This window comes from Oryza brachyantha, chromosome 6 (genome assembly GCF_000231095.2).
Source record: "Oryza brachyantha chromosome 6, ObraRS2, whole genome shotgun sequence".
In the NCBI taxonomy this organism is placed as follows: domain Eukaryota; kingdom Viridiplantae; phylum Streptophyta; class Magnoliopsida; order Poales; family Poaceae; genus Oryza; species Oryza brachyantha.
In genome coordinates this window covers 1,732,431-1,855,136 of record NC_023168.2, presented here as the reverse complement: position 1 = coordinate 1,855,136, position 122,706 = coordinate 1,732,431, and the positions used below count along the sequence as shown (strand labels likewise).

The following is a 122,706-nucleotide window of genomic DNA, read 5'->3' as shown; positions in this document are numbered from 1 at the left end:
TATAGACGGAATACGGGTATTGGACGGATGAGGTACCGTCAAACGATTAGTCAGAATACGGAAACGGAATTATACGTTATATATTTTTTATATTAATGGTGGTAGTTGATGGAGATTATACAATTTTCACCAGCTATATTTGTACTTTTCTATAAGTATAACATGAAAACATCATTATTTGCTTAAAGAATATAAATAACGACAGATTAATACAACTAGACTGTCTATGGAAGCGAGTGCTGCAAGCCTACAATAGTTTAATAAACACACTTTAAGGTTGATTAGATCGATTATACTAAATATGACTAATTAATCATATCATTTAGTTGCATAGTTGTACTAAAATTTATTGCTACTCCGACTCAGGGATACGGTACGGATCAGTCATTGTTTCCACATATACGGCCGATTAAACGATTGGGATAGCCGACTTTCACAGCACTGCTAAGTAGTAAAGATTATTTCTATTGTTATCGAGTGTGACGATGTGATTTTGTGTAAGTCAAAGGCCATGGTTTCAAATAACATGACTTATCGTGCAGTAAAAGCAACCATACCATAGATCGATTGTTTGAGTTTTTCGTGAAAAAAAAGCCAAATAGTATATTTACAAATAAAAAATAATTTATGAAAAAAATTATATATATATATATATTTAACGATCTAAAAGCGTTCTAAAAGCTAATGCTAGAAAATAAATTTGATAAAAAACTCAAATCAACTCTAAATTTAAGTTCAAAATTTTAAATTTTGGCATATAAGCAAAAACAGACGTAAAAAGATGTGGGCGCATGAAATTTAAGAATTTTGAAGTCTTTAACTTTTAGACATGAAATTCACGCAATTTTTGGCAATTAGCATGGTAATTGTCCTAAATGGTAAGGGGAACATGCCTCACACTATGAATGACATAAGGGAAAAGAAAGAAAACTCAATTTAATCATCATATAAGGGAATGGAGTTCCTTGATCTTTGGTTAGATCCACACTGGATTCACGCTTATATTAAATGCTTGCATCCACTAATCCATCAAATCGACTTCATGTGATTAGTAAATTCTTTTTTTACTTGTATGCATGCATATCCGTTTTTGTGATGTTCTAGGTCTTTTAAGTACGGATTAAATAAACTATCCATTTTAGTGACCTTGAGGGCATTTATAATGCAATGCCTATGATGATGTCCACGTTAATTAAATGCAATAACACGTATGGTAGAAGATGGCGTGACAAGTAAGTAAATGAAGAAAGAGAAAGAAACCAATTTATAAAACAAAGGATTCACAAACCACATGAGTTGTGTTCTAATTTAGCTTTTAGACGAAAGATAAAAGATTATCTGAATTTTGTGATAGATATTTAATAGATAAACGACAAAATTAGTTATACAAACTTAAAAATATAAGATGATGTTCTTTTATATAACTTTTTTTTTTAAAACATGCACCGATTAGTAGCTCAGAAAATATGTGGTAAAAGTCAGAAAAAATATAAGAAAAATCCAGAATAGAGAACTCTCCAGAATATAAAACACAACCATGATGATAGAAGATGATCACTCCCAATACTGATTATATTGTGGGCCTTTAACACTGTAAGAGCAAGGTCAGCAGAGAAGCTCAACTAACTCTAAAATCTTTTCATGGTATTAAAAGCTAACATAAAGTCAACTTATACAATAGTTACGCACAAACATATATATTATCAATATATGATTATCTCTCATACATACTCAGTATCTTAAAACTTTATCTTATACCGTAATTAGACTATAAATTTATAACATATTTTTTCTCCACTCTTTTTTTCTCTTTCTACTCCACATAAGCATAAATATAATGTGACCATTTTTTTATCTCTTTACGTCACTCTACTCGCTCCAAAGACACATGATCTGGTCAATCCGGATCCGCTCTCCTGGGCCAAATTTCTTGCCAACATTCACACGCGCAGTTGGACGCTGGCGACGTGGGCCTATGCCAAATTAGGCCCATTCCTCCGACAGATGAGTTACGGCCCATGGGCCCAAAAGCGGATTCAGCCAGGAAAACGAAACGCGAGCCCAAGACGCACCCATTCTCTCCGCTGCATAAAAGCCTCGGCCAACCAAGCTCCGGTCTCCCTCCGGCTTCTTCTTACATCGCAAGAAAGGAAAAGGAAAAAAAAAAAAAAACCCACTCCATCGCCTCCGCACACGGCGACGATGAAGCTGGACGTCTCCGCCATGGAGAACAACTTCGCCGTCCGCTGCGGCGGCGAGGACGACGACGGCGGCATCTTCGGCGCCGGTGCCGACCTGCCCGCCATGGAGCTCCCCACCTGCGCCGACGTGAGTGCCCCTTGTTGTCCCTCCCTCCCTCCCTCCCTCCCTCCCTCCACCCGCTCGATTCGGATCCCCTTTTGCCGCGATCTGACTCCGCCGGATGCGGTTCGGTTCTAACCCTCGATTGATCTGTGTCGTGGGGCGCGGCGCGGCGCGGCGCGGTGCAGTTCGATGGGTTCCAGAAGGAGGCCAAGGAGCTGATGAAGAACAAGAAGGGGACGACCACGCTCGCGTTCATCTTCGACAAGGGCGTCATCGTCGCCGCCGACTCCCGCGCCAGCATGGGCGGGTACATATGTGAGCGCTCGGCCCTCTTCTCGCGCTTAGGGCATCTTAGGGTTTGGCAGCGGTGTTATTTTTGTGGCGTGGTTGCGTGATTTGGGCTGGAGGGTATAGATCTTAATGCGGAACTTGATGCATTGGTCTGTCAATTAGGTATGGGTGGGACTCAGATGTTAGTACTAAGCGTTCACTCTGTAGCTTTTAGTTTGTGGGATTGGGAAAGCTAAGGTTTCCCTACAAGATTTGTGGTATCCAGTGATTTTTGGGTCTGGACTCTGGAGGTCTTCATACATCTAATTTGGTGTGTAGATTATTAATTTCATAGAATTAGAGTATGTAAATCTGCATGAGGGCCTGTTTACTATGTCAGAACAAAATAAACTTAGTTTTTCCCCCTTCTGATATGATGCATTGAGAAGCATAGCACCATGGCATATGGCGTGGCTTTGTTTTGTCTATGATTGGTGTAAGTAATGAAGTGAAGACACTAATTACTGTTAAGATGACTTGGTTTAGGAAAATATAGTACTTTTAATTAGTATTGATGGATCATGTAGAGCTATCTATCGATAGAGTGGATAAATTGACTATTGTAGATAAGCTAGGATTCGGGCGGGGAAAAGGTTAGCTTTGAAAAGATTTACTGCTGGATTCAAGTTTGCCTGGCTGGCACCCTTGGCGTACAATGGCACATGAATGTTTTATGGAGGTCAGGTTTTTATGCTTACTTATTTATACCCTTTTGTGTCTTGGAGACAAATTAAAAGTTGGAACTTGTACTTTAGAAAACTACACTGTTTGCTTGGACATCACTCGTCTGAACTGATGGTATAATATATGATCTGTAGCATAGTCTTCTTTTTATGCAAGCTCTAATCCTTTTGTAAGCTTGGTCATGAATACATTGTTAAAGTGCTTGTTGTATAAGGCGTTGGTGCGATGCAAGGATTGTCACAACTGGCCTATTATATCTTGTATCACAATTCTTCTTATCTGCAGCTTCGCAAACTGTGAGGAAAATTATTGAAATAAATCCGTACATGCTTGGAACAATGGCAGGAGGTGCTGCTGACTGCCAATTTTGGCACAGGAACTTGGGCATCAAGGTTGGAAACTTGCTTGTACTTATTACTTGCATTTCATCAGTGTGGAGGCCTAATAATAGGTTATCCTTTTCAGTGCCGGCTCCATGAGCTTGCGAACAAGCGGAGGATTTCTGTTGCTGGTGCTTCAAAGCTTTTGGCCAACATCCTTTACTCCTACCGTGGGATGGGACTGTCAATTGGTACAATGATTGCTGGATGGGATGAGAAGGTGAATGATTGCCTACATGCCTTATATCTGTCTTCAGTTTATTTAAGCTGCATGCTACTCTATGCCTAATGTTTCCTATCTTGATCTAGGGTCCTGGCTTGTACTATGTTGATAGTGAGGGTGCAAGGCTTGTGGGAACCCGATTCTCTGTTGGGTCAGGTTCTCTATATGCCTATGGCATATTGGACGAGGGGTATCTTTTATTTATTTGTTTACCTCTTTTTATGTTGCTGTTCTGCCTGCTCGTTGGAGTTACCTTACGTTTGAACTTCCACCTTTTAGTTACCGTTATGTGATGTCAGTTGAGGAAGCTGGTGAGCTAGCACGGCGGGCTATTTACCACGCTACATTCCGTGATGGGGCAAGTGGTGGTTGTGTTAGTGGTATGCTTTCTGTTTACTGTCTATCTGCTTCATGGTATCTCTTATAATTTTTTGTTATATATACCTGACATGCTTTCGCACAACCATCCATTTAATTATAGCTAGGTTTAGTATTTGATCAATCCATCTTATTGCATTTGAAAATAACATCAAACAACATTTACAGTATGATACTATATATTGTTTATCATATTAAGTTTATATTAGAATGCCACAGTAATTCAGCACTTTGGTTATCGCATTAATGATCCAACAACAAATAATGCTGAAGCTCACTTCACCCTATTTTACCAAAGCGGAACTTATGTGTGCTTCGTACAACTTTCGAGAGCACAGTAACAAAATGAAAATCCTCTAAATCATCCGCACCCCAGTCTTATCAGTTCAAACATAAATCGTGCCTAGCCTGATGTTATCCTTTTGTTGGACTTGCAGTTTATCACGTTGGCGCGGACGGCTGGAAGAAGCTTTCTGGAGATGATGTTGGGGAGCTTCACTACAAGTACTACCCAGTTCAGGCCACCCCTGTCGAGCAGGAGATGGCCGACGCCCCTGCTGCTTAAAACCATGTGCTTTGAACAACAGAAGCGCCTTGTCTATGAACTTGGACATGTTTGTCTCGTCGGTGTGAGAGATCTTCTTTGAGATCTGCTGATGTTTTCTCAGTAACTTTTACACTACTGTTACCGCAATGTGATTGTAGACTGGTATTATAGATAATTTTCATCCATGTTCGGTTTACATTGGTGTCTCCCTATCATGGAGAAACTCGTATCCATTAGAGGGTTCGCAGAGCTGACGAAAGGTGGTCGATTTTCACATTTCGACGTGGCTCAAAATCAATTGTTCGGTTAGAATGTTGAATATTTTTTTACAAATTTAAGGGTACTTTGATCAAAATTTAATTGAAATTTCTCTAATGACGTGATATAGAAAGGGCTCGAAATCAGGTGGCTAATTGGCAAGAGTCGGGCTGAGTTTTTTTTTGGGTGAAGATTGATATTAAGATTTTCTTATAGCTATTTACTGGTATATCAAGGACAGAAGTTGAAATATACTTTAAAAAGTTAAGATAATGAATTTATGTGGAGAAACGTTTACACAGAGACAGAGTGACCATGTTTTGGCTTTTTAATGAAAAAGTGAAACAACATATTTATTATAAGAAAACCCTAATTATAAATATTTATGAAACAAATAAAAATAAATTATAAATAATTTTTTTATATATATGTTCTTGACTATCTAACATCAGAAATTGAGAAATAAATTATGATAAGAAAACCCTATAGTTAATTTTAAATTTAAGATTAAAAATATAAATTAGGATGAAAAAATTTATAATCAAGGTTGAAAACTTAAATTTGCAGAAATAAAACAATTGACTAAATGAGGGTGATTAATGATACGATATATGCGTTTGCCCTCTGGAGCTTGTAGCTTTTGAGTCAACTCCGTTATGCTTCTCGAAATTGTGCTGCCGCATGGGTTTACTTTGCTACGGATTTACCGTGCGTGTCAGGGTCTAATTCCTTGCAGCGGCACGTGCCACTCCACCGGCGTACGCGACGCATCGGCTCCGCGCCGTCGGGCTTCTCGCGACCAAAAACATCACGAGGCGCGCATTCACCGCCACCACAGCCCCTTCGTCGGTTCATCTCTGAACCTCCCGGGCTCGGCCGCCGCGACTCCTCGAAGGCCGGAAACCGAGCAGCGCGCAATGCGGCGCCGCCGCGTTCAGCGGGCGCTGCTGCCTGCCCACGCCGACCGCGATCGCCTCCTCGCCGAGGAGGTCCTCTACCTCCACTCCCTCTGGCGCCGCGGCCCGGAGGTGTCGGCTCCCGCTCCCGCCCCCGCTCCCATCCCGCCGCCTGGCTCCGGTTCGGCCGCTACCCGCCGTGTCGCTGCTCGGCGGAGGCGGCGGAGGCTGGAGCGCCGCGTCCAGGAGGGGAAGGGGCAGAAGGAGGAGGGGCAGGAGTCCGGCCCGGAGTGGCCCCTCGCGCCGTCTCCGCCCACGTCCCCAACTGCCTGGCACGGTGAGGTTTACTCTTCCCTCGAGCAGCGCCCGCCGCCGCAGCAGCGGCAGCATTCGCCTAGGTCGCTCTCGCAGCAAGCTGCGCTCCGCGCTGCGGAGGCGTTCTTCTCCAATCGCGGCGGGTCCGATGGCGACGACGAGGAGGGATCTGAACCGGAGGGCGAAGAGGAGGAGGAGGAGGAAACGGCGGCGGGGTTCTTCATGGGACTGTTCGAGCGGGACGCGGCGCTGCGGGGGTTCTACGAGCGGAGCTGGGAGGGAGGGGAGTTCAGGTGCATGGCGTGCGTGGGGAGGAAGGGGAAGGCCAGGAGGTTCACCGGATGCGTCGGCCTCGTCCAGCACGCCCGCGCCGCCACCCGCTGCGGCCGGCCGCGGGCGCAACGCGCCCTCGCCGCCACCATCTGCCGCGTGCTCGGCTGGGACATCGAGAGGCTGCCCAGCGTCGTCATCGACCCCCGCGGCACGCTCGGGCAGGCACTCGCCAGCCGCGCCGCCGCCGCCGCCATACAGGTAGAGCTTCGCTGCATGCTCATTGCGGGTCACTCCATGTCCATGGCGAAGTTGCTAGCTAATCACTCAATCTAATTCAGTTGTTGATTTCAGGAGAATACTGATGCTGGGGAGAGGGGGATCTCTTCTGAAGGTGACGAAGCAGAAAAGGTATGCAAATTTCACACTGATGTGGAGTTCTAGATGTCACGTTGCTGCGCAAACTTGTTCAATGTGTTAGTGATCATTGATCATATTATCAGTTTACCTGTTAGCCAACCTGACTTTGGTACTTCGGTTTCAGGTTCAGGAAGACGATGGAACTGGAAAATGTGATGTCTCTCTGAATAATGTGGACGCGATTAATGTGCGTAGCTTGTTAAGTACTTACTGATTTCTGTTGAGACTGTCGATTACTATAAATCTCACTCAATTTTACTTAAGGAGAATGCCAATGTGAGGAAGGGCAGCTCTTCGATTAATGACGACAATGGAGAGGTAAATTGACACTGTTGAGGAATACACACATTACACTGTTGATTTCAGTTCTTCACATGTATTGAGCCCAGAATCAATACAGATGAATTACCTCCTCTAAATGGAATTTATTGGACTGCAACATTACTGCTGTGAAGGCTTGCTCATGTGGATCTTGATAGTATAATACTGTAGCTAGTATGATGCGTTCCTTGTGAAATGCAGAGTTGAAAGGACTGAATCTGCCGTATGCTCGTGAGCTGAAGGAAAGGTTTACGGTGCTAGGCATGCTCATCAGAGCCTGGTATGTAGCATAGCTTCAGCCTTTTAGGATAGTTCAAACAATAAATCCAGTTGGGCAAAAGTTGAAGTAGAATGAAACATTCTTGTTTTTCTTGTCTGTTTTTAAAGGAATTCTGGGTTTAATGTAAGAACTATCCGGTTTACATTAATGTGGTTGATATAAACTGCTATAGTGCTGTTTGATGATGATCTGATTGAGCATAGCTCATTCTCCCACCTGAGCACTGTCCCGTAGTAGAGAGAACTCTATACCTGTGTGGCCTGTTAATACATTTGTAAAATGTAATTCCTTGATATGAAGGTGTTGGGTCCTGTACTAATGCACACCAGTGCAAATATCTCCTCTTTCACAGGGGCAAATGAATGATAAAATGGTACACAGAAATTTAAAACTCGTGATTCCAAGTAAACTGGAAGTGTTACAGTACAAGTTACAATATTACAAGCTACAATTGTACAAATACAAGCAAAGGCTGCTCCCTAACTTTCAAGGGAACAACAAATATGGGGGTATGTGTGGTAACTCCTACAAGTTGATCTATGGAGAATGAATATTCCTAGGCACCAAAAAATGTGGAGTTTTAAGAATGGATATGTGCATGTTCAAGCTCGCACAAAGAGAAGAAAGAAAAATGCAAATGTCGCCCATTCTCAGTCGATACCAATATAAACAGTCACAATAATTTCAACGGACTGCCAATCTTCTCAAAAATGGGAATTTCGATGAAGTCGGCTCTTAGTCGACCCGACTATTAAATGAAGGATGAGAAGTGAGAAACCATTTCCTTCTTTTGTGATAGACAAGCTCAGGCAGATCACTTTTAAGTTCAGTTCGCAGAACATCAGCAAGCCTAGCAGTAACCTTGTCCCCTTTTAAATGGAAACATCCACAAGTACTTATTATTTCAATCAACAGGCAGACATGAATGGTTTCAGGGTATAACGATCCTGCCAAAATTGGATTAGTCAAATCATAACTGCACTGATTTTGGGAAAACAATGATGAGCAAAATGATAGTATATCAACAGATCAATCTGAACAAACATTGCTTGCATATGTCATAAATTATATTGACATCTAGTTGCAGCATTATTTGGCATGTATAATATGTTGGGTTCCACTAAAGGTTAACCATTACTGGTAAATATGAAATTGAATAATGAAACACACGCATCTAGAGCTGTCTCAGTCACGAAAGGGCGCCCATATTTGACAAGACAGGCAAAAGGGTTCTTACCAAGTGACAGTTAAAATGTTGCCACGTTGCAAAATTATGTATCCTCATCCTGAAACTCATCCTGATCTTCCAAGTCATCTAGAATAATGTATTTGGCATCTCCATCGAATGAAGATGAATTAACTTCATCCTCATTTATGTGTCCCTTTTTGAACTTCTCATACCTATGATTAGCAATAAATTAGATATCGTCATACCATGAAAAGCTAAAAGGGTAGCATGCCTTGACATAACTCCGTGGTATGTGGTAGTAAGTGCTTCGCTTATGTTAGCAAGTTCGCAGTGCATGCAAAACTCTATAAAATGGCCTACAGTCTGTTCACAGCAATGCCTTAACCTCACATGGCACTGGGCTATCAGTGGATCTTTTTTTTGGCAAATGCCTATATCCACACAAAAGAACTAAACATCCAGTAAGTAATCTTAATGTGTAGTGCAAATATTATAATGTGGTAACACTTAAGATCTAAAGATTAGTGCACCATGGCAATCTTGATTTGGTGAAAAGAATAAACTATTTGGTAAAAAAATACGAGTAACAAATAATTTATCAACATAGAATGAGTTACTAGTAGCATTTTGAACTAGCTCAATATTCATTATCTTATGCTGACCTATTTTGAATGCTATTGGTCCATTAGTTCATAAGCCTTTTTCTAAACGAGTTAAGGACTATGAAATCACATTTGTGTTGCCCATGAATTTTAAGTTGTAAATACTCCACAAAAGAGTCACTTACTTGTACCAATTGAATAAGCTAACTCCAACCATAATAGTGGCGAGACCAGCCCCTTTCAACCAAGTGAACTCATCATGGAAGTAAAATACAGCAACCTGAAAGGACAAGGTGGCAAATTTCTTTGATCACAGCAGCAGATGACTATAAATAGAAGCATGCTAATTCTGAATTCTGGAGTCTCAGATTCTATTAATACATCTTTGCGGATATGTTACCAATTATGGTACAATATTCGTGGTAAGACTACCAATAGAAAATGTGGATTGCCCTGTAACTCCACAGATATCTTCTTTTGTTACACGAGCTATCTTTCAAGTTAGTTGGATGTAACTCTACTGATAGAATGTGCCAGAAATCGAAGAACTTCCTGGTCAGAATTTAAAATTGAAGATGCTACTGGTTGTATTTTTTTTCCCTTGGGTACATAAAAGGTTTGATTAAGAAAAAGGAACACTAAAAACATTTAGTTCAAAGACTATTAGGCATCCTTTGTCATGAGCTATCAATGGTTGACCATGTTTCTTATCCTGGTTTTAGTGCAAATGAAACAGTATTCACTTAAACATTAGGTGCACTGAAGATACTACCTTGCAAGCGGTGTATAAAATTCAGATTTTGCTATAGATAATGAAAGTAGAATGAAATTCACGAATTTTAAGTATTACCAAGATGGTTACAGCTTCTTTTACTACCCCAGCTATCGTTACAGTTATAGCACTGGTAGCTGAAACAAGTACATACTCCGTTAACACCTGCATTTAAAATAATACATCATGACAACATATATGATACTAAAGTTTATCTGTGATAAAATAATGCTCATTACCATGAAAAAAGCCAAGCTTCCTCCAATAAGCATAAGTAAACAACTGCGCATGACATGCCATGGGCTATCAAAATATGCATTCTTCTGAAAATCACTCCAAGGATCCATTAAGAGAGAGAGTATCATGGTAGCTATAGCCATCACTGGGGTTACATGACTCATCAGGGTGATTGGATTTTTCAGGCCTGCCAAAGATAGATTATTGTCACTCAGATCCTTGCGACACTAGGTCAAATGGAATCAGGATCCAGCATAAACAGCTAATCTGTATAATGTTGGAACATTGTGATCCAGCATAAACAGCTAATCTGTATAATGTTGGAACATTGTTACTGATATTTTCAAGCTAAAGATCAATAGTTAGAGTCTCAGCAGATAGTACGCAACACTTTTGTTTGAATTTCATTAACTGCTCAAGCAAATGATGACTCTTTACATAAATGAGGTCATATGACTTTGTGGAACAGAATTTCTAATTAAACGATTCCAAGGCTACATCTTTTTCAACATAACTTACTTATCGAACAAACAGGAGTTAAATATTCAAGAACGCCTTAATTTGACTGAATAAACAGTTTGATCATTATGCACAGAGAAAATCTATAAAATAATTGATATTAGAAGCATTAAGTTGCCCTTGTGAACTTATACTCCTCGGTGACTGTTACTATTCAAAGAAATCAATAAGCAAAGCTAAATAGGTAACATACCATAGGAATCTTTCTTGAAATATCAAGATCCACATGCACAAAAACAAATAAAGCTAAACATTAGCACGGGGAGCATTAAGGAACAAGAGAAACATGTGATTCAAAATATTTGGATGGCATTAGTTAGAACACTTACTTGCAACAGTATCTGAGTCATGGACCAACGAAATCCTGACATAACAGCAGCAAGCGTCACGAAAATGAAGCCCCAGAAGTCAAAGTCAGTCTCCTTTGCAACTGATGAAAAAAAATACATCATTATATCACAAAAGATAAATCCAAAAGGTACACTATGTTGTTTCACTACAAATGGATTGCACACCAGAAGGGTGTAATCGATATAGTGCCTTTTATAATAGAAACACTAGTGAAGTATAAGTTACAGTGTGTTGCACACCCATCTAGTCAACCTGTATGTGAAGCAGAAAATATTTAACAACACATCATCTCGCTAACCTTTTCAGCTCAGTAGTAACCTAAACATGTATAGAGAATATGCTTGCCAAATACTATAGAAGAATTCGATGTCCAAATTATGATGATTGCCAAAATAATCAACTGATATGTTTTACCTTACCAGGTATAGCGTCAACACTATTTTTTATTAAATTCAGTATACTAGTCATTATCTAAAAAAAATCTATCTTAATATTCAGCTAACAACTGCCAGCACACCTAGCAGCAACATAAAATCCATTGCTCAACAATAGTTTCTCTGCATGCATTATAAGCCCTCTGAAACATACATACCTGTCAATAGAACCCCAGTAGAGATTACTACAATTATTCCTAGAAGCTTGATGCTGGGACTCTCCAACCTTGTAAAATGGGAGGAACTTTTAGGAGAATATACTATCAAAAACAAAGGACTTTAAAGACTTGATATGTAAATGTTATCAACTTGATTAAAAAATAATCAAGGTAGCCAGCATAAGTATCACCAGATAAAATCAACTTATAGTAACAGATTCCATTGCAGACCAGACCAGCACTCACCTAAACGCGAAAGCGAACATCAAAAGAAAGATTGGGGAGGCTGATTTACACTGCAAAGCATCAAAATTTGAAAAATCTAGTTAAACTATACAGCCAGTGAACTAACAAGAGCCAGATTAGCAGCAAGAATGAATGAAGCCATCCTGTGGATAAGTAGATACCATGGTAGCAAATGTCACCGAGATGAACACTAGAGACGCGTTGCTCAGGTTTATGTCCAATGCCGTCCCCAAAGCAGTTGGCACGACTGCAACACACGGCTAGCTGGTCAGAATTATGGCCGGCAAATTCTTGCCCCAAATTCAATCGAGCCGAGGAAGAACACACACACACACACACACAGACACACCTCTCATGAAGTAATCCTTCCATCCCATCTCCACTGCATTGTCCATCCCCTTGGACTGGAAGTGCATAATGATCTTGGAGAGCCCCGCCTGCAGCGCGAAGTGCACGGTGTTCATCAGCAGCGGCGCCGGGAACTTGCCCAGCTTGTCCCCGAGCAGCGTCTTGTTGTATCTACGGAACCCAGCAAGCAAGCAAACCAAAATCAAACCTGACCGCCATTGTTGCTAGCTCACATCTGAGAGGAAGAAGAAGAGGTGCGGAGGCGCGAGAGAGGGAGGAGAAGCACTCACAGCGTGAGGCAGGTGCTGAAGGCGTACCAGACGAGGATGTAGAACCCCGTCTTGAGCACGACGGCCGGCGCCAGCGCGGCGCGCTCCGCCCGCTCCAGCGACTCCAGCTTGGTGACGGACTCGCTCGGGCGGAGGCCCCCCGGCGGGTTCTCCACGTCGAACGCCTTCCGCGGCGTGGCGCCCACCCCGTCCGGATCCGCCGCGTACATGCTCCGCTGCCGGAAGTAGCCGCCGGATCGCGGGGACCCGACCTCCGCCGCCGTGCCCCCGCCCACGTCCGCCGCCGCGTCCCCCTCCGGCTTCGGATGCATCCCCCCGGCCCCCTCCACCTCGCCTCGCCGCCGCGCGCCAATCGATCTCCGCCGCCCGCACGCCCACCTACAACAGCAAGGACGCCGCGGGCATTGCTCGCGGCTCGCTCGGGCGCGGGCGCGCGGCGCTCGACGGAATGCCGACGCCAACGCCGGGGCCAAATGCTGTTGCCGCGGCGGCGCGGGGATCTGGGAATGGCGCCGAGACGCGCGCGCGCAGGGGGGCAGGGTGGGTGGTGGCCGGTGCGTGCCGACCTGCCGTGCCGCGGGGACGAGGCGAGGAGGGAGACGGTGGTGGATTTGGCGGGTGCGCCACGCGGGCGGGTCGGGTTGGTGGTGGCCGCCGGACACCCGGTTCGGTGCCGTTTAGGTGAGGCGCCGACGTGCCCTGCGCCCCTGCCGACCGCGTGCCAACCAGGCCATCTTTTGAGTTTTTAAAAGAAAAAAATAAATAAAATTTTTATGCACGTGCTTCTAGTCATAGCTTTCTGGAAGCCAATACTAAAATGTAACTACAATAAAAAATCTCAAAATTAACAAATTTAAGGTTAAAATTTAAATTTAGCTTATAAATATAAGAATAAGCAAAAGCCAAAAGAAGGGGTGCATCACCCCCATCTAGTTATTATTTTTAAAGAAATATTAATAAGATGGACTGATATATGAAACATTCTCCATAAACATGTAAACATGTAGTTTAAATTCGACCAAATTCGACCTCTATAGATTGTAACAAAAAGAACAAACTAGGTTATATTTATTAACATCAATATAAATTTAGAAAAAAAATAAAATCTTACATGGTAAAATAGATGAGGTAAAATCAAAATTTAACCTTTACAAGTTATAAAAATAAATATGGCTATATATATATATATTGATTAGAGTTTTATTTGTTCTTTTTAAATAGAGGTCAACTTTAAACAAATATTTATGGAGTGACATATCATGTATTGCATATTAATCTATCTTCTCAATACTATATATATGCACACATATCAATGGATAAATCTAAGCCATGCTAAAATATATTATAATATGAAAGGAATGGAGTACATGGTTGTACAATGATATATCACGTATTAATCAATCTCCTTAATTTTTTTTCATTTTTATAATTATTTAGGTTATATGAAAAAAAACAAAGGGCAATCCACTCTATGGTTTGAAAAAGAGTTTTTCCCAACCGAGACGTGAAATGGAAGAGTTTTTTCTCGGATGGTAGTGGGAATGATAATTGTATGCTTGTGCCGCCCCCAGGATGAATCGGACACAGTGGGGGCAGCGTGGTTAATGGCCGTAGTGGTGCAGGTTTTTGTCGTGCCGTTTATTCGTTCTGTCCTCCGTGTGGTTGGATATTTTGATTTGAGAAATAGAATAGAGAGTGCATTTTTGGATTAGGACCAGCATTTTCAACTTATTAGGCTGGACCATCATAGATATATGGAGAATACTGTCTATTGAGGTGATCGATTGAGCTTTGAGCCGGAGAAATGGCTTCCTGGTTCTGGCTCGGAGCAGGGGTGGATCCAGGAAAAAATTCGTAGGGGCTGAACAAACCGGCTGGCCTATGCGGGTGCGTCCCTGTCGTCCTCCGCCATGCCACGTGTGTCGGGCTCCCTGCTATGCCACGCGCCGCTGCCGACCCCTACTGCGTGCGTAGGCCACTCGCCGCTCGGCCCGCTTCTGCACGCTCGCTGTCAGCTGCCAGCTGACGACCGCCTCCACCGTTCCGTGCATCCATCGTACACCACCAGCCGCCTGAGATTGGGTGGATGTGAGTGAGGATTAGGGTATTATGGTAGGGAGGGGGTGTGGATTGGGATGAGAATGGACGGTTTGGATGGAAACAGACGAAATGGATGGCTGAATGTTGATGGTTGTGTTCTAAGTGGGCTAGCCCAAGAAAACAAATTTGCTAGACTTCTTTTCACAACGATCCAACTAACTTCATCTTCTACCTCCAACCACAAACTAAATAACTCCATCCACTGTCCCATGAAACTATTTAGAAAATTTGTACAGGGTCTTAAGAGGAGGCTTAGGAGGGTCTCCATGGGATCGACGCCAGTAGTGGGGGGCTGAAGACCCCCCAGCCCCCATGCCACCTCCGCCGCTGGCTCGGAGGTATGGATCGTACATGACACTATCTCCGTACCCAAAAAAAAAGATTGTATTTATAGCTTCTACTTGTTTATCCCACAAAAACTTCATTTTGAATGATTATTGCATTGTTCTTTGATAAAGTAAGAGACAAATAAGTTAAGATTTAGAAATGTAGAAGATAAATGTATTGGGGTTTAAAAAATAAAAGACATTATATTGTTGGTAGATTTGTATAGGTATATCAGTATATGTGAGCTAGGTTAAAGATAAGTTAGCTTAGATCGGAGAAAGTATTAAGAAAGCACGTATACATGGTTAATTTTAGCTTACAACCACGTGGATTTGCTTGTTTTCCACGTGCTTATGGCCTAAATGCGTCGTCGTTATCGATAAGATTTTAAACCGGAGAAATGGCAAATATGATAATATGATTCAATGATCGTATGAACCGTTCATCACTTTTCAAAGAGCCACAATGGCCTCGTGAACTAGTATGGTTCATGAACTACTCACGTTGGTTCATTCTGGCCTCTACTTTATCCATCATATAATATAAGAGATTTTGTGCTTTGTTTTAGAAACAAATTTTGTTGCTTCGTTAAAGAAAGGTTGCTTCGTTTATATTTTTTACGGCTCTGTACTTAAATTTTATATTGGCCGCACAGCATCATTTACGCAACATATCGTTAACTTCAAAGAGGGTCAATTAGGCATCACCCCAAAATATACTGAGCAAATAAACGACATGTGTGCTCCAAAGCAAATCAAAGCAACCCACGAAGAGACAAAAGGCTTTGGTTGCGTAGACTCAGTAACGCATGGTTCCAAATTTGCCGGTGCAGGCCTGAGCCGAAGAGAAACAACAGGCATGTTTGAGGGAGCCTCTGATAGCCGGAGCTTCTCATATAATTTTTAAAAGTCAGAAACTCTCTCAAACAACACTCAATTTCTAAAATTTTGGAGTTACAAAATTAAAAAAATAAATTAGAAACCAGAAGTTAAGTTTCATAGTTTTTTCAAATTTTAAAGAGCTAACTTCTCATCAGCTGTTTCTCAAAATCTTTAAGCTTTCCTGACAGACCAAAGACAGATGACACAAAACCAAGGGGGAGAGTGAGATCCACGTGAAGAAAAGCAGATCTGATTCCAAAAGGGAGAAACCCACTGAGCTCCAAATCCGGGTATGGATCTGCATCATTTGCCGGTCACCGATCCGACCCATGACCGGTTTGATTAATTAATTAATTAATCTAACCAAACATCCTACTAATTGTGTACTAATCGCGTCTAAAATAGTTTAATCAGGTGGTCATGTACGACCGATTGATGAAGACACCAGCATTTGTTGGACCTAACGGACATAAAAATTGGTTGCAATGATGTTGCAAGCTCTGCTAATTGGCGCACGAACTTGACGGTGAGATGCAGTAGGTCTTTCTGGTGAAAAGGCTAAGGGCTCTTTTGTAACGTTGGATTCTCAAAACACAATAACAGAAAAAAAAATGCAGAATAAGAATGCTCTGTCAAGCAAAATTCTATGAATTAGAGGAACCAAAACAACTGCTGCAATAACAGTATAAATGAAGCACATGAAAACACATGAATATGAATTAGAAGATGAAGATAAACGCAAAAGTAGTTTTTCTAAGAGGTTGGACCTTAGGTCGAAAATCCTTCAAAATTCATATGTTTTAGAAATTTCAAAGAAATTTGGAAGAAACATTACTTTGTTCCAAATGATACATGAATCTAATCCTTCAAAATTAATTTGTTTCAAAGGAGCACTAATTAATGGCACCTGAAAGAAATTAGTACTAGGACGTAGTTAGGCAGTGTATCATGTCTACTGTGCTGTCATAGTATGATGTAATTCTGTTTGTTTTCTGAAATTTGTGTGTGCGCGCCGTGCAAGCCTATCAGAATTTGGTACGGATGTGGATGGATGAACATCTCTGAGACAGTTCTGAACGAGAACAAGGTAGGGTGGGTAGGTGGAGTCCAGTTGGATCCACTGTCGCATTCATCTGCCCCATGAATCATGGCACTTGAGGTGTTGCCCAAGCAGCATCGGTCCAAACTGGGCAGTGGAGTAGTGAACACTACGCGTCTCTTCCAATTTGGTTCACGAAATATATGTCCATCTATATCTTACTTTGTTGTATCGTTTCACACCTATTTAAAAGTCAAAATTTAATTTTTAGAACTTAATTTTAGACTTGAGTTTGTGGTTTTCGTTTAAAAATGTGTTTTTACCTTTTTCTTGTAAAAAGCGAAACGATGATAGCCCTTAAACATTGAAAAAAAAAGCCTCAATGTCTCGTGTTCTTATGGATGGGGTGATTCAAGTTAAAGACGTTTGGTTTTTATGGATATGATGAGCCATTCTTTTGGTGGAATAGATGGGAGTCAATAGAATGAGTATAGATAACTACTCTCAATGTTCCAAAATAATTTTATTTTATACCCTCCCACAAATCCCTCACAAAAACAAAAAAAAGCCTAGAATATCATTCAATTTATCAAACATCAATGCAATTATCTTCCGCTTTATCTACTTTCAATATACTTATTTATTACTTTTATAAACACCGATGTAATAATTGCTCAAAAATAAACTTACTTTAGAACAAAGAAGATAGAAGAAAATAATATTATTTTAGGATGGCTAGTATTAATTAATAAAATAACATGATAATTATCATTAATCTTGTCATATCAATGTCAATTATCACTAAAATAGATTAATTATTCTTAACCAACACTAATCTTACCAGAATAGTTATTAATTAGCACCAAGATGGACTAATTATCACTAATTTATTAATATAACAGGCGATTATTTGGCTTATTCAAGCAAAAAAATTAAATGACATATTTATAAATGAAATTTTTATATGCATGTTCTTCACAGTGTAAAAGCTAAGGCTGAAAATATAAACGATGAAAAAAACCTAAAATTTACCCTAAATTTTAGATTAAAAATTTAAATTTTAACTTATAAATATAAACAGAAACAAAAAAACAGCAAGGTTACGAAGGTGGAAGACATCATTTAAGTGAATATTCTTTGTAATCATCCTATCCACATCGTCTACCAACAAATCGCGAAGAGCGATCTCCATCGGCACGCGACGATGCGAGGTTTCTTTTCCGCGAGAAGGAAATCGAATCGGAAGGCGTGGCCTCGGGAACCCATGGGCTCAAATGGAGATGGGGAAATATTTTCTGGGCCGGAAACGGTGGCCTACTAGACAGATACGGATCATCATAAATCTAAAACGCGGTAATTTTAAAAAATGTTCACTCAAATTAACTTAATTTATTATTAAAAAATCCCGATTCTAAAGGACGTGTAAATCAAAATAATAATTGTCTGACTCGCAGGTGTATGCAATGTTTAATTACTCTTCGATTTCTAATAGATGATAGCATTAACTTTTGAATATGTACTTGATCATTTGTCACATTCAAAAAGTTGTGTAATTACTATTTATTTATGGCAATTTATTTTATCATAAAATGTATGTTAAGTGTGACATATTTTTTATATATTTACATATAATTTTTTAAAAATATAAATGGTCCAATAAATATATAGAAGTCAACAACATCATATGTTAAAAACCTGATGAGTATGCTTAAAAAAATTTTACGCCGTTGACTTTTATATTTATGTTTGACCATTTATTATTAAAAAACTTAACATAATTATTAATTATTTTTCGTTTTTATTTTATCATCAAAGCTACTTTAAACGTAGTCTCCAATTTAGCATATTTGCATAAAATTTTAAATAAGATGAATTATAAAACTTATATTCAAAGTGTCAACAAACCAGAGGTAGCATGCGTTTGGAATTAGTGCATTGCATCATGTTTGGCTTAGCAAAAACCAAAACTTGGTAAAATGATGATTAGAACTCCAGTGGTTTTGGAGAGGGCGTTGAAGCCTTTGGTGCTCGTCTCTGTCACTGTACCTAGCAAGTATCCATCGAAATTCAATGCCATGTGACTTTTGGTTATACACTCCCTTGTCTATCAGTGTCGCACTGTACTACTGTACCAATCTACCAGTTGTTTTGTTTCTTTGTCTTCAAGATTGCATTTTGGCCTGACCGTGACTGTACCTCCACATACATAATTTTCGACAGAAAGCGCTTGATTTTCATGTACAAATCCAACCAATCACAACTTTATTTGCCGTGTGCCGGATGGGCAGGGTGACCGGTGGAGGGACTGAGATCATGTGCAGTTGGAACTACAACTGCACAATAAGGCCTATAAGCAATCTGAGCCATCCATATTTTGATCCAACGGTCCATATACACAGTCACAATATATAAAAAAATACTTGTTGCTACAGTAAAATTTGGGGATCATCAATCTGAACCGTTGATTTTTTATTATCCGATGGCACTAGTACCACTGCTTAAGTTGCAGTTACAGTAGCAACTGCACCGGATCTTGCTCCCTGGTGGAGACGTGAAACATTCTTATTAATTTTATCGTTCAAAATAGTAAAAAAAAGGGACCAGCCATAAAAATTGCCAATTGCAATGTGCGTTGGGCACAAAGGGATATGGTGAAACCCCCTCTTTTGCATAAACATGTTTTTCCAAATATTTTTCTAAAAATTTTCAACCTAAAAGTTACTATAAAAATCATATTGACCCATTTTTAAGTTTATAGTAACTGACACTCACTTAATCATTCGCTGACGAAATTACGAAAGACCTTATTTTGCACAATCATTATCCTCTTCTTCCTCCCTTCCATTCAAACTCACAGCCTGCTCAGAGTTGATCAAAGCTCAGATTTACGGTCCGTTTAGTTTCCAAAAACTTTTTCTAAAAACATCACATCGATTTTTTGATATTTAAATAAAACATTAAATATACATAAACATTAAAACTAATTACATAGTTATTGGGGAAATCGTGGGACGAATCTTTTGAGCCTAATTAGCACATGATTAACCATAAGTGCTACATTAACCAATATGTGCTAATGATAGATTAATTAGACTAAAAAAGAGTTCGTCTCGTGGATTCCAGACGAAATCTAAAATTTATTTTATAATTAAACTACGTTTAATAACCATACGCGTCGATATAACCCTCTCCCGCAAAATTTTTGAGGACTGAACGCACCCTCAGCTGCTGTCGGCGAAGGCAGGTGTCACAGTAGAAGTGACTGAATTACAAGTCGGCATCAGATACTAGCTGTAATTTAACTGAACAAGTACGATGGAACGTAGAACCACTTTAATTTGAAACGATATACAAATAATGTAAGCTATCCAGAGATAGTCAAGTGGGTTGTGTTAGCCTCAGTGACGACATTAACCAACATATGCTTGAGACTGAAAGCTAGGTCGGCAGTGCTAGATGATAGAAATACAGTTGGACATGGCAGTAGATTGATCATCGTTTATGGGACGAGTTTCGTTACCGGGTGATTGTTCAACTTTTCATGTAAAAATTTATATAACATATTTATAAATAAAAAATAATTTATAGATAAAATTTTATATACATATTCTTATGATCAAAAAGCCAAGGCTGGAAAATAAACTTCGGTGAAAAAAATCATAAAATTAACTTTAATTTTAATGTTAAAAATTTAAATTATAAACATATACATAAGCAAAAAGATTGGTGAAACAATATTAAGAGGAGGTGTGCCATACCTTTTCATTTGAGATGAGCGTGAAATTCAAATTTAGCGAAGACACGAAGGCTTTAAGCATTGTCACAGAGGATTCTAGATAAAATAATGTGTACGTGATTGTCTGTGAACACACCTTCTTTTTCTTTTTTCCTTTTCATTTTACAAAATATTGACTACCCAAATAGTGTCCTCAGCCAACCCTCTAAATAGAGGAATCACAAATGGTTTTTATTTTTAAACCGTACAACCTCCGTCCCAAAATAAACGAATTTCTGAGTTTTTGGATAAAATTTTTAACTATTCGTCTTATTTGAAAAATTTTTATGATTAATATTTTTATTGTTACTACGTGATAAAACATGAATAGTACTTCACATATGATTATTTTTTTTAAATCTTTTAATAAATTTTTTAAATAAGACGGATGGTCAAACGCTAAATCTAGAGAAACCCAAAAATTGTCGTTTTTTGGGATGGAGTAGTATACGATAATGTTATTATATGGGTTTGTTTAATTGCTTGTATTTCTCTACTTTGGCCCATCTTCCTCATACATGATGAGTTTGGCCTTTCTAAATAGATCCACATGCAACTATTTAGTTTTTCACATTAGATGAACCTAGATATAGTATGTTATTTTGATGTTGGCTGTATTAAATATATGATTGGATATATTTGGTTGTATTCACAGCATAGACAATCTCTACATACATAATCATCAACATTACTAATTACTACTAAATAAAACCGCACGTCTTTAAAAAACATTAAATAAAAGTAAAACCGCGTGGGTAACAACTATTAGTAAAACCACGTACAGAACCTACAAATCTTCTAACATCAACAGACCAGTTTGAAGCGGTTCAAAATGACTAACCCCTATTTTTGGTTTTCGCTTGCGCTTATAAATCAATATTAAAATTTAACTTTAAATTTGTAATTGGTTTTGTGGTTTTTAATTTGATTATAGTTTATTTTCTAGCTTTGGCTTTTAGAAAGCTATTAACACATATATAAAAGTTTTGTTCATAAATTATTTTTTGTTTTAAATATGTCATTTAGACTTTTTTTTACAGCAATTTTATAGTCGTTGTGAAGATACCAAGAGATACCATTTTTTTATTTAAATTTGGTACCTCTATTTTACACTAAAATTTTGATATCTCCTAATACCTTCTCAGTAACGGTAAAATTGCTCTTTCTTTTAAAAAAACCCCCAAAAATGGCCCTCTACTTGTCGAATTCTCACATCCATCCAAGAACATAATACAATCCGACATGTCAGTCATGTACAGATGGAGAAATGAAAACAACATGGAATAAATGAATGGAATTAATACTTGCTATGTACAAGCTACAAAGTTATAACAACATAACAAAGCAGAGCCAACAATGCACACCGCGGCCACACGTACCACACGCAAAGCTGCAGCTCGCTCGCACGTCAAACGCACGTCTAAGAAAAAAAAAAAAGCAAACTTGCCTTCCTACCGTACTCAACCTCCAATCACTCACTCGATCGAGATCGAAAACGAAAACGAAAACGAAAATGAAAAAAAATTCAACAGCAGCAACACGAAACGAACTCTAATGGATTAGAGCTAAATTGGCTAGTGCCCGATCCCTGGGCTCGGGACGGAGCCGAGGAGCCGCGCCGCCGCGGGCCCGGCGAATGGCGCCGCCGGCGGTGGGGGCGTCGTCGTCGTCTCCGCCGCATTCTGCCGTTCCCGCGGCGGCGCCTCTCCGGCCGCGGCGAGCAACGAGAGTGCCCGCGCAGCGTCCACGCACGTGGTCGCCGGCGGCGCCAGGATCGCCACGAGGAGCGCCAGGAGCAGCACGGCCGCCGCCAATCTGCACGATGCCGAGGCCATCGCAGCTGAGTGAGTGAGTGAGCTGGAGCAGTTTGCAGCTGGCCGCTGGTGGGTTTCCGAGGTGGAGGGAGAGATCGATCGATCGAGCCGGCCGGGGAAGATTTGGAGGGAATTAGGGAGGGTTTATATAGGCGGCAAGAGACGCGTGTGGTTGAATTGATTGGCGGACGAACTAGGGTAGTGTTTGTTTCGTCTTAGTACTGTACTAAAACATAAGTTTTTTCCGTACTATCATGTTTGTTTAGGAGAACTAAAAAAACTAAAATCTTATTAAATGATCTATCAATAGTATACAGCACGCTATAAGCCTAAAACAGTGAAATATGCGTGCTATAAGCCTTTAATCTCTTTTAACATCTCTCACAGAGACTTATGGACATTAATAGCTTTAGTTTCTGTTAGTCCATCCTGTTTAATATTTTAGGGGCTAAAAGGAACTAAAGTGGAAAGACTTATGGATTAGCCCCTCCAAACAAACAGCCACTAAGTCACCGTTTTTTCGCCTACATTTATAAGCTAAAATTTTGATTTTTAACCTTAAATTTAAAGTTTAATGTTAATTTTAAGATTTTTTACTATATTTAATTTTATAAGTCATGACCTTTAGATCATCAAGAATATATATAAAATTAAGAATATATAATTTTTTATTTAGAAATTATTTTTTATTTATAAATATACTGTTTGGCTAGCCAAACAATCACAGGAGGATCGATCGATGGAGGCGTAGGGACAACACCAACACAGCATACATCTCGCCGGCAGCTATACATAGCTACATTAGCTAGCTGACATGCGAGGACAATTCAAGACAGCAAGCGGAAACTTTTTTTTTTTACAAACATAATGCAATTCATTCCTGCCTTGATTGATGGTAAATTCTAAAATAACAACTTGACTAAAAACATAAAATTACTTAGAATACTTGGAGATTCTTTTAGATTTTCTTAGTTAATATCTGATTCCGTATTAGATATTTAAGAGTATAAACGGTTAAATTAACCATTACAAAGTTAAAATTTTGATTTAAATATATCGTACGATAAACTTGTACTTATAAACCTATGGTTTAGAAATTTAAAAATTATGCCAACGATAATACATAATCAATAGGAGAAAAGAACAAGGTACATGGCGTAGAACCATCGAACACAACAACCAATAGTAAAAAAACAATTCACTTACTAAGCTATAAGCAAATTGCCCGCTTTTAATTTTTGGGTTGAACTGACTTATGCATGTAATGATAAAGAGAAATATTGGCCTGCTTTCTTACACCTCTGTATTTTGTTTCTGTTTAAGCTTATAAACCAAAATTTAAATTTTAAACCTTAAAGTTTAAGTTCATTTGAATTTTTTATCATAGTCTATTTTTCAGTCATTGTTTTTAGATTGCTAAGAATATAAATATAAAAACTTTATTCATAAATTGTGATCGATAGTCTATTTTTTGTAAATATATTGTTTGGCTAAACCATCACCCCAAGCGTTTGGCAGGTTCAGATTACGACGTGCGGTTAACCGGTGGTTACATGCTAATGGTTATGCGTGATATTTGTCTGGGTGGCTTGTGATCGATGTATGTATCCAGGGTTTAATTAGACGCGTGCCTAGTCCCTTGAAGCAACGGTTAGCACCTGAAACTGGTAACTCCGCGTCTTCTTTATTTGGTTGCATTACCGTGTGTCATAAATTATTTTCTTTTCTTTCTGTCATGGGACAGCTGGACATGCTACGATTGAATTTAAGCTGAGATTAGAAGTTTAGAATGCCGATATGCCTATGAATTTTTAAGCTGATTCACTCGAAAAGATAAAACGAGAGACTGTGCCTTCTGAATTCGGCCAGATAAGTGAGGTATCCAGACTGAAAAACAGAGCTCAAAATTGTTTGGTGAAGGCCCTAACAATTCCCAACAAATTCCACGTTCGTCCGTCACATCAAATCTTTAGACACATGTATAAAACATTAAATATGGTTAAATAATAATTAATTACACAGTTTGTAAGGAATTTGCGAGATGAACCTTTTGAGTCTAATTAGTCCATAGCTGCTACAGTAACTCATATATGCTAATGACTGATTAATTAGCTTAAAAAAATTTGTCTCGTAGTTTTCGGACACTCTATGTAATTAGTTTTTCAATTACTAGTCGAAATAGTCTTCCGATATCCGGTCAAATATTCGATGTTACAGTTAACCCTAATATTTTCGTGAACTAAACAAATGCTAAACTAGTACACATCTACCGTCATTAGCTCATGATGACGTTCAGAATACCTAAATTAATGATATTAAAGAAAAGGCGAAAGAACAGCAGTCAGTCAGTCTGTCTGTGTAGTTGTTGCCTTGCAGCTGGGAAGGCTTTCCTTCCAAGAAAACGCCTCATGTTGCTCGGCTCAATGGAACACGGGCTGCAAAGCCAACAGCTGCTTTCCAACTCGGAGATTTGCTCATGCAGATACAGTGAGTGCTTCAGACATCTGCCCAAACGAGGCGATATGATACAGTTCAGAATCACAACAAATATATTCAGAGTCCGTTCATGCATGCATATTCATATTCATAATGTTTTGTTGCCTGCGTGAAGAAGGCACCATTTCTTTCAGGCAAACTGTTGCTTCTCTTTCAGACTCTGTCCGGTTCGTACGTTCTAACATCTTTGGCCGTATTGTAATCTGAAAGCAGCTCGATTCGATTCTGTCACTTGGATGTCTGTATCCATACCTGATTGTTCAGACATCAGCCATCCCTGCTGCAAATCTGAATAATATCCTCGGACTCGGACAGAGTGACAACTCTGCACTTTTTCACCTGCAGGCTGCAGCTGCAGATCAAAAATTAGTTTTTGTCGATGTGTTTCACCCTGTGCCTTACTAGAGCTAATTATTTGCTGTTCACTTGTGGTAATCAGAATTCATAAATATTATGACAGGAATGATAATTGAAGAAGGTGTTTTTTCAGCATTTTTCAGTCTCAGCTTAAAAAGATCAGAAACCTCCTACTCATTTGTGGCTCCACCGCTGTCCTTTTTCTGACTTTGACATATACATACAAGATGGATGGATGGATGGTTACATGGATAAACGCCAAATTAAAGAGCCAATAATTAATATGTTGCGCGTTTTACTTTCTTAAGCATCCCTAGCATGCATCTTCCCCTCATCCTTATTGGTTTCTTATCCGTTTCCCAAAGTCAGTAGACCTTATAAAAGAATATCAATTTGACATTAATCGGTCCAAAATTGAAACTGTGTCATCCAGTACGTTTTGCCAACATCAGAAGTAACTATGGTCGTTATGGAAGTCTAGAAATTATCATAGGGTAAATTCTATAGAATTTAACTGCAGATATTTCGACCGAAGTGCATATCTCGGTCATAGTATCGCAAAATCACATAATATTAAGCTATGGTAGTACCGTAGAACTACAGATAGATGTTAAAAAGTAATTTATATTCCAAAAGTTTCGTCGGGCTAACAATATTAAAGTATGTGTTCTTTTTATTTATGGAAGATGAAAGAATGTCTTGTTTTTTATATCTATTTAATAGTATAAATGATAAAAATTAATTGATATAAAATTAAAAATCTACTCTATAAAAGGTGAGATAATGATTTTTATATAAAAATATTTTAACGAAATATACTGCTTACCGGTTTAAAAAATATACGCGTAAAAATCGAGAAATAAACAGACCGAAAAGGACGCAACCTACTTGACATGTATATCCACACAGTTGCCGACAAGCTGGCATGTTTATATTAATTTAATTATAACAACTTAGCAGAGTTCAACCATAAGCTACTGAAACCAACTCATCTTTGATGTGATCCCAATCAGACGCACGCGCGGAAGGCAATTTGGCAAATGGATTATCATCGAAAAGAACTGGATTAAGATTGTTAAGCGTTGTTATTTTCGGCATCAACCAGAAATTGCATGCATACACATGCTGTATTATAATGAAGTGTGCACGCGAAATTTTCAGTTTGTTTTATGCGCTAAAAGAAAGTATACATGCAGCTTCTCCAACGTATCGATCTGAACTATCGCATATTCTAAGTATGACTGTCTTGACTCTTTGAGTAATTGCTCGGGCAACGGAATTTAGACATATGTTTATCATAAAATCATTTACTCCATCTGTCTCAAAATATATCTATGCGTAGAATTTAAATTTATCTCAAAATATAATTACTTATCAACCTATACTTACCCAATCTCAATCAGTCATAATCATCCCTTGTTTAATTGCTTCATATATTTGCTTATTCGAACCAATCACGATCACAGTCATTTCTTACCCGAATCAATCACAACTATTTTTTAGCTTAACCTTAATCTCTCATATAAATTGTAGGTAGTTATACTTTTAAGTTGGATGGACAAATTAAGTCATATGCATGCTTGTTGAGAAATATCCAGAGGTCTTCTAGCTAGCTTCATACGCTAATCAGTTTGGGTTCGAAGTCTCACTTCTAACTATTTAATTGATATTAGGTCATTCTCTAATATCCGAGTTTTTATATGCATGCTTGTTCAGATGATATTGCAAGTATCAAATTAATATAAGTGTGTGTGTTAATTTTGATTAATTATTTTACTATTTTTAAGCCTTTTTTCCCCAAGAATGGCATGGTTTTTGTGTTTGATGAAATGATCCAAAAGCTGCCTATATTCTTATCGTTAAGGGATGAAATATAAATATTATATGTTCATTTTTTTTTTCCTGAGGGGTGACATGGCACACAAGCTGTAGGCCAGGATGACTCAGCTCCAGCGAGTTGGTACTTTGGTAGGTTTGAGAGGTAAACACAGCGTAAGTGAAGACGACATAGGCATAGGACCCACTAATAATGGTAGATCAAGTCATGCAATGCTAGCTTAACGTCGCTTAATTGATTAGTTGAAACTCCAATGGTGAGACGTACATGGGTAAGCCTGAGTTGGCCCTGACTTTGCTTGAAAAGGCCAGGTTTGTGTTAGGATTAGGATTGTTTCAATTTTTTATACTACCCCTCCATTTAATAATTTAAGACTTTTCTGTCATATCTAAAATATATACATGTATTCTAGGAAGGCTAAAAGTTCTTGAAACAGATCGAGTATATATTATCAGTATATATCATAAATAAGATACCACATACACTTTGGTGGCTTATAAATTACCACGTTAATTAAAGAATAGGACAAAGGAACACAACTTTTATTCATGGTGAGTTGAGTTTCATATTATAATGAAGCAATTGATGGATAGAGTCGTATATGGGAGCATAATTGAGAGTTGTAAGTTACATGAAAATTGTTATCAAATTGCTATTGTGTCCTTCTCAAAACATGATTTCATTGTAATGTCATTTCTAGTTTTGGCTTCTCTCAAATGCTATTCCTAAAATAGTGCAACACGTTTAAATGCCATTTCTTTCATTTCTTCTAAAAAAACCAATCGACACTATTTTTATGGTGAAATGATATTTGCACCCCTAGCCCATTGACTTAAAAATAAAGACTTAAGTCCCTTGCAAAATTAAGTGTGGATGGAACCCAAAACCCTAACCTAAACTTTATAATTGTGGGTGCTCTGTTGAAATATTAATCAAGTGAACTACTCAAATATTATTGAAGCACTTGAAATTATATTTGAGTGTTGTATTGGTGCATCTATAATTTGGTTTTATTTTTCATATGTACTTTGGTTTGTAATAAATGCATGGCTTGACTCACCACCTTATTTGATATTGTATGCTTCCTTATATTTTTTGTTTTCAAAAGTATTTATCTAATTGCCCATACTATTTGATCTGTTGAATTAGCTTATTATCTGTACACTAGGGGTAATTTAGTAAACACACCTAGGAAGAAAAAAGCAAAAAACATTTTTTCTTTGCATCAAATGAATAAAAATGGTATTTCAAAGTGTTGCACTAGTTTCAAAATAGTATTGTAACGAAACCAACGCTAGGAGCGTCATTCTAGCGAAAGCAAGTTTTGCCGATGACAAATAACAATTTCTCCAAAGAACAAGAGATGTATATCAAATCAAAGTCTTCGTGGTGTATGAGGTAATGCATTGGAATTTTGGATCATGGAAGTGAAAAATAATACTCCGATATTTTAGACCTGGCTAGATTTATATAGATGCTAATAAATCTAACCTATATATAAATTATATGCATCGATCAATTGATGAATCTAAACCAGGCTAGAAATCTTATATGGAGAAAATAAAAATCATGCTCATAGGCTTTGATATGGGCCGCCTTTGGGCCGGGGCAGGATAAGGCCCACATAACAACACCTCTCTTACTCTTCAACCGCTTTTCGACCATGGTTTGCTCACAACCTCCTCTGATGGACCGCGTCCACAGAACCACCACACATGCGCCGCACCACCACCGCAGCGCCGGTTCATACACCGGGTCCACTCGAGGCTCCCCTCCATCCTATTCTCCTCCTCCTCCCCAACTTGTTCCCGCCACGAGTCCCTTATCCACCGGCGGCCAGCCTCGATCTCACCTCACCCCGAGCCCGGCGCGCCATCACATCCGCCCATGGCCGCCGCCGCCGCCGCCGATGACCTCGCGCGCCGCATCGCCGCGTTCATACCGCTCCCGCAGCCGCCGCAGAAGGCGCAGCTGTCCGGCGTCGCCGCGGCCGTGCTCGACGCGGGGGGCCGCCTGGGCCGCGCCGTGGGCGACGTGTTCCGCAGATTGCGCATCGACGACGGCATCGACGTCGCCTTCTTGCAGCGGCACAGGAGAAACGGAGGCGCCAGGAGCGCCGCCGCCGCCTCCGCCGCCGATGCGCGGGTCAGCAAGGACAGCGGCGGCGTCGGCACCGGGCACGACCCGATCGGCGGCGTCTCCGGCCGGTTCGCGCCGTCGCAGGCAAGAACCGAAACCACACGCGCGCGCGCGTGCGCGCTCCCGCCATGGAGATCATCGGCGATTAAAGGAGCCATTCTTGGGTGGTGCAGGGGAGCATGAACCTGTCGGCGACGTACGACAGCCGGACGAACGACGTGGAGAGCTCGGTGGTGGCGAGGGGCGACCTGTGGCGCGCCGAGGCGTCGCACAGCAGCGCCGCGACGGGAGGAGGCGACGGCGGCGCGCCGCCGCTGTTCATGGTGCAGCTCGGCCCAGTCCTCTTCGTGCGCGACACCACGCTGCTGTTCCCGGTGCACCTGTCCAAGCGCCATCTCATCTGGTACGGCTTTGAGCGCAAGGTACACACAGAACTGACCATATTTTGAAATCTTTTCACCAAATGATCAATGCAATTGCAGTTTCATCCATGAGAGAATGACACCATTTTTATGTGCAAATTTCGTGCTAATGATGTGTTGCTAAACTATGAATGATTATGCTATGTCTGCACAGAATGGGGTGCATTCAGTCTGTCCTGCTTACTGGTCAGCTCACAGAAGATGGTTCTTCATGTCAATGATTTGCCTAAATCCATTCACCTGTGTAAGTTTCGGAATTTTCTCTACAATTTTTTCTTTCATCTCATAGCTCATGCTAGAATGAGAGGACTGTCAATTGGGTGTGCCTCTCCTGCAAATTGAGCTTAATTATGCTGTTCTATGTGCCCAATGTGGTCAGCTGAACATTCATATTAGTACTTCTTATCTGAAAATTTACTCTATTTATAGTTTCCCCTGCCTGATCTTGTTCTTCCAAATTTAACAGTCATTCATGGACATGCAATTTCCCAACGGGCAGCTAAGATATGTAGCCGGCGACGGGTTCACTACTAGAGCATTTCTTCCTCTATGTCGTGGGATCTTTCAAGCCCATGCAAAATTCCCAGGAGAGAAGAAGCTTAGCTACTCTTTCAAGGTCAGCTGCCAAACTCCAAAATTTATCTGAGATTTTCTGCAGCCTGAAGCTTCTTCGCTGCCGTTCCGCATTGCCGCACTTAGTACTTACAATGTGATCTCAGTTGCTTCCAGAACAGGAGTGGAGGAAGCATCACTCCAATGGTACAGTGGCCAGATAAGTCTCTCTCACTAGGGACTGTCCAGACATTGTCATGGAAGAGATGTGGCCTTATCATGCAACCAGCCCTACAATTCAGGCAAATGTCTTTGAACACCTATGCTTTTATTTTTATTTTTTTACATTCAGATTGTTCCTCAATGATACGTGCAATTTTCACGGTCCATTAAACGGATTTGAATTTGCAAGTTCTAATATATGACTTGCATCAATTTAGCTGAAATTGGCATCCAAACTGACTGTCATGTCGCTCTGATGAACAGCATATGCCCTACGTTCGGTGGAAGCCGTCCGGGTTTGTCCATGGAGTTGATCCATTCTTTGAATGAGAATGCTGGTGTTGTCTGTGGCTACTCTCACACTGCTTCTCCTTCTGCCTATGCGTCTATATCGGTCTGTACAGTGTTTCAACATAGCTTTAAGTTAACTGCTAACGAAATTGTCCTGCAAAATTGTTTTTTTTACTTAATTTTAACCTCTGTGGTAATGGTTTTTTTTATTCTGTATATTGCAGATTGGGAGATCTAAGCTAAATGGGAGTGCAGCAAGTTCAGGGTTAGTGTTGAGAGTTGACGCTCCCCTCCATAGCTTTGGTAGGCCCTGGTTCTCTATTCAGATGAACAGCGGGCTGGAGTTCTGAACTTCTGCTTGTTCAGCGTTTTCTTCAAACTGAACAATGCAGACAGAGACAGTATCACATTAAAGACACACATGTATAGACAGTCAAATGTTGTAGGAGCCGATTGCTTCTCTGTTGGTGGTTGGTTGGAACGCCAGTTCTACTGCCCAAAATTTACAAAACAAAATTTGAGGACAGTGATGTCTGTATATATGGTTCAAAATGTACAATGGTGTTACACACATATACAAATCAGAGTTATTAGAGTAGAGCAGAGCAGTAAGCAGGGTATGGACTGACTTCATCATTTTAACTGCTGTACTGTTTTTATACTACTCTCTTTTGTTCGTTGTAGTGCAGTAACTTCCTGAGCTCTTCTGTGTTTCTGAATTCCGATGTTGCATCCCTTTCAAGCTTCCAATTTGTGTACTCCCTCTGTCCAGCAGCAATATAAGGACATCTAGAATATGAAATTTGTACATGAATATAAGTAAATTTTCACCTATTTCCTCATCTCAGCCGAAACCATCTCTCATTTAATTTTCTCACTTCATTCACTCGTCTGAACCAATCATAACTGTTTCTCATCTTACCGATCTTAATCTTTAAAAGAAAAATTCATATTGTATTATTGGACAGAGGGAGGCACCTTGTAAAATTTCTCCTTGTTGATACACATTTTGGTATGTGTAATTGTAGATACTAGTACTTACAACAGCATAAAAAAACTATAGGAATTTATAGGTTCAAGTCCCATAAATTTTTATCTATCTAGCCCTTTGAAACAGAGCATTCAAATTTTCCAAATCCTATGGAATTTCTAGAGAGTGACATGATACATGTATATTTGGAGAGAAGTTAGCAAGAGCTCCAATGTCTTAGAAAATTCTCTTTTGAGTCTATAGCGATCATCCCGATTCATGTGTTTTTTCCGTGGTCTATTCAAACAACAATTCATATATTTCTTCTGTGTTTTTGTAATCCTTTATTTTACACTAACATTTTCTTTCAAAATCGTGTTTTTCCTATCCTGCTTTTCAAAGGAAAGCCTGTATACGTACAGCTGTTGCAATAGTCCAAAAAAAACATGAATATATATAATTCGAGAACAGTATGATCTATCAATTGATTATAACTCGCAAGTCCAAACTGAACCCGTGCTTGCAAGACTCGGCATGTTATTCGATCGTGCATCGACATCATCTTTCCTCGTTGCAACGGAATCCATACCTTCCTTTTCTCGAAAAATTTTCAGTACAATTTGTCCTTGCACCACGGGAAACTTGCCAAACTCTGCCTTAATTTTTCTTTTTTTAAAGTGGTCGCCGGGGGCGAGTAGCCCCACCTGAATTATATTAAGTATTGCCTCCGTTTTATCGTAAGACTTTTCAGTCTTATCTAAATTTATCGGTATATATATATATTCATTAGCATCTATATGAATCTAGACAATGTTAGAAAGACTTATATTATGAAACAGATGGAGTAAACTTTAAGAAATGGTTATTACAAGAAGATGAAGGGGAGAAAAAACACCCCTTTCCTTTTTTTTTTCAGTTCCTCAATGTTGTGCTCTACCCACCCCTTTCTTCCTTCCCTTCATGTTTTTCTCACCCTGCCTTAATATTTTAATTAAATCCAGAAGTTTTTCACCAATTATTTCAGAAAATCTTTCTCTGTGTGTGTGTCATTCACTGAATAAAGAGTATAGGGCAGTACAGGAGTTGCACGAATTGCCAAATGACAGAAAAAGCATGATTTCCAACACGAAACAACACGGCGTTTCGCTCTAGTCATGCAGAACGTGTGAGCTGATCTAAATCTCCAACAAAATAGTCTAATCCTATCACACACTACATTCCAAACGAATTTTTTTTGTTTTTCTACTGGAAATCAAGCAAAGGAAGTGGAATTCTCCGAAGGGAATTTTCAAAATGGTCATAATTCTCAAGAGGGTGTCCAACTTATATGCTCCGCACATGTCAATCTTAAAATATAAGCATTTATAGAAAGAAAAATATAAGTATTTTTAGCTATGAATAAAGAGAGTGAATAGCTATGTAGCGACATCATCTATCTTAAAATATTTTAGCCTAGTTTCTTAGATAGCTTAAATTTGCAGGGGCCTATGTGTAATATCCATAAAGTGATAAAGAACGAGTGTGATCACATCTACACAAATGTTTAGAAAAAAAATGACAAACCTATCTGTAGATAAGAGAGGAAGATGACAAGGTGTGAGTGATAGTAACCACTGTTTTGCAGCCATATTTTTCCCTTTATGTTACCAATCCTTTTTTAAAATTTTTCACAACCTTCTGCAAGGATATTCCTCGTGGAAGTTCGACTAAATTGTCTCTCTCAACTTGCCCTGTTTCGCTTGTTGACTCGACTTGTAATGTGACTGTAAGCACCGCTATGTTTACGTTTAACTATTTATTTTATTTAAAAGATACATAATTATTAATTATTATATTATAACTTGATTTATTATTATGTGAACTTTAATTATAACTTAAATTTATATATTTAAATAAAATTTTTAAATAAAACGAACGATTAAAAGTAGAAAAAAAATTATTAGCGTTATATAAAAAAATTATAGAGAGAGTAGAACTATATATGACTTAGTAGTATTGTTGCAACGCTGCAACGTGCACACACTCCTCTTCTCTTTCTCGCACGCTTGTCGTAGCCACGAGCAGCAGCTCCAGCCTCCAGCTACTTGTTCTTCAGGCAGGCCGACGGCGGCGGCGACGCCGGCGAGAGGGCGGCGCTGGCGCCGGTGGAGAACGGTGTGCCGCCGCCGAGCAACAAGGCCGGACGGCGGTGGCCACCGTCGCCGGCGGTGCTGCGGATGAGGGGCGTCGGCTCCGTCATGGTCGGCGTCGTCTTCCTCGCGCTGCTCATCCTCATCCCGCGATGGCTCGGCCTTGACGCTGTAAGCATATACTCTCATGGATCCTATACGTTTTCGTGTCAAATTTTTGCGTTCTTTGCTTCGATCAATTGATCCAGCAGCATCAAAGTCAATATGTTTTTATGCATTTCACTATTTCGTGTTAATTAGGCGAAGAAAACGAGTGATCCATGACCAGGAAAACTAGTATTACTCCATTAACTAACAGGGTAACTTATGCTAATCGTATTCCATAATTCCAGTACCACCAAACCGAGCATTTGATTTGATATGGACAATTTTCTTTTTCCATGGATAGATGAATTAAGATCAAGGTCCAAAACGAGCACACGTACACACGTTGATAGTGCCATGTGGCAGCAAGTTACTGCAGGCTAGCTAAGTCAATCAAGTAACGTTGTACGGTTAATAGTTTCCTTGATTACCATGTTCTAGATCAGCTGCGTACCCGTTGCTGTTCTGACTAATATAGTAGTACAGTACTCCCTCCGATTCTTCTTAACGCGTTGACTTTTTTATACTCTTCGTCTTATTTAAAAAATTTATATAATTATTGACTATTTTATTATGATTTGATTTATTACTAAACTAACTTTAAGTATGATTTATAATTTTGTATATTTGAATAAATTTTTTGAATAAGACGAAGGGTCAAACGTAAATCAAAAAGTTAACGATGTAAAAAAACGGAGAAAGTATATCTTTATTAGACGAAAATGGGACGTGTTGATTATCAATATTTTTCATTTATACGGTTTTATCAAATTATTTCAAAAATAAACTTTCGCAAAATTTATTTTCAAACCCAAACCTTTTTCTACACCCAAATTTGTTTAAAAATTTTAAATTTAGGAGGTTCAAAATATACTACAAATTCCATTATCAAAGTAGAAATTTTAAACAAAAACTGTATTTGTGTCAATGCGACGAAAGATTTAACTGCTTCGTGTTCTGATCCATGCATGCACGCAGTCGTTTCTACGTGACAGCACCATGGTGAGCACCAGCGCGCGAGAATGGCATCCCCACCACAACGTCTCCACGCCGCCGCTCATGCCACTGCCGTTCTCCTGCGGCAACGCCACCGCCGCGGCGACCTGCCCCGCGGAGCCATCGCTGCCGGCGAGGCCTGCCAGCGGCGGCGGCGGCGACCACCCGGCGCCGACGTGCCCGGACTACTTCCGGTACATCCACGACGACCTCCGGCCGTGGCGCGGCGCCGGGATCACGCGCGAGGCGGTGGAGCGCGGCCGGCGGCACGCCTACTTCCGGCTGGTGGTGGTGTCCGGCCGCGCGTTCGTGGAGACGTACCGGCGGTCGTACCAGACGCGCGACGTGTTCACGCAGTGGGGGATCCTGCAGCTGATGCGCCGGTACGCCGGCCGCGTCCCCGACGTGGACATCATGTTCGCCTGCGACGACCCGGGCCAGGTGCGCGCCGCTGACTTCGCCGCCGCGCCGGCCGACGCGCCGCCGGTGTTCCGGTACTGCAAGGACAAGACGACGCTGGACGTCGTCTTCCCGGACTGGTCCTTCTGGGGGTGGCCGGAGGTGAACATCGGGGCGTGGCCGGGGATGTTGGAGGCGGTGCGCCGCGAGAACGAGCGCGTCCGGTGGCCGGAGCGGGAGCCGTTCGCCTTCTGGAAGGGCAACCCCGGCGTGGCGCGCATCCGCGGCGAGCTCATGAAGTGCAACCCCTCCAATGGCAAAGATTGGAACGCTCGTCTCTTCACCCAGGTACTTCCATCCCAAAATAAAAGAAAAACTCATGGCATCAATTGAATTTTAATTGTCTAATTTTCACTAGTATTTAGTCATGCATTTATGCCAAATTGCAAGATTTTCATTTGACTTTGTAGGATTGGAATCATGCTATTCAAAACGGCTTCAAAGATTCTAGCATACCAAAACAATGTTTACACAGGTACTTTCATAGCGTTAAAATACATGACACCTTTTCCCCCCAATTTATGCATAAATCGAAATGTTTCCTGTGAAATTCGTGCATGCTACCTTCGACTGCATAACAATGCACAAAATATATGGCTTCAACTATGTATAATTTTAACCCTAATTTCTATGTTCCCAAATACTTATCACTATTAACCGATATTGTTCCAAATTTAGCTGTCAATAATTTGAAAAGGTTACACTACGATGACCAAAACCTTTAAAATTATGTTTAGAATGTAACAAATTTTAATGATACGGTATCTCAAAGTGTTTGTACAACTTTTTTTTTTTTTTTAAAAAAGCGAATGTCCAAAGTTAAAATACCAAGTGTACGTCCGATAACAAACATTTAAAAACAGAAAGATTCTTTTCACTTCTGATTATAATTATAGACCAAAATTTGAATTTTCAATCTTAAGTTTGGCCTGAATTTTGAGATTTTTTTCATATTAGTTTGTTTTTTTAGCATTTCTTTTCAGATCAATAAAAACATGTGTGTAAAGGTTTTATTTATAAATTATTTTATGTTTACAAATATATCTTTTAATTTTTTTTAGAAAAGCAAAAAGATAAACCCATATGACTCAGTAGAATGCATGGATGTTTGTACTATGATTACGGCAGGTACAAGATATACATAGAGGGCAACGCGTGGTCGGTGAGCGAGAAATACATCCTGGCGTGCGACTCGCCGGTGCTGTTCGTGACGACGCCGTACCAGGACATCCTCTCGCGGGGGCTCGTCGCCGGCGAGCACTACTGGCCGATCAACCGCACCCGCATGTGCGGCTCCATCAAGCTCGCCGTCGACTGGGGCAACGCCCACCCGGCGGCGGCGCGGCGGATCGGCGAGCGGGGCAGCCGGTTCGTGAGGGAGCAGATGAGCATGGACTACGTCTACGACTACATGCTGCACCTGCTCACCGAGTACGGCAAGCTGCTCCGGTACAGGCCCGCCGTGCCGGAGAAGGCCGTCGAGATCTGCGCCGCCTCCATGGCGTGCCCGGCGAAGGGCCGCCGCCGGGAGTGCATGGACGAGTCCGTGGAGGAGTTCGTCGCCGGATTCGAGCCCTGCGCGCTGCCGCCGCCGTTCACGGAGGAGGAGGCCAGGGAGATCGCCGCTAGGGAGGAGAAGGTGCTGAGGAGGGTAGAGAAGATGGAGGAGAATATAGCTAGCTAGTTAGTGGAGTGCAGAATGATGAAATGAGATTATCCAATTTAATACTATAAACTTAGAAAGTATTTTCACCACTCGGTCGGATATTCACTTTTTTTATGTTATATAAATAGTCATCAATTTTTTTAAAAAAAAGATAGATTAATATGAGATATATAACACCTCAAACATCCAAGTCAAATTCAAGTTCTATAGGTTTTAACAAAAATAACAAAATTAATATTGAATATGTGCATATAGTTTCGGTTTAATTTGTTTTTTATAACTTATAAAGGTAGAATTTGAATTTGCATGTTTGTGAAGTGATATATCATATATTAATTTATCTTGTTAATTTTTTCAATTTCAAAATTATTTTTTTTCATTTTTTTGATAATGATGTGATGAGATTATCTAATTTAATATAAACCCGGAAAGTATATATCATATAAATAGTTAATTTTTTTTAGAAAATATAAAATAAATTAATATAAGATAAATCACACTATAAACATAAAAGTTCAATTCAGCTTGTATAAGTTTTCTGCCAATTGGGCCAGCCTGGAGATAGATCGCTACCGACGATGGCGATCGATCCTGACTTCGGACTGATTTCATCGGCCCATCAACTTTATACAGGCCTAACATGTTTTGGCATCATACTATTGGACCAATCCAAGACTGTGAAATCATGAGAATGTGTAAGGGGAACCGGTATCAAAACTTTACGCTGAAATTTTGGTATCTCTTGTTACCTTTTTTTTTTCTTTAAAAAAACCTTGGTATCTTCTCAAGAACCGTAAAATTACTTCGATAACTATACTATATTGCACATTCTTATCACCAATTCATGGATCACCACCTGCACCAGATATGATTTGAGGGGGAAAAAAGGAGGAGATTCTCCTCTTCTCCCCCAGTTAGAGTCTGCCTTATAAAAATGTGGAATTTGTGCAGATGCAGAAGATTTTTTAAGTTCGGAGATGCTGTCGGTGGCCATTAATAAGTTAACAGAAGTTTAGAGTCTATATTAACTTTAAGTTGGCAAGATAGCACAAGCTGTAACAGATCAAGCTTTCCTTTCTCGAAGCCCAATTTTCATATGCACTTATCCTAATCATTCAGCCACAACAAAGTCAGAGACTGCACCAAGAGAGCCCTTCCCTGGGGCACCATAAATCACACTCCCCTCTCTGGTTGTTAGAGTGACAGAGTTGACTTTTTAAGTTCATGATGGATCATTCGCGTTATTAAAAATTATTGTGTAATTATTATTTATTTTATTATTAAAGTTACTCTAATAGTAACTAATATGTTTTCATATTTACAAAGAAAAAATTGAATAAGATAAATAATCAAACATATATGTAAAAGTCAACGACATCGAACATTAGAAAAAAAATGTTAGATAGAGTACATAATTTTAGCAGCAAAAGTCAGAACTGAACAATGGCTATCTCAACTCACATCGATCACGAGAAACGTGCACACCACCAGCCACAACCCAAAAGCTCGAGCCTGCATCCATGATCCTTCCTTCCTTCCTAACCCTAACAGACACATCATTACCGCAGCGACGGGCGCGTGATCTCGAGCAAGTTACGACAACCAATTCATCAACCACTCCACTCTAATTAATCCTGTCGCATTATTTTCGCGATTCCTGATCCCCCCCCATTTTGATGTGACCTAACAACGAACGAACAAGAAGACACCCATGGCCATGGCGAGCCACGGATTACTACCCCGGAAGAGCCCTACCTCAGCATGCGTATCTCTACGCAATTTAGTATTATATATGCAACCACTGTCCACTAGCACATGCAGGAGGAAGAGGATAAAGAGATAGCAAGAAGAGGAGGAGGAGGAAGAAGACACCATACATTTTGAGGTAGCTGGTAGAGGTTGTTGGTTTTGCATCCATGGCGGGGTTGTTGAGGAGGCTTCTGGTGGCGCTGGCGCTCGCCGTGCTCATGTTCACGGCCACAGCGGCGGCGGCGCACCCGGCGCCGGCGAAGAAGCACGGCCACCCCCACGCGCCGGCGCACCACCACCACCCGAGCAAGCCCAAGCAGCACGGGGCGCGCAAGCACGGCGGCCACACCAAGCCTCACCACGGCATGTAACACGGCCCGCCGGCCGGCCGCCGTCTCTCGCGCGCAGCGTCGTTGCCATCTTCTCTCCCTCGATCGCCTTCGTTCTCTTCTCTTTTTCTTCTGTCTTGTGTTTGATTAGTGACTTGATTTTATTGTCATTTGGTTTATTTATATGCTTACCATGAGTTTGAGTTGATCTTCAATCTGCGCGTATTTGTATAACCTGTGGGATGAATTAATGATGAATGAATGCATGGAATAAAATCAAGTGCTACTTAGCCTTCTCGATTATCAGACTGTTGTGACGCATTCATGTAGGGCTCAACCAATCTATAGTTCTTCAGAGAGAGAAAAAACAAATGAATTATTCTACCAAACATGTATATTTTTGTGCAACGAATGTGCGACATGCTTCCTCGGTCCAAAATAAGTTCAACTTTTAGTCCAAATTTAAACTAGAAAGATGAAACAGTAGTGATTATGCAACAAAAGGAGGAGAACAGAACAGCAAAAACAAACATTGAAGCATCTGTACAACCATGAATTGTGATGAACTCCATCTCTTATCTGAGAACTGTTCATTTTCTGGCAAGGGAAGATTCTCCCCCCGGAAGAGCCCAAACAAGCAGATGGGAAACAGAATCAAATTTACTAAATAAATTTGATGAGTGTTTGACCTGGCCTCACTCAGCCAGCCTCAAGGAAAGCCAGCAGCTTTGAGCAGCGTCAGAACCAGGAGAGAACTCAATCTCCGAGCAGCACAACGACTCCGATGCCATGGGGAAACAGAGGCAAAGGGTAACCTGCCATTTTGCTCGGCCAAACTCTTCACTACTTCCTTGCTCTACTCCCTCAGAAATCAAACACAAGCAAGAGCCAAAGAATCGTAAACAAAAGAAAAATTCCAAGATACCAGATGAAGATTAACCAAGCAAACAAAGAATTATGCTTTGTGATAACCAAATGGAGAGATGGAATGAAACTAAGGAGGGAGATGTTTGCCGAATTGCTGGGGATGGGGTTGAGAACTTGGGATAGCAAAGGCAGGTATTTTTTAGGCATCAAAAGGCAGGTATCATTCATACGCTGGCACATCAAAAGTGCAGAACGAAAGGGGTGGCTAAAAATGCATTGGGACCCCATATATTCTCCTGAGATTTTTTCGCTACTATTACTCTGTTTTATATCGTAAAACTTTCTAGCCTTATTTAAATTCATTCATTGATGAATATATATAATTTATATATGTATCTAGATTCATCAGCATCTAATCTAAATAATATTAAAAAGTTTTACGTTGCGAACGGAGAGAGTAGCATTGATTGCTATGCAACAAAAAAAAGGTTGCATTGTCAGCACTGCCTCCAGTCACTTTTGGCTGTCGTACACAGATTTGTTTCACATTTTTTACTGGTACCGTTTGGTTGCATAACCAAATGTATTTATCTGTGGGCCCCATCGGTTGACCAAGTGCACCAAACGACGTATTAGCGAAAAATAGTTTATAGTTAAAACTCTTATATTTATGTTCATAACGACTTAAAAAAACCAACAGTGAAAAAAACTATGAGAAAAGGCTCCAAAATTTTTTCTAAAATTAAGTTTTAGAATTTAGATTTTGACAATGAAAACAAAACATTTTAGGGCAAAAGATGAGGCCATGTTACATTTTGGGGCTAGTGGAACATAGGTCCTGCAAATTTGGCACTTTGCAGCTCCGGGTGGCACAAGCTTCTGTGATCCATCATGCTTGAATTGGCAGCGCCTCAGTGGTTGTTATACCACGTTTGTCATCTCCATGATGTATGAACAACCATTTGTAAGGTACTTGAGATTCTCAAGGTATTAAACTTTTAATGTAAAGGTAACTAAAGCTTAAAAAGTACCAAATTTTTATGTTAAAAAAAAGAGATTAAAGTTTTACATTAGAAAATATGATATCTTTTGGTATTTTCTCAATGATGGTAAAATTATCCTATTTTTCTCCATAGATAATTTCACCATCATAATTTACATTTAAAATTTCGGTATCTTCGAATACATGGTACCTAGTATCAAGATTAACATTAGAAACTTTTGGTACATCCATGTACCTTCTTCCATACATATGCCAAAATTGTGCTTCTTCCATACATATGCCAAGGATACGAGTTATTACACGCTTCATGGCATATTGGTTTCTCTCTCAGCAGTCAGAAACGATGTATCCAAACCCCCAGAATTGCACAAAATGGTTTTGGTAGGCACAGCCCTTGCAAAACCATCTCCCCAGCCCCAGGTGACAGTGTTGGTTGTGACCGGGGAACCATGCAGAGTTGAGAGTTCTTTGGCTCATGAAGCCGACAGTTTTCACTATCCCTGTCGCAGTGTTCGTTTTTTTTTTTCTCGAGTGCCTTCCTGTGGGTGTGTATGCATGATACTTCAAGCACTTTAATCTTCAATCTGCAGAAAAGCAAACACTGATCAGTGCATGAAAATGGGGTAATCTGACAGTACAGTCAAATCCTTTTGAACCCTTCCATGGTGCATCGTCATGATTCAATGCAAGTCTTGTACTTCCACAGAGCACAGTTCAACTTTGCTGATTTGCTCAGCGACGAATGGAAAAATAAGTGCTCCAAACTCCAAAGTGACATCTCTGATATCTCATCATGTAATTCCAGTATTCCGCAGAGAGAGGGAGGATTCTGAACACCAGATTTCACCCTGATGTTGGAAGTAGTCCATCCCTTGCCATACCACAGAGAACATCAACCACAGCGTCCACATTGCCTTCCTTCCGATTGAGGTCTATAAGAGCCTTTGATGTTTCTGCATCCGCTAGCGGACAACAAGTTAGTAACTCCTCAATCACATTATCTGCTTCCACAACCATCCCCTCTTCAAATAAACCCCTAACCAATGAAATGGTGCTAGTTGAATTTGGGACAAAACCACTCCGCAACATTTGTTTATGAAAACTGAGAGCCTTCGTAACATTTCCTCCCCTGCAATGCCCATGAATAAGTACACTGTACACAGACCCATCGAGCTCCCAGTTTCTGTCCAACATCGACTGGTATACTTTATCAGCTTCATTCATCAAGCCTTTCATACAAAATCCCTTCAGGAGGGCCACCACACTCTTAAACTCAGCTTTGCGGCAACAAAGCATAAGAGCGTCGTACTTAATGTTGTGTGGAACAGGATCTTCATGATACAGTTTAAAGAGTAACCGGTGTGCTTCCTTTGTGCGTGCTGATTTGCTAAGCCCGTTTATGAGTACGCTGTAAGTCACAACATCAGGGAGAATTCCTTTCCTTATCATCTCATCATGCAGAGAAAGAGCCTTCTCAACATTCCCCTCCTTGCATTGGCCATCAATGACCGTTGTATAAGTAAATTCATCAGGTTGTAGACCAAGTCGAAGCATCTTCTCAAATAGTTCACAAGCATCATTGAGCCTTTTTTCTTCACAAAGACCCCTTATGAGTGATGAATAGGTGATTGCATCCGGAAGCACATCCCTTTTGAGCATTTGTTGATTCATTTGGAATGCAGAATCCAAATCACCCACCTTACAGTATCCACTGAGAACTGTACTATATGTCACAACATCAGGCTTCACTCCTTTAGCCTCCATTTCTGAGACTAGCTCTCTCGCTACATCCATTCTTCCTAACTTGCAGTACCCATTAATAAGTGCATTGTAGCACACCACTGAAGGCTGGATCCTGCATTTCCTCATCTCCTCCACTGCAAGCAATGCATCATCCAAGAACCCTTCCTTGCAGAATCCATCAATCAGTGCTGTGTAAGCAACCTCATTCATCCGAAGGCCCCTCTCCCTCATCTGCGCCACCAGAGCCACTGCTCGCTCCAAGTTCCCAGACTTACAAGTTGCATGGATTAGCGACGTAAATGTCACGACATCCGGCACAAGCCCTCTTTGTGTCATCTCTGAAAAGACTGCCAGTGCCTCATGCAAGCAACCCACCTTGCAGTAACCACCTAACAAGGTGTTGTAGCTGACCACATCCGGCGCCAACCCCTCTCTCACCATTTCATCGAACACCTTCCGTGCACCCTCCATCCTCCCCGCTTTGCATAGCCCATTCACCATCAAGTTGAAGGTCACCAAATTCGGCTTCACATTCCCCTCCCTCATCGAGTTGATGAGCCTCTCCGCGCCGTCCACCTCCCCGGCCCTGCAGAACGCCTTGACGAGCGTGTTGTAGGTGACGGCGTTGGGAGCGCAGCCCGAGCCACGCATGTCGCCCACGACGCCGGACGCCTCCTCCAGGCGGCCGCGGGCACAGAGCGCGCGGACGAGGATGTTGTACGTGTACACGTTGGGCGCCACGCCGTCGCGGAGCATGGAGGAGAAGAAGCGGCGAGCGGAGGGGAGCGAGGCGTCCGAGAGCGCGAGGAGGACGGCATTGTAGGCCGGGACGGTGGGGGCGTACCCGGCCGACCTGGCGAACGCGAGCGCCGCGGCGGCGAGGGAGGGGCGGGGGAGGGAGGCGTAGGACCTGATGAGCGCGTCGAAGGGGCGCGGCGGAGTGGAGGGGAGGAGGCGGAGGGCGGCGAGGAGGGAGAGGAGGAGCGGGAGCGGGGGGACGGCGGCGGCGAGGCGGCCTGCCGCGGGCAGGGACAGCGGGAGGTGGCGTCGGTGGAGCGGGAGAGGGAGCGGCGGCGAGCGCGGGGAGGAGTTGAGCAGCGCCGCGAGGTGCGCGTGGTGGACGGAACGGTGGCTGCTGGATGCGGCGGCGGCGGCCGTCGCGACGGCCATGTTCTCCGGCGCGACCAGTCGCATAATTCGCATTTGGAGCAGCGTTTCACTTATTGCAGAGGCCTCCAGACCACTCCTGCTCGGAGCCACGGTAATCGCTCAAAAATCACACGAATTTAAATTTAAAAATTCAAACGAAATCGTGACGGTTTTGACCACCATAAGACGCGGTTTGGTATGATTATCGCGGAGACTTGCATATTGCGATTTGAGACGATGATCACGCAGCTTCGGTTAAAAACCACGACGATACGAGCATAATCGCATCGGCTCCAATCCTGATGCATGCAAGCAAAAGGAGGAAAGAGAGTAGACCAATTCACCGCCCATGGCTACTGAAGTTCGTGTCATTCTCTCTATTTTTTTCAATTAATTCAAGTCAAATAATCTTTTCTCAGTTTTTTGAGTGATTCATTAAGTTTTTAAAAAAATTTCTTCACATCTAAGTTCAATAAATATCTATCACCTTGTTTTTTTTCTTAATTTTCATCAAAAATTTTCAAATTTTTTGAATTTAGACGGTTTTTCCTAGAGGAAACCACCCAAAACCTTATCGGTTCTTGATGGAGCCCTTGATTATCGCGATAAGTGAAACCTTGATTTTGGAGATCGAACTTCATGTAAGAACGAAGAAATAAAGAAAGACCTGTCACCGGAGTAAGATATTACAGTTTTCAAAAAAAAAGGGGGGGGGCACGAGATCTTTTCAGTCAATTCCATGTAAGAAGTTCTGAAGCTTGTGGATATAATGAGAGCTGTGATTTATGAAGAATTATGAAGCGTGAAACATGCAGTTCCATTGGGTCACTCCAGAGAAGATGGTAAATAAAATTGGATACAGGACTATGTATGTAACAATAGGAAATTAGGAACGGTATATGTATAGTTTAAAACAAGAGCAATCGCAGGAGAGAGGAAAAGAATTTGCTGAAATACTTCTCTCATTGTCTGGACTCTGGAGTGTACTTATTTTCTGAAAGTAGGTCTGAAAGTGTAGTAATTTCAATCAAGGAGACAAAGCTAGCCCTACTTGTTAGCTCTTGCCGCTGCCAACTTCGTGGTTTGAATAGCTTCCCGGTGAGATTACTACATGCCCCCTGTTTTCCGAAGTTTTGACAAAAAGGATGGGAAAATAACTTTTCTGTTGGCTATCTCATTGTAATCCCTACATAAAAATATTCATTTGGCACACGTTCTACTTCCAACAAAAATGTTGTGATAATGGTCAATTTGACTCAACCGAGGCTTTTTCTACTTTCTTGATGCCATAAGCAATATAATTTACACTAATATCATCTGACAGAGACCACTCTCCACGCAGCGGATTATAAACAAAACCTGCCATTTCTTGTACCTGGTGATGAACGCGACATTAGTCACATGACTTGCAACGAAAGATTAACTTCTAGCGTAGAGTGATGAAGAACTTACAGAGATTGAGGCTCTTTCGAGTATTAGGACTAACTCCTCAGGGGTAAGTAGTTTGGACCAGTTATGTGTGCCTTTAGGGAGCTGTAAAAGCACAGGAAAAATATCTTACAGGACTAATTCAGTGAAACATCACAAGTTATAGAGTGGTAGACTAATCCTATGGTCAAGTAGTTTAGTAGGGCTACTTGTGCAGTCAACATAATAAATCAAAGGTTAAATGAACTTCTCTCCTATTTTTCCCTTTTGGTATTTGAACCATACCTAACAACAGAATAGCTAACTGGCAATACAAAGTAACATGCTCCTGTTGGCAACTGTTTTCAGTGTATGCATGTAGTCACTACTTCACTTGTGCAATCTGTGACGTTGGGGACAAGATACCATTACTTCGTGTATATGCACCCTGAATAACATATATTATGAAGGGCAGAATTACATATTTCTTTTACTACTATACACACTTGAATACTGGATGATTCCAACAACCAACTTTGCCGTGGCTCAGAGTGGCTATGAAGCATTAAACATTGGAAAGGTTAGAAGTATAAGCTGTACTGTCAAGATTCTAAAAAGGTAGCCATGAAGGAATGGCATGCATTTCCTCCAACACAGTGGACTACACAGCTCAGTATATATATGAGGGAATGAGGCCAAGGTATAAAAGAGGAACGGACACTAACCCAATTGAGAATATACTCGGCAGCAACTATGGCAGTTGCATATGCCCTCATTGAGCGGTTGATTGTAGAAATCACAGTGGCCCCGTTAGGAACTGTCAAAGCTGACAAAGATTCACAGAACCCCAAGGGATTAGCCACATGCTCGATCACCTGCAAACATATCAGGTTAATCTCCATTCACAGCACGGAGGTACATTATTTTTCATTAAGAAGTCAGTAAGCATAGCATGCAGTACATTCTCTATGATATCTGTTGGATATGTCCTCCCGATATTTCATACATGACTCCTATTTGTTGTATATATGATGGATTAGTATGTGAAATAGTTCAGCTATTATCAAGTATAGTTAAGTAACATGATCGGAGGAACTAGCAAGCATGGAAAACCTATATATTCTCTCCGTCCCAAAATATAACCATTTCTAGAGCAAGGCACATATATTAAGAAAATAGGTGAGAATGATTGGAGAAAAATTGTGATCGGTTGAGAAGAGAATGCAGGTGAAAATTTTAATGGAGAATGGTTGTGATTGGTTGAGATGATGAGATAGCTTCATTTTGAAACAAAGGGGGTGATAAAAATAACTTCATTTTGGGACTGAGGGAGTAATTTACAATTACAGAAACAACCAGAGCATTGTCTACTATAACACAACAAAAAGGGCCCCCATTCAGAAATTGCTACGTCATTGCCCCATACCTAATCAAACATCTTCTTTAAGGGATAGGAAGGGAATAGTGAGATGAAAATATGTGTACCTCAAGAGAAATAACTGCATCAAATTGTTTGTGCTCTTTTACCAGGTCCTCTGCACAAGAACAATATTCACATAAATTTTGCTCTGGTCACAGTCAAGAGAAATTCCAGAGAACAGTCATTTGCACTTGCACATGTAATTTTTTTCTTATAGAAACTGGGATTTTATTTCCTCCTTTAGTCCTGTTAATTTCTTATGATAATCATTGCAACGGTACCTGCATTAAACCAATGTAGAAAACTTGTGTTGCCGATGTTTCCCAAGAACGAAACAGTCTAATCTAAATGTGAGCAGATCGGCAGGCCAAATATATTATTTAAAAAGATAAAGTATAGCTCATAAAAGGTGAAATTAAAAAAGCACAAAGGTAAACTCTTATGAGTCGATAAATGCATCCAGTTTCTCTATCATATTTTTGGATGAAGCTGTTTGAACAAGCCTGCAAAGGTGGAATTAGAAAGATCTAGTTTTAAATTCATTTAAGACATATTTAATCTTTACTCTAAAACTTATATATTGGTCAACTTGAGTAATATGATTAAACTGCTACTGAATTATTTCCTTCAAGTTAGTACAACTGACAGGAAGTATAAAGGTAGCTCCAGAGAGAGAGAGAGAGAGAGACCAGCTGTTGTGCAGATATACTCTATGGAAGCAGTTGATGGATCAGATGCCTGTGAATATAAGAGCAAAAAATCATTGGAGGATTATCATGGCTCTAGCTTGGGAATTACTGCCGCTATGAAATCATAACAGAAAGTTAAGGAAAACAACATGGGAGTCATCAGTACTAAAGACTGAATATCATATGCATGACGATCATACTATGCAAAATGATAAGAATAACCAAACAAATATAAAGCTCTATGTATCAGTATGTGTAGTTTTACATCGCCATAATACAACTTAAGGATGCCAGAATATGCCAGAAAGTTAACCTTAGTAGTATAACTTTGTTTTAACATATTGAGAGAGAATCAAATGTGTATGCATGTCTACTAGTTACTGTATGATACTAGATATGTGTATACATACAGCATGGACATGTGCAATCTTTATATTTTTGTCAACAGCATCAATTCCAGTAACTGTAGCTCCCATCCGAGCAAGAGGCTGTCATATATAAGCATGCAATTAGTCCAGTCAATCACACAAAAGAATAAAGCATATGTTACATTCCACAAATGCATGGCAAGTCTGCAACACTTCAGAAGCATTGATCCGAGATGAAAAGAACAAAAAAAATTACAATCAAGCAGCATTTCGACCAGCTTTCCACATTTTATGAGATTATTTAGTAACATTTTCAGATTGAATTTTATTTTATGCAATGTTTCTGAGGTGAGCCATCAATGCAGACGTAGACTAGAACTTTCTCAGACTAAATTAACCAGCTTCTGCCTTGTATTGTGTACCAACAGTGCTCTGTGAACTATAAGCATAACTTGACAATAAATGCACAAGCTCCACATCTATAAACTTGATTATAGAAAGAAAAATGTGAAATACTTGGCATATTGGATGGTTTCAGACAATTCAATATAGAATATAAAAGGCTACTAAGTCAAAAAACTGAAAGATGGTTGTTAGAGTTTAAAATGAATTAAAACCTATAAGGTTAACATGGCTGTGTGCTTATGTTACAGCGTCCAAAATATTCTTTGCCTAAGCTATCATATATCATGTAGATTGATGGGATCACTCTATTCCTTAAGTCCTGAATATGATGTTACAATATGCAGATGGAACAGAAAATGTGATCAGGAAGAAGCAAGTAATTATACATTTGATAAATGATAACCATTTCTATACAGTGCACAGGTTTCCCATAATCATAATTTTACTATGTTAAATCTCAGAAAGTATCAATTTTATAAGAAATAATCGATGATACCTCTGAGAGAATGCCACCCCCGCATCCGACATCAATAACTTTAAGACCTTCAAGTGGTTTAGATGAATTTGGATCTCGCCTAGCAGGGCGAATATATACACAGTTAGGGGAAAAAGAGTTTACAGTATGTCATGTATTTGCTTATTAGGTGCTACCGTGCTACCAGTGATTATCACAACGACAAATGAATATAAAGAATGTGGAAATGTACCTGAAATGTCTACAGAGAGTGGACCGGATAAAAGACAGCCGGGTTGGATTCATCAGGTGCAACGGCTTGAATGGACCTTCAGAATCCCACCTGTTTATTGCAGAAACAGTCCACTAATAAGAAATCATATTCCATGGTGATAACTCGGATTGGAACAACCCATACGCAACTCCTAAATTCTCTGTGGGAAGCCTGCTCCTAAACGAGAATGATACTATTCGAACGCAAAAACACCACCAATCAGATTTGTTGATCAGTAGAGCTCTGGCAACAGTGATAGAAGCAGTATTAAGCACCATTCATTCACCAAGCAAGTACAAAATTACTCCTGCAAGCAGATTACTATCAAGGCTACTGCATTCTCAAGTTTTGGTCAAGCATCGAGCGAAGGGGTGATAGTTCATCATCTCAAAAGGCCAGGGCGGGCCAGGAATGGAGGGAGTAGAGGGGATCTCACCAGGTCTCAGCGATGGCGGCGAACTTGGCGACCTCGGCCGGGTTCAGCGACGAAACCGTGGATCCACCGGCGGGACGCTTTGGTCCCTGAGGCGGAGAAGGAGGTCGCGGCGGGGTCGGGGGAGAGCTGTGGGAGGCCGCGGAGGAGCAGAGGCGCCATTGCGGGAGCAGGGTGTGGGGAAGCGAGGCGCCAGGCTCCGTGAGTGGCACACCCCAGCGGCCAGGGACGGCGGCGGCGGAGGGGGATGAGGAGGTGAGGAGAGATCGCCGGAGGGACGGCGTTAGGCGGCGGAGCATCGTTTGCTCTGGTCGTCGTCGTCGGCGGCGGCGGCGGCGGCGCTACGGCGGTGATGCCTCTGAAGAGTTACAGCCTTGGTCGAGGTATGGGCCGCGAGGGGCCCAATGAGGAGACGCGTCGGGAGTATCTGGACCGTCGGATGCATGAAAGAACGGCCGCGATTTATCGTTCGTGATATAGAGGAGTAAAGGGATGGCGCAAAAGTAAGCAGCATCAAATTCCTCTCAAATTACCTCAGCCTTCCCACAAGGCCACAATACCAATACGTGTGTGCGCATTTCTCCCGTATCGTACGGAAATTGAACTGTTTTATAGGAGTATAAAATTGCTGCAAAATTCTTCGGAACGTTTATTTAAAACTCATGAAATTATCAAATTGCAATAAGATATCGGGATGAATCAAAGCCAATCGTAACAGACGGGGGCCATTTATGAATTGGATCCTGTTCAATCGAGCTCATAAGCAAAATAAAAGGGCAAAGGAACGTTATTATGGACTAACAGCCGACTCGTGAATTATATGATCTTTCCAGGCTCTTTTTATTTCACTATTCACAAAATTTGGTAACAACAAATCTGTCATCCCAGATCTCACAACAATCCACTCGCCTCAAATCTTCAGCAACAACGTATACAAACAAAACACGAAACAGTACAACATATTTTTAGACTTGATCACTGGATGATTATCCAGCCGTGTGCTTTGTTGGCTTTGGTCAGGCAGGCAAGAAGCCCTCCTTTCAACATGACCTGCCAGCTGAACCGAAAGGTATGATTCTACCAGCGAATCAAAACTGTCTCCTTCGGCGCTTCAGACCAGCAGATACAGTGAAGTTGTTCCGAGAGTTCTCCAGGGAGGAAATCTCAGGGACGAACATGGTGCTGTCATACGAAGGGCAGAGCAAATTATTTTGCCAATAGAGACCAGAGGCTGTTGGTGGTGAGGGCACCTCGGGCACTGTCCATGGATTGTCAGGCACTCGGGTAAGGAATTCGTCACCTAGCAGTCCTTCCGCAAACAGGCCTTCAGCCAGGCGGCACTGTGGAGATCCCCCAGCACTCCCTTGCTTGCCACTGTCAACCTGTAAATGCAGAGTCAAAACAGAGATGGAATAAGAACCATTACATGGGGAAAAAAACTCAGCCTACCAGGAAGAGGAATCATACACATTACACAACAATGAGCTTTGGTAATAGAACGTCTACTTGCAATTGGATTAAGCACAGATGTAAATGCCACACCTAAATCTAGTCCTCATTCTGTCAGCAGAATGGTTCAGCCCCAAAAATTGCAAACTGAAGTCATTCCAGAATAAATCATGATTATACGAGGGCATACAGGACACAGCATATGCCAAAATGATAAGGGAACAGCAATCACTCCCACATAATTTTCATTTTTGAAGTTACTGTCTTATAAGCTTGATAGCGATGGTTAACAAATTATATTTCAGGAAAATACTACTACGTATGTCACAGAGTCCAATATCCAAAAGTATAAGCGTGCTAGATTGATTCAACGGCTAATGTATTTCATAGTTCACCCATCAGCATATATCAAGTGAAAGGAGCAACTAAGTAGAAATTCTCATTAATCGATAATATATAACATAAATCAGCTTTGTACTGGTTTTAACTTAGCGGATGAAAGGATGGTAACGTCTAAACCTCTAGCATAAACTCAACAGAAATTTGTTTGTATCACAGTGAAAGGTCCTACTTTTAAATGCATCTCCTGAACCACTAACATTTCAACAGGTATTTGTGTGTGTATGCTCACTGAGAGAGAGAGAGAGAGAGAGAGAGAGAGAGAGTGCATGCCCTGTATCAGTAATCTAATCTCAATCAAAGCATCAAGCAGACTCTATACTGTTGATAGCAAGAAGCACAGGCAACCAGTAATTTACATATATTATAATATTTTGGAATACCTTAGAAGAACTATGATCAGCAAAGCCGAATTCTGAGTTATTGAAGAAGTCATCAACATGCCAATCATGTAGACAGTCTGACCCATTACCACCTGTGAATGGTAAGTTGTAGACCCGATCACTATCTTTGCTGATTTGATTAGAGTATGCTGCCATGGTGTTGGTTTGGCCAGCTAAAACAAGTGCTGGACTTTCCTCTGATGAGTACTTGGGTGGAGTGTCTATTGATCTAATTGTGTTGTTGCTCATAGTCCAATTAACTGCTCCTGTCCTGGTATTTGTAACAGAACTCTGCTTAGAATAATCTCCATTGATTGCATTTTGGCTGGCCAAGGATACACTGCTTTCACCAGATAATAAGGCTGTAGGATTCCTTTGCAGATGTTTAGTTGGAGAATCCACTGATCCATCAGCAGTATTAACATGCTTCTCAGCATTAGGTGGGACTGGATCAGCAGGATCAAGGCCAACTTGAACACCTGTTAGTAGGAATCTTTGATGTACCGAAACAAAGGAGTTTACTGTGTGTATAGAAACATCACAATCTCTGCAAAGAAGTGCACGGTCCTCCAGGCAGAAGAAATATCCAGAAGCCTCCTGCAATGGCGAATAAAGGTTGAGAACTGCATATAATAAATCAAGGACAAATAACGCATCTTGCAGTTCCGGCAGGAACCATCGAGATGCAATGAAACCTATGTGGGTTCAGTCATGTGTCCCATAATCAGACCATTAGTTGTCCCTTTCTTTGCACATGGGCTTTACACAGTTGCACATGATCCAGCCAACTGAACAGCGCCAAATACATCATGTCATCATACAAGATCTACATCCAAGCAATGCAGTCTGGTACCATATCTCGAAGTCTAAAACAGAACAATACAGTTGGCCCAACGTCCTTACGGAAATAAAGGATGGGGTTCAGATCAAAAGAAGACACACTAACAACAAGTATCTAGCCTACAAGGCTTTTCCTTAGCCTGGAAATTTTAATTTTCTTATGACATGATCAAGTTATTATGCATAAACCGAAGGAAGCATTTGCAAGATCTTGCACTTAACGCAGTCATACCAAATCACACAAGGAATGGCAGGTCCAAAACAAATGGGCATGTCGTCTTCAAGAAACCACTATGTAAGGTACAGCTTAGCTGTCTTAAGGTAATAACAAGCGCTCAGAAATGTCTCCCAACACACAACAAAGTTTAATATTACCTCCAATCAGAAGTTAAGAATATACAGACATAAGACATTGACGTACCAAAAAGTGCGACACATATAAACATGTAATAGTATATATGTTTCCTAAAAATGGTTTCAGGTATTTTAGAAAGTAAGTTTTACATCTAACAATCTGCTGACTAGAAATAACCTGCTAAGCCTCCAAAACACACAAAGGCATTACATAATAAGGCTTATAATCTGCCTCAAGCCCTCGAAGCAGAGGGAAAAAAAGGTCTTTTTGATGTGCAACATGGCATCACTCGATTAAATGTCGGTACAGTGCTATCCTCCAATATGTGTTCACAGAATAAGAAACCTATGCAAATGTAATGCCCTTGTTTAGGTGACTGAAATGGCAAAGTACGGATTAAGCTACAATTAACAGAGTCATCACTTCACCATTCATTTTACATCTCATTTGATATCATATTAGGGACTCTCAAGTTTCAGACAGCACAATCAGAAAAGATCGTTTCCAGACTAAGCTCTTTACTCCAGTGATCAGTCATCAAGCACAAGATCAACCATTCCTAAGAACTACCAGTCTTATTTTCAGTTTCTTTTTACTTCATAGTGTCCACTTGTGTGAGAACTCAGTTTATCCCTATAAAATGTCTTTGATTCTTCCTCTAATGCAAAAGGTTTATAGTTGTTAACTAGATAAAAAAAAATTGGCTAATACTCCTTCGTACCAGAAAAAAACGAATTTCTGGAGATTCATCGCCAGAAACTCCTTTTTTCTAGGACGGAGAGAGTACAGTAATAGTGATCAAGAAGCCTAATCATACAGCCTAAGGTAAGAAAAAACCTTAGTGAAATGGGGTTTTACTTATGAACGTTCATCATAGTATCAATAGCAACCCCCTCAATGTTTAGTTCATGATGCGAGTGCTGACAAAGCTTGATCAACATGGAAAATAGCTTATTTCGTTGATAAACGCTCGTATAAAGGCCGTAGTTTCGATTTCTTAACTTTAACCCGGTAAGAACATCGAAAAATACTACTACTAGCAAACGATCTAGAGATACTTGTAGAACGACCAAAATTTCCTGATTGCCTGCCTCATCGCAACCACCCCAATCGATCGAGGGCGGGCGAAGGAGGAAGAGAGGAGGGGCGACCTGGCAGATGTCGCACTTGGGCACGGGCGGCGCGGCGGCCGCGGCCGCCGCCGCGCCGCCGTCGGAGAGCAGCGGCACCCGCTGGTGCTTCCCGGCGAGCTTGTTGGCGGCGTGCACCTCCTCGTCGCACGCCGTGCAGAGCGCCGCCTCGTCGGCGCAGCACAGCACCCGCGCCTCCGCCGCCCCGCACGCGTTGCACTGGATCTTCATCTCCCAATCCACCCGGCCAGCAACTAGGGTTTTAACCCCGCCTCCCCTCTCCTCTCCTCTCTCTCCCTCCCAACTCGGAGCAGCCGCGACGCGATTGGATCGCCCCCTTTCCTCTCTATCTTTTCACTGTGTTCGTCGTCGTCTCTCTCTCTGCTTCCCAAAATCCCCACTGCTTTTTTTAATCCTTTTCTTTTTGTTGTTGTTGAGCGTGGGTGGTGGTTAGCGAGTAGCGAGGCGAGTGTGATTAGTTTAATTGCGTGATTAGCAGGTGTGGTTTAGAGGCTTCGCTTGCTGTTGGACTGGATGGCTTGGTCAAAGCGGAGAAGGGAAGCACCGGAGCAGCGAAGAAGCGCGCGAAGGCGCGGGAGCGAGGCGGAGGGGAGAGACGCGTGGGCGGTTGGATGGATGGATGGACGGCTGCCGCGCGCGCGATGTCGGCAGGCACATGCCTCGGCGCCGCCACTGTGAGTCCGTGACCAGGTGGAGCAGGGCTAGTCGTCGGTCTCGCGTCGTCGTGGAAGGTGGAAATACACCCCTGTTTCCTTTTACTTTTTATGGAATGGATATTTATATGTAAATTAGCGGTATTTATATTCGTAAAAATGATATTCAGTAGTAATTTTTATGACACGAAAGATATAGAAATCACGATTAAATATCTCTAGACATACCTATAAATACATAATTTGATATAGCACACTTATCAATACTTCAACAGTTATTCTCTCTGCATGTAACATTTGTTTTAACAACAAACTTACGATGTCTAGTTCCTACATCAATTTTGAACCTTGGTTAGAGCGTTTTTAAAAATTAAAAGTTAAGCTGACGAGTAAAGTCACAATTTTATCTATTATCTAACATTTTCTCCTACTTTAAAGTGTGTCTAACAGCATGGTCAAATTTCATTCTCCGAATATCTATTTGGTCACTCTTCATTTCATTTAGCAAGTTAAATTCGTTTTTTACTCCAACAACCTCTCCATCCCTATTCTGAATCTATGACAGTGGGACCCATGCGTCAGCCTCTATACCTATTTTAGGGGTTGTTTGGATGGGTGACTCTAGTTGCCACAACTCAACTTAGTCATGCCACAACTCAACTTAGTCATGCCACAACCTGTTAGCCTATTGTTTGTTAGACTACCACATATTAGGTTGCCAAAGAAAGTCCGGCAGCTGCCGAGTGCTATGTCATAGCTTTTTGGTCCAAACTTGTGGCGAGGAAATCGATCGCCTCGCTTGCGGCGTGAAGCGCGTGAGAGCGTTAAAGTTGATGTTATGGTCACCTTCTGTATGATGTATGGCGCGAAGCATCAAAGAAAATCCAGGAAGGTTCCAAAATTCTGGCGCCAAACAAGAAAAAAACGCGCGAAGCCCACAGTCTCCTAGGATAGCCTACACCAACTCCAATCTTTATTATTCCCTCAGCTCTATCTCACTCTTCTCTCTCCACTCTCTTCTTTCTCTCGTGAACTCCAACCAGCAGCAGGTTAGTATTCCCCTTTCCCTTTCTTTTCTCCTCTGCCTTCTTCCATCTAGCTCATGCATCCCATTGAGATCCCCTACTTTTTCTTCAAAATCCATATCTGATCGGTGCTCAAGAAATGGAGTAATCCAATTATTACTTTAATTTGTCTCCATCCGTTCCATCTCATTTAGATTGATATATTCATTTCCTCCAAATTGATATTCTAACTTGTTCCGTTCATAAGAGTTCAAGAAATGGAGCAGGCTGCAATGACAATTCATTTTGGTGAAGTTGCTTCTGTGGGTGGAGTGGTAGACTGGCCGTACTGCCGCACTCACATTCCGCAATCCACGCTAATGTGAAAGCAGGTTTCATCACGGTAAGCACATGTGCCTATTTGGATTTCTTTTTAGTGATTTGAAGATTGGGTACTAATTGGACATTTCTTTGCTTGGGAAAAAATTATAGTATTTGTTTTGTTCTCGTCTAGGCTAAGTTTGCAAAATACTGTTGGCCTGGAGTTTTATTGCTGGATGTGTTATGCAAGCATTCCCATAATTATGATAAGGAAAAAAATCTCGGTTACTATGTATTAATTATTCTGATTGAATGTTGTTTCTTTTTGTTTTTGACATTTATTAATTTAGTCTATTTTAATTGCTTAGATGGACGAAAGGAAGCAACTATATTTACAGTATTTCTTCAACTACTACTACCAATACTGCATATGGAAGAGAAGGTTGCTAGTTGCTATTGCTATATGCCTAGCTAGTTACTCATATTTGGTTGACATGAGAAAAAAGCAGCGAGAAGGTGTAACATATTCACCAATGCTTCTTAGAGATGTGGAGCGAAATGCACGGTTAAATCGTTTGTTTAATGGTACCGAGGCTAATTGTGTTTTCGAGCTCCGCATGCGAAAAGCCATTTTTCATAGGCTTTGTGGGCATCTCAGATCACGTGGTCTTTTAGTAGACACCCTGCATGTGACAGTGGAAGAATAGGTTGTAATGTTCATGCATGTAGTGGGACACAAATGGTCTAATAGGTCTGTTGGTTTTGAGTTTTATCGATCGGGTGAAACAGTTAGTAGGTACTTCAATGCTGTTCTGGATTCACTTGTTTCAATATTTAAAGAACTAATATACCTCAGAAGCACTGAAACCCATCCAAAGATTACAAGTAGCCCAGGAAGATTTCACCCGTATTTTGAGGTAAACAACACAAAATTAATATGTAGAATGCTCATCATATAATGGATTTACATGTTAGACTAATGGGACATTCATTTCTTTTCTTTTCTTAGGGATGCATAGGAGCGTTGGATGGTACTCATGTACCAGTATGTGTCCCTGCACATATGCAGAATAGATTTAGGGGTAGAAAGTCCAGTCCCTCTCAAAATGTCCTTGCGGCTGTTAATTTTGATTTGCGGTTTATCTATGTCCTTGCTGGTTGGGAGGGATCAGCCCATGATTCACATGTGCTTCAAGATGCTGTAAGCCGCCCTAGTGGACTAAAAATACCAGAAGGTGAAATTTAATTAAATCATGTAAGTATGTCAACCATAACTTCAGTTTGCCACTAACTTTAAGACGTGTCCATGTTATAGGAAAATTTTTCCTCGCTGATGCTGGATATGCAGCAAGACCTGGTATACTACCCCCATACCGCGGTGTTTGTTATCACCTTAAAGAATACAAAGATGCTAGGCAACCTGAAAATGATAAAGAATTGTTCAACCTTCGCCATTCCTCATGTAGAACAACAATCGAACGAGCATTTGGTACCCTAAAAAATCGATTTAATATCCTCAAGAGTCAACCAAATCTCCCTTTGAAAACTCAAGTCAAGACTGTGATTGCTTGTTGTGCGCTTCACAATTGGATATTAGATAATGGTGATGATGAATATGTCTATGATGATGCTTCTTGGTATAGAACCTTGCCAAGGAGCCAGAGGATATACCGTGATATACGTCATGAGTGTCAAGCTTGGGTGCTTAAACGAGATCAGATGGCACATGCTATGTGGGAAGATAAAGTTGGTCAAAATGAGAACATTGGTCCCATGTAGTTGTGAATGGGTACTTCTAGTCCTTTATTATTATGTTGTGAATGTTGGACTTATCTATGTAATAAATACTTTGTTTGCTTAGTATTACATAGCTGCTTGCTCATGCTACTCCATCTTATTGATTACATTGCTATATCATATTGCATTCATTTGTTTATAGACAAATACAAAATGGGGAAATGGAAAGGAAAGGAGAAGGTGGAGGTTGAAGGGTCTACCCATGAGAGATCAATAAGCTAGGATGAGGAACACACTAAGTTCATTGGTTCATTGAGTATAAGAAAGACCAACATGCAGGGTTTGTGTGGAAGAGTCAGCACCATCTGAAATGTGCTGATGCCTTAAACAAAGAGTTTGCTATGGGTGTAACATTTGCCCAAGTTTTCCGTCACTACAGACATTACAAAGAGAACCGGAAGATAGTTGAGAGGGCATTAAACAAGAGTGAAAATGGGTTTGATGCTACTAAGTGCAAATTGACTATATCAGAGTTTGAAAAGGCTTGCCTAAAAGTAAGTATATGATGTCTAAACTCCTTTTTTCTATTAATTATATGGGCTTTGTTAGTGACATTTTACTAGACAATATATAGTTGTGATTATAGCAAAATGAATAGTTCTGTGAGCTCATGAATCATAACCTATTGCAATGATTTTGTTGAAATATAAGTTATATCCAATTAGGCTTATAATTTGCTGCTTATTAATGTTTTATGGTTTGCTTTTTCTCGTAATATTGTATGAACATATAGGATAGGGACAGGCGCCTACTTGCTAAGCCCATCAAATATTTTCATGAGATGCAAGAGCTTTTCTCAGGCAGCAATGCAGATGGTTCTCTTGCCATAGATCAGCAAACATGCATGGATGTTGATAGCAAATCTGATAACAGTGACTGGGAAGGGATGAATGATATGGCTAGTTATCCACATCCTATTGACATTGCTGCAGAAGACTGTGACACATTACCATCTCCTGTTGGTCGTAAGCGTACATCAAGCCCAGATAATTGCTCTCCTAGCACTTCTCGACTTGGTGCAAAGCGGGCAAGAGGAGTAAAGTCCCCAAGTAAGAAGCAACCAAAGCCTAAGAGTCGTCTCACAGATACTGCTGAGAAAATTGGCAACACAATGGATCATTTGTTGAAGAAATCTTGCTAGTGCTCCTCCTCCACCCCCAGTGCCACAACTTTCTGACCCTCATGTTACATTGTGGAAAAGGGTAGAGGCCCTTACCATTACTACTAATGATAAAATTAGTGTTGGAAAATACCTGGGTCGCCAAGAAAATGAGGGAATGCGTGGATTTCTCACTGGTTCAAGTGACACAACATTAGAAACTTGGGTGTACCAATTCTTATGTGAGCGAGATGCTGGGACACTGAGATAGATGGATGTGTCTAGTTGCATGCTTCTTAGTATTTGTTGACCTTTTGCTATGTTAGAAAAAAAGTAATCGGGTATAATGGAACCTCGTTAACATGTTAGGCACAAAGTAGTTACTTTTGGTTAAGATTAGAGTAGATGTAGACGTTCTTATATACTATATTGGGACCTTGTGATTGCTTTTGGATATCAGTAGAACTATGATTATAAACTGATGACGCAGAAGCATGCTCTTTCTGCTTATATTATAAATATGTTGTGAATTTATCTTCAATGGTTTATTGTTTATCGGTACTGCAGACTTTTCTTTCTAAGTTGATTTTCTAGCTTGTCCAATGGAAATCACTATTCGTTATTTATTATATGAATACATTTTGTTTAATTAGATTTTCAACATTTTTTACAAAAAATACTTAATAATTTGAGGGATAAGTATATAGTGGAACATGTATGCTAAAATAATATATAGCTCATATACCTTGAGGGTGGTAATCTCACCACCAATTTATTAGAGGTAACCATATTGAAGTTTGGCACCATCCAAACAATTACCACATGATTTGCCAAAACTTTGGCACGTAACTATGACAAGAATCCAAACACCAGCCTCAGCAAAATTGCCACATTTTGGACTATCAACCAAACAGCTCAATTTTAGCACACAGTTAGGCATGCCATAACATCGGCAGATGCCTAACCATAGGCGTGGCAACTTGAGTCACCTATCCAAACAACCCCTTACTCCTCCGATCTCTCCCTATTTCTCTCGCTCTCTTTCTCTTTCGCGTCAGAGTAGGCAGGCGCAGCAGCGGGCGGCAACAGCGATGGCCGGCGCGGGCGGCAGCGGTCTTCATCCAGTGGGCGGTGAGAATCGGGCTTATGCCGCGGCGCCGGGGCTGTGGGAGACGTGGAGGGCCCACGGTGCCGACGTCTGTGCTCATGGCACATTGGCGATGGAGCCGCGTCGGCCTATCCGAGCGGCGGCAGAGGCCTGATGGAGAGGAATTGTGTGGGACTGGTGGGAGTCTAGGAGAGGTGGAGGGTGTGGCCCATATATGGCAAGTCTAGCATGGCTGGCTAAATTTGGTTAGTGAGAGACTTGATTTGGCCCACCAGATGGCCAATGGCTATTTTATTGGATTGAAATTTTAAGTCTAAATTGTTAAATTTTAGCTTGGAGAGACATTTGGTCATAATGTTAAAAATGCTCTTAGGTACTCTTAAAACCTCAAACGTTGAATTAAATTGGGCTTCATTTTTTATTTAATTACGTATAAACCAGGACTCAAACCATAAATCCTTGGCGCTAACACAATATTATGTTATATATACACTGATCAATTAAACCCAAAAACTTAAAGTAATGATCAAAGACAGGCAACAACGGTTTCTTCGTCGAAAGTTTAGGGGTGTCCTTGTGCCAACGCAAGGTTTAAAAACTTAATTTTAGGATTTCTTTTTCATCCTATTTTATTTGTTAGTCTTTGCCATACAAAGATAAACGTTTTAGTAAAAAATTATTTTAATTGTTAGTAAACCAGTTCACTTATGGTTAAAATAAAAAAAAGATTGAACTGCAAGGCAACCAATCGATTATCAATTTGTTCTACTTATCGAGCCAATCCAAATCGAGAAAACGAAACCGCTTGCAAAATGATCAGGTTTGAAAAAACCGATCTGAAAAATCAAATTCAGTTAAATTTATCCAAATTAACCTATTATTGTCAGTAAGCGAGAGGATATCGACAAAACCACTAACCCTGATCCTCGACACATAAATCTAGCATGACTAAGCAAGTAAATTAAGAATGACAATTGCGGAAGCAGCCTTATCTACACTGACAAATTATTCATAATCTCATATCCTCACAAGCTGGACTCCCACAGGGACATCAGCCCCTCTTCATATAAAGAAATAAACATCGCGTTCACAAAATTTAGATGGCATCAACCTTATCTACATTTCATATTTTGCATGATCAGTAGACTGCACTTGCACGGTTGTAGCATAGGCATAGGACCAAGATCATGGCAAGTGGAATTAAACATTTCAACATGAAAAACTGAGACGCATGCCAACCCAAGCACATCAATAAAATGCAATCATCTTCATAAAGCAGAACCCACAAGTACCATGACCAGGTAAATGTACAGAACTCAGTGAATGGACAGCTGAGCTTGATACGACACGATGCCAAACATAAACCACAGGTAAATATTTTTCAACACGTCACCAACCAACAAACCGGAGCTAAATTATTCACCCCATATCATGTGATACGCGAGCAGATGCAAGCCCACATTACTGAACCAAATAGGGAGTAAACTTAGTCCCAAATGACCAAAATAGCATATCGAGGACTTAGCAACCCTGCTCGACCAGATAATCGCCAAGCCTCTCCACAATCATATTGCACTGGCCTGGGGTCATCGGCTCATCATAGATCCCCATAACCAAAGACAGGGTGGTCTTCTTGACGCATATGCCTCCAGTGCCCTGTAGGAAACGTGAGGATGGGAGTTAATAGACCAAATTATTTAAATGAATAGAAAACGAACAGAGAAACGAATCGGAGAGCATTCCATGGGTTTATGTGGTGTGTTAACGGAACCTCAAACAAAATTTTGCAACTTGCGTCAAATACATTGTGAATCAATTAATAGCAACATTCGCTGCGAGGATACCAAAAAACCTAGTATGAGGGTGGCATGGATATTTACCAGTGACAAGGTTTTACTACTAATTATGGTATGCTACGTTAAATGTTCAATGCCTACTTGTGTAGTTAATGACTGCAGCTCATTGATGACAGCTAAGAGCAAAGATAGCAAAAATAACACAAATGAACAGCCTCTACTTCATTGAATCAAATGCTGCGAGCAACATGGTGCTAGTGAAAGCAGAAGTGTGAAACAAGCATGTATTTTATTACCCACTTCATAATGAACTTTTTTAGGATATAACTACAAGTGTTATACATGCCAAGGACCAATACTCCAGTTTGGCTGTTGTATAAAGTCAACTTCCAGACTGCGTAATACACAGACCATGAGTCCATAATATGACATCCTAAAGCAAGAGATAGCAAATGCAACGTGCTTTTATTAATGAGGTAACCTAGCATACAAAGTGTAACTCTTTCACTGATGGTTAAAGCAGCAGTTTTGTTATTTAACATTTAATCAGATGGAGCATGCTTTCATAAATGCGGTAACATGTTCGTAACTTCCTCCAAGCCATGAAAAGAAACGAGTAGATGGATTTACTTTAGCTGTTGAAACTAATGCGATCATAAAACATTGTTGATATCGTAAATGTTACCTTCTTTCCTCGGATGACAACCCCTGGTTCACCTTGGATCACCATGTATTTTGTGCCTCCAAGGAAAAGACCAGTTGGTGCAAGACTACCAGGTTCATCAAAGTCCTTCATGATGGCAGTAATCTCCTCAGGCTTGTACTGCAACACGTCGATGGAGAAAACAATAAAAATTAGTAGGCAGAACCACAGATCACATGTATCTGAACAAAATTTTCATGTAAAAATAAGAACTAATGACATTCCAAGACACTAAATTAGACCTCCATTGTAAATTCAGTCACTTGCTGTTGCAACAGGACAGCTATCATCAGTAATACAAAATCATATGATAATGCGTGTCAAGGAAGAACTACGGTAATGTTGGATCATCAACAGCATGGGGACAAAGCTATGTGATATTATAAATAGCCACTTCACAAGTGAAGGCTACATGATTACATAAAAAACACGCTTATGGCATCAGAGCAGCATGCCACCCTCGAAGAAAAGTAATTATTCCAAATAGTGTAGCATACTAACATCAGCAACGCAGTCCGCACAAACTTATCCGATGTGAAGGTATGCTTCGGTGAACCTTTAGTGGTCTATCTATGGTGGTGTTTGCGTGTAACCAAAAGATAAGTACTCGCGTTTGCTAGTTGGATTCTTCCAATTCACTGTGCTAACAGAATTTCTCCAGTATTTAAGACTAAAGCCTAGCAACCAGGACGGTCAACCAGATGAGTCGCGCATGCCAATGAACTCGATCTTGCCATTCCCACGGGCGATTCCACCATCATGGATTCAAACTCAAAACGCCTCTACTTATTCCCTCCCTCCTACACGAATCCTACCGGCAAGCTCCATGCTCCCTCGCACACGAATCCTATCGACAACCTACCGAAGGGGCGGAAACAACACCTAGCACCTATGCACATGAGCGTGCGAAGATCCCCATCTGGATCACCGCCCGAGATCCGGATCCCAGCCCGCCCCGATCGGGCCGCGGGGTGGGGAGCAGATCGGCGGGGGGCTTAGATCCGCGCGTGGGCAGATCTAGCGATGGCCCATCGGGCACGGGTGACTAGGCGCAGGCAGCGCACGAACACGAGGAAGGCGACGCGCGAGATATACCTGGGGGAAGTTGGGGGACTGCGCCCAGACGGTGCCGTCGTGGCCGAGGATGGCGGCGGCGGTGAGGTGGTTGCCGTCTATCTCGCACATCAGGTGGTCGTCGACGTACGTCTGCCACGACATCTTGGCGCCCCCCGCTTCCTCCCTAGCGCTCGCCGGCGGCGTGCTGCTGCTGCTTCTTCCTCGCGCTCGGTCTGCTTGGATCGCACGCAGCGTGTGTCTGGCTTGACGGCTGGGGAGGTGGGGAGGGGGGAATATATCGTTTGCGTGTGGGCGACTACGGGGCCAGGTGGAGGTGGAATGGAACCCTACTTTCATTTTTTTTCTTTTCTTTTGCTTTTTTTAATTTATTGTGTTTGTTTTTTATGTTTATAATTTATGGGGGAAAGGAAAATATATTTTCATTTTCTTTTCATTTTTGAACTGATGTGTTTATATATTTCAAAGTTTATAGGAGTGTGTCTTGTCATCTAAAGAGATTTTGATTGACGAATGAAACGAAACATTCAAGGCACAATTTCAAGTCATTACATTTGATTGGTTGGATGTATAGGAAATGAAACACCTAGTATTCAATGATAATTTTAAGCCGCTTTATAGTCTTTGAAGCATAGTATACTCAGTTTTACCTAGGTGAACTCATTTCCTCTCTTTGTTGTTCATAATTATGTTGTCATGGAATAAAATTTTTCTACATATTTGTTTACATGGTAACATATTTAATTAGAATGAAACTCTCATGGAGAATGGTCTTAAAGTTGGACTAAATTTATAGAAAAATATAGCTACCTCTATTAAGTAGAACATTGAATATATTGTTAGAGTATATTTGTTTCATTTTGAAAACATGGCTATATATTTTTGTAACTTTTATCACACTTTAAAAAGTTTGACTTTGAAGAAAGTTAAAACATTTTATTTTATAATATAGAATGGATGAAGTATCCTTTTTATTTTTGTAATAACGGGGAAAAGAAATTATTTTGTAGAGTAATAAGTAATAACTCTCTGTGGTGATGTTAGTATAGTGAAACGCTATACTGGGTCCGATCTGTGTTTAGTGGTGGTTTTCATTGACTCCTGTTGACTTGTTCGTAGGGAAGCCCTTTTATGAGGTGAATTGTGGTAACCGCTTAACCGGTATGAATATAGCAATATTTTGCATAGTTTCTCGTTTTGAGGGTTTCTTCTAAGTTTAATAAATACGGATTGATACTCTATTAATTTACTTTGTGAAAAAATAGCATTTTGTATTGTTCATCGAAGTTTTTAATTAAAAGTGGTGCGAAGTGTGAACGACATGCAACTAAATAGTTGTGTAGGTGTGTTAAAATATAATGAGGCGTTTATTATTAATTTTGTTGTAGTATACATAAATGTGCGACACTAAAAATACCACATATCTAGTAGTACACTTAAGAAGATATTTAAAAATTAACGAATATACCAGCAAGAAGAAAAGTATATTTTGTATAAGGAAAGATTATTATTCTAACTCAAAGACGACGGAGTCTTGTCGAGATAATCATTATGCATAAATACAAAAAAAACTCAAGAGAGAAGGACATAGAAATATACCACACATCCATGTTACCCAAGGGGGTGATTGTTTGGCTAAAAAAGCCAAACGCCATATTTACAAGTAAAAAATAATTTATTAATAAAATTTATATATATGTATTCCCAGTAATCTAAAAGCTAAGGCCGAAAAATAAACTTCGGTGAAAAACACTAAAATCAACTTTAAATTTCAGGTTTAAAATTTAATTTTTGGCTTAAACCATAAGGAAAAAGTGAAAAAATAAGGGTGATCCATTAGAAGCGTCATGCTAGCTGTCGACTACAGTATTTGCATATTCTGTTGATTATTAGTTTTAATGGATAATTACCCGCACCAGGTTCAAACCAGTATAAAAAGTTTGACTTGTTTCCCTTTAAATATCATGTTTACAATTTTGGACAGATATTTCCGAAATTTCGGGTTCGTCGGTGGATCCCGATAGCAGGTGTGTTTTAGCCAAAAATTTTGGTTGAACTGTTGCAACCTATATTTTTCTTATTTGTTGATGCACTTCATAAATCCAAATGTTGTTTGTTGTTACCACTGATTTAGGCATGCGATGGGTTGTCAATTTAAAAAAAATTCAGAAAATTTGATCAATTTTTAATTTAAAATTAAATTTTTTTTGCCCAAAAATTCTGAAATTTCGGTCCCCCGAAATAAATCACGATATCGATACATTGAACCCTGATTGATGACTACGTTCTCAAATACCATAGTAAGATCTCACCTGTCGACGGCTTTACAATCAACGGTGAAACTACGTGAAGAGAAACATTTGTGTCATAAATATTTTACAAATAGAAGGATCTTCACAATAAGAGAAAATGATTACATGTTGTAAGATCAAATAATTCATCGAGAAAACTGAGAACATGGTGTCCCACTCCCAGAGAGGTGGCTGTCGAAAAAAAAGATATATTTCTTTCTTGTTTCTTGATTTTTTTTTCCTCCGAGAACTTGCTTTTGGTAATCAGATCTGTTCTTTTGTACAATATGCTTTCTTTTATCTTCAGATCCGATCAGGCGATATGAATTTAGTAACTGGAATAGCAAGTGAAAGTTGCAGAATTGAAGTACCTATTTTTGAGTTCAATAGGATTGCCAACTCCTGAGAAGAAAGTCGGTACGCTGAATTAAAGCTGTTAGCTAAACTTAGCTCCATGTAGTTTCAAATGGCAATCAGAATGCAATTTTGACTGTATCTGCAGTACGATTGTACAGTACTTATTCAACTGGCATGCAGGAGCCATTTCGGCTCAAATTTTGAACCGTGCTGCTTCAAAAAATCATGCCCTGATTTTCTAGAAATCTATCATAATGAATATGACACACTACCAGCAAGGGACAAACAATCTTGTCTTGAATTTTGAATTGAGAACATGTACATACATATATGACAAATAGGATGAATATGGACAGCTTTATGCATTGAGAAAAATATGGCAACGCAACTGCATTCCTTCCAACTTTGACACGCATTTGCGCTAAACCAATTTTAAGGTAGCTTATCTGCACGAGGATTCACCAGATACCTTCAGAGAAGGAAACAAACATGAGAGCGTATCTGCAATTGGTTTCGATGTGGTAGCCTTATGAGAAGACAAGCTGGCATGCTCTGTAATATTAGCTGCTGTTACACCAGAGTCCTCCAAATCTGCCTCTGTTACCAATACCACATCCCCCGCTGGAGATGCTGCGGAGGAGTGGCTCGTGACAACGGGAATTTCTGCTTCTGCATTATTCATACTGAAATCTTGAACTACCTACAATGATCAAAGCCACCAAAGAAAGTAAGCCGATTTCTTCCAATAGGACAGCAGAAAAGAATAAAACACAGAAAGAAATCGTCATTCCAGGAACTACAATTCTGTGGAATTCTCAATGAACACAGTGCTGGAGAGTACATGATGCATATGACATGTCCCCTAAGGGAATGCGAGAACGAGATACATACAATCGATATCTGGGAGACTGGGACCCCTGGTGTTTTGGCCATGGAACTTCAGGCAATCATAAGCACAGGGCATCATTAGTATAGCTCTGAGCTCAGCCATGTAAAAGAGAAGAGAAGAAAAAGATAACTCCCTTGCTTTTTCCTTAACAGATAGAAAAAGATAGAGACTCCAACATCTTTAAACTAAAGCACACTTTACAATCAACCAATCTCCTATAACCAGGATTTTATCCTATAACCTAATGTATGTCCAACTCACAAAGTCCCTACTGAATAAAAATGCATAGAAAAGCCAACCAGCTCTCAGGCAGCACTGGCCCTGGCTTGCCACGGCCCCATGTTTGCACTGATAGGGGGTTTCCCACATGATAGCATAAGTCATCTTTACTCTTTTGCTACATAACAGGCTAGATTTGGGCCCACGGAGAATCCATTTGGTCCAAACTAAAAGTTGGTGCATCGCCAGAGCAAAAGTAGCTATCTGTCATAATCCAAGCAGCTTGCAGATAGCAGCGTTGCTCCGCAAATATGAGTGTCATGTTTACATGATATTAAATAAAAAAACTCGTAGTTAAGGTGCTAGGTCAAGACTCAAGTGACAGGACAGTGATAGTACCATCAACTATATTTCTGCTCCGTATACTTGATGCAAGCTTAATTTCCAAGACAAAGTTGTCTGCATAGCATCCCAAACGACAGAGAAAGATGCCAATTAGGATTGCAATATATGTTTCCCAGTTAATTCACAGTATATTACTAATCATTTTCTTGGCAACGTCCATTAAAATATACAGTGAGAGGAGATAATGCATGTAGCTCGTCAAATCTTATGAAAGAACTGGAAAGTGATCAGATACGACATATTTGATAGTGCAATGGGCCTTCCCCTCATTCAACCAAAAAAAAACAATTCTTGTTGGTGAAATGTGTTGACAGTTTAAGATGCGGAAAAGGTGAGTCAGGATACATTTTTAGTACCTTCCATTGAGAACGAGTCAGCAATACTCGAGCCCTTTTAGACTGCACATGCTCAAAAGCTGTAGATGGTGTCATATTCTTGTATTTCACCTGGTGAAATGGATCATTTAGCTAAATGTGTGATTTACACTAAAACATCATTTAACTAAGTTCATGAATTACACTAAAACATCAATGTTAAAATAATTACAAATAAGTAGTATGCGATGGCTTTATTCTCATTATGGATCTGAACTTCTCAACTCAATCATTAAAGGACAGTAATTAAGAATACCAGATAGCATAAGACAATAGTTGTACTCCTCCCTCTTCCAGCTTTGCAATGGATATATGTCATCCTCCCACAAGATGCATTTCCTAAGAAAAATGCAGAGAGGTTATGATAATATTCATATTTAGTTTAAAAGGTTGGCAATAGACAAACGTGAATGGTCAAACAACTCAACTGTTTATTCTAGGATGAACAAGTAATTTAAATGCCTTGCTAAAAGGTTCACATTGGGCTAATCTATTGCTCACTTACTATGAATGAAATCAACAGCTCGATTAATATCCACAAGTGAAGGAGCAAACAGATAATCTCTTGTAGGAATAACAAGGTGATCAATCCCACGAGACTGAAAATTTCATCAGAGGAGCATTTTGTGTCATAAGAAATTTCCAGTTGAACATAACTGAATTTACAGCAAGTCTCCATGAAACTTTGTTCAGACTCTTGGCACCATTTAGTCTCCATGACTCCATGAAACTTTGTTCAGACTCTGGCACCATGTAGTCTCCATGAAACTTTTAATAAGTGCTAAAGGCTTTCAGAGATGGTACTATTCTTATCACACACACAAAAAAAAGAGAAAATATTGTAAGAAGCTTGCCTGATACATTGATGATGGTACCAAAGTCTCAAATGGTTCATTCAGGGTTATGACACCATACACCCCAAGTTTCTGCAACCGGGGAACATCCTTACGGAATGGAACAGCGCCAAGCAAAATGAACTGCAAGATGACAATATTAACAAATATTAGATACTCCCTCTGTTCCAAATTGTAAGACTTTTTAGTCTTACCCAAATTCATACGGATGCTAATGAGTGTCGACATATATATAAAACATACACATTGATGGATGAATATAGGTATAGCCAGAAAGTCCTACGATATGGCGCGGGGGAGTAATTCTTATAGTCATCAATTAAGAGACAGATACAGCACATTGCAAGGCCTGGTCAGAAGAGCAAGAGCTTCCTTTTTTTGCAACAGATCAAAAAAACATACCTCCACGGCCACATTACATCCTGGGTAAGTAATCTGGATATCTGATTAAGATTTTCAATTGGGCACAAGCAACTCCCTGGCCCTAAGAATCAGTAGTTTTTCATCGGTTTCTTTCTTGATCATCGCAATGATCAGTTGGGACTTGGCACATGTTACAGATGAAGAACTAAGCACAGGAAGGCAGTTGGCATGGTCGCCGTCTCGCGGACATCTTACCTGATCGACCTCGTCCCACCACCGGAACTCGGCCTGGACCTTGCTCCGCACCACGTTGTACAGCAACGTCGGGTAGAACAGCACCCTCGCCATGGCCCCCACCGCCGCCTCCTTTGCCTTCGCCTTCCTCCGCGCCGCGGCGCTGCGCCGTCGGGCCGGCTCTACGGCCATGGCGCCCGCCCCGACCACGGAACCGCGGTGAGGTGTGCAGATCACAAAATCACGCGAAACCGCGGCCACACAAGTCTCACGCTCGAATTCGCGAGGGATTCCAACGAACTGGTCTTCGAGAATTTTCTGGAGCTGAGAAAATTGCTATTGTGGCGTCCTCAAAATGTGACTTCGCCGGTACGCCACTCTCAAACCAATTTAGCTTGTCAAAATGCCATTTGACCTACCCAGCTGAGTAGCTGACCGAAATGCCCCCTGATTGAACGAACTGAACTAGCAGCAGCAGCGGCGGATGGGGCTGGGGACCGGGCGGCTGCGGGCGGGGCCGAGGCCGCGGCGGCGGCGCAATGGGGCCGAGGCGGTGGTGGCGGCAGCGACGAGATGTGGTGGCGGAGGCGGAGGCGGAGGGGACAAGGCCGCGGCGGCGTCGGCGAGGATGAGGCCGACGCGGCGGCGGGGCCGAGGCGGTGGTGGCGGGCGGCGACGGGGAGGAGGCGGAGGCGGCGGCGGTGCGATGGGATGAATTGTCCCGGCACGCGCGCGCAAGTGCTGTGGAGAGGCAACAATATCAGGGTATTTTCGTTCGTATTACAGTAATATTACGGTTCCCAAAATTTTCTATCTCAAACATCTCATCGAATTATTTAACATCTAAATCGTACGACGAATCTTTCTACTCTAATTAGTCCACGATTAGCTAAAAGTGTTATATTAACCTACATGTGCTAATAATGAATTAATTAGACTCAAAAGATTCATTTCGCGGTTTCTGGGCGAGCCATTAAAATTTTCTTTTCCCTGACTAAACACCCCCAACGCATAATTTCTTTGCTTCAAAGTAGCCTCTCACAGAAATCTATTTTAGAGAGATATCCCGGTGGCATTATGGCGAAGCCTTATTCTATAATGCCATACCGGCGAGTCCACATCTTGAGGCTGTTACAATATCAATTTTTTGGAGCCCGGTTAGGAGCTTGGACAGGAGAAAATCGCATATCTATCATTTTAAAATAAGTTTTGCTAGAAATATCATTAATAAAATGAGTTTCATCATTCATATAGTTCTACACTTCCCTAGTTTATCATTTTATCATTTTACTAGTTTAAGGGCCCTGAAGAATTATTTTGTCTATTTTACAAATTTTTCTTCCTAATCTACCTTTGCCCCTCTCTCCCTTTCTTTGGTTCTCTCCTTCCTGCACACCCATCGTTTGGAGGAGAGACCGGTGGGGGAAGGAGGGGACTCACGAAGACGATGTCGACCTACTCACACCGGCGACACCACGGAGACAGGAGGCGAGGCCGGCAGAGCCAAGGCCGGTTGGAGCCAGTCCGGCCGCTACTTTCTACAGTTCTGCGATTGAGAGGCAGAAAGCGGAAGGCGTTGGGGGAGGAAGACAGCGGCGCAGGATGCTCCACACCGTCGGCAGCCACAGACGGTGGGCTCGACGCCGACGAGGGAGCTACCGCCGTCGCACACGAGAAAGAGAGCAAAGGAGCGCATGCTAGCGTAGAAATAGAAAAGAAGTACGTGCGTACAAAAAAAAAAAGAAAAGAAGAGAAAGAGAGAAAGAGGGAAATTTTAACTTTTCGGCACTCTTACGAGTGGTTAAAACACATGTGAGTCCTCATGAGTCTATGACACGTGGGTCCAGTAACAAATCTATTATGAAAATTTGTAAGAGTGGCAAAAAGTTAAATGCCCCGAGAAAGTGAGAGGCAGAGGTATCTTAGAAACAAAAGGTTGTAAAATAAACAATAATTATTTTATTAAGGGCCCTTAAACCAGTAAAACGATAAAATAGCAACATTCGGTGAAGTTTATTTTATTAATGGTATTTTAGCGAATGCCCTAGATATATAATATTCTTCTCGGATGGTGGGGATTGAGAATTTCGGGTGCTGGGTTTATTTTTTGGTTAGACTATTGATCCCTCCTTACCAAACTATAGGCATTTTACAAAATATAATTATTTACAATATTTAAATTTTAATTATCATATAAATATTTTCGCACTGACTAACATGATTTTAACTATTTCCAATATTTTGTAGATGCCTATAAAGGAAATCTAATAGGTTTAAAATTTAAAAATTAACTAGTGAAATAACTAAAAGATTTTTTTAATATTTCTTCGGGGTTTGGAACTATGGGAGATGGCAAGCGTGACGACCGACAAAAGTGATGAAAACCTATCTTTTCAAATAGTACAATTTGATTCCTTTTAACGGTAGAATCTGATATTTGACATGGTTCTGCCCGTTAAAATAAACGCTTTTTCCAACCTTGTTTTCTTTTTTAAAGTAAATTTCAAACCTGTAATTATTTGATCAAGTTCGCTACAACTTGAGATATTTGATCAACAAACGACTTTATCATAACTATATAATCCCCTGTACATTAGCATACGGTGAAACTTAGGCCAGGTTTAAGGGGCTTTTGGTAACGACAGTTACTCACCAAATTAAATTTCTAGCTCAGAGCCCCTACGGTATAATCTATAAAATAAACCAGAAGATAAAAGCCGGAAAATCTAGTTTTTTTTCTTCATATTCTCGTCAACATTTTTTATTAGTTGCTTCTACTAATTTTAAGCTTGGAGTTTTTATAACCATTGTTGTAGTTTCTAAAATGTTTATCTAAAATTACAATAGACTAATAGGTTGATAAAATGGTTGTAACTCTCTGAAAGTTACTCTTTAGAAATATACAAACCCTTGGACCATATTATTATTTTTTGCTAGTTTCACTATCCATGGTACAAAATGCAGGAGCAATCCTAAAATGATGATGCAGGGGTTTCATATTCCACACAAATAAAAGCATCAATGCTAAAAATGATTGACATAGGGTGCTTCACTATGTCCAATAAATAACAGAAAACACATTTAGCCCCTAAAATACAATTAGACGAGACAAAGACAGTTTATATGTAATCTTTCAATATAGTGAACAATGATATGTAACAAACCACAAAACTAATCTAACAATGTGAGCAAACGCAAGGTGATAGTGACCCAAACTACTAATTGTCAAATTTGAAATTGATTTTCATAACTAATTCCAGGTCACTATTCTCATATGTATGCTCGAAAGACGTGCAATGGAAATGATGGAAGAAACCCACTAAAACTAATGTAAAAGTAAATCAAAATTCAGAGCAAAATGTTTTTAAATCTTATCTTACTATACTCTCATACTGAGTCGTTCACCCACCCCTCCTCTAATGTCGTGCTAGCCATGCTTCACCTAAAAAACAAAAAAGAAAGAAACGATTTTGTTCAGACAAAACTAATCGATAACATATCTAGCAAAAGAAAATAGCAGAGTCTAAACAATTTAGATGGAGCTTCAGCCCCTTTTCCATTGATCATTAGTATAGGTTTTTTTTAAGGTGAAGGGTTCGTAGCAGAGACTTCAATAATCCTAACGGAAGCAGTGATGTTTAAGTCCCCATCGTCCACATGATAGATTCGCTCTAATAATATGGTTTACTTTTGATCACACTTATATAGCTTAGTGATAGTCAAAGCCCATTGTAAATTGTTATGCATTGAATGTTACTCCTAGTAACTAATAATGTCTATACATTAGAGCATCCCACCGGTATCTTTATTTAATCCCCTATCTTAAAAATAGAGAATGAATGATAAAAATTGAGCTCTAACAGAATATCTATTTTATCATCTATTTTTTGATGATATCTATATTAGAAGACAGAAACTTTATATTTGGATGTTCTATCTCCATCGTCCAAAGAGATAGAGAAGATATTATATATGGATGATCTGCTAAAATACAAACATATCATAAATTAAGAATAAAACTGTTTTAGATAATCATTCGAATAAATATAGATTACTAAATTTAGATGAGTTGTTGGTACGGTCTAATTCTGGATAAGCATGTGCCGTTGAATAACATCATACGTCGATTTGATATCAGAGAATGCTTTATTGTCGGGTGCACAACGCATTCCCATATATGCCTTCGAGCTGTTGCATGCCCGATTGGCCGCCTCCGTCTCTCTCATGCACGAGCTATGCAGGTATGTGAGTTCTATTTATAAATTTTAAATACTTTTCTCTCTCGAACTATTTATGCAAATTACAATATGATTATACCATATCGTAATTAAATATTTACAATAAAAAACCATATGATTATAGTCTGATAAAAAATATTGATGTTTCAATAGTTGAAATTCGATGTTTTAACCGTCACTTTTGATTATGTTGCACACTTTAAGTTATTGTATTATAATGAATCTTTTAAACGCTGCACATTATGCTATTTAATTGTTTCAATAAGGGTTTTCTGACGCTTCATTAGTTTATTAAATGTTGCTTGTGGTACTCTTTGAATGTTTCAAACAATTACACCTCGGTGTTTCATTTACGATCTTAAATGTTTCAACTAAAAATAAAACCACGCGCGGGTATATATATATTGTGAAGCTTTTAATTTGTAAGAAATATAATGTTGCAATTGGATCGTAGGTAATTAGAAAAAAATGTTTAGAGCTTGAAAAGGTTAGAGGGGATGAGGGAGAGTATCATGCTGGCATGGCATGCTGCATGGATTAGGCCATGTTTAGTTATCAAAAACTTTTTTCCAAAAACATCACATCGAATCTTTAGACATCTAAATGAAGCATTAAACATACATGAACAATAAAACTAATTACAGAGTTACAAAGAAAATCATGAGACGGATCTTTTAAGCCTAATTAGGACATGATTAGCCATAAGTGCTACAGTAACCAACATGTGCTAATGACGGATTAATTTGACTCAAAAGATTCATCTCGTGGTTTTCAGGCCTAATGTTTTGTAATTAGACTATATTTATTACTTTAAATATGTATTAAAAACTTGATGCGATATTTTTTTAAAATTTTTTTCAAACTAAACAAGCCGTTAGACCAACGGCGTAAGATGGCTCCGAGAACGAATCTCAAAGCCCCCGAAAATGCACAAGTGGCATCTCCTCTGAGGCCCACCACAAATGGCGGATGTCCCTCCAATACCTCCGCTTCCTTCGTCCCCGTCTCCTCTTCTCCTCCACCACCACCACCACCACCACCATGTCGTCGCCCCCCCCCTCCTCCGCCGTCAACGTCGCCACCCTCCTTCTCGTCACCGTAGCCGTCGCCATCGCTCGCTGCCACTTGCAACAGAAGCGAAGTAACGAACCCCCGGAGCCCGGTCCGAGATGGAGCCCCCCCACGTCGTCGCCCTCCGCCACTGAGGCCAAGGACTCTAGCCGATCGACGTGCCCGAGGGCGGCCCACCACCGCCACCCTTCTCGACCGCCGTGGGACGCGCCGCGGGTGTTGCGCGCGTGGGGGGACCCGACCGTGGCGGCGATGGGTGACGCGGCGGCGCCCAAGCCCGAGGTGAAGCTGGTCACCGGCGACGGCGGGTACGTCCTCGAGGACGTGCCGCATGTGTCGGACTACCTCCCCGATCTCCCGGTGAGTGGCCGGCCCGCCGTTAGTCCTTCACTCCTGCGTGGATCGATCTGGGGATTGGACTTGGGAGGGGGGAGCCTGGGAGGGATCGCCGGTGCGCTAGATCCATGGTTCGTCTGCACATGCACGAAGCGCGAGTGGACGCGAATGTGCGATCCGATTATAAGATTCTAAAGCTCTTGTTAACTTCTGTTATTTGACATAGTTGGTAGTACCAATTTGTTCGTTAGTTATAATTGTGTGTACGGCTTGGGCACTTTTGGGGATTGGAATAGTGATGGCTTTAGAAAAGTGTCGTCTTTTGGATAGGGCAGTTAATTAAACTTGTTGTGGGTGTTTCTAATTTGATGAGGGCATGAGAGTACATTCAGTTTTAGGTGATATCTGATGATTGGTTACATAGACATTGTGATAAATGTTGAATGTTTGAGTTGAACAACATTTACAGTGCAACTATTTTCTCCGTGAATGATAAGATGGTCATTTTGTTGTGTCTGATGTTGCAGACCTACTCAAACCCACTGCAAGATAATCCGGCGTACTCGGTTGTGAAGTAAGGCTCAACATGCCGACTTGACTTGTACTCTATTCTCTTTTACCTTGTTCTGTTAACTTGAAATAAAATTTCTCATTTGCAGGCAATATTTTGTAAACCCAGATGACACCGTCTGTCAGAAGGTGAATTCTTGATAAAATTTGCAGCAAGCTCACTGAACGAATGCTTGTTCTTATAAAAGAGTATTCATTTTGATCAAATGAGTGTAGGGGTGGGAATGGGCCAAGACTCGTGGGTTCTTTCATAACCCTATTTAATTCTTAAAAAAATTAGCTTAAAACTCTATATAATTTTATTTTTAAACTGTTTTGAACCCGGTCCTTAAATTTTGTAGTCAAAATAGTTGGACTCATTACCACTCCTAAATGAGTGTGGTTGTTCAACGCAGGCCATTATTCACAAGGATGGCCCAAGAGGGAACCACTTCCGTCGTGCTGGGCCTCGACAGAGGGTATATAACATTGTATTCATATGCCGGAAAAAAAGAGAGAGTATTTTCTTACCTCATTTTATTCCTGGTCAGGTCTATTTTCAATCGGATGAGGTCTCTGCATGCATTGTCACATGCGGAGGACTGTGCCCTGGACTGAACACTGTGATTAGGGAAATTGTATGTGGCTTATATGATATGTATGGTGTCAGTAGGGTACTGGGAATTCAGGCAAGTCCTTACACTGCATCACAATTCGCAAAGTCCATATACAATATTCAGGCAACATATTTCCTTCTAGTTTTGGAAATTACTCTATTCCTGAAGTTTCATTCAAGCCATTTTTGTACTTCTTTATTATTTTTCCAGTCATATCAACCAATTCAGGATCACACCCATAATTGCATTTTGTGATGGATACTTATTGAGGAGAATGTATCGACAATGGGCGATTTGTTTTGCACCAACCTGTGGATTCAATAGAACATCCTGGGTATTACTATTACCAAAACTAGTTCTTCAACTTTAAAAGTGCTTGTGTGCTGCAATAATTTTTATGTGTGGAATCAAGGGTCATAGGAAAAGAAAAGGATCAATGACCTCACAAAAGCTAAGAAAATAACAATGTTATCATTTGCAATTTTGGTTTGCTGTCTTCATCTAATTTTTCTTTTTTGTTTTTCACAGGGTGGGTATAGAGGTTTCTATGCTTGTAACACCATTGACTTGACTCCAAAGAGTGTAAATGACATTCACAAAAGGGGTGGAACTGTTCTTGGGACATCACGTGGAGGCCATGACACCACGAAGATTGTTGACAGCATCCAGGATCGTGGTATAAATCAGGTAAAGGAAACGAATGCCAGTTTACTATTTTTTTGGTTGCTTTATTTACAGAATCAATTTACAGATCATATGGAGATTCTTTTAGCTAACTGAAACACCTTAGATTTAGCATTGGTTTACTCGTTTGTGCACTGTCCAGGTTTATGTAATTGGTGGCGATGGCACTCAAAGGGGTGCAGGAGTGATTTTTGAGGTAAGCGATTATATTACCTCAAAGTGTTCAACCTGATCGCATTATAGTTTTTACTCCCAACAGTTGGTAGGGTATTTCATTATTATAAATAAAATGGACACAGTATATCCTTTAGAGCTCGTCCTCTGAATTATATTATATGGTATAATTGATAGTCGATCAACTGTAATCCGTTTTTTGTAACATGTTTTTAAAGAAACTAGCTGAATGTATGTGTTTTGCAAAGGATAAAAACATATTATGCTATCCTAGAATAAATAGAATTTTTTTTCATGAAATATGTGACCATTTTTTTAACATAGGAAATATCCATATCAATTTGATTTTATGTGGATATTCATCTAGATTTGATTGATTTGTAATATTACGAAGTTAAGAGGCTAAATTGTAAAAATACAATGGGGATAGGTGAAGCCTCTGGTGGTGGTGACAGATTCACCGTCACCATCACTAGAGACATTTATAGCAGTAAAGATTATCATTTGACTCTTCTTGCAGGAGGTTAGAAGACGCGGGCTTAAGGTTGCTGTTGCTGGCATTCCAAAGACAATAGATAATGATATCCCAGTAACGATCTTCTTCAAATCATATTGACATCTGGGTGTGAATTATGTTGTATATGCATGATTCATTTCTACCCTCTGTGCAGGTAATTGACAAATCATTTGGTTTCGACACTGCAGTCGAGGAGGCTCAACGGGCAATAAATGCTGCTCATGTAGAAGCTGGAAGTGCTGAGAATGGTATAGGCGTTGTAAAGCTAATGGGTCGATACAGTGGTAAGTTTCTTGCAACAGTGATATCTCATGCTGGTGAAACCTTATTAGCTCATCATATACTTTGATCAATTCAGCACAAAAGTTTCTACGCCAACATTTTTATTCTGAAGGGACAACTCTAAGAAATTTTGGTGAATCTATGCAACTCTTATATGTATACTGTTATTGCCATTTCCCATGGAATTCCAGTGCAGTATCTGTTGCTTAACAATCCTAACTGTTACTTACAGTTCTATGAAAACCCTGAATTAACTTTCTCAAATCCTTTTGAATTTGTATACGAGAATAGAGATGCGCAAATTATGCTGTTATGGCTGGGTTGTTGTTTGGCGGAGCATTTAACTTTTTGCCACTCTTAGAAATGACACATAACATATTTGCCACCCGCTGTCTATGACACGTGGGCTCTCATGTGTCTATGACATGTGGATCCAGTGATAAATATGTTAGTGTCATTTCTAAGAGTGATAAAAAGTTAATTACATGATTATTTAATCATGAACTAGACATGCATATGATTTCCAGAATCCAGTGTGACAGTGAAACTTTGTCCACATATCTATTCCTTTGTATGATACATTTGTAATTTTACAATGTTCACTGATGCAGGTTTCATTGCACATTATGCTACTCTAGCCAGCAGAGACGTGGTATGTTCACATCTCTGTCAAGCTGAAAACATTATAAAGATCATTTCTATGTTTTTACTCTAAGAGTAAGGTTTAATTTACTCCAATTGAGGTGACAAATATTTTGTATTTCGTCAGGATTGTTGCTTGATTCCAGAGTCACCTTTCTTTCTGGAAGGTGAAGGTGGCCTCTTCAGACATCTGGAGAAACGTCTGAAGGACAATGGTCATATGGTTATTGTTGTTGCGGAGGGTGCAGGGCAGAAACTTATTGCTGAAACAATGCAGTCAATGGGGAAAGATGCTTCAGGCAATGCGATGCTTCTTGACGTTGGTCTTTGGTTATCTCAAAAGATAAAGGTAAGACTCTTGAACAATGTTTTACATCTCCCTTCAGTCTCTAGTATACTACTACCTCTATTTCGTAATGTAAGACTTTCTAGCGTTTTTTAGATTCATATATATGCCAACAAATCTAGACATATATATAAACAATATACATTGGTTAATACATGAATATAAGCATAGCTAAACGTCTTACATTGTGAAAGAGTGAGTTGTAGGCTATTTATTGGGTTGGATACTGACTTGAGTTATTAGTGAAGTAGCTTCCTTGATTACTTGACTTGGTTCGTTTGGTTTGATATCATATGCTACATACCTCTGTCTTTCCCTCTTGTCTAACTCTCGCCAAAGGTTTTGTTATTAATGCTGTACTCGTAAATTCAGGAGCATTTCAAGAAAATCAAGACTACTATAAATCTGAAGTATATAGGTCAGTCGCCTCTTTTGTTCTACTTTTAGCATCCCAAGCTTTTTCTTGATTTTACTGTAACAAACCTCAGCTCTTGTGCTTCTATTGCAGATCCTACATACATGATACGTGCCATTCCTAGCAATGCATCTGATAATGTGTATTGCACACTGTTGGCACACAGTGTGGTTCATGGAGCCATGGCTGGATACACTGGTTTCACAGCTGGCCAAGTGAACGGTCGCCATTGCTATATCCCGTTTTACGTAAGCCATTCTCTATGTGACAGTTAGATTTTGGAGCATTTTTTCTTATCCTTGAATTAAGATACCATGAGGTACATTGTTTTCTATGTAAAATTTAATACCTTCTAGTATCTTGTATCCAAGATACTAAGATATATCAAAGATACTAGAAGGTATTAAATTTTACATAGAAAACGGTGGTATCTTTTCAAGGACGGTAAAATTACTCTAGATTTTGTGTTAATACCAAAAAAAAAAAATCTGATTCACTGCTCTCCATACTGATATTGTCCTATCACTTGCTCCAGAGGATCACCGAGAAGCAGAACAAAGTCTCAATTACTGATAGGATGTGGGCAAGACTTCTCTCCTCGACCAACCAGCCAAGTTTTCTCAGCAAGAAAGATGTCGATGAAGCGAGGATGGAAGAGGAGAGAGCAGCCAAACCTTTTGATGGGCCGCCTTCCAACCCCAAGGTCGCTTCCAACGGCAATGCTGTGAAGTGAGGCTGAATGTTTACTGATCTATTTGTGCAGATGGGATTAGTGATCAATAATATTAGTACCTATCTATGGCTAGTGAGATGGATTAGTACTCAGTTATGTTAGTAGCTATGTCAAGTGAGAATGGATTACCATAAGTTATAACTTGGTTATAATAGTAGCTGTGGCAAATGATGCTCAGCTCCCCCTGTCCAAAATCAAAATGCTGAATAAACCTTCTCTAGCAGGCTATCGTCTGTATATTGATCTTACTGCTGTTTGCTTGCTGTTTATAATAACCCTATCGCAATGCTATATTATTTTTCACAACTAATTTGTTTGTTGCAGTAATGTTCAAGAATCAAGGAACATTGTTCAGATGTATACTAATACTAAATCATAAACACGTTCCAAAGAATGAATGGGGTGAAACTTGAAGCACGATGCTCACTATAAACAGATTATACGATTGAGAAGAAATCTGATAATGCAAAAACCGATGAGGGTGAAGGTGCCCAAAAGTCTTTTTTTTCAGATTTAGAAGGGGTTCGTTTACCTGCTGAACGAGCAAAGAACCGTATCAGCATTTCTTTTTCAGGTTCTAGGCAGCAAACGCTGAAACTGAACTGCATCAGAGCATCAGGATTCAGGCCATGGCAGAGGACGCAAAACAAATCATTCTCCAGCACGGATAGGAACGAAACAAACAGGGGATTCATCGTGCTCACGAGTATCAACATAGATAATTTGGCAACGAACAAAACGTTAAATCATCAAATTTATCAACATAGACAAATCATCACGGGAGAAGTTTTGGTCACTGAGATTGGGCCAGAACGGTAGTGAAAGTCACGCACGTGCGGCCTATTTATATTAGGCCGAAACGCAAGTGCCATTTCGGCCCATTTAAGTTGGGCCAAAACGTGGCTGCCTGCCTATTCATACTGGGCCTGTTCTATATTGCAAGTTTGCCAAATAGTAGTAGGCGGTTTCGTTTAGTACCACCTCGGCAACCGAGGGAGATGTGCGGGGGGGGGCGCGGGTATAAAGAGGGGAGGTGGGGCTAACGGAATAGGCATCTTTGCGCTTGGGGCAATGACGCAGCTAGTGAGGTAATACCGAGGCGCGTCAATTGCTGGTTGAAAACTATTTCCAAACCCCCTCTTTGGCCCTCACGGGCCACTGAGAATTTCTGGAAGGGCTCTTTCTCTTCGGAGAGAGTAAAGCCCTACAAACCTATATTCAATTTTTTTCAAATTCATCTTTGGCAAGGTTACACATGGGCGTTAAATTGCTTTTTGTTTCTGGGTTGAAACGTTTTATTTTCGGATTGCAGATGCGCATTAAATTCCTTTCTTGATTCCTGGTTGAAGTATTTTTGTTCTTGTGTTGAAGGATTTCTCTATGCCATTACATTGTTAGGATTATTTACGTCTTTCATATTAATCTGTATTCTTCTTGGTTTCATATTGAGAAGTAGTCAGGATCAAATACTCCTACTTTATTATACAAATATATCTGCAGAAGATTTCTAAAATAGAGGTGTGCATAATTTAAATTTATTCGTTCGTGATTTCTGAAAGAGGACTGTATAATTTATATTTATCCGTTCGTGACGAAGCATTGCAGCCGCATCATTCACTTCTGATTATAAGACAAATTTTGAATTTTAAATTTTAAGTTAATTTACGTTATTTTATTACCGTTTATTTTCTACATTTTCTTTCTAAATATGCAGTTAGACTTTGTTAGGAAAAAAACATTTTAGTTTTTTAGGGAAAAATCAAACAATAACCCCTTGATATCTAGATAGTTCCTGAAATAATTGGATGTCTGCTTGTTTAAACCATCGCTGTTGTATAGGTACAAATTTTAAAGGTTACGACCATTTGGCTGCAGTGATGAAAAGCTACGGTAAAACTGAGATACGTGAGCAAAATTCAATTTTCATTTTCAGATGGACTGAAATATATACTACTCCCGTCCAAAATAATTCATTTTTCGCTCCTCACGTGTATGCCAATAAAAAAAATAAAAGACTATAATATACTTATTTATCAAATCTCAATATAATTATTTAATACTTATCGTGCATTTATTCATTGCGTTTACAAATTTCGATGAATAATTACTTATATATAAACTTATTTTTGGAAAAGTTATAAAGGATAAAAATAAATAAATACTATGGTGTGGTACGGTATACCGTTCAACGGTACACCCTTCAACAATCACATCCTCCGCGCATTTACCCCTCGCCGCTCGGCCGAAAACATGTGTGCCGCGCCAGCGCCTCGTGCAATGCACACCCAGCAGCCAGCACCACATTTTCCATTTTTTATAATAAAAAAATCACGAACCCGTAACAATTTATTTTTTCTAGTCGTTTGATTAGTTACATAAACTTATCCAACAATTTATTTTTTCTAGTCTTTTGATTAGTTACACAAGCTTATCCAGCTAGCAACTCTGGCAGATATACTTTGTAGAGTATGGACATCAACGTCAACTGTGTTTGAGTTAATATGTCTCTCATGGGGTTTGGTACTCGACGACGATGACTTCAGCGGCAACGGTAGACGAGAGCGGCTAGCGGCGGTCGACGGCAGTTGCAGTGGCTACGACGGCAGCGGCCACGGCCACGACGGTAGCGACGACGATAAGGATTCGCTACCGACGATATGACAGTGTTCATGAAACCATTAGTAACGGATATGTTACTTTTCATATATTTTACATAGGATATATGAGGTACCAAGTTACATCGAAGATACCATGATACCTGAGCATGTTACCTTAAAGATATTATACGCGATACATGTAAGGTATCATGTTACCTGGACATGTTATCATGCCTGATACATTTGAGGTAACATGTTACTTAACATGTTACTTACACAAAGTAACGCTATACCGTTCAAACGGTATACCGTACCGTAGCATTTCCCTAAAAATAATCTTATTTTGAAACCAATATAGTATATATTTGTGGTTTATTCGGTTTAGAGAAATAAACCTACAGAAAAAGTGGAGAAATAAAAATATATACACATACCAACCGATTAGAATTTTTCTGTGGTATTAGAATGGATGCAAAATTTCCTTTGTTTTCCCTTACTACTTAGAAAAAGAATATTTTCTTTGATTTCCTATATTTTATTCCAACGAATTAAATTGTGCTCATAGTAATTACTCTCCAGACAAAAAAAAATCATTTAGGCTATGATTTAAGTAAAATTGTAAGATTCCACCTATCAATAATTTCTTAAATACTTAGTTCTATTAAAATTATAATTTTTTAAAGACAAATTATACATATAGATTCTCCTCAAAAAGTACTATCATAATGGTTTCTTTATTATATGAAGATCAGTGATTTTTGTTTTAAAAAAACTGTTTTATAAATATAAAATCTTATATAGAAAAGTTTTAAGAAAAACACACTATTTAGAAGTTTAAAGAACATCCGTGCAAAGCTGATAAATAACCAACTAAAAGAACGTTGCCAATATAGTAAACTTATTTGATTTTATAAACTTATTATAACACAATATTTGGAAGTTTAAAAAATATTATCCTAAATGACAAATATTTTTTATCGGAGAGAGTATTGTTAGAAATCAAAATCTGTTGTTTTTTAGGCAAAACAAATGAGCCCTTAGTGCAAAGAAGGCGTCTTACAGTAGAGGTGAAGGGTTCAGGTTTCCAGCACGGATAGCCATTATGATTCTTACCGCATCGTGGCCCAAAATGGCTGGAATATTGAAACCCGTTAAGGAGAAAATAGGTACATCAATCGTCATAGCTCTTTGGCCCATGACCCAGGCATACAAGATGCTAAACACCTACTGTCAGCTACTCTAAGTAAGCAACTCGTAACTATCATCATTGTGGTCTAAATATGGTGTTTATGACCTCTTTCAGGTTGACGCAGGGCAAAATCTCGAGATCAAGATTCAGCGGTTTGAGCAGCTTTTCTGAGGTTTTGGGAACAACGCATTTCTTGTACCCCAACTTCGCAATAGCTAACACCCGCTTGTCCATTCTCGGCACCTGTGGGAGGATAATGAAGGAATCATTAGTACAAGCGAATAAATGATGTGTTGGTTGGTTTCTTTTGCGAGTCTGATGGTGGTAATGATATAAATATGGGGAAACCATCATAATGCCAAGAAACCTTTAGCTACTCAAGATACGAAACAATGCAAGCAGTTATCAATTATTCTAACTGGACTGTGTTTAAAATTCTTCAACAGCAGAATATGGTGCGTCCGAAAATTACTTGAAAAGTATACCAAACGAAAGGTTAGCTACTGGTTCACCCAGTTTCTAACTAGATTGTATGTTTCAGGGTAAAGGACCGTTAATAGGAAACCATGATAAGCGTCATGAAACTGCTATATGCTGAGCACTGATTGTCTGGATGAATAAATTCTGAAAGAAAGTAAGATGTATGAACCCTGTCACTATATAGAAAGCAAAACCTGACAGCAAACTACAGAAAATATAATCTGAGCAGGCCACAGAGTAATATAGATAAGTTCTTTTTTCCAAATTAAAACATTAAACCTTCACTGTTCCATACTAAACACACTAAATCATTTTTCTTTCAGACTTAAATTGCCAACAGAGAATATTCAGATCCAATAAGATGCCATGAAGGTGCCAGCCAAGAATATTCTAACCAAGCGATGACATGAAGCAGAAAGATGTACACTTACAGTTCTAAGTTCACCACCAAGGCCGATCTCTCCAATAAATGCAATATCATTTGGTATAGGATACTCTAAGAAACTGAAGACAAGGATAAAAAGGTTGATTAAACAAACAAAAATAAGAAAACATGATGGAAAGGGACCTCCCGCCAGCTTTATATACAACAAAGAACGACCACATAATGACATGAACATAGAACCATACTTTGTGTTTAATTAAACAGCACTAGTATTTAGGCAAATTTAGGCCTGTTCTTTGTTGGGGTTAGTAACCAGCACAGAAAACGTAGCAGTAGATTAACATATCATTAATTAATTATTAGCTATAAAATATTTAAAAAATGATTAATATGATTTTTTAAAGCATCTTTTCTATAGAAAATTTTAGCAAAAACTAAATCGTTTAGCAATTTGGAAAGCGTGTGCACGGGAAACGAGAGAATCTGCTTTATTAACAGGCACAAACGAACACGGCCTTAGTCAGTAATCTTGATTAGCCCATATAACTATTTCCCAAAGAAATTCAGCAAATGACCATAAAAATAATGAGGGCAATGGGCAGATAAGGTAACTATTACTTGTGTGGAAGGTTCACTTAAAAGCTGATCTAAATTCCATATGACCCGTCTAGCCAAAACAAAAAAAAGGTCATAAGGAAGCCTAATGCTCCCTCTGGTCATTAAAACATGGCATCGGGAGCACTGATGCCATTTATTAGGAAATTGACTAATGAGATACCTTGTTTTGCGTGATCAACTTCTTCAACTACTTCACTCACTCTCAAACTAACCCTAATGACTACAGGGAGTATTTAGTAGGTAAAACTCTATCCTACGCCAGTTTTGACCTCCCTAAAATGAAACAGAAGATACTACCTGCTGCAAATTGAAGCTGCTATGGCCAGATCTCCTGCAGTTTCTGTCAACATGAAACCACTGACCACATTCAGAAAAACAGCCTGCAAGGTGAAACAGAAAATGCTGGCATAACTTGTCGAGATTGACCATTTCCATCAATGTTATAACAAGCAGATAACGACACCCTACTGTACTGCACAACATAATTAGTACCACCTCCGTTTCATAATGTAAGATGTTTGACTTTTTTTGGCTACAACATTTGACCATTCGTCTTATTCAAAAATTTGATACAAATATAAAAAATAACAAGTCGTGCTTAAAAGTTCTTTTGATAATAAAGTAAGTCACAAGCAAAATAAATGATATTTCCATAATTTTTTAATAAGACGAATGATCAAACTTTATAAAAAAAAAAGTCAAACATCTTACATTATGAAACGGAGGGAGTAAAAGCTAAGGATAGAAGGTTGACGGTCTCACATTATCCTGAAGTTTTAGACCAGCTTGCTTCATAAGAACCTGCATCACAAATTGAAGATATTATTTTATATGCTACAATATATGTACATGATACAAAAAGTGCATGCAATCCTTAGTTTGTGGTCACCATGCATTGCCTATCTTTAATACTGCTGAAAATGAATTGGTAAACCATAAAGTTAGATAAACCATGTGTTTCCATTAGTTGGAAACTTGTGATGCCACATTTCACCTCATATGTTCTTGAACACAATAATGCATCAACTTGCAAGTAACTTGATTAAAAGGATAGCCATGGATTTTTAAAAATGGTAACTTAGGGCACACTCCCTTCGTTTTTTAAATTTGACATCGTTGACTTTTGGATATATGTTTGACCATTTGTTTTATTTAAATTTTTTGTACAGATATGCAAAACCATAAATCATGCTTAAAGTATCTTTGATGATAAAACAAATCACAACAAAATAACTAATATATCTAATTTTTTAAAATAAGACGAATGGTCAAATACAAATAAAATAAATCAGAGGTAGTATGTTTTTTATAAACAGAATAATAATGCAGTAGTTGTTGATATGCTTAACCTAACAGCTACATTTAGCAAGGAGTAGCAAAGTCCACAACGAATTACATTTGTAATTGGAAGGAGTATTAACATGTTCTTAGATATGGTGCTTATACTGAAGTTGATAAAAAAAAGGCATAATCAGAACCACTTGAAATTATTAGTTAGAACAATCAAACATGATTAAAATAATGCAGCTCTAAGCCTCACCACAAGATTGGCCCTAGTCCTGCAAACTGTCCATCCAGCAGGTGCTATGCACAGATCAGGTTAACACAACTCTTGACAGTCATTGCATATGACGACAGGTCGTTTTATTACTTAAAAGTATTTATGGGAACAATTGAACACTTACTGAGATTATAATATCAGCCCTGTTTTTCGGTATGCCAACCACTCCTCCACTACAAGAACCTGAAATACACAATGCCTGCAAAATAGCAGAAATTACACGTCACATAAAAACAGCATGGTTCTTAAACTGCAGTGTGGAGTACTAAAGAAAGGTGAAAATGTATTAACGATTAGCTTAGTTCATAAAACTAATTTCAATTGCCCATGCTCAAACTTGTCATGTACTCCACAAATCTCAGCTGCCCCGTAAACCAGATGATGGATGTTGTCGATAAATAACATATTACATTCAAATGATAAGCTCAAGGCAACATGATATTAAGAGAATAATAGAAGTGATATGAGGAAAATAATTTAGCAGACTCAAAAAGAAACCGACAATCACAGTGTACCTGAACTTCAATAGCAAATGGCCTGGATCCATCCAAAACAACAGCTACAGCAAGTCCAGCCAGTATTTCAGAATCCGAGTCATGTTCAGTTAAGAACATCTCGGTCGGATTCAGAACTGCTTGTAGACCATATCCTGACATTTCAAATACACCAATCTGGAAAAACATTGTAAACCTGCTTTAGGGCAAGCGTAAGGTAGATGCGTTGTTCTTTTATATGGAATCTAGTTGGCCATATGAACATGTGTTAATTATAGTAAGATTTTTATTTTGCAAATGTGCTTCTAAACTTACCGTTAGATCAAAAGGTGAAAAAAAAACTTACACAGTGACTTATTAAATGAAGAAAAAGTCAATTTTACTCCCCCAAACTAATTGATTGGACCACTAACTCAAACCATTTATTGGCTCATTTTACCCCCTAAACTATTGAAAATAGTTCACTTCACTACTTCATAACATTTCTCTTTGTTGTTATTGTTAATACAAGTTGTATTTTAAGCTGATTTTTTTAGAACCATAGATGACACTATTATCAAAGTTTAAAAATATTTCCCTTTTTTGTGACTACTTGCTTGAACTTTAAAATATCGATGTTTAAATCAATCTAAGATGCTTCCAACCTATGTAAATAGTTTGAAAAATTCTAAAAGATTAGCAGGACGTAAGTTGTAATGCATCTATCATCCTATCAAAATTTCAGTGCAAACTATGACCAATATGGAGAGAAAGAAAGAAAATAGAAGTATCGTTAGAGGGTAAAGTGAAGTGTTTTTAATAGTTCGGGGGTGTAAAATGAGCCAAAAAAATAGTTTAGGGGGTTAAGTGCTTCAACGAAATAGTTCAGGGGAGAAAAATGGATTTTTTTTTCTTAAATGAATGTTTGTAAACAAATTAAACTAAGTCAGAAGATTTGCCAAAATCAAATTGTTGCATCCACATAAAAGAGAAACTTTATTTCTTGTAATTTTGCTTTTTCTTTCAAGGTATTTCATGTAATTGTAATACTAACAAGATAGCATATACAAAGTTTATGGTGTCATACTCTGATATAAGGACAGCTACAAGGAGAAGAACTAAACCTTCTACATGAGCTAGCCCTTATATTCATCCAGAACAACACCTTTGGTAATTACAGTACAGTTAGAGGAAAAGTGCTAACAATGGTTTGTCTAGAAAAGATTATATCTTATTGGTTGTGTTAACCCAAATATGATGCCTTGGCATCTTAGCACTAACAAGACAAGTCCACCACAAATGCTTTTATTTATATACTAAAGAAATATATTTGAGATAAATATAAGACTACACCTCATCTGTTGAACCGAAACGATTCTTTACTGATCGCAACAGCCGATGAGATAAACATCTCTCTCCCTGAAACATAAGCACCAAATTTTGATATGTTCCACTAATTCTAATTTATAAGAAAGAAATTGTCCTTGAAGGAGTAATTTACCGACCTCCATATATAAAACAACATCCACGATGTGTTCTAACAAACGAGGACCTGCAATATCACCGGTTTTTGTAACATGCCCAATCTGAAAAAGGAAATTGAAGTAAAATAGAAGGTTACTGATGATGATAACAGAACTAAATGCCCAGATTTCAAAAGAATAAGATGTAGCATACAACACAATAAGCTTCTTGCACGTCAGGATACTTACCAAGAAAACAGGAATATTTGTCAATTTTGCAAATCTTAACAGGGCAGAGGTGCATTCCTTGACCTATGGTCCATAAAAGAAGGTAGACATTCAACAACTAGATATGTGAATATGTGCATTTTCCAGTAGCACAGCAGCAATATTGAGTTCATCAAATCAGGACATATGCGGCATCGAATTAAATATGCAATATGTAGCTTATAAATTATAATATTAGTAGATGCAACGCTAAGATTCTAAAAAATTGTCTTTATTGTTGATATGTATGCATGAATTAACTATAAGGTGAACATTTGGTGATAGCAAAAGGGAAAAAAAAAGAAAGAAAAAGGGAATATACGCAGCATTCAACGCAAACCCATGATTTATATAAATTAGGAAGATCGACTCATGATAGAGCACTGAAAACACAACCTTTGGATTGAATTACAAAGGGTTCATATTGACTATCCATATACAGTAGCCCGAACACAATAATAATCAGCAGATGCGTAAAAAACAAGTAGGACATTCTAAAACAAACATGGCTTCCGTAAGGACCCTTGAGCATAGTACAGGTCTACAGGTGTCCATGGAGGCCTGGACCCAGTTGATGCAATAGCATCATCTAAGCAGCCGCACCAGAAGGATGAGATTAATGACTCTTGTTTACTTATTCTCTTATTGAAGAATAGATACCACACCCACATCATACTAATATAGACTAATACAGACAGGATGACTTCACCCCTGTTCTAAACAACTATCACAAACAGCAAGGTGTGGCAGCATAAATACTGTTCACATGCAGTACCAACGGGTCTATGGAGGCAGGGGGGCAAAGCCAGGTCCCAGGACACTTGGGTCCTTGCCTTAGGACTTAGACTGCTGCTTATATATGGGCCTTAATGGGCTGATATTGACAGATAATATAAACAAAATTACAAAAGAAATGGTCGATGCTGGTTAAACACGATATGCCATGCCAAGCAAGCCTAAAGATAACCTATCGGTTGGAGTAATATAAGCACCTGAGTCATATTCCCAGCACTTCCAGCAAATGCTCTCAGATAAACCGTCTGAATTGAATCAATAATGAGCACCTTTGGAGATAATGGTTGGATTTTGTCCAAGATATCCTGTGGAACTACCAGTTATGAGGAATTCTCTGAACTTGAAGCTTAGGGGCTGTTTAGATCCAGGGACTTTTTTGTAGTCCCTTGTCACATCGGATGTTTGGACATTAATTAGGAGTATTAAATATAGACTGATAACAAAACTAACCGCATAAATAAAGGCTATTTCATTAGACAAATTTTTTAAGCCTAATTAATTCACGATTAGCAAATGTTTACTATAGCATCACATTCGCTAATCAGGGACTAATTATGCTTAATAGATTCGTCTCGCAAAATAGTCTAAAGTATGAGGTAGGTTTTATTGATAGTCTATATTTAATACTTCTAATTAGTGTCTAAACATTCGATGGGATAGGGATTAAAAAAGGAGGGGAAACAAACACCCCCTTAGTTCATATGTCCATATTTACTTTTTAAATAAGGCATATGAAACAAACAAATAAACCTATAAGTACACATAATTGGTGCCAGCCAAATAATGTTACCTCAATATCTGTGCTAGAATATAAGTACAAGTTTCTAGACCTGATACTCATCCGAGAAGCCCTGTTTCCAATTTGCTCAATGCTCTGAGGACAAAGTTACATATGTGTATCAAACAGTGTTCTGGAAAATACATATCAAAACTAAAATCATTAAATACTGAAAGTTATCATTAGAATTTCATGTAAATATGTCCATGAATCGCCCGCCAAAAAGAATCCAAAATAGTTGATAATTGAGAAGGCACAAACGGCAGAGATGGGACAAGGCAGTAACCAACCTCCTCACCAGACACATATACAACAGCAGAAGACTCCCCAACACCGATATTCTCGGATACAATAGAAGCAAGCTATACAGGAAAAAAGGAAGCAATGTAACTGTATGATTTCAAAAGTTAAGAAGTTAGGTACCGAAGATAACAAGGTCAAAACTCAGCATGTAATTAAGTAGGTAGGTTAATATTAAAATTCCAGAAGTGTGTGATAGGTAAATAAATGGAGGGGTCTTAATGGCTTGAAAAGACCAGAAGAAAAGGTAGATCAAACTAACATTGAATAGCCCAATGTGTGTATTTACCTGCAACATCAATGAACTTTTTCCTACACCTGGATCCCCACCTACTAGAATCAAGGACCCTGCATAATCATGTGGCAACAACTCATGGTATAAAGTAGGTAGCATATGTATCCCATTGATAGCATGTAGTGAGTAGTAACAAAAGATCTGTGTGGATTGTGTGACATGTACATGTACATTTCTCAAATTTGATAAACATAACACAGAAATAGAACGGCACAACATGAAAAGAAAATTTACAGAAATAAAGTCAAAACAAAATGGTGAGATACAAGTAGGTTTATCTGAAACTACACAATCATAATTATTTTGGTATATCAACTCTACTATAATCGGTATTACACCATGTTAGATGTTCAAAAGAAATTATAAGAATGTAAAAAACAAAGAAAACATGTAGAGAAGAAGAAGTGGGTTCAACTTCAAAGCCAATTCAAGCAACTAGCATGACCAAGATAGTTTGGAACTTATCGATGGAATTAAAAACAGGCAGCTCACTACCACATATCGAAGCTATACACTCACCATGAGGAATGTAGTATAGCTCATTTCAAAGTCAATTTCAACAACAAATAAAAATCCCGCTTAAATGTCATCATGTTTACCGATATATGATTGTTCTATGCAATTTGAAAGCTTTCATAAATTGCAATATCCATGTCAGATTATGGAATTTATACAAATATTAATGTAAGTCTATACATAGTTAAAACTTTCTTTTCAATCAGTACCATGAAAGTTCAGAGTTCAGAGTTATGTTTACCAGGAACAATTCCACCCCCAAGCACTCTAGCGATCTCCACTCCGAAGCTCCCGGACCTACAAGTAAGATAAAATTCATGTCTATCATCAGCCAATAATGGAGAGAGCCAAATTTGAGGTGCAAAAGGAAACCACGGTGAATGGAGAAAAAAATGTAGAGCTCATTCATGCGTTCACAAATAACAATCACCTATGTGTAAGTGTGTAACACTTACTAGTAATGTACAAATAGTTAAGGCCTTAAGGGATAGAAGTGCATGTCTCCAAATCTATGTGTGCCAGTCCAGCGCGCTTGCATGATTTAATGAAAGAAATAATAATGGCATTGGGGATGAGAAATGGTTACAGCGGTATTCGCCACTCGGAGTGATCAACTCCCTTGTTCACTTGCTGAAGGCTTTGGGGCACCATCTCCTTGCTTTTCTGCGGAACCCACGACCGGTAGGCATGGTGCGACCGCTCCGAGTCAGTAGAATCATTCCCCGGCACATACTTGGTCAGAGTCCCCATCGCCTCGCAGTGGCGGCACGTGCCCCACCACTGCGAGGAGCCCTCCCCGCAGTTGCTGCACACGTACGTGACCCTCTCCTTGCCCGACTTGCCACCGGCCCTCCTCACGCCGGCCACCGACGACCACCTCGTCTGGTCCTTCCCGGCGACCGACCTCCCCGTCCCCGCCCCCTTCTCCCTGACGCTCCTCTTCCCCTTCCCCTTCGGTGCGTCCTCGTCGGAGCCAGGCGACGAGTAGGGCGGCTGCTCCTGCATGACGATGCGGCCGGCCACGGGGTCGAACAGCCCCCACGCGTCGCCCTCCACGGGAGCCTCCGCCTCCGAGTCGGCGGAGGAGGAGGTTGCCGCGGACGTGCCGAGGCTGTCGGTGAGGGGGTCGTCGCTGGGGGAGGAGGTGGAGGAGAGGAGGCGGAGGTGGGTGAGGAGCAGGGGCCTAGGGAGGCGAGGGTCCGGGGCGCGGCGGAGAAGGAGGCGGCGGGAGAGGTGGAGGACGGAGCGGAGGGAGGAGGGCGAGGGGAGCATCGCGGCGGAGGGATGGGGCATGGACTGGGCTGGAAGGGGAGAGTGGGAATGGCGGAGCTCCAGCCTCCAGCGGTTTTGGGAGGGTTTTGAGGGGACGGAGGAGGGGAGGACGCCGTCGCGGCAAGGGAAGGAGAAGGGCCTCGCGAGAAAATTGTTATTATAACGTTCCCGAGACGCTGGAATGCGATTTTGTATTCGCTAGAACAAATTAAGCTCCTTAAAATACTATTTGTGCTCTTTGCTATAAATTAAAAAAGATTTAATCTATATTCTCATTACTAAGCTGACTACAATACACCTAGCTCCTTCGTCGGTTGGCCGAATCAACCGATCTGCGTTCTCTGTAGGGAGGAGCCTGAGAGCTATGATCATATCTTCGTCGGTTGCAACTTCACCAACAGAGTTTGAAGACGCTAGCGCACCTGGGCGGATGTCTCGTTCCAGACGCCGGGGGAGATGAATTTGCCGATGGAGGAATGGTGGCTACAAACACGTAGGTGTTTCAAACCGGCTTCTCAGAATTCCTTCGACACCGCCTGGTTGCTGGTTTGCTGGATGGTTTGGAAGGAGTGCAACGCGCGCACCTTCAACAACCAGTCACGGTCGGCTCTGCAATTGTTTCACGCTATCAAGGAAGAAATAGCAAGGTGGCTTCAAGCGGGAATCTTCAAAGAAAACGAGAGTTAGCGTTGTAATAGCTTCGGCCGCTAATCTCTAGCGACACGTTGCTTTTATAGCTCCTGTAATCGTCTCCGTATTTGTAATTGGCCTTGGCCAGACTCAGCTCATGTGCTGAGTTTCTATAAAGAACCATGTACATTCTACTTTCTTCCCTCTTAATGAAATTGGATGGCCTTTTTTGGGCCTTCCAAGCAAAAAAAAAATACACCTAGCTGAAACAGTTGAACTGGCTAGACGCGGCGGTTTGATTTAAAACTTGAGCACTAGTTATATGTATTAGATGTTTATCTCTTTTAGATCATGATTTTAAAATAATCGGTACAAAATGATTAAAAAATCAATAGCTACACTATAAAATCATTAGAAAAAACTAATGATAATGCAGCAAGGAGGACAAGTGATGTTTTGCATAGCTTGATTTGTTTGAGAGTGGCATTTTGACGAATGCAGATTATATGGTAATACACTAAGCCATGTTTTAAGGGTATTATAATAGCAATTTTCTCCTCGATGAGAGGCCCAAGTTCGAGATGGTCCTCTTCTATTATATTGTTTGCGATCTTTTGTTGTGTTTTTCTTATATTTTACACGTATGATTCATAAATTGCTAAATGATACCTCCTCCATTTTTTATATGACGTTTACTTTTAAATATACGTTTGATAGTTCATCTTATTCAAAAAGTTTATCCAAAAAAATATATGGAAACTATGGTAGGAACCAATGGGTGAATTTTTGAATATTTGGATAATCCGTCTTATTTGCATATACTTTTGAATGTTCGGCTTATTAAAAATTATCTAAATATATAAAACTATAAGTTACACATATTTAATCACATGGATGGAAGGCTGCGTCGTGGAGGCTAAAAGGACTAGTTACCACGGGAGAGTCGTGTCAGACCGGAGTCATCTTTTGTTTTTTTTAAAAAAAATCAAATGACATATGTGTAACCGTAAAATAATTCGTAAATAAAACTTTTATATACATCTAAAAGCTAAAACTAAAAATAAACTAAAATAAAAAAACTTAAAATTAACTTCAAATTTAAGATTGAAAATTTAAATTTTTCCTTTTATACACAAACAAAAGCCAAAAAAATAGGGTGCACAAAAGGAGCCGAGATATAGTCTCAGCATAGGATAGCTGAAGCAGATCCTAGGCTTATTTTGTCTTTCACGATTTTGATTCGCTTCTCTCTCTTCCTACTTCTTCCCACAATTCACGCAATTCCCCATTACACATTGTCACGAAGCCCTTGCGCGATCGTCAATCTCAGGGTGTCGTTGCTTCTCTCGTCTCCCGTGCTAGGTTTTGGGAGCAGAGGCGAATCCTCTCCTAGTCGCCTCAGCTGTCGGACCAGTCGCAGTCTTCACCCCTTGCCATTGGGCGTCCTCCAAGCCACCGTCAAGGTCCCGTCGCTGTTCTACATCGGTAGCATGTATCAATCTTTTATTTTCTTGTTCTAATTTCTTCTCATAACTCTTGATGTTCTATATATTAAGAGAAAATTAAAAATATGTCACTCTATATAAATATGAATTTCATAGAATGCCACATTCTACGGTAGACTTGTAAAATGTCACTCATAATCTTCGCTTCTTGACACCGCTAGGTATTTGCAGCTGTATTATTATTTTTTTATTCAACAGATACGAAATGTCCAAAATGCCCTTGGCCTACCATCGAGAACGAGATCGCATCCTGCCGAGAGACAGATCGAGCTTTCCTACCCACGGCCGACGCCACCTCGCCTCCCCCGGCCGCCGGCGACTTCCCCGGTCGCCGGCTCCAACTCTTCTCCCCCTGCTGCCACCGCTTCCCCCGGACTCCGCCCCTCCTGACGCGCCGTCTCCCCCGGCCGTCGCCGCCTCCCCTGCCGCCGCCGCCAGCTCGCCTCCCCGGCCGCTCGTGGAGCAGCAGGGCTCGTTCAGGCGCCGGCAGCGACGGCGAGCAGGAGGGTTCTCTGGGTAAGTCCTATTTCGATTTTAGTGCTCTGAATTTGTTGTTTAGTTAGTGTAGTGCTACGATCATCTCAACCTAAAAAGAATAAAAAGTTGAGTAGTTGCCTCCTAAGAAAATGAAAATAACCTAATTGCATAATGTAGATTTGGCTACAATTTAATCTACCAAGTCCGAGACGTGAACTCAGTTCAATGATGCATTTTGCTTATTAATCATGTGTAAAATGACTGCTCATGTATTTTGGGATGTCCTGAGAGACGAAGTGACGAACTCATGTATTATGTTTAGTACTGGTTATTACTGTTTGAGATTGATTGTGTGATATATTTGTTAGTTGAGATGGAGTTATACTATTAGTTATGAACTGATGTTCATTATGTGATTTATTATGTGATGATGAATGCTTGGGATTGATTTTTGTTGGTTGGAGATTGAATATTTCTAAGTGATGTATTTGTTTCTTCATATTGAGTTCATGTATGTTCATGCATATGCAATGGGTGAATTTTTTAGAATGTATATGCTGTTGTGTTTCCTGTTCAGCTGGGTGCACTCCAGCTGGGGATTCATTTCTGTCTGGCTGGGTGCAGGCTCTGTCCGGCTGTGTGCGATCCGCCTTTAGGGTGAAGGATGCTGGCTGGCCGGCTGTTCAGAGTGGCTGCAGCTGCCTATTCTGTTCAGAAAACAGAGCAGGGTCATTTTGGCCCTTTCACATGTCATTTGATTGTAAAAAGAATAGAAAATAGCTTCAAAGCCATTATTATGGCATTCTATTGAGAAGTGTAGATTATAAGTGGCATTTTTATGGGTTTATTGTAGAGGGTGGTATTTTATGGAAGCTATCTCTGGAGTGACAAATTGTTAATTTTCTCCTATATTAATGGGTTTTATGCTGTGGATTTGTGAGCATTATATTTGGTTGTCTCTGCAAGATGCTGGAGAGCATCAGCAAAAGGAGGACAGAAAAAGCTTCAAAACTTCTAGGAATTTTTAGCATACAGCAAGCTCTCATGGAATACAAACTGTGATGTTGATGTCATTTTGTACAAACTGTGATGCTGATATAGAAAAAGCTCTTGATTGGCTGGGATATGGTCTTCCACTTTGTACACTGGCTTTGGTCAGCTTGGAGTTCTTATGCTGAATTGGTCAGAATGAAAGGGTTGTCATGTGCTTGCTGTGTCCTTCACAATCTTTGCCTGATCAAGGCTCAACCATTCACATATAAGCAAATTGCTTAGATACACTTCAATTAAATAAATTGCTTGGAGTCTTGGACACACACTTCATTAAGAATATGGAATGCCTTTAGTTAGATGGCAACCTTTGTCACTTAAAAGTCTCCATGTCCCAGTTCAATTAGTTAGAATGACAACCCCTTGTTTGGTGAAGGTTTCAAGTACCAATTCTATTTATGGTTGTGAACTCTGATAGGTGGAGTATAAGTTTATGGTGTACCAGCATTGAACAATGTTATGTGCAGTTTGAATAAAGGGCAATCAGTCCAGAAGTTGTCTTGCATATTTTCCACCCATCTTTAAAAAATCCAAAATTCAAAGTGATATATATGGAAATTTTTGTTCACTCAGGATAGCTTATTAACCTTTTTTTTGTAGAAAGTGCATCCATTTACTAGTTTCCTTCTCTCATTTAATTGTGTCAGATTTTTATTGAGCTTCTCTGCAGCTGATACAGGGAAGTTGCTTCAGTCTCTCTACTCATATTTCTCTTGTGAAGATGGCGTCAGCAGCAATCTACAGCCTTTTCATCATTAACAAATCAGGTGGCCTTATATACTACAAGGTATTTATTATTTGCTGAACTACTGATTCTCTTCTTTCTTTTGGAGCTGGAGTCTGAGCACTCTGTACATCTCATCTTTCCAGGACTATGGCTCAGCAGGGAGGACAGACACCAATGACAGTCTACGGTTGGCAAGTCTCTGGCATTCCATGCATGCTATCTCACAGCAGCTGTCCCCTACACCAGGCTGTGAAGGCATTGACCTCCTCCAAGCCCACAACTTTGATCTCCATTGCTTTCAGTCCCTCACAGGTCGTTATAATTTGCTTAATAAATCTGATTTGCATGCTTATAGTTGCAGAATTTTAGTATATTGGTTTGGAAACCACATGTTACAATCTGTCGTTTTTTCTAGAGTGTCCATCATATCCGTAATCTTTCACAAAATTTACTCTTTAGCTGTTCTGATTTCTGAATGATTTGGAGATAATCCCAAGAAAACCTGAAAACCCAAGATTGCAAATTAAAGCACATAGGTATGTGCTTTGTGCCTTGCATTGGTAAACATAGTCTGAAACAAGTGTGATTTATTGGCTCTGCATGTGCTGAAGTAGTGTTTCCGTATGTGCGGCATGGCCAGGTTGTGGACTTGGGATCTATTCCTATCTGTGGTCGGTGTTCTCAGTTGTATTGCATCAGGTGTATGCATTGTGTCATGCATCCTATAGTCTCGAGCTCTCAATAGCTTGCTTGATGGACAAAATAATATTAAACTAACAAAACTAACAACAACATGCTTCTATAAATGGAAGTTAGAATGAGTTACGTTGGACCCATGCCTAGAGTTTAGTTAGCAGGAAGTACAAATACCAACAAAACAAGTTTTACCAATCTAATTGGTTTTTGTGCTTGATCCTGGTGGAGGTGTGCTTATTGTGTTTCCCAGTTCCTACAATGCTGACATTTTTCAGCAGCAAGATCCTAGAATGTTGTCATTTCAAGATACTTGACTTTGATACAAGGGAGTTAGTGTCTAAGACTGTTGCTTTCTAAGTTCTAACCTTAATAACATGACCATATCTGCAGCATGTGACACTTCAATCATAATTGTAGCTTATTGCAATGTTTGTTGAACTTAGGGTTGAATGTCTTACAGAATTCTTCTTCTTTTTGAGATGGAAGTTCTTCTTCCTTAATCTATACTAGGTACCGGTATATACTTCAAAAGAAAATGAAAGTATTTTCCTGTGCAAAACAATTTAGTTGGAATGTTAGATAACATATTTTCTTGAGTTTGTGGCTTTTAGATCTTTAAGTAGGACTTGGTGCATCTCTAGAGCTAGGTTGTCTGGTTGTATTTTATTTGGGTGACTGATCAAGAACATGCTGCTAAATTGGTTCTGTTATAAACATCGCAACCCACCTCTGTTTTACTTTTTCTATTGTCAACTCCAGGATGGTATGCATATAACATCTGAAATTATCACGGGTCTGGTGTTTTTCCCAAATTGTTGATTGTTTGACCCAAAAGGAAAAAATAATCGGCAACAATTTTGTGGTTTGCACCTGCCTGTTACTGATATGTAAGATTACCTTTCTTGCATCAGGGACAAAGTTTTTTGCTGTATGCGAAACTGGTGCTCAAAATATCGAGATTCTACTGAAAGTCATATACGAGCTCTACACAGACTTTGTTCTGAAGAATCCATTCTACGAGATGGAGATGCCGATTCGCTGTGAGCTTTTTGATCTCAACCTGGCTCAGATCATTCAGAAGGACCGAGTCGCGCTTCTGGGTAGATGAAACATGAAAGATACATATGATGCACCATGTCTTTGTAATTTTCGTATTCCTGCACCGACTTTGGATTTGCTCAGGCACAAACCAATTATTCCTTTGTATGTGTTGCTGATAACTAAGGGTTACGAAGCAATTTGGTGTTGTAGATGCTGGTATAATTTTCTATAAATTTGGTCAAGTTTAATAATATTTGATTTAAGACAAATCCTGGCTAACTTGCACTAAAAACGGTGGAAATATTAGTTAATTTTCTAATACTCCCTCCGTCTAAAAATAAAAAAAACGACTTATGACTAGATTAGACCTATCGGATTAATACGAATCTGGAAACCTGAACTCAGAATAGGTCTAATTCAATAATACTTTTTTATTATTTTGAGAGGGAGGTAGTAACCAAACTATGAAATCGGACCAGATTAAACTGTCGAGATGATCCTGCACTGTCGGGAGTTACCATGTGGAAATCAGTTCTGCTATGTTGCTTTCAATTTAATTTTCATCCAAATTTCGCTGATCTCGGTTTGAATTTTCACCCAAATTCAGGTCACAGTTTCAAACCGTCGCTTGGTGCTTTCAGTTAATTTTTTTGTCCGTCTAGTAATCAAATGTTTAAAAATTTTAAATCTATCAACCAAATCTAGTTATGTTATTGGATGATAATATGAAAACAGTACGTAAGTCTAAAATCTCATACTCGTCCTCCCCTCCAGTCCCCGTGTATTGAACGTGTGTTTGAGAGAAGAAAAAAAATCAAACGTTTGATCACTGACAAAATAAATTATTTTTCATCTAAATTCAGACAGAGCTTTAAACCTACGAGAGCTCTATTGGACTATTTTAGGCTTGGTCGGAGCAGGAGAAGGCGAGAAGGAAAGCAGCGAGCCAGCGAGGGAGAGCACCGCCGCCGCCGCGCCGCTTGCGCCGACGAGATGAGCCTCTCACACCACCTCCCCCCGCCGGGGGACCCCTACTACGTGTACGCGCCGCACACCCACCCGGACCCGCAGCGGCAGGGGGTGCTCACGCTCTTCGTCGCCGGCCTCCCCGACGACGTGAAACCGCGGGAGATCCACAACCTCTTCTCCCGCCGCCCCGGGTTCGACCACTGCCTCCTCGAGTACACCGGCCGCGGGAACCAGGTCCCCTTCTCGATCTCCCCTGTTTCACTTCAATCTCGAAGTCTCACTGTCTCAACTGTCAAAACCCTCGTCCTCGTGTAGAAGTAGAAACCCTTCAGTTGAAATTGGACTTGAATGTGTAGGCGGATCACATTCCATGTTTCCGTGTTTGCTGGATATTATCTGAATTATTGTTCGTATGCTGCAGGCAGTTGCCTTTGTGTCATTCTTCACTCATCAGGCGGCTCTTTCGGCCATGTCTGCTTTAAATGTGAGTTATACTGTTGAACATCCAATGGAAGAACAATTTCTACCATCTTTTGTTATGTGACCTGAACTCCTTTTTAATTTTTGGATTTCATCTGTATTAAAGTATGTACTCCCTTCAAGCTTCACCGCTGTATAACTATAGTATTAACAAGGTGAAGTTGATTATCTTCGGTCTTGTAAAATCAAGGTCGTTAGGAACTTCCTTGTTTCTGCCCTTTAGAATTAGCCAGCCTGTTTATTCTGAATTTAGACAAACCATCAGATCTACTTTGTTTCATTATTTCATATTATGTAAACTTGACGTGTGACATAAATTGATTAGAGGTTTAAAGATTGAAGTGTACATAGCCGGGACTTCAGCATATGCATCACAGATTCACATGACCATAAATTTAATTTAACGATGAATTGGAAATGTAATGTCCGTGTAGCATATTTTTAATTGCAGAATGCGCCTAATTTACATCTGTAGGTTCTAATGGAATGCTGAAACAATGTATGCACAACTCTCATAAGAGAAAATAATCTTGCTCTGTTACATGGAACTGTTCAATCCTGCATTTACATAAATATTAACTAAAAGAATTTCTCATGTGTTACCTAGCTTGTTAAACATTGATTATACGACCAAAACTTCTCATGAAGCTCTGCAACTTAATATATGATATAACTGTGATCACAGTTCCAAGTGCTGTTTGACCTTTCCATCTTTAATTCCTCAGTTAGTAGCTGCATTAAGGCCGCGTTCGGCAGTGGGTTGGGGAGGGTTAGTTATTTCGGAAAACGTAGTAATAGATTAGTACATGATTAATTAATTATTAAAAAAATATAAAATAGATTAATATGATTTTTTAAAACAAATTTCCTATAGAAAATTTTTGCAAAAAATATACCGTTTAGCAGTTCGGGAAGCGTGCGCGCGGAAAACAAGAAGAGTTAGATATCTAACTTGCTATGTCGAACGCAGCCTAATTTAGGTCTGTTGGCTTCTAATCAATCTAACTTATCAAATGTTTTTTCCATTTCAGGGGTCTGTATTTGATCCTGATACTGGTGACTGTTTGCACATTGAGCTAGCTAAATCGAATTCACGTAAACGTCATGGAGGTGTAACTTAGACACTATCACTAATTTTCTTGTTCCTATCAGAATTCCAAATGCACTTATCTCTGCCTCATGTTATAATTTCTATTGGCCACTTTCATGTTATTTACATGATTACATTTTCATGATAGGCGTTGGGGTTTACAGAGTTATTGACAAGCGACTTAGAAATAAAAGAACTGGCCATGAGAATACTGGTGATGAAGGTAATGATGATGATGCATGGTGCGAGGATGATAATGGTGGTAGTGATGGTAATGGCCATTCTCTTATACTTGGATTGTATCTATAAGCATCAGTGCATCACACCATCACTTAGTTGTCTTTTGTTACTTGGACTTATATGACATATGTGGTGCAAGTCCTTAATTTGATGCTAGTGTGCTACTTTTGCAAGTCCATCAAATTAATATGAGAACTGATAGTATCTTTTGTTGTGTTCTTATTCTTTTATGTGCATCTTGTTTAAATCTGGACAAAAATTTTGATTGTAGATGACTTGAGAGCAACACATAGATTTATAAAGGAAAAAAAGTACAAGTTGAATACATGCTATAACTAAAAGAGGATTTTGCACTGGATGTGTCTTTTGTACATATTATTAACTTTTGCATAGGCATGTAGCTAAAAATAGCACAGTATAGATTTTCTCAAGGTTTAATAAAACAGAATATACTATTCACTGTGCATTTCTGTTGACACCAAACATCCAGGAGATGGTGGATCCGAGGAGCCATTGGACACAGAAAATGATGGTTTCGACGAAAAGAATGGATTACCTGCAGAACAGAGGTTGAAATTCACTTCACATCATAGTATCATAAGCATCTGGAGATAATTTCTTTTTTAGTTTAGCATCTCATTCTAATAAAACCAATAGAATATTGCTGCTATGCTTGCAAAATTAAGCATGGATCTGTTAGTGGTTGTAATTGACAACTGGTGCTTCCTTTGGTGCACAGTAGCGGTCAACCAGGGCTCAAGCAGCATAAGGGGCAATCTCCTTCCGATGTGAGTTTCAGTCACAGTTTCACTTCATCACGCTCTTAGTTTCTGTGAATGGGCATTTGCAAATTTGCTACTGGTTTTTTCTATTTTGCAGAACATCATTTGAATGACAGTTCTTGTGAAATTTTTGCGATAACGATTCAAACCAGTGGCAAATTTGCAGTTGCCCCTTCTGAGTCTATAGCTTGAGTCATTATTTTCTACATCATATGCTTGGTTTTAAGCACATGCTAAAGTGATATACTCCCCCCATGCCAAACTATAAGGTACTTCTAGGATTCAAATTTATCTCAAAATACATCTACTTCTCCACTTACATCCTCCTGTCAACCTATCACTGCCTTCCTCCATTTAATTTCTTCATCTACTTTCTCATCTTAACCAGTCACAGCCATTCCTCACTTCAATCTTAATCCCTCCCAAAAAAGGCATAAGTCTCTATATTTTGAGAGGAGGGAGTAGTTATTAAAACAAGTTAGCCAGTCAAACTAGTCCTGCAATGTAGATTTGTGCATGCCAGCAAGAACTATGTAGCAATTAAATTTGTTTATTATCCAACCTGAGAAATGTCTTGCAGACTCACTTATTTCAAACTTCTGTTTCTTATTTATACACTCATATCTTAGATGTATCGCAGTTGCAGAGCTTGGACCCAGTTAGAGGGCTCACACCACCCGTGCAAACATTCACTTAGTCTTCATATTAATTATGATGTTTGTGCAGGATCAAGCAGACAAATTTTCAAGTGATATTCCACCGTGTTCTACTTTATTTGTTGCAAATTTGGGTCACTCATGCACAGAAGAAGAGCTAAAGGAAGTTTTATCTAAGTATGTTTCCTAATTCCTGCCAATTTGCTTGCTAAAATGGAATCCTAACCCAAAAAAGGTTTGATCTTTTTTTTTAAAGAAGTGTCGTTGCATATTATTGACAGGCACCCTGGGTTTCATTTGCTTAAAATGCGCCGTCGTGGTGGAATGCCAGTAGCTTTTGCTGATTTTATGGTATACCTACCTTTATTTTTTAATTAATAATCATATGACTGTTCTTATGAGATGTTGCGGCTTTCCTGTGTAGTCTTCACAAAATAGAGTTGATATGACCAAAATACACATGCCATTATCAATGATGTTATTGCTTAACAATACTGAATGTATGCTACAGAAAACGTTATGTAAGCCAGATAATAACACAAAAAATTCTTTGTGTTTTGCTGAGGATGCCCAGGTGACTACCCAGGGTAGTGGGCATTGGAATGGTTGGATTTGCCACTGACTGAACAGGCAGTCTCCGTAAACTTGTTTAGGGTATTCTGAGCATTCATGCCTCATGGTATACTTATTTTTCACCACCAACTGTCAGACCTATATTTGTTGGTTACTTTCATGTACTGCTACAAAAAACTATTTGGTGTGGACACTTTGAAATTTGTCTCCTTTTTTAGGAACATATTTTTAGTCTAGTTGCAACACCAAAACTAGTTAACTAGAGTATATAGAGATATATGTTATTCTTCTTTGATTGTTTTTTTTTAGTTTGTGTTAGACACTTGTGTTCATAACTTCATATGGGGTGATTGTTTGGCTTTTTCAAGACAAAGTCAAACAATATATTTATAAATAAAACTTTTATATATTGTGTTCTTAGCGATCTAAAAGCCAAGGTTGAAAAAACTACGATGAAAAAAAATCCTAAATTCAATTCTAAATTTAAGGTTAAAAATTCAAATTTTGTCTTATAAGCATAAGCAGAAACGAAAAGATGGGGGAGCATGTCTAGATAGAACTGTTCACGAACAAAATAACTGGTCTAACTACTGTTTACTGTATTAAACTTTATTTGGGGCCAATTTATGAGCAAATGTCTGCCTTTGTAATTGCTAAGATACACGAGAGATCAGGCCAAAATGGGGGCGCTATTACATTATAACGAACCATCATCTGGAGGGCTGAAAATAAAAATCATGAAAACTTGTTTAGTAATATTTGCACCACTGCTGTTTTATGTCCTAAATGATTGAACAGGAGATCCCACTTTATTATCAATCTTTGACTGCCTGAATACAACATAACAATGAGGTTTCTGAAGATTATGTAATATGGCCAAATGTTTGTTATTTTACCATTATAAATGAAGAGCATGCCTTTCCTTGCAATTGCATCTTTTCACTTCTCAGTTTCCATATCTATTATTATCTGAAAGGGAAACTTGCGATATGCAGGATATTGAATCCTCTACAGCTGCTATGAGTGCCCTACAGGGCACTGTGCTAGCTTCTTCAGATGCTGACGGCTTGCAGATTGAGTATCCTTGTACTATTGGCACTTACTTTTCAGTGTTATGTTTTTGCTCATTTCTTTTGTCTATATTATGTCCATACACTGCACCTGTATTATCGTTTCTCTCCTTTTGGTCTTAGCAGCAGGTTTCAGATTGCAGCGTTCATTTACTGGGCTTGTTTGTTTGGTTCGCGAAATTTTTTTGGGTTGATTGTCACATTTGGATGTTTGACCGGATATCGGAAGACTATTTCAGTTCTAATTAAAAAACTAATTACATAGGGTGTCGGTAAACCATGAGACAGATTTTTTTAAGCCTAATTAATCTGTCATTAGCACATGTGAGCCACTGTAGCAGTTATGGTTAATCATTCACCAATTAGGCTCAAAATGATCGTCTCGCAAATTTCTTCCGAACTATAGTTATTTTTTAATTATATTTAATGCTCTGTACATATGTCCAAAAATTCGATGTGACGGGTGAACACAAAATTTTTTTTAGGAACTAAACAGGGCCATATATCATGTGACAGCATTCATTTACTATTATGTTTACTACCTTGTAGGGTTAGACTTAGTCCTAGGTTGGTTTATTTTGCATCTGATGAAGCAATAAACACCTGTTGGCTAGTTTTTACATGTCAGTGTTCCTGGTTAGAAAATTAGTTGGTTATTTATCATATATTATTATGTGCTTTACCCAACAATTAGAGTTGTCTGGAAGTGGAAACAGTGCACATCACTACCCTTCCTTGTTTCCTTAACTCTAGTTGCAGGTATGCAAGATCAAAGATGAGGAAAAGCTAGATAGCTAGCTACTACTTGTTCTAGATGGGGAGTGACCACTGACCACAAATGATCGAACATGAACGCAGCATTTGCCATTTGGCATCTCATACCCGCCAGTACATGTAATCGCCTGACTACTAGGCTGTAAGTGTTCTCTTTATTGAATTCTAAGAATATAGGCGCTGGGCAATCAGAACACATGCCACATAGGAATTTGGGCGTTAATTTGGTTTCCCTCTCGTTCAGAAATTTCTGTCAGAGTGAGACTTGTACCTCTCGTTTCTAAAACCCTCGTATTTTCAATTTTTCTTATGTTTATAAGTTAAATTTAAAATTTTAACCTTTTATGTTGATTTTAAGATTTTTTTCCATCAAAGTTTATTTTTCAGCATTAGCTTTTAGAATGTTAAAAAGACGAAGATAAAATTTTTATTTATAAATAATTTTTTGTTTGTAAATATTTCGTTTGACTTTTCGAGCAATGGGTGCCTAAAACTTTCCGGAGATAACACGACAGCTAACTGACTCTATCAAGTATTAATAGCCAATTTGATGTGCTCTTCTTTTTGCCATTTTAACCAATCGAATATATGCACTCTTCTTGCCGCCATCTTTTGACTTCCTTGCAAAGCTGACGGCGGCCTGTTCAAATAGAATTCAAACCTGGTGGTTTAGAGTTGTATATTGAAAAGTAGTCAAGGTTTTCCACCTGCCAATTATATGCAGAACTCAGCTTCCATGTCGCCTTGTATCTCTGGCCATATTTTCCGTTTCTCATTTACTCTGTACTTGTATTTCATAACTTCTGCTTTTTGCTTATGTTCGTTTTTTAAAACCAAACACCCCCTCTGGTTTTTATTAAAAGACGTAGTTGACTTTTTGATATATATTTGAGTATTTATGTTTTTCTAAAATGTCATGTAAATGTGTAAAACTATGTCATGTTTAAAACAAGTCACAACAAATAATAATTAACATAATTTTTTTATGACAAATGGTTAAACCTACCTCTAAAGATAAACGTTGCCGTAAAACTGCATGGTCAGTGTAAAAAATAAATACGGTGGTATTTTAATTTTGCCTCCCAATGCACGTCTCCATCCATTGATCGCCACCAAAACGGCTAAGTTAGATCGTCAGTGGTCATGCAATGCCATCAAACAGTACTTGCAGAGGTCCACTGTCTGACCGAAACTCCATAACTACCGATAATTAACTTTTTACCATTTGATCATAACAGATTTGCCATTGAATTATATGTCATAGACAGAGTAATAAATATGTTATCATCCGAGTGGTAAAAAGTTAAATGCTGCGCCAATCATATATAGGGGTGATTGGTTATGTGTTTTTTAAAATACAAATAGTATATTTACAAATGATAAATATTTTATAAATAAAAATTTTATATATGTATTCTTAGTTATATAAAAATCAAGTTTAAAAACTAAAATTCAGTAAAAGAAATTTTAAAATTTATAGTTAAAAATCTAAATTTTGGTTTATAAGCATAAAAATAATCTCTAACCAAGAGAAGAGGTTAAAAAAAAATGAAAATTTACAACAAAGTTAGAGACATGTCACTGGTATCTCAATGACATATAGAATCTATCTCTAAGATTTTGTAAAATTATAATAACGTTCGTGTAATTTCCCCTAAAAAATTTAAGATACGGGAGCGATGGCTGACCGAAACTCTCGCCGCCGGCCAAAACTCGTACCATCACAGTCTCACAGATAGAGCCGTCCAAAACCGATCCATTCCTCGCGTTACTCTTCTTCTCCGTGTGACGCTCTGCTTCGAGCTCTCCAAGCGTCAACACCCCCCACCCCTCCGCCTCCGCCGCAGCGGCATGCCGCCGTTCGGGCGCTTCGACGTCGAGGTCACCGCCCGGACGCTGGTCCGGGCGTCGGACCCACCGCGGGGATTCCCGGCCGTGCTCCCCGTCTCCAACCTCGACATGATCCTCGGCTCCTTCAACATCTCCCTCATCGTCATGTACCCGAAGCCGGAGGCCGGGTTCGCCGCGGTGGCCGCCGCGGTGCGCGCCGCCTTGCCCGCGTTCCTCTCCCGCTTCTTCCCCTTCGCCGGCCGTGTGGTGGTGGATGCGGTCACTGGTATCCCCGAGGTCGCGTGTAATAACGCCGGGGCCGAGCTTGTGGTGGCCGACGCCGGCGTGGCGCTCGCGGATGTAGACTTCGCCGACGCTGATCGATCGTTCGGGGCTATCCAGTTGCCGTACGAGCAAGGGGTCGCGCTTTCGTTGCAGCTCGTGCGGTTCAAGTGCGGCGGCTTCTCGATGTCGTGGGGCACCAACCACCTGCTCGTCGACGGCCATGGACTCACCTCGCTGCCCAACGCGTGGGCGGAGCTGCTCCGCACTGGCGGGCTCTCGTGGGAGCCACACCACGACCGGCGCTCCCTCTTCCGGCCGCGCTCCCCGCCGCGGTACAGCCCGTCGCTGGACGCCGAGTTCACGCGGTACGCGCCGGGCAACCTCGTCAACCCCCTCCTGGCCGCCGCCCTCGTGCGGCGCAACTACGTCGTCGACGCCGCCGACATCGACCGCCTCCGCGCCGCGGCCAGCACCGCCGCCCGCCGCGCCACGCGACTCGAGGCCCTCTCCGCGCACGTGTGGAAGCTGCTCGCCGCGGCCGTGGGCGGCTCCGACACGCACTGCCGCTTCGCGTGGCTCGTCGACGGGCGGAGGCGCCTCGACCCGGCCAAGTACGACGCGGCCCGCGTGAGCAGCTACCTCGGCAACGTGGTGACCTACGCGTCGCGGGAGGCAGCGGTGGAGGCGATCTCGTCCTCCCCGCTCGCCGACGTGGCGGCGATGGCCGGCGCGGCTGTCGGCGAGGTGTTCCGGCAGGAGCGGTACGAGGAGCTGGTGGACTGGATGGAGCTCCACAAGGCGGCGTTCAGGGAGGGCGGCAAGTGGACGGAGAAGGTGGGGCTGGGCACGGGGAGCCCGGCGGTGGTGGTGTCGGCGTTCGTGCCGTTCCGGGTGGAGGGGGACTTCGGGTTCGGCCGGCCGGCGCTGGTGATGCCGTGGGTGCGGCCGGGGCGGATGGCTTCGGCGGCGATGACGGTGGTGCGGAGCCCCAGGGAGGACGGGTCATGGGTGGTGACCGCCAGGCTGTGGCCGCGGCTCGCCGACGCCATTGACGCGGACCCGGATGCCGTGTTCAAGCCGGCCACGGCCGCGCGCCTCGGGTTCGCTCGCCGCGAGCCGGCCGGCGACGTGGCGCGCCATGCGACGAGCCGCATCTAATCTCGCTAAGCTCAGTGTCCGACACGTGGAAAGTTCATCTTAAATATATTTTAGAGGAAATTCACGTTAATAAATCAAGAGAAAAATCGCGTGTGACATTGTTTTGATCGAGACCAATCGAGTAGAAGTCACACACTTTATCTTGACGAGAGCTGTTTTTTATTTCATTTTGAGACAAAATTTTCTTTTCTCTTTTGAATAGGACGCACAGATGTTTTTTTTCGTTCAGTAGAATTCAAAGACAACGAAGTGGTGTGATGTGTTTGGTCTAATTTTGTCTAATGATGTACGTTCCGCGCGAAGTATTGAGAAGCAGTGTTACCAGCCTACCATATCCTATCGAGTAGTGCCGGATTCTTTTAAAAGCTTCTAACTTAAGGCCTCATTCGATTTGATGCAATTTTACGGAAATAATAAAAGGAGTTAAACTGTTTCTTATAAAAATACGAGTAAACTACACAAATAGTTTCTAAACTCACTTATTTGACAGTGTCATCTTAGTCACTAAACTCTTAAAATGCATTTATCAGATTTTCAATTTTGTCTCACGGTCGTACGAGTTCAAATAGGCTTTAACCTGCTTCGCGTGCTATTAGGGTCCATATACAAGCCGATACGAGGCTATTAGGGTCCATATAGAAGCCGATACGAGAGAGTAGGTCATGATTTTTCTTTTTATTTTTCTCCATAGGATTGACATATGAGTTTCATAAGGTTTTATTAAGTGGGTCGCATCATTTTTTCATTGACTATAATTACATATGGTATCACCACAGTACATCACACATGTCAACTGACCGTTAGAGCTCATTTGGACATATGGTGTCTTGGATAAGTTTGAGGACTTGAAAATGTATTTTAAAACTTCGAGGACCTAAATGATATACTTTGATAAGTTTAGTGACCACCAACATATGCTTTACTCTAAAATTTATGCGTTCTGAAGCATCCATAAGACTTTTCTACCCTTATCTTTTTATTTTCACTTATGCTTATAAGTTAAAATTTAAACTTTAACCTTAATATTAGAGTTGATTTTAAGGTTTTTTCGTTGTATTTTATTTTCCATTCTTTAATTTGATATAGCTAAGAACACGCATATAAATATTTTATTCATAACTTATTCTTCTTTCTCAAATATACCATTGTGTTTCCTTTGGAAAAGCAAACAATAATCTCCTCAATGTATACACCTAACAACTTCAAACGACCAGAAAAATACACTTTTTAATCTATAATGCAGCAGATACCCGGTGAGTCGACGGTTTGACCGATAAGCCTCATTTTTTCCTTTAAGTCTTATAATTCAAATTTTAAAATTTACTGCTGAAGTTAATGTTAGAGTTTATTTGAAGTAGTTTATTTTTTAACTATTATTTTTAGATCAGTAAGAATATATATATATATATTATTTATAAATTACTTTTAACCGTTATAAGCGTTTTCTTTTATGCATCTTCCTAACTCTATGTGCCGCCATCTGCATGTGAGACAAGCGCCCGACGTCTAGCGGAGAAGCGCTTTGCCCTCACCCTCAAGCTCAACTCGACGAGATATTTTGTTAACGGACGGATACATTGAACGGACACTACAGTGTCAACCACATGATACTTTCATTGGATTGCTACTAGTGCTACATTAAAATAAAACATATTCTAGAAAGAAGAAGCCATTGGGAGCAACACTACATAGGCTATTGTCCAAGGTAAAAACATAAAAAAAAAAATAAGCTGACATTAAATGCATACACGAAAAAACATATATATATATATATATATATATATATATATATATATATATATATATATACACACACACACACACACACACATACACACACGAAAATGCATAATAAAACATATTGTAGATACCACAAAAACTGGTCTTCACCTTTTGTTTTGACGAAAAAATAATTAGGATGATTAACCGTTCTTATCAGATGTTCAGCTCTATTTTTCCGGTTGCCCCTATGCTTATAAATCAAAATTTAAATTTTAAATCCTAAATTTGTAGTAGATTTTAAGGTTTTTTTTATTGTAGTTTGTTTCTTAGCCTTGATTTTTAGTTCGCTAAAACACATATATAAAAAATATTTACAAAATATTTTATATATGTGTTTTCAACGATCTAAAATAAAGGCTAAAAAATAAACTATAAAGAAAAAACTTCAAAATCAACTCTAAATTTAAGGTTTAAATTATAATTTTTCACTTCTAACCATAAGCAAAAACGAAAAAACAACGGTATTCAGTTTTTTTGGGTCGGGGAGCTGTGACTATGTGACATAATTCCTCTGTTCAAAAAAAAAATTAATTCTCCGGTTTCCGTGTCCAATGTTTGACCATCTGTCTTATTTGAAAAACTTTTAGAAAATTAAAAAAATTAGTCACACGTAAAGTACTATTTATGATTTATCATCCAATAAAAACAAAAATATCAATCGCAAAAAATTTTTGAATAAGACGAAGAGTCAAAAATTGTAGATAAAAAGTAAAAAATTGATTTATTTTGGGACGGAGGGAGTAGGTGAAGACAGACATTCCTATATAGGCATTGGCCATTGGAAATGCTCTCTAATATGGTTGCTGAAGTTATAGTAAAACACTATTTCTAGTATGGTTGCAAAAAGCCGGTTCCATGCAAATCGATCATTTTCATATGGATACTCGTAGGTTTGGTGACTAAGGGTGAGCTTGACTGAGAAGGAAGAGAAAAAAAAGAATATCGTACAAAACAAAGTGGGTCATTATTATCTGGTTATCTGAGTTTTAATTATTATAAACTTGGGAAAATAAATTTATTTAATTTTTAAAGCAATTTTTTTATAAAAGTATATCATTTAGCTGGTTGAAAAGTATTACAACGAAAAACAAGGTATAATAGGCTAAAATATGCAGTGTAAAACTATGCCTAAATTATTAATGCGATAGCTATACTCTGCATCTATGGATGATGCAAGTTCTACAACATATGCTCCCTACACTTGGACGGTAAGCAGTGACGGTATATGATCTCATCCATCCATTCTTTGACGTGGTGCTCAAATGGATGGTTATAGTATCGTCCGCAATTGTAAATCTATAGTTTATTCATGTGTAAACTCTACCACAATCCTTTTTAGTTTATTCATGTGTAAACTCCTGGATTCTTTTTAGTTCTAGTACTCATTTTTTATATTTCGGTCATGCTACAATTGCAAAAAAAAAAAAACTAAATCAATGGAAATATATAAGGGTAGATTTCTTGTATACCCTTAAAAACTCACTCAATCCCTTCTATATTTCTGAAATTTAATCGATCCCTTTTATACCCCCTACATACCCTTGCCGTTATATTTTCCTTCATTTCACCATTAAGTTTGTGGCAAATGTCTTTAATGCTCTTGATTATTTAAGTTTGAATACAAGCTTGAAAAAACGATTGAAAATTTTGTTTGAGTGCGTAGCATGTATATTTTATGTAGCTAATGAGACTAAATAGTTAGTGCAAAAAAATTTGACATAAATTTTTTAAAAATAAAACAATGTAGTAAATTAAAATTTTTGCTTGAAATTTAATAGACAATATATTTTTTTTTATCAGGAGCATTCTTAAAAGATGGTGAACATTGGTAGTTCTACCTTTGTATGAATGTGTTCCACATTTTTATGTTTTTTAAAAGTAAAATAGATGCATATTTTTATTTTATTATCTAAAAATAAATTCTGTCACAAATAATGCATCGCACAACAAACTCATAACTATTAATAGTCTCATACGATAAACTTTTATATTTTTAGTAATGTAATTTATACATTTTTATGTTCATCCAAAGAGTAAAATGATCATTTTTATAGAAATTAAACGGCCATCTGATGAGAGGGGCATGAAAGGGATCAAAATTAAATTTAAGAGTATAGAACGAAGTAAGCTAAATTCTGGGGCATAGGAGGAATTAGCTAAAATTTTAAGGGATATACAACAGATTAGCTTAAATTTCAAAGATATACAAAGGATTATCCCCTATCTACCATTCATTTCACCCCAACCTTGTGTTTATGCGGATGCTATTAATACATAAGCTATACTCAGTAACGACGGATCTAGTCTATGGTTGGAGAGATACTCTTCTTCTTGGTCCTCCTCCTCCAGCTTCATCTCCCTCTTCTTCCCCCTTGCATCTCGCTTCTCTCTATGGACATCCAGCATGGATTGATCCCTCCAGCTAGGGGTGTAAGTGGATCAGCTCACAAGCCATCACTTAATTGGCCTATAAGCGGATTGATGGGTCGGTCCACTTACACGTTTATCTTCAGCACCCACGCAAGGTCCATCCCTGAAACTTGCATGTAAGCGTGATGCATCATGATCTACCATATGTACACTCTATGCTTGGCTCATTGCATGCATTAGCCATGATCTTGCACCAATTTATCCCTCCAAACTCACTTTTAGGTATAAACAGAAGGTTAAGATCCAGTATAGTTAATGTTATCCAATAATTACCATTGATGTGGAGACTGGGAACCCCTGTATCAGTGGTTGAGGATGTATATCCTAAAAGTTATAAGAATGTGACGTGGGGTACGTAAGCTAACCACAGTTGAGATTGAGCCCCATTTGTATCCATCCATTTTTCAGAGACTTGTTTATTTTGTTGAAAAACAAACAAACTTTGGTAATGCTTATGGTAGGATAAGATATGTTGGATTTCGTTCGGTTTGAGGTTTTTCGTAATTTTGGTAGAGGTTTGAGAGTGACAGATTCTACGACTACCAAAATTTGGCAGTGTTTGTTTTAGTTTATTGTCACACCGAAATTGAGCAAGATTAAAAAAGTAATAAAATGAATGAAACCCATAATATACAGGTGGGCCAAGATATGGTAGATCAACCATGAAAAGAACTTCATATGGAGAAGCGACCCTTATTTCAGAAACAACAACAGAAAAAAAAGAAATCACAGGACCAAAATAACATTTATTCAACGGCAAATCAGGACTAGGCAGATACCACCTTCGGTGAATTATTCTTGAAATTTGATTTCACATGTAGATGTGTCTCCACCATCAAATGTGGATGAAAACGGGATCAATCTCGTAAAATACAAAACGATAGTCTCCTCTTTCTAGTGTTGTACTTCCACAAATCTTGTAGTAATTTAATTTGGATTAGCCAAAACAGCACTATATGTACCACACGTGGTTTTGAATTTTCGAATTGTTCTCAAAGATTCATCTAAATTACAAGCAAACACTGCCAAATCGAGAGCTCACAACCGGGAACCGTGGGCGGCGGCGGCGGAAGCGAACCCCAGGCTCGCCGCGGTCACCGGCTTCAGCAAGCAATCCGGGGCGGATTCCACCACCTCCAACAGCCGCGGCCACATCCTCGTGCCGGAGATGAACCACGACCCGTCGCCGGCCGGGGTGGGCACTGCCGTCATCGACGCCGACCCCAGCCTGCCGTGCCGCACCCACGGCATGACCAGCCTTGGCTTGCCGAATCCCAGGTCGCCGTCGATGGGGAACGGAAGCAGGCCGGAGATCACGAGTGCCGGGCTCCCGAGCCCGAGGTTCACCGACTCCGTCCACTTCCCGCCGTCCTTGAACGCCGCCTTGTTCGTCTCCATCCAGTCTACCAGTTCCTGGAACCTGTCCTTGGTCATCACCGGCGTGATGGACTCGCGCACCATGGCGGCCACACCGTGCAGCGGCATGCGCAGTACCTCCTCCACGCTCACCTCGCGGGAGGTGTAGGTGATCACGTTCCCCATGTACCGGTCCAGGGCGCCCTCCCCGCCGACCGACGGCTCGAGGGCCTTCCGGCCGTCGACGATCCACGCCATCCGGCAGTTGGGGTCGGAGTCACCGACGGCGCGCGCGAGGAGCTTCCACACGTGCGCGCAGAGCGCCACGAAGCGGGAGGCGCGGCGGCCGCCGGCCGACGCCGCCTTCTGGAGACCCTCGAGGTCGGCCGCCTCGATGCGGTACATCCGCCGCTGGATTGCCGCGGCCATGAGGGGATTGATCATGGTGGCGGGCGTGAACCTCGCGAACTCCGCGTCCAGCGACGGGCTGAACCGCGGCGGCGACCGCGGCCTGAAAATGGATCGATCGAGCAAGGGCTCGCGGGAGAGGCAGAGGCTTCCCTCTCGGAGCATCTCCGCCAAGGCGTTGAGCAGCAAGATGTACGCCCTGCCGTCGACGAGGAGGTGACTCGTGCCCACCGCCAGCGAGAACCCCCCGCACGCGAACCGCACGAGCTGCAGCGACAAGGGGAGGCTCGCCTCGAACGGAACATGCATCAGCCCGGTCGACCGGTCGGGGTCTCTGAAGTCAACCGCCGCGAGCGGGACGGCGGCGTCGGCCACGACGAGCTCGGCCCCGGCGTTGTTACAGACAATCTCGGGGATATTCGTGACAGGGTCCCGGACGACGCGGCCGGCGAAGGGGAAAAAGCGAGAGAGGTACGACCGGAACGCGGCGCGGACGGCGGACAGCACAGCGCCGACGCCGCCAGGCGGGGCAGCGTAGACGCTGACGAGGTACATGGGGAAGGGGCCGAGGATGAGGTCGAGGTTGGATACGGCGAGGACGGCGGGGAATCCCGGCGGGCGGCGCGACGCCACGACCAGCTCCCGGGAGGCTATCTCGAGGTCGAAGTGCTTGAGCGGCATTTCGCCGAGCGACCAGCAGGCGTGCCAGTTGTTGGTCGCGGCGGGGAATTGTCTCGTGGAGTGCAGCGGAAGAGGGACAAGTGAGGAGGACGAGTAAACCGTGGCACCTGATTATGTTTAGGCCCTGTTAAAACTTTTCCAAAAACATAACATCCAATCTTTGGACATCTAAATAAAATATTAACTATAAATAAACATTAAAACTAATTACATGGTTAAAGAAGAAATCGTTTGACGAATCTTTTCAGCTTAATTAGTACATGATTAGCCATAAGTGCTACCTTAACCAGCATGTGCAAATGACGTATAAATTAGACTCAGAAAATTCGTCTTGCGGTTTTCAGGCGAAATCTAAAATTTGTTTTATAATTAGGTTATATTTAATACTTCAAATGTATGATCGTACGTGTCTATGTGACCCCTAACTGAACGCATCCTTACCAGATAAATTTTAATTTTTTAATTTTAAATTAGATATGTTTATTTTGTTTTAGTTTTTAAATGGTTATGAACACTTATAAAAACTTTTATTTATAAATTATTTTTTATAGATGTGTTGTTTGGTTTTTCCATTTTATAAGAAATTAAAAGAAGACCCCTTGAGACTTGTGAGTTGGGGCGTCACAGCGCCAGTGGGCACTGCCCCACTTGCCATGTGACACAAATCCATCACAGCGCAACCGTACAGTACTGCAGATCCAAGCGTTATTCTGTGGGCTGAGGCTTTGCAACAAATTTTTGAAAAAAATCACATCAAAACTTTAAACACACATTTAAAGTATTAAACGTAGTCTAATTACAAAACAGATTTAAGATTTCGTCTGAAAACCGCGAGACGAATCTTTTGAGTTTAATTAATCTGTCATTAGACTATTAGAGCATGTTGGTTACTGGAACCCTTACAGCTAATCACATACTAATTAGACTCAAAAGATTCGTCTCACGATTTCTCACATAACTGTGTAATTAGTTTTTTATTTTATCTACGTTTAATACTTTATTTAGATGTCCAAAGATTCGATGTGATGTTTTTGGGCGAAAATTTTTGGAACTAAATAGCCCTTGAAATTGGCGCCGTTTGGGTGGCGTTTTTTCTCGGTTATCACGTCAGTTTTAATGTATAAGTATTTTTCTCTTGTTTAATATAATATACAGAAATATCAAAAACCTACCAGTTTTAAAAATTTTAAATTTTAGTTTACAATTACATGTAAAAAAAAGAAAATTAGCTGACTGGCTCGTCGGCAACGCAGGGCCCACCCGTGCGGCACGTGCCGTGGCACACACTCGACTGCTCTCAATTTCGCCATTAATCGGGCCGGGTTCTCAGCGATCCGCGCGCTTGGGCCGACCGCGCCAAATCAGGATGGGCCAACCGCGAGTTCCATTTCTCCCTGCCGCGAACCACGTCATGCGTCCTACGTGGCCTCCTCCCATTGGCCGGCGCGCCTCCGCACGCTCCCCCGCCCTCCGATCGCGCCCCCGCATGCCATCGGACGGCGCAGATCTCGTACGCCACGTTGGCAGCACCCGCACCGCACCGCTTCAAGTGCGTGCTTTCTGATGCAGCAGCAGCAGCAGCGAGCGCCGCGAGCGAGACGAAGGGATTAAAAAAAAAAAAACTAAAATCTCATCGGCGATGGCGAGATGCGGCGGCGGCGGCGTCGCCGTGGCCGTGGCCGTGGCGCTGGCGGCGGTTGTTTGCCTGCTCCACCCTGCTGCTGCTGCGGCAGCGGCGGCGGGGCAGAAGAAGGTGGCGACGGCCGCGAGGAAGGAGGACATCCCCTACATCCGGTGCCAGGTGTGCGAGCGGATCGCGCGGGAGATCTCGGCGCAGGTGACGAAGAAGCAGCAGGCGCTCCCGCCTGCCAAGAAGGTACTGGGTTCTCCTTTCGGGTTCGGTGATACTGCGGTGAGTGTGGTGGTGTGCTGATGAGTTGGGGGGTGGGAGTGTGGGTGTGCAGGTGCCGGAGATCGAAATCATCGAGATCGCGGAGAATGTGTGCAACCTGAAGAAGCAGGAGGCCGACTGGATGCTCAAGATCGATATCGTAGAGAAAGGCGACAAGCTCGAGGTAATTAGTGTAGATGTGTGCTCGTTAGTGCTTGCTAAATCCGCAAACAAATCGGTCTGGTTGTCGTTGATGCACTCCATTCACTAGAAAGCAGCTATGGAATTCTACATCAATTTCAGTAGATACAGACCCAAAGATTCCCTCATACACTGACTCAGCTTAAAATAGGTTGTCTACTTCAACCAATCACAAACAATTATCCCACACAAATACATGATTAAAATCTAATTGTTATGAACTGGACCTTATTTCTTACCCCAAAACAGGTTCACGTGAATACTGCCTGTGGATGTAGTTAAATTTGTGGTGTTAATTCTTGTTTGTTGAGGAGTTAAGGGCTTCCTAATTTTTTTACATGGTAACCTTTTTGATTATACACTTGTAAACACTACCGAAATTGAAACTAAACTTTCTTCTGAACATAGCTCATCTTCAAATCAGCAATGGACCTACTTGTTAGTCCAATCCAAGTTTATATGAATTGCATGCACAACCTGCTAGTATTTTTTTTTTAAAAAAAAATCTCTAAGTGAATTTGTTTGATCTTGGTAAGTTTATGATACTCACAGGTTTGATCTTGGTAACTTTTTACAGCTTGTTGAGCAAGATGAGGAAGGGCACTGTAATGCAGAATGCAAAACCATTGAGCGTGCATGTCAGGAGGTGAAGATCAATGCTTATATGACTGGTTTATCCTTTTTGTTGTTAAACACTACTATACACATAATTTGGGCATGCTAATCTTGCGTTATTAATATATTACTGACTAAATGGCACTATGATAATGAGTCAGTTCAAATGGATTGTAAGGAGTTAATCACGTTATTCTTGCATAGGATCTGCATAAGATCTCTTTACAGATTGTTGATAGCTTTTGAACATATGTGCACCGCTATTATTTATATTGAATTTTGTGAATCTGAATCAAAGCAAACTAAATCCATTGCAGGTGATGGGGTATGCTGATACTGATGTTGCTGAATTTGTCTACAAGAAAAAACCTTCAGCTGATCAGCTGGTCAAATTTCTTTGCAAAGATCTTTCCGAAGCATGCACTGTGGATCCACCACCAGTTCCAAAAGTAAGAACCTTCTCATTTTTTTAAACTTTATGCAGGTATTATCTATAAATATAATTAATTGTAGTATTTTAAAGATGATCAATTGGGGTATTCAAATACGTGAAGGCTTCATTTCAGGTAGAGCAGTTGTTATGTATATAGATTAGTGGAGGAAGTAAAGAAGTTCAGTAGTTCCTCAAGACATTTTGTATCAGTGTTGTCATCGACATTTGGCTTGTCATAACTTGAGCTATTGCTATTTACATAAGTGCATTCTTCATTGATGCAAATACTACTGTAGATACAATTAATTAGTCACAGTTCATATGATTGACTACAAGACACCCAGCAGTGGATTCAGTGAAAGGATTAATTTTGCTCTTATCACATCATTTAAATTTGTTAACTGTATCTGTGTGCTTCATTGCAAGAAAAAAATGGGTATGACATGCGCGAAGCCTAGCATGTCAAGATTGAATTATCTGTATTCCTGACATGCATCCACTGCAAAATCTGCAGGACCGGATCCCTGGTGAACCTTTTGCTGCAAAGCCATCAAAAGATGCTGAGATGGACAGGATATTGAAATCGATGGAGGTAAATATTCTAGCGGTAACTTTTATTGATTCCTCCAAGTAGATTCAGTTACAAGACTTCCCATTGATGACAGGGTATTCCAGGAGCTCCAAGCATGAAAATGTACTCTAGAGATGATCTGATGAATAACAACTTTGGTGCTGATGTTGATGAAGATGATGATGAAGACGAGGAGGATGACTTCCCCAAGAACTTGGTAATATGTGTACCTTTCTATCTAAGAACTTTCTTTCATTTTGATTCCAGTATTTAATCAAGCATCCATTCCTTCCAGGGAAAAGCTTTAAAAGATAAGGGTTCTCAAAATAAAGATTTGAAACAACAAGTTGTGAAGCAGATCAAGGATACAGGTAAAAAATTAAAAGGACACGTGAACAAGGTGTCAAAGGTGGTAAAGAAATGGTGGCAAGGGAAGAAGAAACCTTCAAAATCCAGCAAAACTGAACTCTAAGCACCACGGTATATTGCAGCCCGGTTCAGTAAAACAGTCCATTTTCGGTTCTCCTGGAGAAAAATTCTTAGATGATTCTCGGAAGGTTAGCGTGTCCCCCCCTGCGAAACATCAAAAGTTTTCATAGATGATCAGAACATAAACGTGTACAATTTTTTTCCAGAAATTTTTTAGTGTACACTACACTAGGTTTGTAACTGGACTCTAGTTCAGGCTGGCATGAACACATATTACCCTATAGTGTACAAACTGGATTTACTCATCGTCATCGTGTGACGCATCTAACGTTCTAAAGTCAACCGTAGGATCATCGGATGATCTGGATTTACTCGCTCCACCGTCCTTGCCTCCGCACTCCCCTCTCCCCCACGCCCTCGATCTCCCTCACGAGCGCAGCTCTACGCGGCCCCTCCAAACCTTACTGTCTCCATCTCTTCAACACCACTGGCTATCATGGTGCCTCGCCGATCAAGCATTGTTGCTACGTCTCATTGTCGCACCGTCTCTCTCCCCATTCCCCTTAAGCCCTAGCATTGTCGTTGTCGATCTGGTATGCCCTCATCTCGGCCCCCGACGCTGTATGTTCTCATGAGACCTGTGGTAGTTTCTCTTGCATGTGTTGATGAAGTTATTGAATGGGGCGGCCAACATGCGACCGAGGAAGATGTGCAAAGGTCGGACTCCAGCACTTCGCAACTTCTCCTTCACCGACAAGACGTCCAGCTGCAAGTAGTTCTGCTTTGAGGAGATAAAGTGGAACGCGTGGAACGCATGTGATCAGCACATGCATCAGTGCATCAGTGAGTGACTCCTTCTACATACCGATGACGTTCCTTTTTCCTGGTAGAATTTTGAAGATAACTGCAAGTTAAAGAGTTGTCATTTGATCTTATTTATAGAAGACAAAAGGGATAGAACAACTCTGATTTTGAATTTTGAATGAGGTGTTCTATTTTTTCGGTCTCCGTATTCAATGTTTACCTTTTTATTACCAGGTTTAAATGCTCTTAGCTTGTAGCTGCTGGAGCATTGAAATTTTGGTGATTTTGTACATCTTCATCTAACCCCACGACGGATAGTGGATTAGTGGCAATATATTTTTATGAACTTTTTTATAGTGCATTTGGAACCAAGTTTTTTATTATTATATGTGTTTTCCAGGGTTATGTGATTGCTATATTTATGCTTTCACTTCATATCTATTTATAGCTTTGCAAGTACATAGGGAATTAAGTTTTGCAATTTTTTTCTCCTTATCAATATTGGACTTGGAATGGTAGTTGGTAGGTGCTCCATGCCCGCAAGTGATCGTTGGCAGCGGGTGTTGATGGGCTCATGGGTCATGGCCACAGCAGCCATCATAGAAAGGCAATCACTAACAAGATACATATATATGTATATTTTTTTGCTTCATATATGTAGATGTTATTTTATAATCATGCCTATAAATTATGCAGTGATATCTATGCACTTGGTGCTATTACCTTAATTTATGAACATCTCCATATCACTGGAGGTTCTGATTCGGTGATTACTTTTCTGTTTATAATTTATAATCTATTCTTACCTGGAAAGACTTAGATTTCCTATTATTACACATGTTGTAAGAACCAAATTATGCAGTCACATCTCATGCTAACTGATAAGTAGATTTAATAAATTAGAGGTGAATAAAACAAGGGTTCTTTTTTAACATGACAGAAAAACGACGTGTGCTATAGATTGCCCAATAGATACGTAAATTAGTCCACTTCACATGGAAGCATCAGCTTGCTTCTAATGTTGTCAAATTTAGGTCATTACCTTCCACCTTCCCATCAAACAATTGGCTGTTTTAGACACCCAGTTTACAAATATATCTATTTGCGCTAAGTTATGAATGAAGTTGGTCCTTATATTCTTATGAGATGATTATTTTCTTACATCTCATATCAGTGTCTACGTCGCAAGCATAGTTGTATTCTACCTGTTTCTAATAAAGCAATGTCAATGAGCAGCCAAATGCCTAGCCATTAGTTAAGTTTAGAAAGCATAATGAAGTGTGTTGATGATTTGTCCTTTTTCCATTTTATGGATTGAGATAATAAAATATTTGTTACCATTATGTCTTGGATTAAGAAATGCTAGATAAAATCTTACATGTTCTGTTCAGTCCACTTGAAGACTTGAGTTACATGGTGGCTTATCCCTCCAAGATACCAGATATTTAGATCAAAATTCTATGTCCTCAAGTCCCATGTATGGGATGTATCTCTTCATATTCAGCCAAGAGATGTATCTCGTGGTATTCAGGCAATTATCTAATTCAAGTAGGCTCATAATTCTTCAATTATTTTGTAGGCATTTAAGTAGATTATTCAACCATTTTTTCTTACATTGTAAAGGGAATTATTAGTGTTAGATATATGAGCCTACTGCTTTGCATCATATCATAGAGAAGCGGAAGTAGTTATTTGAGCTTCTG

At 40.2% G+C, this 122,706-nt stretch overlaps 17 protein-coding genes, 1 non-coding gene and 1 pseudogene across 28 annotated transcripts; 11 read left to right on the top strand and 8 right to left on the bottom strand.

Moving 5' to 3' along the window:
* The first annotated feature begins 2,105 nt into the window (after positions 1–2,105).
* Positions 2,106–5,042, top strand: LOC102706481 (proteasome subunit beta type-5-A-like). Its single transcript, XM_006655735.2, has 7 exons — positions 2,106–2,328; positions 2,490–2,619; positions 3,604–3,710; positions 3,784–3,918; positions 4,008–4,111; positions 4,201–4,301; positions 4,737–5,042. Exons 1-7 carry the CDS (start codon positions 2,203–2,205, stop codon positions 4,862–4,864), a joined length of 831 nt encoding a protein of 276 aa, XP_006655798.1. The 5' UTR covers positions 2,106–2,202; the 3' UTR covers positions 4,865–5,042.
* A 901-nt stretch (positions 5,043–5,943) lies between these two features.
* LOC102700250 lies at positions 5,944–15,164 on the top strand. 6 transcript variants are annotated; one of them, XR_005812050.1, is made up of 6 exons: positions 5,944–6,846; positions 6,940–6,996; positions 7,130–7,192; positions 7,270–7,323; positions 7,528–7,606; positions 15,089–15,164. XR_005812050.1 is itself a non-coding variant. In XM_040525142.1 (5 exons), the coding sequence occupies exons 1-5, from the start codon at positions 6,022–6,024 to the stop codon at positions 7,531–7,533; spliced, it is 1,002 nt and encodes a 333-aa protein (XP_040381076.1). In that variant the 5' UTR covers positions 5,944–6,021; the 3' UTR covers positions 7,534–7,950. The 6 variants fall into 6 exon arrangements, 4 of the variants coding, with proteins under 4 accessions (XP_040381076.1, XP_040381074.1, XP_040381075.1 ...); XR_005812049.1 differs by lacking the exon at positions 15,089–15,164 and adding an exon at positions 7,959–8,048; XM_040525142.1 differs by lacking the exon at positions 15,089–15,164 and having other exon boundaries at positions 7,273–7,323; positions 7,528–7,950.
* LOC102699969 (probable sugar phosphate/phosphate translocator At1g06470) lies at positions 7,970–13,184 on the bottom strand. Its single transcript, XM_006656589.3, has 12 exons — positions 12,753–13,184; positions 12,464–12,633; positions 12,276–12,361; positions 12,115–12,164; positions 11,869–11,936; positions 11,255–11,355; positions 11,119–11,131; positions 10,409–10,593; positions 10,248–10,334; positions 9,583–9,677; positions 8,844–9,007; positions 7,970–8,553 (listed from the first exon to the last, which is right to left on the bottom strand). Exons 1-11 carry the CDS (start codon positions 13,061–13,063, stop codon positions 8,878–8,880), a joined length of 1,296 nt encoding a protein of 431 aa, XP_006656652.2. The 5' UTR covers positions 13,064–13,184; the 3' UTR covers positions 7,970–8,553; positions 8,844–8,877.
* A 14,050-nt stretch (positions 15,165–29,214) lies between the features above and the next one.
* On the top strand, positions 29,215–31,704 carry LOC102699695. The gene is made up of 7 exons (XM_040525080.1): positions 29,215–29,601; positions 29,691–29,939; positions 30,094–30,183; positions 30,406–30,555; positions 30,669–30,793; positions 30,978–31,107; positions 31,229–31,704. Exons 1-7 carry the CDS (start codon positions 29,266–29,268, stop codon positions 31,352–31,354), a joined length of 1,206 nt encoding a protein of 401 aa, XP_040381014.1. The 5' UTR covers positions 29,215–29,265; the 3' UTR covers positions 31,355–31,704.
* Positions 31,705–33,998: 2,294 nt separating this feature from the next.
* Positions 33,999–37,553, top strand: LOC102699415 (O-glucosyltransferase rumi-like). Of its 2 annotated transcripts, XM_040525310.1 has the most exons (4): positions 33,999–34,274; positions 35,226–35,990; positions 36,113–36,177; positions 36,831–37,457. In XM_040525310.1, exons 1-4 carry the CDS (start codon positions 34,191–34,193, stop codon positions 37,384–37,386), a joined length of 1,470 nt encoding a protein of 489 aa, XP_040381244.1. In that variant the 5' UTR covers positions 33,999–34,190; the 3' UTR covers positions 37,387–37,457. The 2 variants fall into 2 exon arrangements, with proteins under 2 accessions (XP_040381244.1, XP_040381245.1); XM_040525311.1 differs by lacking the exon at positions 36,113–36,177 and having other exon boundaries at positions 36,831–37,553.
* A 3,893-nt stretch (positions 37,554–41,446) lies between these two features.
* On the bottom strand, positions 41,447–44,287 carry LOC102722969 (pentatricopeptide repeat-containing protein At5g39710). The gene has a single exon (XM_015837966.2). The coding sequence runs from the start codon at positions 44,260–44,262 to the stop codon at positions 42,160–42,162; it is 2,103 nt and encodes a 700-aa protein (XP_015693452.2). The 5' UTR covers positions 44,263–44,287; the 3' UTR covers positions 41,447–42,159.
* A 677-nt stretch (positions 44,288–44,964) lies between these two features.
* Positions 44,965–50,036, bottom strand: LOC102706202 (ubiquinone biosynthesis O-methyltransferase, mitochondrial). The gene is made up of 9 exons (XM_006655734.3): positions 49,662–50,036; positions 49,205–49,294; positions 48,994–49,072; positions 48,135–48,212; positions 47,725–47,773; positions 47,101–47,150; positions 46,341–46,490; positions 45,661–45,741; positions 44,965–45,583 (listed from the first exon to the last, which is right to left on the bottom strand). The coding sequence occupies exons 1-9, from the start codon at positions 49,955–49,957 to the stop codon at positions 45,455–45,457; spliced, it is 1,002 nt and encodes a 333-aa protein (XP_006655797.1). The 5' UTR covers positions 49,958–50,036; the 3' UTR covers positions 44,965–45,454.
* Positions 50,037–50,456: 420 nt separating this feature from the next.
* On the bottom strand, positions 50,457–54,719 carry LOC102722686 (B-box zinc finger protein 22-like). Its single transcript, XM_040524998.1, has 3 exons — positions 54,236–54,719; positions 51,890–52,486; positions 50,457–51,040 (listed from the first exon to the last, which is right to left on the bottom strand). Exons 1-3 carry the CDS (start codon positions 54,443–54,445, stop codon positions 50,747–50,749), a joined length of 1,101 nt encoding a protein of 366 aa, XP_040380932.1. The 5' UTR covers positions 54,446–54,719; the 3' UTR covers positions 50,457–50,746.
* A 1,491-nt stretch (positions 54,720–56,210) lies between these two features.
* Positions 56,211–59,639, top strand: LOC102722406 (annotated as a pseudogene).
* A 1,826-nt stretch (positions 59,640–61,465) lies between these two features.
* LOC102705919 (profilin LP04) lies at positions 61,466–64,064 on the bottom strand. The gene is made up of 3 exons (XM_006655733.3): positions 63,812–64,064; positions 62,699–62,836; positions 61,466–61,873 (listed from the first exon to the last, which is right to left on the bottom strand). Exons 1-3 carry the CDS (start codon positions 63,932–63,934, stop codon positions 61,739–61,741), a joined length of 396 nt encoding a protein of 131 aa, XP_006655796.1. The 5' UTR covers positions 63,935–64,064; the 3' UTR covers positions 61,466–61,738.
* A 2,653-nt stretch (positions 64,065–66,717) lies between these two features.
* Positions 66,718–70,315, bottom strand: LOC102722130 (phosphatidylglycerophosphate phosphatase PTPMT2-like). Its single transcript, XM_006656584.3, has 6 exons — positions 69,798–70,315; positions 69,180–69,302; positions 68,831–68,924; positions 68,582–68,664; positions 68,308–68,397; positions 66,718–67,138 (listed from the first exon to the last, which is right to left on the bottom strand). Exons 1-6 carry the CDS (start codon positions 69,966–69,968, stop codon positions 66,881–66,883), a joined length of 819 nt encoding a protein of 272 aa, XP_006656647.1. The 5' UTR covers positions 69,969–70,315; the 3' UTR covers positions 66,718–66,880.
* A 4,707-nt stretch (positions 70,316–75,022) lies between these two features.
* LOC102721849 (ATP-dependent 6-phosphofructokinase 3-like) lies at positions 75,023–80,628 on the top strand. Its single transcript, XM_015838622.2, has 14 exons — positions 75,023–75,445; positions 75,949–75,995; positions 76,081–76,120; positions 76,387–76,449; positions 76,522–76,659; positions 77,116–77,274; positions 77,414–77,467; positions 77,966–78,034; positions 78,117–78,246; positions 78,856–78,896; positions 79,014–79,235; positions 79,605–79,650; positions 79,741–79,895; positions 80,183–80,628. The coding sequence occupies exons 1-14, from the start codon at positions 75,056–75,058 to the stop codon at positions 80,378–80,380; spliced, it is 1,752 nt and encodes a 583-aa protein (XP_015694108.2). The 5' UTR covers positions 75,023–75,055; the 3' UTR covers positions 80,381–80,628.
* Positions 80,629–81,433: 805 nt separating this feature from the next.
* On the top strand, positions 81,434–81,584 carry LOC121054837. The gene has a single exon (XR_005812121.1). It is a non-coding gene; the product is annotated as a U4 spliceosomal RNA (small nuclear RNA).
* Positions 81,585–83,960: 2,376 nt separating this feature from the next.
* Positions 83,961–93,483, bottom strand: LOC102705635 (DNA repair protein RadA). The gene is made up of 15 exons (XM_006655732.3): positions 92,684–93,483; positions 92,339–92,394; positions 91,576–91,634; positions 91,277–91,348; positions 90,999–91,082; positions 90,406–90,513; positions 89,396–89,458; positions 89,189–89,269; positions 89,037–89,102; positions 87,726–87,881; positions 87,335–87,409; positions 86,412–86,450; positions 85,947–86,029; positions 85,078–85,150; positions 83,961–84,409 (listed from the first exon to the last, which is right to left on the bottom strand). The coding sequence occupies exons 1-15, from the start codon at positions 93,388–93,390 to the stop codon at positions 84,242–84,244; spliced, it is 1,890 nt and encodes a 629-aa protein (XP_006655795.1). The 5' UTR covers positions 93,391–93,483; the 3' UTR covers positions 83,961–84,241.
* Positions 93,484–95,816: 2,333 nt separating this feature from the next.
* LOC102705164 (trafficking protein particle complex subunit 4) lies at positions 95,817–99,765 on the top strand. Of its 2 annotated transcripts, XM_006655730.3 has the most exons (4): positions 95,817–96,020; positions 97,702–97,818; positions 97,902–98,070; positions 99,366–99,765. In XM_006655730.3, exons 2-4 carry the CDS (start codon positions 97,753–97,755, stop codon positions 99,560–99,562), a joined length of 432 nt encoding a protein of 143 aa, XP_006655793.1. In that variant the 5' UTR covers positions 95,817–96,020; positions 97,702–97,752; the 3' UTR covers positions 99,563–99,765. The 2 variants fall into 2 exon arrangements, with proteins under 2 accessions (XP_006655793.1, XP_040380981.1); XM_040525047.1 differs by lacking the exon at positions 95,817–96,020 and having other exon boundaries at positions 97,694–97,818.
* Positions 99,766–100,397: 632 nt separating this feature from the next.
* LOC102704894 lies at positions 100,398–106,416 on the top strand. Of its 4 annotated transcripts, none has more exons than XR_005812028.1 (10): positions 100,398–100,698; positions 100,886–100,948; positions 101,976–102,054; positions 102,183–102,305; positions 102,765–102,843; positions 103,014–103,062; positions 103,783–103,889; positions 103,994–104,063; positions 104,287–104,391; positions 105,281–105,367. XR_005812028.1 is itself a non-coding variant. In XM_015838757.2 (10 exons), exons 1-10 carry the CDS (start codon positions 100,489–100,491, stop codon positions 106,143–106,145), a joined length of 891 nt encoding a protein of 296 aa, XP_015694243.1. In that variant the 5' UTR covers positions 100,398–100,488; the 3' UTR covers positions 106,146–106,416. The 4 variants fall into 4 exon arrangements, 3 of the variants coding, with proteins under 3 accessions (XP_015694243.1, XP_006655792.1, XP_015694244.1); XM_015838757.2 differs by lacking the exon at positions 104,287–104,391 and adding an exon at positions 106,115–106,416 and having other exon boundaries at positions 103,017–103,062; positions 105,281–105,363; XM_006655729.3 differs by lacking the exon at positions 104,287–104,391 and adding an exon at positions 106,115–106,416 and having other exon boundaries at positions 105,281–105,363.
* Positions 106,417–107,897: 1,481 nt separating this feature from the next.
* Positions 107,898–109,731, top strand: LOC102721563 (coniferyl alcohol acyltransferase-like). Its single transcript, XM_040525247.1, has one exon. It carries the CDS (start codon positions 107,981–107,983, stop codon positions 109,400–109,402), a length of 1,422 nt encoding a protein of 473 aa, XP_040381181.1. The 5' UTR covers positions 107,898–107,980; the 3' UTR covers positions 109,403–109,731.
* Positions 109,732–114,577: 4,846 nt separating this feature from the next.
* LOC102704619 (hydroxycinnamoyltransferase 1-like) lies at positions 114,578–116,156 on the bottom strand. Its single transcript, XM_006655728.3, has one exon. The coding sequence runs from the start codon at positions 116,057–116,059 to the stop codon at positions 114,653–114,655; it is 1,407 nt and encodes a 468-aa protein (XP_006655791.1). The 5' UTR covers positions 116,060–116,156; the 3' UTR covers positions 114,578–114,652.
* Positions 116,157–117,656: 1,500 nt separating this feature from the next.
* On the top strand, positions 117,657–120,590 carry LOC102721284. Its single transcript, XM_006656581.3, has 7 exons — positions 117,657–117,935; positions 118,024–118,134; positions 118,729–118,797; positions 119,084–119,215; positions 119,714–119,791; positions 119,865–119,987; positions 120,066–120,590. Exons 1-7 carry the CDS (start codon positions 117,699–117,701, stop codon positions 120,240–120,242), a joined length of 927 nt encoding a protein of 308 aa, XP_006656644.3. The 5' UTR covers positions 117,657–117,698; the 3' UTR covers positions 120,243–120,590.
* Positions 120,591–122,706: the final 2,116 nt, after the last annotated feature.

Bases quoted from the DNA above. Each gene is read 5' to 3' on its own strand.
- LOC102706481 (XM_006655735.2), top strand. From the start codon at position 2,203: ATGAAGCTGGACGTCTCCGCCATGGAGAACAACTTCGCCGTCCGCTGC. The intron at 2,329-2,489 runs GTGAGTGCCCCT...GGCGCGGTGCAG, and splicing joins AGCTCCCCACCTGCGCCGAC to TTCGATGGGTTCCAGAAGGA. The intron at 3,711-3,783 runs GTTGGAAACTTG...TATCCTTTTCAG, and splicing joins ACAGGAACTTGGGCATCAAG to TGCCGGCTCCATGAGCTTGC.
- LOC102700250 (XM_015837967.2), top strand. From the start codon at position 6,022: ATGCGGCGCCGCCGCGTTCAGCGGGCGCTGCTGCCTGCCCACGCCGAC. The intron at 6,847-6,939 runs GTAGAGCTTCGC...TGTTGATTTCAG, and splicing joins CCGCCGCCGCCGCCATACAG to GAGAATACTGATGCTGGGGA. The intron at 7,193-7,269 runs GTGCGTAGCTTG...ATTTTACTTAAG, and splicing joins ATAATGTGGACGCGATTAAT to GAGAATGCCAATGTGAGGAA.
- LOC102699969 (XM_006656589.3), bottom strand. From the start codon at position 13,063: ATGCATCCGAAGCCGGAGGGGGACGCGGCGGCGGACGTGGGCGGGGGC. The intron at 12,165-12,275 runs GTATCTACTTAT...GATGCTTTGCAG, and splicing joins CGGTGACATTTGCTACCATG to TGTAAATCAGCCTCCCCAAT. The intron at 10,335-10,408 runs GTAATGAGCATT...TTTTAAATGCAG, and splicing joins GAAGCTTGGCTTTTTTCATG to GTGTTAACGGAGTATGTACT.
- LOC102699695 (XM_040525080.1), top strand. From the start codon at position 29,266: ATGGCCGCCGCCGCCGCCGCCGATGACCTCGCGCGCCGCATCGCCGCG. The intron at 29,940-30,093 runs GTACACACAGAA...ATGTCTGCACAG, and splicing joins GGTACGGCTTTGAGCGCAAG to AATGGGGTGCATTCAGTCTG. The intron at 30,184-30,405 runs GTAAGTTTCGGA...CAAATTTAACAG, and splicing joins GCCTAAATCCATTCACCTGT to TCATTCATGGACATGCAATT.
- LOC102699415 (XM_040525310.1), top strand. From the start codon at position 34,191: ATGAGGGGCGTCGGCTCCGTCATGGTCGGCGTCGTCTTCCTCGCGCTG. The intron at 34,275-35,225 runs GTAAGCATATAC...GCATGCACGCAG, and splicing joins GATGGCTCGGCCTTGACGCT to TCGTTTCTACGTGACAGCAC. The intron at 35,991-36,112 runs GTACTTCCATCC...TTGACTTTGTAG, and splicing joins ACGCTCGTCTCTTCACCCAG to GATTGGAATCATGCTATTCA.
- LOC102722969 (XM_015837966.2), bottom strand. From the start codon at position 44,262: ATGCGAATTATGCGACTGGTCGCGCCGGAGAACATGGCCGTCGCGACG.
- LOC102706202 (XM_006655734.3), bottom strand. From the start codon at position 49,957: ATGCTCCGCCGCCTAACGCCGTCCCTCCGGCGATCTCTCCTCACCTCC. The intron at 49,295-49,661 runs GTGAGATCCCCT...TGCAATAAACAG, and splicing joins GCCGCCATCGCTGAGACCTG to GTGGGATTCTGAAGGTCCAT. The intron at 45,584-45,660 runs GTAAGTTCTTCA...GTTCATCACCAG, and splicing joins TCGAAAGAGCCTCAATCTCT to GTACAAGAAATGGCAGGTTT.
- LOC102722686 (XM_040524998.1), bottom strand. From the start codon at position 54,445: ATGAAGATCCAGTGCAACGCGTGCGGGGCGGCGGAGGCGCGGGTGCTG. The intron at 52,487-54,235 runs GTCGCCCCTCCT...TCGCCATTGCAG, and splicing joins CCAAGTGCGACATCTGCCAG to GAGGCTTCTGGATATTTCTT. The intron at 51,041-51,889 runs GTATTCCAAAAT...CTGCATTTACAG, and splicing joins CTGATCATAGTTCTTCTAAG to GTTGACAGTGGCAAGCAAGG.
- LOC102705919 (XM_006655733.3), bottom strand. From the start codon at position 63,934: ATGTCGTGGCAGACGTACGTCGACGACCACCTGATGTGCGAGATAGAC. The intron at 62,837-63,811 runs GTATATCTCGCG...GACGTGTTGCAG, and splicing joins AGTCCCCCAACTTCCCCCAG to TACAAGCCTGAGGAGATTAC. The intron at 61,874-62,698 runs GTAACATTTACG...CGTTTCCTACAG, and splicing joins TTGTCATCCGAGGAAAGAAG to GGCACTGGAGGCATATGCGT.
- LOC102722130 (XM_006656584.3), bottom strand. From the start codon at position 69,968: ATGGCCGTAGAGCCGGCCCGACGGCGCAGCGCCGCGGCGCGGAGGAAG. The intron at 69,303-69,797 runs GTAAGATGTCCG...GTCATCTTGCAG, and splicing joins GGTGGGACGAGGTCGATCAG to TTCATTTTGCTTGGCGCTGT. The intron at 68,398-68,581 runs GTATTCTTAATT...CCATTTCACCAG, and splicing joins CTATTGTCTTATGCTATCTG to GTGAAATACAAGAATATGAC.
- LOC102721849 (XM_015838622.2), top strand. From the start codon at position 75,056: ATGTCGTCGCCCCCCCCCTCCTCCGCCGTCAACGTCGCCACCCTCCTT. The intron at 77,275-77,413 runs GTAAAGGAAACG...TGCACTGTCCAG, and splicing joins AGGATCGTGGTATAAATCAG to GTTTATGTAATTGGTGGCGA. The intron at 78,247-78,855 runs GTAAGTTTCTTG...TCACTGATGCAG, and splicing joins GCTAATGGGTCGATACAGTG to GTTTCATTGCACATTATGCT.
- LOC102705635 (XM_006655732.3), bottom strand. From the start codon at position 93,390: ATGCCCCATCCCTCCGCCGCGATGCTCCCCTCGCCCTCCTCCCTCCGC. The intron at 86,030-86,411 runs GTGAGACCGTCA...TTCACCTTGCAG, and splicing joins GTCTAAAACTTCAGGATAAT to GCTGTTTTTCTGAATGTGGT. The intron at 85,151-85,946 runs GTAGTATCTTCT...CCTTGTCTTCAG, and splicing joins GCAGCTTCAATTTGCAGCAG to TTTCTTAGAGTATCCTATAC.
- LOC102705164 (XM_006655730.3), top strand. From the start codon at position 97,753: ATGGCGTCAGCAGCAATCTACAGCCTTTTCATCATTAACAAATCAGGT. The intron at 97,819-97,901 runs GTATTTATTATT...TCATCTTTCCAG, and splicing joins GTGGCCTTATATACTACAAG to GACTATGGCTCAGCAGGGAG. The intron at 98,071-99,365 runs GTCGTTATAATT...TTCTTGCATCAG, and splicing joins TTGCTTTCAGTCCCTCACAG to GGACAAAGTTTTTTGCTGTA.
- LOC102704894 (XM_006655729.3), top strand. From the start codon at position 100,489: ATGAGCCTCTCACACCACCTCCCCCCGCCGGGGGACCCCTACTACGTG. The intron at 102,844-103,013 runs GTTGAAATTCAC...TTTGGTGCACAG, and splicing joins GGATTACCTGCAGAACAGAG to TAGCGGTCAACCAGGGCTCA. The intron at 105,364-106,114 runs GTATCCTTGTAC...CTCTAGTTGCAG, and splicing joins GCTGACGGCTTGCAGATTGA to GTATGCAAGATCAAAGATGA.
- LOC102721563 (XM_040525247.1), top strand. From the start codon at position 107,981: ATGCCGCCGTTCGGGCGCTTCGACGTCGAGGTCACCGCCCGGACGCTG.
- LOC102704619 (XM_006655728.3), bottom strand. From the start codon at position 116,059: ATGCCGCTCAAGCACTTCGACCTCGAGATAGCCTCCCGGGAGCTGGTC.
- LOC102721284 (XM_006656581.3), top strand. From the start codon at position 117,699: ATGGCGAGATGCGGCGGCGGCGGCGTCGCCGTGGCCGTGGCCGTGGCG. The intron at 119,792-119,864 runs GTAAATATTCTA...CATTGATGACAG, and splicing joins GGATATTGAAATCGATGGAG to GGTATTCCAGGAGCTCCAAG. The intron at 119,988-120,065 runs GTAATATGTGTA...CATTCCTTCCAG, and splicing joins ATGACTTCCCCAAGAACTTG to GGAAAAGCTTTAAAAGATAA.